The sequence below is a fragment of the Notolabrus celidotus genome, chromosome 20 (genome assembly GCF_009762535.1).
Source record: "Notolabrus celidotus isolate fNotCel1 chromosome 20, fNotCel1.pri, whole genome shotgun sequence".
Taxonomy (NCBI): domain Eukaryota; kingdom Metazoa; phylum Chordata; class Actinopteri; order Labriformes; family Labridae; genus Notolabrus; species Notolabrus celidotus.
In genome coordinates, this window is record NC_048291.1 from 15,154,135 (window position 1) to 15,291,884 (window position 137,750).

The 137,750-nt window shown below is 40.5% G+C and overlaps 13 protein-coding genes and 1 long non-coding RNA gene across 21 annotated transcripts; 9 read left to right on the forward strand and 5 right to left on the reverse strand.

Moving 5' to 3' along the window:
- Window positions 1-200: 200 nt before the first annotated feature.
- On the reverse strand, window positions 201-30,610 carry tbcd (tubulin folding cofactor D). The gene is given in 49 exon segments (XM_034711447.1): window positions 201-222; window positions 311-368; window positions 371-393; window positions 490-583; window positions 586-598; window positions 1,067-1,154; window positions 1,245-1,331; window positions 1,408-1,485; window positions 4,026-4,147; window positions 7,601-7,740; window positions 7,829-7,882; window positions 7,885-7,945; window positions 7,947-7,986; window positions 9,138-9,221; window positions 9,947-10,087; window positions 10,405-10,496; window positions 10,585-10,703; window positions 10,795-10,877; window positions 11,025-11,076; window positions 11,079-11,120; window positions 11,210-11,272; window positions 11,403-11,434; window positions 11,512-11,534; window positions 11,624-11,667; window positions 11,670-11,683; window positions 12,946-13,063; window positions 13,205-13,278; window positions 13,387-13,421; window positions 13,423-13,468; window positions 14,297-14,361; window positions 14,363-14,383; window positions 14,722-14,751; window positions 14,843-14,900; window positions 18,202-18,260; window positions 18,263-18,360; window positions 23,396-23,490; window positions 23,647-23,721; window positions 23,834-23,894; window positions 23,980-24,106; window positions 24,109-24,127; window positions 25,180-25,312; window positions 25,767-25,812; window positions 26,535-26,667; window positions 29,017-29,072; window positions 29,221-29,367; window positions 29,514-29,615; window positions 29,756-29,853; window positions 29,944-29,994; window positions 30,097-30,610. Coding segments are annotated over 49 exon segments (3,600 nt in total). The 5' UTR covers window positions 30,281-30,610.
- On the forward strand, window positions 19,096-23,289 carry znf750 (zinc finger protein 750). The gene is given in 6 exon segments (XM_034711346.1): window positions 19,096-19,319; window positions 20,994-21,113; window positions 21,116-21,152; window positions 21,155-21,442; window positions 21,445-22,288; window positions 22,383-23,289. Coding segments are annotated over 5 exon segments (1,839 nt in total). The 5' UTR covers window positions 19,096-19,319; window positions 20,994-21,017; the 3' UTR covers window positions 22,957-23,289.
- A 1,371-nt stretch (window positions 30,611-31,981) lies between the features above and the next one.
- Window positions 31,982-34,608, reverse strand: fn3krp (fructosamine 3 kinase related protein). The gene is given in 11 exon segments (XM_034711093.1): window positions 31,982-32,684; window positions 32,788-32,915; window positions 33,050-33,132; window positions 33,312-33,363; window positions 33,365-33,382; window positions 33,384-33,405; window positions 33,545-33,569; window positions 33,572-33,626; window positions 33,628-33,696; window positions 33,980-34,048; window positions 34,050-34,608. Coding segments are annotated over 11 exon segments (630 nt in total). The 5' UTR covers window positions 34,122-34,608; the 3' UTR covers window positions 31,982-32,647.
- Window positions 34,307-36,163, forward strand: arl16 (ADP-ribosylation factor-like 16). 5 transcript variants are annotated; one of them, XR_004635140.1, is made up of 5 exons: window positions 34,307-34,509; window positions 34,919-34,985; window positions 35,083-35,199; window positions 35,299-35,414; window positions 35,565-36,163. XR_004635140.1 is itself a non-coding variant. In XM_034711097.1 (5 exons), the coding sequence occupies exons 2-5, from the start codon at window positions 34,996-34,998 to the stop codon at window positions 35,728-35,730; spliced, it is 327 nt and encodes a 108-aa protein (XP_034566988.1). In that variant the 5' UTR covers window positions 34,307-34,509; window positions 34,919-34,995; the 3' UTR covers window positions 35,731-36,163. The 5 variants fall into 5 exon arrangements, 4 of the variants coding, with proteins under 4 accessions (XP_034566988.1, XP_034566986.1, XP_034566987.1 ...); XM_034711097.1 differs by having other exon boundaries at window positions 34,919-34,998; window positions 35,083-35,124; XM_034711095.1 differs by having other exon boundaries at window positions 34,310-34,509; window positions 34,919-34,998.
- Window positions 36,164-54,063: 17,900 nt separating this feature from the next.
- rasd2 (RASD family member 2) lies at window positions 54,064-55,714 on the forward strand. The gene is given in 6 exon segments (XM_034711930.1): window positions 54,064-54,783; window positions 54,786-54,941; window positions 55,054-55,308; window positions 55,311-55,449; window positions 55,451-55,530; window positions 55,533-55,714. Coding segments are annotated over 6 exon segments (1,050 nt in total). The 5' UTR covers window positions 54,064-54,398; the 3' UTR covers window positions 55,568-55,714.
- A 293-nt stretch (window positions 55,715-56,007) lies between these two features.
- rsad1 (radical S-adenosyl methionine domain containing 1) lies at window positions 56,008-62,503 on the reverse strand. Its single transcript, XM_034710757.1, is given in 15 exon segments — window positions 56,008-56,271; window positions 58,104-58,218; window positions 58,535-58,590; window positions 58,592-58,639; window positions 58,800-58,854; window positions 59,174-59,225; window positions 59,228-59,266; window positions 59,269-59,319; window positions 59,405-59,468; window positions 60,964-61,091; window positions 61,094-61,328; window positions 61,412-61,616; window positions 61,704-61,837; window positions 61,974-62,026; window positions 62,029-62,503. Coding segments are annotated over 15 exon segments (1,386 nt in total). The 5' UTR covers window positions 62,117-62,503; the 3' UTR covers window positions 56,008-56,208.
- Window positions 61,493-73,020, forward strand: btr02 (bloodthirsty-related gene family, member 2). Of its 2 annotated transcripts, none has more exons than XM_034710753.1 (8): window positions 61,493-61,641; window positions 63,175-63,260; window positions 70,471-70,743; window positions 70,827-70,904; window positions 70,989-71,237; window positions 71,359-71,506; window positions 71,598-71,624; window positions 72,447-73,020. In XM_034710753.1, exons 1-8 carry the CDS (start codon window positions 61,614-61,616, stop codon window positions 72,989-72,991), a joined length of 1,434 nt encoding a protein of 477 aa, XP_034566644.1. In that variant the 5' UTR covers window positions 61,493-61,613; the 3' UTR covers window positions 72,992-73,020. The 2 variants fall into 2 exon arrangements, with proteins under 2 accessions (XP_034566644.1, XP_034566645.1); XM_034710754.1 differs by lacking the exon at window positions 61,493-61,641 and adding an exon at window positions 62,249-62,497.
- Window positions 65,790-67,735, forward strand: LOC117831866 (GTPase IMAP family member 1). Its single transcript, XM_034710755.1, has 2 exons — window positions 65,790-65,895; window positions 66,480-67,735. Exons 1-2 carry the CDS (start codon window positions 65,877-65,879, stop codon window positions 67,313-67,315), a joined length of 855 nt encoding a protein of 284 aa, XP_034566646.1. The 5' UTR covers window positions 65,790-65,876; the 3' UTR covers window positions 67,316-67,735.
- A 51-nt stretch (window positions 73,021-73,071) lies between the features above and the next one.
- Window positions 73,072-74,582, reverse strand: LOC117831870. The gene is made up of 3 exons (XR_004635100.1): window positions 74,486-74,582; window positions 73,989-74,079; window positions 73,072-73,703 (listed from the first exon to the last, which is right to left on the reverse strand). It is a non-coding gene; the product is annotated as an uncharacterized LOC117831870 (long non-coding RNA).
- cldnk (claudin k) lies at window positions 73,497-75,845 on the forward strand. The gene is made up of 2 exons (XM_034710756.1): window positions 73,497-73,742; window positions 74,759-75,845. The coding sequence occupies exon 2, from the start codon at window positions 74,956-74,958 to the stop codon at window positions 75,601-75,603; it is 648 nt and encodes a 215-aa protein (XP_034566647.1). The 5' UTR covers window positions 73,497-73,742; window positions 74,759-74,955; the 3' UTR covers window positions 75,604-75,845.
- A 2,569-nt stretch (window positions 75,846-78,414) lies between these two features.
- hgs (hepatocyte growth factor-regulated tyrosine kinase substrate) lies at window positions 78,415-87,679 on the forward strand. The gene is given in 21 exon segments (XM_034711448.1): window positions 78,415-78,451; window positions 79,800-79,878; window positions 80,011-80,086; window positions 80,295-80,387; window positions 81,330-81,447; window positions 81,618-81,670; window positions 81,773-81,824; window positions 81,827-81,840; window positions 81,969-82,093; window positions 82,828-82,939; window positions 83,123-83,248; window positions 83,333-83,428; window positions 83,502-83,540; window positions 83,643-83,807; window positions 83,934-84,147; window positions 84,236-84,408; window positions 84,495-84,635; window positions 84,784-84,967; window positions 85,120-85,256; window positions 85,338-85,520; window positions 86,363-87,679. Coding segments are annotated over 21 exon segments (2,316 nt in total). The 3' UTR covers window positions 86,462-87,679.
- Window positions 87,680-87,743: 64 nt separating this feature from the next.
- On the reverse strand, window positions 87,744-117,817 carry zgc:103625 (methyltransferase-like 26 B). 3 transcript variants are annotated; one of them, XM_034712099.1, is made up of 8 exons: window positions 117,766-117,817; window positions 109,342-109,374; window positions 88,846-89,048; window positions 88,592-88,754; window positions 88,422-88,481; window positions 88,270-88,337; window positions 88,087-88,165; window positions 87,744-88,005 (listed from the first exon to the last, which is right to left on the reverse strand). In XM_034712099.1, exons 3-8 carry the CDS (start codon window positions 89,043-89,045, stop codon window positions 87,958-87,960), a joined length of 618 nt encoding a protein of 205 aa, XP_034567990.1. In that variant the 5' UTR covers window positions 89,046-89,048; window positions 109,342-109,374; window positions 117,766-117,817; the 3' UTR covers window positions 87,744-87,957. The 3 variants fall into 3 exon arrangements, with proteins under 3 accessions (XP_034567990.1, XP_034567989.1, XP_034567988.1); XM_034712098.1 differs by lacking the exons at window positions 109,342-109,374; window positions 117,766-117,817 and adding exons at window positions 89,267-89,311; window positions 92,328-92,347; XM_034712097.1 differs by lacking the exons at window positions 109,342-109,374; window positions 117,766-117,817 and adding exons at window positions 89,267-89,311; window positions 89,403-89,506.
- On the forward strand, window positions 92,376-96,588 carry mrpl12 (mitochondrial ribosomal protein L12). The gene is made up of 5 exons (XM_034712100.1): window positions 92,376-92,596; window positions 93,646-93,844; window positions 93,942-94,007; window positions 94,145-94,282; window positions 95,981-96,588. The coding sequence occupies exons 1-5, from the start codon at window positions 92,538-92,540 to the stop codon at window positions 96,095-96,097; spliced, it is 579 nt and encodes a 192-aa protein (XP_034567991.1). The 5' UTR covers window positions 92,376-92,537; the 3' UTR covers window positions 96,098-96,588.
- LOC117832814 (solute carrier family 25 member 10) lies at window positions 100,686-105,917 on the forward strand. Its single transcript, XM_034712096.1, has 11 exons — window positions 100,686-100,775; window positions 102,703-102,822; window positions 102,924-103,038; window positions 103,806-103,854; window positions 104,288-104,329; window positions 104,438-104,481; window positions 104,758-104,828; window positions 104,912-105,004; window positions 105,084-105,161; window positions 105,307-105,363; window positions 105,514-105,917. The coding sequence occupies exons 1-11, from the start codon at window positions 100,686-100,688 to the stop codon at window positions 105,613-105,615; spliced, it is 861 nt and encodes a 286-aa protein (XP_034567987.1). The 3' UTR covers window positions 105,616-105,917.
- Window positions 117,818-137,750: the final 19,933 nt, after the last annotated feature.

Sequence of the window (137,750 nt, forward strand, 5' to 3'; positions counted from 1 at the left end):
GCTTACTTTAATTCAAGCTTTCACAACATGCAGCATCCTGCACCACAACTTCTTTATGAAATGCGTTATTTGGTTACATGACTTGTTGCTGATAAACTGATATTAGGCAACTTCAGGCAAGTGGCCCTCGCAGTCCAGTCTAGCATATTCCCGCAAACGTCATCAGCATTTCTATTCGTTTTGGTTTCTGCCGCAGGTGATCAGGAGACTGGGAACGGCATTCTGAGGATCAAAGAGAGTAGTGATGTTAAGATGTCCAACAAGGTGGCAATAAAGTCAGCTGTGTCTTCTAACAGAAATCCTCACGTACCTTTGCAACCATCTGGGCCTGGCGACTCCCAACATATCACAAAGCTGGTTCCTGTGGTTCGTACGGTTACAAGGTCGCTCTCCCTGGAGGTGAAAACAGAATAAGGCAGCATGACACACACATACCAGAGGTACTGTACAAAGGTAAAGTATTAAAACTCAATCAGATAAGAGACTGACCAGTTAGGGTCCACTTAGCATGGGGTGACATCATCCAACACTTCAGGATCTATAACATCATCGTAGTACAGCAGCATCTCGTACATCTGGCTGCCGTGGTCTTCCTGATCTGTAGTTGAAGAAGGGAATAGCTTAGTTTCTCTTACTTGATCATGTAAGCAGTTATGTTATCTACTTAATACATTCTGTTGTTGGTACATTTTTTAGGACTTAAATGCTTGACCAACCAATCAACAGATACTGCCATTGAGTCTGGTTCTGCTCAAGGTTTCTGCCTGTTAAGGAAGTTTTTCCTTGCCACTGCAACTTGCTGAATGCTTCAAAGTGCTCTGCTCATGGTGGATTGAGATGAGATCAGACTGAGTCCTGTCTGTATGATGGACTGGATCTTATCCTGTCTTGATGTTGGGTCTTTGTTAATAATATAACAAAGTATGGTATGCAATTTTAGCATTCTGAAGAGTTTTTGAGAAGTGTGAATTTTGTACCAAAAAAGGACGCCTGTGTTCTGTAATGATGAGTGACAGACTGTCAGAATCTTGACACATGGCTGAGTATTCCTCTCTGCTGGACTTACAATTGGGAATGAATGGCAGAGCAGCATCAGCAGCTGGGACAGAACTTTCTTCCTCACTTCCCCCTGGAACTGGATCAGCCCACAACAGCTACAAAACACCAAACAACACAGTCAGCACAGATGGTGTTTTCTGCCTCAGTGCAGTATTAAATGTGCACTCAGTGAGTTGAAGACTTACACAGATATACAGGCCTGCAGCTTGGAAATATCTTTGGCCTTCTTGGACTCTTTGCAAAGAGTCAAAAGTTCCACACAGAACGGATGACTATGAAAACAGAAAAAAAAAACGTCAGCGTCTACAGGTATCACCCTTCTTTTTATAAAGCTGGAGGAATACTTACTTCTCTTGTGTGGTGAAGATTTCAAAGCAGCTGTTAGCGAGCATCTGATTGAGCATCTTAAGGAAAGGAATGGACACCCTGGAAAAAAGACAAAAACAAGCTGTCACAAATATCAGCTAACACAGCCCACAGTGGCAACACTCGCCTGTATGAGCGTGACACAGTCAGAAGGCTAGGCAAATAAACCGAAAAATAATTGAATCGGGCTAGATTTACTAAAAGATCATAATGCATTCAGAATAGTGAATAAAATGTAAACAAAGCTCAGCATCAAAGAGAATGAAGTACTGCAACCAGAGTGTGTGTAATAATAGAAGACCTAGCTACTGTGACATCCCAAATCGGATCAGGGACTCCTGATTTGAGGCTCTTTTAGAGCCAAACTTTACTTATTGCTATTCTGATATTAGGATACGAAATGACACATTACCATTGAAGCAGCAGAGTCAATAGTCAGATTAAGAAGCAACCAGTTTTAAGGTCTAATTGACTCTAAATGGGACAATAACCAACTAATTGACCATGTTGTTTTGAAGCCTGAAACTACTTTGGATATCATACCATATTGAGAAAATGCCTATTTTCTAAAGACTATTATACATCTGACTTCCTGTGCAAAAAGTGGAGTCAGTCCCTGCTGTAACTAGAAAGGGTCATGTTTTCTCAACGTACAGTATAGGGATGCTCCGATCGATCGGCCACCGATCATTATCGGCCAATTTATGTGAAAAAGTATGTGATCGGCGTATGCCGATCAATGCCTTTCATTGCCGATCATACTTTGCAGCCTGCAGCCTGCAGCCCGAAGAGGACCTGTGTGTAATGTGCCCCCTCCCCCTTTCCTTCACACTGCAGCAAACCACAACAAACATGTCTGCCGTGTGGAACTTTTATACAGTCTGTGAGAGTGATGTAAAGTTTGCATCCTGCAACACATGCGACGAAAAAATACCTCGCAGGGGAAGCACGTTAAAAAAGCCTCAACACAACCAATTTATAAGACATTTAAAGAGCAAACACTTGGTGGAGTATGGTGAGTTTTGAGGCTCACGGCAGTGGATGAAAGAAGACAGCCGGAGCATCATCAGTCAGACGGCAGCTAACACAGCCCACAGTGGCAACACTCGCCTGTATGAGCGTGACAGTCAGAAGGCTAGGCAAATAAACCGAAAAATAATTGATTTGGGCTAGATGAGCCTTTCTCAGTGGTGGAAGACACCGGTTCCGCCGACTGCTCTCTCACTTGGAGCCCCGCTACGTGCCACCGGGACGTAATAATTCATAGAGACGTAGCGCTGCCAGAGCTCCACCAGACAGTGTACTCTCACATCGAACGTCTCCCTAAAGAAGGAATCTCATTCTCTGTAAGTTTCACGAGTTCAAACATGGCATATTCAGAAAGACAAACTTGTGAGACATATTGTCTTTTATTTATTTGACTTTCTGCACTATTTAGCCTGTTGAGAGCCTTAATGTTTCCAATCTGTTAAAGATTGTTTTACTGATAGCAGGTACATTTAAGTGTCTTTCAGTTGTCCTTTTGACTGAATAGTTGCTGCATTGTGCCTGCAAGGGTTTTTTTTGTGTATTTTTTCTCTTGAAGAAGTAGTAAAAGACGTTTTTTTCTAAATTAAGGTGATTTTATAGTTCCTTTTTTCCCAGATGATGTAGCACTCACCATAACTAAATTGAAAAATGTACAGAAAATCCATGTGATCGGTATCGGTGATCGGCAGTGATCGGCACTCATGGCTGATCGGTATAGGAATCGGCAGCACAAAAACCTGATCGCAGCATCCCTGGTACAGTATGCTTGCAACAAATAAAACAAAAGTTAATTTGTTCAAGCATCTCAATTAATCCTTGAGATAAAGCCTACTTCATGTACTGGAGAGTATCATCAGGTAGGGGATGACAGCATGGTATGGTAACCTCTCTGTTCAGCTCATAACCAAACTCTCTGGCCTGGTGCAGACTGCCATGAAGGTCATTGGAAGGCTGGCAACCCTTCCCTACAGGCCATTATGAGCAGTTGGTTCTTGGGCAGGCTCAGAGAATACTTGTGGATCCATTGCACATCCTTTACTCTGAGTGTGAACTTTAACCGTCTGGAAGACGGTACAGAGTCCCCAAGTAAAAATTGAATCGTTTTAAAAACTCCTTTGTGCCAACCTCTATTAGAATTTTATTAAATAGTAAATAGCCTGTTACGGTTGGGGCAGTGTTATAGTGCTCTCTCTTTAAGAGTATGCTGTGTGATGTATGAATGTATATTATTTATTGTATTTTTCTTTTTTTTTCCTTTTTATTTATGTGTGTTCTTGTGTCATTGTGGTGATTTTTTTTTAAGAGCAGGTAACATGTTCAGCCCTGATGTCAAAGACAAATTTCACTACGGGGACAATAAAGGACATCGTATCGTAAGTCATTTCTCCAAGCACGTGTTTGGAGAAATGACGTGGAGTTAGAGAGACTGTCAGGTTAGAGCCTGACTCAAAAAACTCTTTCTATATGTATCATTTATTTATATTCAGTGTTTTTTCTTAGTTTATATCTTCTTTGATGACTGAATTTCCCTCCATGAAAAATAAAGTATTTCTGATTTCTGATCCGGGTACCTGTCGTTGCGGAGGTTGTCTCTGAGGACACTCAGCAAGGAATCTCCAAACTGTGAAAGTGCTTCACTGTCACGTTGAACCCCTCTCAGATAGTCGAACAACCACTGTGAAGAAAAGTGCACCTGAAAGAGAGCAGTAGAGAGGAACAGTTACCGTGGAGCAGGAGAAGCTGAGTGTTGTATTTACTGTAACACAACAACACAAAAAGGAGTCTTTCAGGAGATGGAACCATAAAACAGATGCAAAGGTGGAGTGAATTTAAACACATCTGACATGGCTCAAGTATTTTAACAATAAACAGTGTGATATTAAATGCATCAGTGTAAACTTGTGGGGCCGTGGAAAGATAAACTGCAGAACGGATGATTTCATCTGACTGCAGGAGCAACCTTGGCACTTGCGTCATAGCAACACAATGTACATGAGATAAACAAAGTTACATGGAAACCTTGTGTTTGGTTTATCATCCAAACTTCAATACAACACAAGTGTTTAAAAGTGTCTCTTTATGGTTACATTTTATGAAATGTACGGTGAACTACCTAGGGTTAAACTCATGTGATACATGTCCTCTTAAAAAGTTATTCTTCTCCGTTTTTAGAGTCTAACGGTTTTGCTCTTTGGCTCTGGTCTCTCTACATCCTGGCTGGCCTTCAGTGCAGCTCCTGGAAAGTTAGCGGATGCTTCATCTCTCTCTGGCCTGTGTGAATATGTGCCTGTGGTGTGAGAATGGTAATCTTGGCCGGTGTATCGATGCAGTGCTGGCTCCGTTTCCCGCATTCAACCCTGTACAAACATATCAGTCCGTCACGTCTCTGAGGCTAAAAGAGCAGGAGGTAAAAGCAAAACCAGAGCCAGATCGTCTCTGAGGGAATATGTTTACAGCCTCAACTGGCAGATGATTCCAACTTTACTGATTTCACTGCTGTTACAGGCGTTCAACTTATTTTTCTTTGACTATATCCACAAACAGTGAATGTTAAGAATAACCTAGCTATCATAAAACTTTGTGAGCAGGATCACTTACAAGTGATTGGTTTTAGCAGGTCAAACTAGAGGAGGAGGAGGAGGAGGAGGTGGAGGGAGAACTTGATAAGCCCCATTTAGGGGCCTCAGATGAGCCTCCTCAGTGATGGTGTGCGAGGGGTCAGAAGGGGAACTCAGCGGACACGCTTTAAAGCTGTTATTCAGCACTGGGTTAAAAAGCTGCAACTGATGGGAAAACACCACGAGGGAGCCAGAAGATCAATTCTCTCTGGATACATCTGGATCAATATTTCAAGCTCAGGAGGTCATCGCAGCGTTATCAGCAGGGACAGAGTGAAGATCAACAACACAACCTGATACCTGTCATTTAAGAATTCATAGAAAGTCAGATCCTCTGAAAACAGTAAGGCATTGTAGTCCAGAGGATGGACTACTTCAGACACACGGCTCCCCCTGTTGGCCGACTTTATTGTTGCAATAACAACAACCTAGAGCTGACTTTGTGATTACTGGCAGCAGGACTAACCACCATCCATCCATCCTATAAGTTCACCACTATTAGTCATTTTGAGGAGATCTATATTTACATGCCAGGAGTGAAAGGTTGAAACAACATAGTTAGGGGGAATAACATGCTGAAATCAATTACAGCTCTGACTAAACTTCATGCACACTGCATTTAAGCATCTATATTTTAACCTTCATTTCTTTTATGAACACCTCATTTGCAACCTTATGAGGTGAATGGATTATATATTTCTACTAAACCACTGGTGGGATTTAAAACATCTCTATTATAAATTCTCCCAGTTGTTTCATAATTTGATTATTTTTATTTTTATTTTGTTGTCTTTGAGTTTAAGACTCTAACTTAATTTTCTATCTGAACAAAATGATTTGCACGTGTGTGTGCTTATCACCAAGCGCTTATTGGGATGCTACCCTCTTATATTTCCTCCTTGCTGGTCTGGTCCTCTGGAGCACATCACACCAGGTCTAATGATAGGCCCAAGCTCCAGGTTCCTGGAATTCATTCTGAGCTTGGAAGATCTGCTTTTAGCTCTGCATCCTTAGTTGTAAACTTCTTCACCTCTGATTGCACCTGACTTTGTTTCAACATGACTTTTAAACTGTTGTCTGTTTCTAACTGATCATCTTTGTATGAGGTTATGTCTATGCTTCTTTTATAAGGTAATCGGTGAATAGACTTAACTTATATAGCGCTTTTCTAGTCTTTCTGACCACTCAAAGCGCTTTTACACTACTCGTCACATTCACCCATTCACTCACTGATGGTAGAGGCTGCTATATAGTAGGGACTAGAGCTGGGCGATATTGAGAAAGATGTTATCACGATAACTTTTTTCACATCAGTCAATATCAATAATTTTCACAATAAATTTCAAATCATTCTTTCATATCATTTTAAATGCAGATTTTTTTTTTCCTGTGTGAAAGTTGAAGAAACCAGACGGTTTGTGAGCTTGTCTCTGGGATTTAGTAGTCTAGTAAATAGCAAAAATATCTTAACTAATGAAGTTTAGTGGCCTTTCTTGTCAAGCCTGTTTTCACTCTACTTTGAGCTAGTAGGTTTTGCGTTTTCTTCAGTGTCTCTGTCGCACCTTTCAGCTGTGTTTACATTCCGCTCCAAACGTCTTATTGGCTGTTCCATGCCCACTTCTTCTTCTGTTTAGTGTTGGGTGGGAACTAGCTTTTCAGACACACTAGCGTCTCGTCCCTTTCCAGTGGTTGGGGGGTGTAATTACAGGTTCAAATATATCAAGGTTTTAATAAAAAATATCACGATAATTATCGTTATCGTTTTATCGCCCAGCCCTAGTAGGGACCATCATTAATAGCTAATCTCATTTGTACACGTTCAGACATCGCTGAACAACAGCGGGAGCAATTTGGGGTTCACTGTCTTGCTCAAGGACCTTCCTCCCTCTAAAATCTCCCTGCACATTCAAAACCTGCATGAATTTGCTGGATGCTGGATGCCCAGACTTGTTATGGTCTCAGCACATATTCTTACACCCTCTCTGCTTCTGCTCACTCAAAAAATATCTGCTCTCAGATTTCTGCTCTACTCAAAGTTGTTGTTTTTTTTGTAACAACCCCGTGCTGCATACAGAAATGATCCCTGCCTCACTGTGCAGGCATTTGCTTCACTTTCAGAGTGTCCCACATGCATGGTTTGCACAGTTAATCCACTTTCTGCATTATAGTGCCTCCTTTGATTTCTTTGTGTAAGCCTATATTTCAAGCACAAGCATTAATAATCTACATGTAAGTGGAAGCTTTGTGAGTCTGAGGGGAAGATTTGAGGGTAAATACTACAAATTCATGACCTGAGAATAGTCGTGCTATTAAACTGAAATACCACACTTGAATGAATATAGAAAAATTACAATTGAATTAGAATATCTGGTGACTGTAAAGCGTATGATTCATACCCATCAGGACTCTCAGGGACACTTGTGTTCTGTATGTAAGTGTCTGTGCATTTCTTTTAACTTGTCACCCATCTGTTTAATATTTTGATCTAATTTGACAATGTTCTATTCCTCCGATTAAAGATGACCTACCGTTGACTCTGTGATCCCTCCCACAGACACAGTAAGGCCCAGCAGGGTGTGGTGCTGATACTGAGGCAGTCTCAGCAGCTGGGTGATGTATTTGTAGGCTTGGGATGGAGCGTTCCAGTTCAGACTGGTTAAGGTGTCACTGGAAGAAAGCAAAAAAGCAGTCAGTAACTGTCAGAGCTTGTAGCAGCGCTGGCTGTGCAGCAGGTTCAGGATCGGGGTTACTCACACAGGGGAAAATGCTCAGCAGCTCCTCTCTGTGGGGGATGTGAGGTACTGCAGGTCTGTGCTGTGAAGGAGGCGGAGGAGGATGTTTCCAGCGTGGGCTCTGTAGCGGTCGATCTTCTCCTGCGGCTTGCTGGGCCAGGCAGCACATGGTAGGCTTCACGCTGAGATGCAGAGTCAGAGGAAAAAATACACGCCGAGTGGTTAGAAAGTCAGAAAGCCATGCAGGGATCAACATGTTGTCGTTGTTGATTAGACCAACTCAGCACTATTTTATCTACATCTTCCTTGACCAACATCCATTCATCCATTCATCCATTCACTTTCTTCTACACCTTTAAGCAGCATCCAGACATCCCTCTCACAAACATTCTCAGTTCCTTCTAGCAGATCCAAAGCATTTCAAGGACCAGATGACACTTCCCCAGGGTGTTTTGGATCCACCTTGGTGTTTCCTAAAACCTGGACATGCCCAAAAATACACTAGAAAATATGGGAAAAGGAGGCAGCCTGTCACGATGCTTAGTGGTTCTCAACTGATCTTTAGATTAACTTTACTCCACCCTGAGTTTGCTCCAGATCTGAAAAGCCCCTTTCACATATGCACTGCACTTCAGAAAAGTGTCCTTAATCAGCTGATTAGGAAATTATACAGATTTCACTGCCAGCGTCATGGTGCACAGGCTGTAAAATGTGTGCTTGAGTGAGTATGTAACACTGAAGTTTCATGGAGGGTAGCTGCCCTCCTTTCTGCCTGCCTGTATAATGCTTTTCTATTTTTATAGAAACAGTTGATACACCCAAAAACGTGCTGTATTCATAATGAAATAACAGTTGTCATTACAGACAAGTCCTCTTTCTCCTCCTACACACCCTACCCAGGTAACACCCCATCCGTCCACACCAAACTGAGCTTTTATGAACGTCTCAGACACGTTCATGTTGAAAGACCTGATTCTCCAGCAATTATCCAAAGTTCATACGTGACAACAGCTAGAGGCTGATTTCTACCTTGATTTCATCATTTTTTTCAACCAGTCACACAAATGTTTGATCCCGTCCCTCTACAGTCATTGCAAAACCTTGATGATCTGAGTTGGATTAATCTAGGCGCAGGTATTCTGGCCACACCTCGGGAGACAAAAGATGAAAAGGGCAATGAACAAACAACAAGTTTGACACCTTACGGTCTCCTGCTGGTGAAACGAGACACAGGGTGGATTTTTTTTTATAATTGTTAGACAAAGTAAGGACGGAACATGCTTAAAGAAAGTGCAGGAGTAAGTGTTAAACATAGTTTTTGTTTGCTACTCACAGCTCAGGTGAAAGGATCTCTGGAGCCCCGCTGGCCACCAATAAAGTCAAATCCATCAGACTGGTCATTGCTGCCTCTCTGACCCTGAGAACATGGCAGAAAGAATCAATACACACAGAGATTAACCTGGGTTATCATAATCTCAACAACCACCTTTATATACAGTATTTATCTTGAAGACAAACTTGACGATTGAGAAACAGGTACAAGCTCAAACATGAACCGACAAAAGGACGCATGCCACCATGTCGACAGCACAGAAGTGTCACTAGATTTGGCAGGTTTATTGCTATTGCTGCAGGGAGCAGTATGTTTGTGTGTCAGGTAATTCATTCAAAGTCAAACACAGGTGCACAGGCCTCAAGTTGAATCGTGGATTCATGACCTTTTGGCAAACATTTAAGGGAGAGTTATAAAAGATAAAATCTGTCACAATGAAAAAAACAGAAACAACTTTGTCCCCGTGTGTAAATGGAAAAAAATGGAGGTGAAGTGCAAAAGTTAAAAAACACAACAGGAGAGAGAAGGATGTCAAAGAATAAGGAAAAAAATATTCATGAGAAAGAGGGAGGGGAAGGAAGAGATTTCATGACAGTGTGAAAGAAGCAGCACATTCCATGTCGTGGGGCCAAGTGACAAGCCAGGTGACATTCCTGGCGGTAAGCATGGCCCCGGGCTACCAGTGACACGAGCAAACAGGGACATAAAAACACCAGAGGCCTCAGGCAATGCAGCGTTCCTTAACCCTGAGGGAAAATAAAAGTGTGTGTTTGTTAGCTGTGAGTGTTTTCTTGAGATAGTTAACTCACCAGGCCCCAACATCCCCTCTGCTGTCTGTTGTGTAGTCATTCATGCTGTTGAGCAGAGTGGTGTACACCTCGGTCACATTCTCAAAGCCAAGGGAAGAATCGGGGGAGCCGTGGGTGCAAACACCTGCCTTCTCACACACCCTGATGGAAGAGAAGAGGAAATCATAAATAAGACGCAAATGAGGGACCCGGGATGGGATGATGTGGATGACTTTTTGAAAATGTAATTTCAGGAAATGTGAAAAAGCTCCATTTAGAAATAGCTATTCATGTCATTCAGGTCTTGCAGGTATAGTCAGCCAAGTGTTTATTTTAGCATTACTGCCTACACAACAATGCTGAGGTAGCAGAAAGGAAGGAACATGAATAAAAAAATAGACCAGGAATTTTAGGGACAAAGTTCAAACCTTAAAACACACACACACAAAAAAAGAGATTTATTATTCATGGAGACTCACTGAGCCATGGCTTTGACTGCATCTCTCCTCGCCTCGGTAAAAGTTCCCTCCTTCTGGGTGACAGCGCACATCTGCTGAAGACCTTCAAGGATCTATCACAGAAACACAGACAAAACACGTTATAATACAGAGGAAGTGAGACGTGCAACGGCCAGAAAATGTGCACATCCTCCTCACCACCTGCTTCAGTTTGTTATGGATCATAAATCTTGGCAGACAGCCGAGAGCGAGCGCAGATCCGCAACGAGTGAGCATCTGACCGCTCTTCAGCCCTTCAATGTACTGAGACACCAGGACATCTACACAGGTGGAGACAAACACACAAGTAGAGTCGTATCATGCAGAGGTTACTTCTAATTCAGACATTAAGTCATAAAAAAATGAACTCACCCTGCATTTGTGTGTCAGCCTGGCCTGGTTCGGCCTGGTAGTACTCCTCACACAAAGCAGACAGGGCGGACAACCGCTGCGACCTGTGGACACATGAGCATAAAGATCAGCAAACACAAGTAAAAGGAAGGATTTTATGCTTTGATATCATAATGTGTTTTATTTTTGCATGGAAGGAAACATTTTTTAGAGTGGAATTAGCAGATTAAACTGAAGCATAGTTAAAAAACAAGAGACTGATCAAGCTTACCATAATGGCGTCCCTTACACCACCAGAAATGAATGAAGGTTCTTTATGGTGTCATCGATAAGAGACTGCCATCCAGCTGGAACACAGAGTCACAGGATTAGAGATTTGATTTAGGTATTGAATGATTAGAAACCGAGAAGATCTCACTGCAGCAGTTGAACTTACTGATAACAGGCTCGTTCTTAAAAGGCATTTTGGACAGGGACAGCTTCTCTATGAGGCTGAACACTGTGGAAAAGATCAAACTGATGACTTGTACTGAATTATAAGAAAATAGATACACTTTTCAATTCACTCATGTATAACAGCTTGTTCAACTCATTGTGAAAGCAGTTTTCTCATCTGCTTTTGAACTTACTTGCCGGCCTCATCAGCTCTCCTCCAAACCCCCTGTAGAAAACAAATTTTGTTAAAGAGCCAAAACACTTTCATGTTTGAACGACCCTGATAATAAAAAACTGTCCTACCTGTACTGTTTCCTGTCATGCAGCTGTAAGTATTATAACATTTGAACATTAGTAACATTGTGACAACAGTTATATTTCCCCATTTCTTGTTGACAACGTAAGATACACCTACCATCTGATGAATGTTTTTTAATGCATCCACACATTCTGAAGAATCATGTCCACAACAACCCTGTGGGGAAATAAAGGAGTCACTGTGTGAGACTTGTTTCTGCACACGATGACAGACTAGAAACAGAAGCACTGATTACATCAGAGAGTGGTTCAGCAATTTAACCAATGAGGCTCAATCTTCTGCTGATATTATGTGCCTCTATGTTCAGTTATACAGATAAGGATTCAGCACTCGTCTACTGATTACCAAAATATTGGCTGATAGGATGAATTTTCCTATGAGCAACAAATCCGCACTGTTGGAACTATGCAAACATTCTAAAAAAGCAGCTACATGGGATAGAAATGACTTTATTTTGTGGGGGAGGCTACACATGTATTTATGTGTATGGACTCTGCTCTGCTCAGCCGTGATGCAGTGCAGTAAGTCAATCAATCAATCAGACTTTATTTGTAAAGCACTTTTCATACAGCAATATTGTAACACATAGTGCTGTACATAAAAATAATAATGAAGTAGTAATGAAATAGAATCAATTAAATATATTGAATAAATTAAATCCATCCCCCCCACCCTAAACCCACAATCAATATACAAGATTAAGAACATGATATAAATAAAATTATAAATTAATTACTTAATCAATAAAGTTTCTGACGGACTGAGGGAACTCTATCATGACATCTTAATGAAGTAACACTAAAATAAAAAAGGAAAAATAAGATGTTTAAACTCAAGATAGGAAATTAAACTCCTGAAAATAAAATAAATTAATAGGATAATGAAAAATGAAAGGATTAATCCAGTAATAGAAACTAAGATACAACACTCAAAGTAAATACAGCAAAGTAACAGAATAAATTATTAAAATGCTGAGAGGTAATCCGTAAAAAAAAACCTGAATAAGATGATCAAATCAAATTGATAACTAATTAAATAATGAGATTATCCACAATAATCAATTAATAATAAATACAAATTAAAAAATAAAGTGAATAAATAATATATAATAATAATTTAAAATCAGACAGTGTATGACTTTTAAAATAGTCACAAATTTGAACTAGATAATAAGGAAATAAGGAAAGATTGAGTATGTGTAGCGACAGTGCTGACAACATTGTAAACAATGGAGCTGTACATGCCCAGATAGTTAAACTACAAGTCGGTATCGTTTTATGTTCTATAGAGAAAGTATTTACAGTAGTTCCTATCAGACAACATGTACGCTCCTTTGTACCACTAGTAAGTCAGAAGCTGTAAAGTACAAATAAATCTTTTCCTCACTGAATAACCAGACTAACTGTCTAAGCCCCTACCTGTTGGTCTGAAGGCCCAGTTTATACAGAGCATGCGTAATCTCAGCACATGCCAGGATGGCTCCATGTCGACCGTGGAGGTCGATGCCCACCGCCATGGGCAACAGCTGTGGCAACACTTAAAACGCCAAGAGGAAAAAAACATGATGTATCAAGTCAAGACCAATAATTACAGGTTTCATCTCTAACCATCATGCATTTCTCATGAGCACTCTACTTTCTCCACTGCCTGAGGAACAGGTAAGGTGACATTGTTTACCTGTTGATGCCATGTAATCAGGCGCTTGAGGCGTCAGGTTGTGGAGCGCTTTAGAGGAGAGCTCTCTTATCGCCCTGCAAAAAATACACAAAGACAAATACTGTGTAAAAGAAGTGACCTTAGGAATATTGTACCATCATATCTGGTGAGATTAATGAGATAAGAGCTACACGAGTACTTACACGTCCCAGTGGTTAATCTTCATGATGATCAGATGAATCTATCATTGCCTTGGTGTACTCCGGAAAACTGGCTACATAAACACTTTGAGGAAAAAGGGGGAAAGTTCAGCTGAAGAGCTCAGAAAGAAAATGAATTTTAACTAAGACATGATGATTACATAGTCATTAGAAAGTGGGGATGAATTCTATTTCAGAAATCTGACGTCAGTTTTTCAGTGTTTGGTGCAGCTTCATTTTAACTGCTTGAACGTTTGCTCTGCTGGTGATGACAATCCTGTCCTGAAAGAGCTGGAGGTGTTTAAATTACTTCTCTTATGTGCTACATGTGTGTACAAAGTGTGCACAGGTTCATCCCACTAAATGAAAAACACACTCTTCGCATACTAACACATTTTATGTAAGTTGTTTGGGGGATGAACACAGATACATGGGGAAAAGCAATGTGATGATGAAATGCACAAAAGGTTTCTAGAAGGCGCTAATTTGCAATCCTGTTCTAACACCTATTCAGGTCAAAACAGGTGAAGACATTCAGGTTACACGAGAGAGTGTATCAAGTTGACTGTATGTAGTTTACTGCATGTTTTATAGCAACCTGTTCTAAACTGTTTTTATGAGCTTATTTGGATGTGACATCAACAACAGTTATTTTTAAATAATCATTTGCAAAGACTAGTATTATTTGATTAAAGCTGAGTATTAAAATAAAGAAAATCAAGAAGAGGTGTTTTTTTTTAGTGCAACATAAAAAAAGTAAGACAACCTGTTGGAGTCATTAGTTAGTCCTTGCAAGCATTTGTTTGACACTCAGTCTTAAGAATCTGCAGCCTCACTTGGGTGTTGTGTGCATGGAAGTGTGGTCATACAGAACCTTATAAAATACAAATGTGTACAATGCACAGTTTCTTACCTAATGTTCAGATAGCACTTGTTGAGATTCCCCACAGCATAGTAATCTGCTGTCGTTAAGATGTCCTATGCCATGAGGAAATGTCCCCTGTTGTGACAGAAGCAAACAACAACAATATGTGAGACATTTCCAGAACACTGATTAACAAAGTCACTGCAGGTTCATTCAAAAGATCTGAAGACATGTCTAATAAGTTATTTGTTCCCAATTGAAATATGAGGCCATGACATTAATAGACATTAATGTTAATAAATCAAATCTTTGTCTGTGGTTTGTTGCCTTACTTGGTGACTTTTCTTGGCTTAAAACTCTTTTGCTAACAAGGCAAGTTTGAGCAAGGCCCAGAGATTTGGCAGCTTATAAACTTCAAATCACAGTAATTCTGTTAGTCATTAAACACATGTCGCCAATACTGCGGTCACAACCTGTCTTCCTACATTTTCCTGGAAGGCAGCCTAGGACAAAATGAGACATTAAAATTAGCATCTGTCATGTAATTGTACATCTTTATTCCAATAATCACAGGACGTTGACCGAGGAACTTACAGAGGCAGCTCTGCGGCAGTTGACATTTCGGTCAAAGACGGTTGCAATGAGCAGAGCGCTGTAGAGAGAAATATAAAGTCTGAGTAGAGTTTGATCATTTAATGTGATGTTACTGAGTGTAAAAGAAAAAGGAGTTACCTCACTGACAATTGTAAGAATAGAACTCCATTTTTAAACCTGTTCACTATTAGCCCATTTTGCTTGTCTCGATGTGGTCTCTTTAACCGCAAAAAACACACCCAAAAGTTGTCTTTTCGATATTTTAAGGGTGTTAATGTAAAGATAATTATAAGTGGTAAAGACACACAAAACAAAGCAGTTACCCCTGACATTTTTCAGTAAACAAATACTGAAAGGTGATCTTAAATGTAACACTGACATGACCTAAAACAGAAAAAGGCTATTCAGCTAAAAATGTCTTTGCAGCACGTTGTAGCGTGACAGAAATCCTGGGCGCTTACTGTCACTTTAAATTGTCTGTGGGTTTTAATTGAGCAACAGACTGTCCAACAGGTCCGTCTTTGGAAAAAATCTCAGGTCAGGGTCAGTCAATACAAAAAAATACAGGAAAAAAAAATCACACTACAAAGGGAAGTTCATAAAGAGTTCATTTATAATCAAGCATTAGTAACTTGAATTCAGGACAAAACAAGTCAAAAACAAATCAAATCAAGATTTCAATGTCCAACAACAGTCTTAAACCAAAAATGAAACACATTGTCATGTACTTATTATTGCCACACGTCTCTTATCAAGATATTTGCCGAGTTTACCAGTAACATAACCTATACAATGCATCAGCCCTTTTCATAATTTGTTGTGAATAATTACTCCAATTAAAATAACGTCAACGGCTGGATTGAATCACCCCTATAGAACTGATTATGTTTGCGGTGCATGGGTTCCTGGCACAGCACATAAAAGCAGCCACAGTATGATTAAGCATGACTCCTTTTAAATACTGGAAGCTGTGTCTGATCCTTTTTGACCTCAGCCTCTCTCCACCCTGTACTGCCTCTACAGGTCTCAGAGAGGGTGAGTGTGTGAATGCTGGTTGTTAACGTAGTGGCCCATCCTGCTCGTACATCATAGTGACACTCTAAGACTCACTGCTGTCTGCCTTGTTTGCTTTCCTCTCTGTTCCTTGCCTGTATAACATCAAAATACAGGTCTTGAGCCTTGTAACTGCCCCAGTTCAGTTTTACTATCTGCCCTGCCCTAAAGGACTGGATACAAAAACAGGCCTGGCTGCACTCTGTATAAAATGCCCTGGGGGAGTTTCTGAGTTATATCTGAAGCTGCTCCATCTAATAGGCAAACAGTGTAACTGTAACTTGTGCAAGTGTGTGAGTGCCCCCAAGTCACTAAGTTCCACACTGAGAAAGTGAGTTTCTGTCAGTGTCATCAGGCTGTGATGAAAAGAGCAGGAACCAGCTTGTCTGAGCATTGCTGCCAAACGGCGACCGAAACCTACAGCAACAGGCGAAACCTGGCAATCCGTAGGCTAGGGAAAGGGAGGGTGTTGTCGCGACTGCTGATGATAACGGTAGTCGCAAGGGAACAAACTGACACTGCAGAGCTGGTCTGCACAGTCAGAGGCCACAGGTCCGTACATGCACAGAGAGAGAACAGAGATCAGGGAGGCAGCAAACCGTTACCACTGACAAAGACTGAAGGCACGTCATTGGACGGTGTTGCACTCGAGTTTCTCTGCACCGGCTGCAAGATAAATGTTACTCAATTCTTTTTTGGGTTGGTTTCTAAACATTTAAAATAGGCAGATTTTTCATGCTACCCCTGTGGACTAATTGAGACTATTCTGAGACAGGTTTATTAGAAGCCATTGTTTGCCTCTTCAGAAGTGCACCCTGTTGCACTCCTCTGTGTTCTCATATCTGATAATGTAAAGAGAGTACAACCACCAGTCATAATACTCTCTCTGTATTTGGCATTATTTATAACCTGTCAAAACAGCTGTGTAGACTATAGTAAAATGTTTTAAACACAATAGAGACCATAACAGGTCCGAAATGTGATACTGGCACTACAGAGGAGGATATTAGAGCTAGAAGAGCTCATTCTGATAGAAACAACCCATAAAATAAAAAACGAATCTGTCTTCTGCTCTCACAGACAATCACAGGCATTGCTGCTCCTTCCTCACACCTGTAGACGACTGTCATGTGTAACAGAGCAGTAAGAAATGTTCATTAAAAGGTCAACAATGTCTAGCATTTCTGGCAATTGCAAGTCCAGTGTTTCTTACATATTTTCCACTCACTTTTGCATCTATTTTTTTGATTTTTATTTCACAGTGGTGCCATTAGCTTTTAACCCTTTAACACACAGATTTCAATATGAGCCTTCAACCATTGTGCTACAAATATAAAATGTAAGGTTTGTAGGTGCAACAGTTTTTAAATAATTACGAGAATCTCAGTGTCCCTCTGCAGTCAGCACATGTGGATCCAAAATATGCTTACTGATGGTTATAAATCCATCTAACTGTGCATAAATCACATATGGGAAGTCTTTGAAAATCAACTGTAATGCAATACTGCACGATTTCTAAGACTAACATTAACAGGGAAACATATCCAAAAAAATGTTAGTCATTATTACGAACTGTCAGGGCTCCTTATCACCTCTGAAGTCAGACAACAAATGAGGATTGTCTTTTGATACAGTCACGTTCAAATGGCAAACATTCATTCATCTACACTTTGCATACTGTAGCTGACTTCAAAACAGAGATAAAAACAAAAACAGCACACGAGTTTATCAGCTGGTATGTGCGGACATGCAAGATAGATGTTGGGCGGGTAATATGTGCTTAGAGGCAAACTGCACAGGTCTATGCAAAATGATGATAAGAATCACGTTCACAATAGGCAAGTTAGGGAAATCATATCGATATGAACAGGAACTGTTTGCTCTTACTGTGTCATCTGAACTGCAGTCAGGATGTTTTGTATACAGAGCAGGATCTATACAATGCAGATGTGCTAAAACTGACATGTATCAGGACGATGGGCTGCATTATATTCCTTTTATATGTAAAATGTGAATATTTGTTATTTTGCATACCACTGATGGTAACACTTTTGTGCAATAATGTTATGAATGGTAGCTGACAATACAAAAAAATAGTGAGCATGAATAAACAAAAATTAGGAACCAGAGCAAGTAAAAAAAAGATTCTTAAAGTCTTATAACAGACATGATATTAGTAAAATCCTTCATTTTGACCACTTGTACATTAAGACGCATTCATTAAAGTGTATTCTGACTGTGAACTGTATATATCTGGTGTGATGGTTTTATGGAAGAAGAAAAAAGAGGAGGAGAACAAAGGTTACCTGGAAATCTGGTTGACAAAAGGCTCAAGCTCTTCGGGTTCATAGGCCCGAGCAAAAGCACCCAGCACACGTAGCAAGCAGCATCGCGCACATTGGAGCCAACGCTGCATGCTCCCCTCTTTTCCTCGTAAGTCAGGGATTTGATGATGAGTGGCAACAACTGAAAGGGAAAAGACAGACATGGATGAGACAAGAAGATACAATCACGTTACATATACTTTGCATTCTCTTGTGGAAAAGTTTCATTATATCTTGGATGTTTAATTCACATCCAACACTGAGGAAACAGGTTGAATTAAACATTATTACTGTATTATTAGCTCCTCCAAAATGTGGTGACATTTGAGATTTAATACTCACACCAGTTTGCATGCATTTAAAGAAACAATACAGCAACTTGACAGGATTTAGAAGAAGTGATTAAAAAGCAGGGTAGAAGAATATGCATGAGGCAGATGTACATATTCAGGGGCGTCGGATGATCAATTTCTAGATGAGACTGTTTATTCAAACTGACTGCAAATAAGGCCAGCCCACCTCCTTCTTTTCAATGTGAGAATAATCTGATTTGCATAAATGATCAGAACAAGAAGCTCAGAGTTCTGTGCATGGTTATAATTTGGGAGGTAAGTGGTTTAAGAGTTATAACACTGCTCACAATTGTCATAAGTGAAGTAAAAGGAATGCAATAACATGTTGATCCCGATAAACGTATAGTAAACTTGACATGTCACCGGTTATATAAGAACCTTCGTTAAAATCCTGTCATTTCCAAAAGATGTACAAAGAGGGGAAAAGAGGAAGAAGGAGAGAGAGCCCCCACCCCTCCTCATCATGTAAATCATCGCTTGAGGCCTGACTAATATCAGGTACATCAATGTTGCCTCAGGGCCCTGCTGTTGGGCCTGAAGCCCCACCCACTAGTAAGACAACACCTCAGAAAAAGGAACTCACCACACAACTAACCAAATAAGCACACTAATGCAACATCACACACTAACTGACACACTCTGAACTTTGAGCAGTTGGTGGAGCGGGCGTCCTGACCTGATACTAAGGCTGGCTGTGGACTGTGGGTCAGGCTTAGGAGAGGATACTGCTGCTGGAGGCCAGAACAGGTAAATGTTTTTATAATGCCTTTATTAACAAGGGAAGTGGTGTAATATTGAATAGAATTATTTTACACTTTGTCAAAGTGTTTCTGTGATAACGAAGGTAAAATAATGTGTGAAGTGTTTCCTAGTTTGGTTGGTGTAGTCAAGTTAAATGTATATTATACTGTGCTGTGTGCGCACCTGTTACCTCTGGATGTGAACTATCACCTGCTTGCTCTGCTGCAGTGATGCACGGGTCGTACTGAGAGTACCTTGGCCTCTTTAGCGAATCCTTGAACTTGGTTGGTGTAGTCAAGTAAAGTATATTATACTGTGCTGTGTGCGCACCTGTTACCTCTGGATGTGAACTATCACCCTGCTTGCTCTGCTGCAGTGATGCACGGGTCGTACTGAGAGTACCTGGCCTCTTTAGCGAATCCTTGAAAGAGTCACATACTTTTCAGACAACATACTAATTTTTGGTTGTTGTTGTTTTTGTTTTTACCTTTTTTATAATTATACAGATGATATGAGCTTATGGATATCAAATATATTTTTTTAGTTTAATAAGGAAAAAATAGATTTATTGTAAAAAACACAAAACATTTTGACAGGTGGATACTTCAAATGTAAGAAACTCTCTCTTTTAAAGGGAATTCAAATGATTTTTTCCCCTTAAGAGGGAGTGCTTTGCGTCCACTACAGTTGCACCAGAACTTGAGGGGACCACTTCTTGCGACAGCGCATGACAAGCAGGTTCCTCTCGTGTGAAGCGCCCAGCAGCACTTAACTCACAGCTTAAGGTGATGTTTCATTTCAAAGGCAAACCTGGAGCATTTAATTTCAGATGCTGCTCACTTCACTGTGTTACTGAAACGGCTCATTTGAACCACATCTCCTGGAACATTTACAGGGAGATTTATCAAAAAATATTCCTCATACGTATGTGTACATCCAGAGCTGATGAGCTCATCAAATAATCAAATGATGACGACTGGTAGCTGAGTACATCCTGCAGGTGTAGTCATGGGAAGCAGGTGGCTGGTAGTTCCCACGCCGACAGCGAAGAGTTTAGAGAGGTTAAGAGAGAGAGCATGTCTCTGCATGCCCTCGAGGCCCGTGTTAGTAGGTGCCTAGTCTGCCTGACACTTGCCTACCTGGTACCTGAGCAGCTCTTATACTTGACAGGACAAATTAATCCGGTGATATCAGAACACATGGGCGGGTTAACAGGCAGGCAGGCAGAGCAGGGATGTTCGTAGGAAGCTGCCAATCACCAAAAAAACGCACTAAGACTTGAGTGCAGCTATGCAAACATGTGGGTTTTGCATACAGAGGACAGGTTTTCATATATAGTGATCTCTCTGGTTGGTGTGCATCCCTGTTTGAATCAACAGTTGGAGGAATACATTAGCCTGAGGGTGCGGCGTTTTGTGCAGCTTGAGATTTTTCTGCCTGTGCAGCTAAAGAAACACGGAGCAGAAAAACCTTCCACTGTGAGACACTCTCCACATGAACCAGTCAAACAACTCTTGGCCTGATAGTTCAGACAGTAAGCTTAGTGAGGATTGGAAGCTGAAATGACTCAATGGTGACTCTTACGCCTGTCTCTTGTGCTGTAACGGCATCTTCTCAATTACGTATATATCTACGTCACTGTTTATTAATGTAATGTGCTTGTTTTGTTGTTCTTTTTAGAAAATCTGCATCATTCATTTCAAGATGGAAGCTGTTCAGGAACGCAAGCCCAAAAGGCCACACTACATTCCTCGACCGCCAGGCAAGCCCTTCACGTACCAGTGTTTCCAGTGTCCTTTCCACCCTGCAATGAAAAGTCCCATTCTCTTCAACACATGAAATCCACTTGTGTAAAAACTCCATCTCCCTCATGTCACAGAAAACTGGCACAGCAGCCCGACAAGTCAAAGCTGTGGCAAAAGGGGTCCCTTTAAAATCAAGGGAAAGTCCAAGCCCCCCGCCTGCAGTACAAAACGACAGCCCTGAGGAACAGAGAGACGAGGAGGACAAACGACGAGAGCAGAGAGGACACTGAGAAGTAGATGTGGGCGTGACAGTCCACTCCTTAAAGGACGGCCAGAGTGAGACAAAATCAAATACAGTGACAGAGGAGAGAGAACAAGGAGAGCAGTGACGGCCAAGTCTCTGCCGCGCCCATCTGCCTTCTCGCCTGTCACACCCAAAAATGACTGCGCAGAAGCCTTCAAGCCTTCTGTGCAGCAGTCAGCAGAGGAGTCGCAAGCTCCTGTGGCTGCTTTTAACCACCCAGGCTTCCCGTGGGGCACGATGTCACCATCTATTCCCTTAAAACCATACCCCCCTCCCATGGTTCCTGAATACTCTCCTTACCTCCTCCCTGACCGTCCACTCTATCCACCATACTACCTTTCAGGAAACCCCAGCGTCAGCGAGTCTAACTCTCCCTCTTTCCGGCCACAGTTCTTGGATCCTCAGAGGCCTGTTGTGCCACAACCCATCGCTCCACCTCACCTCTTTCCCCCGTACCCATACAGATACTGCCACCCTCTCAATGCAGGCCCCCCTCTACATTACACCCTGTACAGACCCCATGAGCTCTCCATGCCCATCACAGGACCCAGGTATCTTCCTTTGGACATTTATGGCCTCACAATGGGGCCTAAGGAATATGACTTTTACATGCATTCACATCCCAGTCACAACAGCCTCAACACATCCACACAAGAGGAGGGCACCCACGGGCAGAGTGGGGAGAAGGAAACCAGGCTAAGTCCTAAAGAGGGCTGTTCTGCCTTAGGGTCCCCTGACAGACCAAGTCATGCACACTTAATACAGAGAGACACAGAGGCTGCCCAATACACCAACATTGGTGTGTCACAGACATCCACCCAACTAGGACACACAGCTAATGCTGTGCAACCCACCGAATCTGACGAGAGACGAGAGGAGTCTGCAGAAAGCTTGCTGCAGTTAAGAAACATGCATGTGGATGGAGGGTGAGTACTGATTTAGAAATGCATCTTTTACTTTATTGAGCTGCAAATATGAAAATATGATACTCATTTCTTTCTCTTATGCTAACATTTTCAGATCAGATGAGAACAGCAAGTTTTCTCCTACGTCTGTATCCGAGCCGTGTCCAGAGACAACATCAGAAAAGGAAACCGAGGCCAACAGAGAAGATCTGATGCCCCTTAATCTTTCGATTAGAAGCCAGGAGAGAGACAGCCTTCCCTCTGACCACAGACAGAGCTGCATTGACATGGAAGAATCAAAGACAATTGATTTGCCCCTAAACCTCAGCCTGCAAGCTTCTTCCGACAGCCCTGCACACAGGCCTGCCCTGGGCACTTCAGACGCTCTTCAGCAGGGGTCAGACGCCGAGGAGGAGGACGAGACGTGTGACCAGAGGCAGACCGCTGCACTTGCCCTCTGTCAGCTAGCCATTGCGAGCTCTGCTGCCTCTTCACGCGACTTCAGCACCACTGATGTGCCATCAGAGACTGAAAAGCCGGACCCTCCGAAGAAGAGGACCAAACAGAAGTCTAAAGCAACGGGCGTGAAGAGGGCGAACAGTGGCCCGGTTGACAGCAACTGCCACAAACCAAAGAAGAGAGTTAACGCAGCACAGCGGGCTCTCAGGAGGAGGCCTCGCTGCTGCTAACAGCTAAACCCAGACTGTTTGAATATTCTGTAACAAGGACAGATCCTATCTAACCTTCACTGCTACAAGCCTGAACTTGAAGCCTGAAGATGAACTTGTTGATAATTAATGCAAAAGTTTTAATTAAGCACTGAAAATCAAAACAGGACAAATGTGATGATATGATATCTACTGTATAGCACTGCCAGAAAACTATTACACAGACTTGTTGTCACTGGATGGTGCTCTTTATGTACTGTTCTCACACTTGATTTGAAAAAGGTGAAACTTCTGTTTGGGTTCTTAATATTTAAAGCTGGACCTTTTTTTGTAAGGTAAAAACGTTACATCAGAATGTGCTACTGTACAGTAAATGTATATATGTTGAATAAATGTATTGCTTACAACTCTTAATTGTCCGATGGTACCTATTTCCTGATAAGTATTTGTTCACACATACCATCTGTCAATCTGGAAGGCAGCAGCAGGCCTCTCCTACCCAGCTCTGCCAGTGCCAGGCAGCCTCCATGCCAAGCATTGTCTGATTCCTGGAAGCTAGAAAATGAATAACACACAGAGACACAAAAATGTCAAACATTATAATGTAAGTGGAATATTAGTCTGCTTGAAAATACAATAAAATATCAAGTAATGATGAAGAGCGTAAAGTGACAAGAAGGGAGAGCCAGTGTGCCTCCAGTGTGAAACTACCTGAGGCAGTCCAGTACTGATCCAACCACCTCGTCTGCCAGCTCTTTGGGAAGCCTCCCAGTCACCCTCCCAATGCTGCAGGGTTACATAAAACAGATGATTATTTTAACACATAGACATTGTAGTATTTGTGCACTCTAGACATGCAGCAAAAAGGTCGCTTGGTGACATATGAGCACATTGTTACCCCTTTGCTGCAGACCATCGCACAATCGTCTCCTTATCTTTCAGCCCCACCAGGAGATGCTCTGAGAAATAACACGTTACAATTTCAGAACAGAGATATCGCAATAACAAACATTTACATTAAACTGCATGAAGCCTGAAACTGACCAATAACAGTCTCCACTTCCTCTGGAATGTCATAGTCCTCCTCCTCCTGTTCCTGTGTCTCCATGTCAGGGGTAACAGCACCAGCAGCTGCTTCTGACTGGGACATCAAGAGGTTTGCTGCGAGGGAGACCGGCTACCTCTCTGGTACCTGAAAACAAGCAGAATTTTACCTTTAGGCATTTAAGGTCTGTGCTTACCAAAGACATAAAGCGTGTTGTGACATTTATGACATTAGTGCTTTGAAATAATATCTATGAGGAGACATCCTTTGGGCAATTAACAAATGAGTGGAGGACATATCTTAGCTCTAACAAAGTATGTTTACTGTAAACTAGGGATGCACGATCCGATCCTGGGTATTGGATATTGGATAGATCGGACCTCAAAAAGCTAGATCGGATATCGGTGACAAGGGGCCGATATATAGTGCCGATCCATATGGCAGATCTATTCAACTCAGTTCTATGCTTTTCTGTGTTTACAACAGCCATGTGTGTCTCCTACGTCATCAGCGCCGGCCTGTCTGTACAGTTTTGCCCGGTGAGCACGATGGAGGATAACCACAGAGGCTCTGCAGTTCAGTTCAGTTCAGTTTAGTTTAGTTTAGTTTATTTTGGGTTTACAAAGTCAGACAAGTCTGAGGTTGCCAAAACATGGTTCTATCCTCACATTAAGGAATAGAGATTGTCAAATCAATACCGGGATTGGATCGGGCTAGTATCGGTATCGGCAGATACCAAAGCCCAGGTATCGATATCGGTATAGGGACCTAAAAGTAGGATCGGTGCATCCCTACTGTAAATGCACCGTACTGTGTGGTACAGCTTGTGTCGGCTGACTATGGATTGGAGCTGCAAAGACTCTTCAATTAAAAGATCAGTTCATTGAGAGTAAATAATAACATTTTTTGTATAAGTGATCAGTGTAACATACATTTTCAAGCAAAATAACAACATTTTCACACATCCACAGATTCTAACTGTATGGATTTACTACCCTGGACCTCTTGTGGGAATAAAGGAGTAATTTAAAGACATCAAATAAAGCTGTGGACATTTGCGATTTGCATTTTAAATCTTTTTAGACATTTTAATAAGCAGAAAATTGAAATGAATTCATTATTCATTAAAAATAATCAGCTCTGCTTTGTTTGGAGATCAAATTACAACATTAATGTAATCAGTTGGTATGTCTCCTGACCTCCAAGAAGCCAAACGTGGCTTTAGAAAGGTGAGTCCAAGCCTCTGGATGAGTTTGACGCCAAGTTTCCGCAGCATGGCCTGACTGCTGTCTGATAGATGTTTCTTCTCCAGGCACTGAAGGACTGTGGGAGCTGATAGATCAAATAAAAATCATATAATCGGTTGTAGAGTTGTCTGGAGCTTAATTAGTTCATAAATGTATACAGAATGATATGGTACATGTTTTTAGAGGGATCAAACGAGAGGTAAATGTTTACAAAAGTATGCTTGGTTATCATAAGTGTGCCAACAACAAATAAACACATTATTTCTATAACTAGATGGATGCTACAGAAATGTCCATATGTGATTAAATATCCCCTGGTGTCTGAATTCAAACCTCCCCCCTCTGGCAGAGACTTTTAGATAAGATTTGTGAACACAGATATTTCTGTTACCACAGGCGAAAGCAGCTGAACAGAGACAACAAGTGTGACAGTCACATGCAACAAAAAACTCTTGTTGACAAAATGCAGTATGTGCTTTGACTTCCATGTGGAGAGTAAATTCTAAAGTCATCACCTCGCTGTAGAAAAACAAACGTACCATACTGGAGGAGGTCTTCTCGTTTACCGTGTTTGAAAAGCTTGGCCTAGAAACACAAACAAGAAAACAAATTAAGATTCTGCTGGAAGGTGCCATACATTATGACAGTTAAAAAGCAATAAAAAAGAACACAAAACATAATCCTCTTACAAGCGTATCTGTCCTCAGCCATTTAATCTTGAATCAGTACAAAACCTAACCTTCTAAATAAACACTAAAATGAAAACCCTGCAAGTATAGCTCCTCTAAGCTTGTTGACTGAACAAACAGAGCCAGTTTTGAGTGCCCTAAGCGACACATGAGCTGGAGCCAGGTACACTTTAAAGAAATTAAGCACAAAGGACACTTCCAAACATGTCATGCCAGTTTAGATGCCATCGATATGAAGCTAATGAACCCGCCTCAGGGCTGCATTACAATACCTTAGCTCACAGGAAGTGGTTTGAAAATGTGGAGAAGTGGGTCTCTTTTTGGACCATGTGCGATGATCCATGTGTTCTTATTTGCTGAGGAACCGTTTAGCTTAAAGCGTTGGATTAAACTGACATAAGTCACTTGAAGCAGCAGATCCCACACACACGCAGCAGGTGTATTACACACCTGCTAAAACCACATGAGGCATTGTGTGAGACATACCAGTCATGTCTGCTCTTGTGCAGGTTTTGATACAACACTGCACACTGATTACACTAACATCAAACACAAACAGACAGACAGGCATGCGCTCAACAACACAGCCTTCAGTGTGATTGCTGTCTGAGAGTTTACCAGAGACTGCAAAGCTCCGTCCAGGACCATGATGTCTCTCATGGACTGGTCGTTGGTTTCAGATACAGTGGTGAGGCTCCAGTCCAAAAAGTCCCCAAGGCACTTTTGCTTCACATCAGGGCGTGTCATGAACCTGTGCAGTCATGAGCAGTAAAACAAGAAAAGAAAGAAAGCGTTCATGAGGGTAAACAAACGCAGACACCAGTTAAGACATTCACTGAACAGCATTTCCATCTAGTGGCTGAAAAAGAAATTGCAGTCAAAACCTCTGAATTATATCTGGCTTTGATTTATACAACAAACTTTGAAAATGACACAAATTCACTTAGAAAGACTATTTTATTTTTATTTTAAGCATACATTCAGGAAAAAAACTTAATATTATAAAGTTGTAGTTTTTCAAGAAAATACTTGACATTTTTAGTTTTTAAAGACGAAAATCTGTGAGAAATCAAACTCAAGCTGCCCTTTGTCCATTTCACTGCATCATGGACCTACTTGGCAGCCACATCAAATTGTACTTCCTACTTGGACTCAGCGAAAAGGAGATACTACTGATTCTAGCCCAGAATCATCACATTATTATAAGCATCCGGACTTTGAAAAGACATTGACGTATATTGGGGCTGTTCAGAAGAAAGCAGCACACTGATCTGGAGGAGGGGATTGCGTTTATCCAACAAGAATAAATTAGAATTAGTCAATTTCCGAGAAAAAAACTTACGAATTTCAAGTTTTCTTTCTCAAATTATTATTATTTTTTTAATATCTTTAAGTGGCCCTAATACGCCATCGTAAAAAAACAGATATAATTGCGTGTTTACAATATATTTCTCTCAGTTTCACTTTAAACTAGAACGACAAAACAATAACCACGCAAGTATTGAGTTAATGGCTCATAGCTCAGCCGATTGTTCTGAGCAGTGCGTACTAAAAATATCTCTCATTGCCAGTCCCATCAAAGACATGTTCTATTAAGTGGTGTTGTGAACAGTGATTCCATTGCATCGTAACTTTGTGGGATAGCAGGGAATTTTGTTCCATGCAAAAGTCAGTCTCCAAGCTTCAGCAGGAAATCAGAGCTATTGCCAGTTATTTAAGATTCTGATTGCCTTCTGTAGTGTCCATAGTCAGGAAATATACACTCAATCTCCTGTTGTCCACACATTTCTGATAATGTGACACCTGTTCAGGCATCATCACTTACATAATGGTATTAAATTATTATTATTGTTTGATCCCTTGGGTGAGGGGTGTCTTGTCTTGTCATTCAAGCAGTTCTGGCTTTATCTGCACTAACTTTTTGTCCACATTCACAGTTAATCAAATTTGTGGGAAACACTAAAACAGTCCCGAGTTAAAAAAAAAAACACTGATAGCCACCGATATCTCCCTGATACTAACTGGCAAATGCTTAAGTCTCACTGGGTTTTATCGTCTAATTATAGGACAAAATATGTCTTTGACTGCTTATAGCCAAACAGACCTGAAAACTCCAGATATCAATCTTATTTCATGATATTACAAGCAAAACAAAAATTGGTTGTTATGTTATTTTAAGAAACTAGTTAAGAAACCTTGCATCTTACTAGTTTAACTTAGAGTATCCTAGTTGTGTATTTCATAGGGATACATTATATTGGATTTGTGCCGATATCCGATATGCCGATATTTTACAATTCATTTAGTCCATTACCGATACTGATATATTTTTTTTCAGTATTATGGTGGTACACTTCTCACATTTGTTATGTAATATTCATTTCTTGTGCAAAATAAGAAAAATACTTAATACTTAAAACTGCATATTTATGACAATTGCTTTGAAACAAAATCCATACAAAAATATACATCCTACTTAAAACTTGGATGATGCTCTTCCTGAGACAATCATAACAATACCCACAACCAGGGCTAATTTGGCCAATTTCACATTTGACATAGCAAGTAAACCTAACCTCTGTTCACAGGGAACACGTGAAAAGTGCAACTGTACACCAATTAAACCCAAATTAAATAAAATGGTTTACTCTTTGACAGTAAATGTGCCCAAATTAGTCAGCTACATGTACCTTGCAGACTGCTGCTTAAATTCAAATTTAACTTAAAACATGAGACCAACATGTGTCCAGCAGCCCATTATTTTATCGGTTAATTATCTCGGCGGATATCTGCACGTTGGCCGATATCCGATAGTTCATTTTAAAGCCAATATTGGCCGATACCGATAATATACTCAATATATGAAATATGAAATATGAAATACTCAATCATGACTGAATAAGTGAAGTTTCAAGGAAGTCAGGACTGACTTTACGTTCATAATATAGTTATAATATCAGGCAGATAATATGCTCTCACAGGTCTAACAAATACCAGCAGCTGTAGGTAGGTCAGCAGGAATGTAATGACTTTGTGCATGTTATGTCTGCCAGTCCAGTTGTGTGATTACTTGGTTATTACATGCAAGTGGGTCACTTACTTTGATACAAGAACAGATGCAGCATCCCTGGGACTATCATTTACAAGCAGATAAGACTGGAAGAAAAGAATAAAGAATGTTATCCGTTTTGATTTCAGATAGTGACTATCTTATAACTGTATCAATCCATTACACAGAGCAAGTCCTCAACATGCAGATTATCCATCAGTAAAAGACTCAAGTTTAAGTACATTCTTTACATGCCTTTGCAATAGCTAGAATGCGATCCATGGTGGACTCTCTGGCCTTGCCGCTGTCTGACTCCAAATTACCGTCCAAACGATATAGATCAAATGGTATGAGGCAGGTCATGGAGAGCCACAACAGCAACATGTAACGAGTTTCCCAAGTCTGGAATAAGTACATGGTAAAATACACTCTTGTTAAAGTAGATATTGAAAGTAATGTTTGCAGACCTGTGGGCGTCAAATGCACACCAGTGTTTGTTGGAAGGCTCAGATTTTTTTTTTCATATTGTGAAGTAATACCGGTCTCACCTCTGTGTCTTTGGGATCCTGCCTGGACAGTAGGTCCAAAACCGGATGGACATCTGCCACTTCATGTGGAAGCAGTTGCATAAAGATTTTATAGCCTCTGACCTGCCCAGGAAAGAAAAGAAAAACACAAACACCCTGATTGATGTCCTCACAAATAGGATTACTTATAGAGCTGTTTTCTTTGCTGTTTTTTTAAAAAAAGGGCACAGCTAAAGTAAATCAGACTGTGATTATAGACTGACCTTACAGATGGTGTAGAGAAACTTGAAGCCCAAATGAACCAATGAAGGAGGAGATGACTCACTCCTTAAAATCTCCAGTATCATATTCAGCATCCACTCTAAAGTAAGTGAAAGGGAACAGTGTGTAGTAACTTACCAATGAATCATAGGATCTACAAATAATTGAATTTCTACAGATCATGATGTACCTAAATGTGGGTCCAGGAGATTAGGCTGTTCTTGATATCTGTTCATGATCACTGTGGGAGGAAATGACTGTTTTGAAACGCTAAGAACAAACAGCTACCCACCAAAAACAATGACATTTAGAGATTACGGTGCTTTAAGGTTGACTGTCTCACCCAGGAACCTCTGCATGGTGGACTCGCTTTGCACAGTGTCCCCATGGACCTGCGGCAGGGTGGATATGAGAGCTCTGGTCTCGCGGCTCTCACTGAAGCCCCCTAATACATATGTTTGTACAATAGCGTCCGATTCTCCTCCCTGACCACCGGAGGACCTATTGTCTTTCTCAATTAAAGCCATTGTATTAATCTTTTGACTTCAATGGCTGTCTAAGGTGTGGAGGCTACACGTATGATGCAGGAACACCGCTACACGACTGTTGTTGTCTAAAAAGCTAGCTGATTTTAGCATGTATTCTTCACAAAAGGAGTGGAAACAAAGCATGAGGAAAGACTAAATGTAATAAACTTTCTACAGTGTATCGTTTGAATAGTTTGAATAGATCATACGTATGAAAACGACTTAACACGAAAATAGATAGATTCAACTGCGCACACCCAGGAAACTGTTTCTGCTCCCTCTGTTACGATGTTCCCGCATGCGCACTTGTCCCCCGCCCCGGTATGGTATGTGAGAAGGTTCATGCCTAACGCGGGCCGCGTGTTCAGAAAAGAAACAAATGTGCAAGATTTCATTTCTAAACATATACTCACAATGTTTTTGGAGTACTGTATATTTTAGTCTATTTATAGAAATCATTTTGTTGGAGAATATGATTCTAAACCAGAAAAATGTGATCCAATAAAAAAATAACGAAATCAACAAGAAAAAAAAAAATGAATCTGATGTAAGCATAAAACGTGTTTTTAAAGCCTAAGAGCCATAATGCAAGAAAGCAGAGATTTATATTAGAAACATCGGTTTACAGGCATTGAAATCCCAAAATGGAAATGGTAGTCATAATCAATGGTCAGTGGTGGACAGTAACAAAGTAATTTTACTTGAGTAATGTACTTCAGTACATTTTTTGAGTATCAGTACTTACTTGAGTATTGTTTTTTAGGGATTCTTATCACTTTTACTCCACTACATTTAGAAGACAATTATTGTACTTTTTCCTCCACTACATTTCTATCAATTCTCTAGTTTCTCACTACTTTTGCTTCGAAGTCAGCTCATGAATTTCCTTCTCTTTTCTGAAATCTGATCCCTAAGACAGTAAAATGTGTTTGTGTAGTTCTGTTTGTCTCAGTGGTTTAGGCATACCTGTATATCATGCGTCTCCACGGTTTAACGTGGAGCAAACTCAGAGCAAATTTCCCTCAGATCAGGCAGTTCATTTAGAGGTCGGAAATGATGGCTATAATTCTCCACAAGCACCCACGGCCATATCTTCAGCTCGTGTTAGAAGTTTTTGAAATGAAGAATGATAAAATAGCGTTCGTAATGTTCTCACTGTTACCCACTCTGCCCAAACGTACAAAAATGTGTTGTCCAACCTGAGAAAGAATGTTGAGCTACATAAAATTTGTTTCATTCCAGATGAACATTTCAAACTAAGTTGTCCGTGCTTTGAGTTACTTAGTTGCTGTTTTTATTCCTAGTATAGTTTTTAGAGATTTCAAGTAATGGTTTCTAGATAAACATAATGTACTCTTATGTATTCTTGACTACACTTGTGTTTTGTGAAAATATAAAGTTTTGAGATATCTGAAAAATAACTTTGAATACTTAAGTATTTTTAAAAGCAAGTACTTCAGTACTTTAACTCAAGTAATAATTTGACAGAACAACTTTCACTTGTATTGGAGTAATATTTGACCAGGAGAATCTATACTTCGACTTAAGTAATGAAGCCGTGTACTTTGTCCACCACTGTCAATGGTATCATTTGCTTTTGGTGGTCAAGGGGCATCACATTTATCTTCAGTCTGTTTCATAACCAGTCAACAACTCCTCACAGGAGCCTTAACAGTTGGAAAAACACAGTAGGTCAAGAAAAACACTTTGATCATCCCAGGATTTATTGGTCCTAATGCAGTGGATAGTACATTTTACAAGGATAATTGCCATTACTGATAAACAGCATCATGGGTGTATGTAGTGAATTAGTGTATGCAGTCTTGTTAGTGGATTAATGGAAGACATTCTATGCATTTTATTTCTTATTTTTCAGCAGGCAAGTAATGGCTGAGCAGACAGATCAGGAGATATTTTGTGATGCATACTGTATATATAATTTGTCTTTTTAACAATAAGCCACACCAATTTTGGTCAACTAATAATCTGTCATGATATTATCTTAAATGTAATACTTTGGTAGTGTTTAAGACTGTGAGCCTCCCACAACGGAATGTCTGTACAGCTATTTTAATAGATTCTTCATAATCCTTATTGAAGAGCCCCTGTAACCACCACCAAAGTGGTTCCAGTGATTCAGATAATGGAAGAGTTGGTAGAGTTGGTTTCTCTTTTCGAAGCCTGGTGCTTTAGGAATCCTTTCATAATATGCAGAGTAGAAAGAGCTGTTGAAGCCCCCAAACATCCCTGCAATACCCAGCTCATACTCAGAATGTCCATAGAAGGAAGCGGGGTCAAAGATGACTGGACCATCTGCACACTCTTCCACATTGCCACCCCATAAATCTCCATGGAGAAGAGCAGGGACTATTTCCATATCTGTGAAAAACTGGGGTATCTTTCTCTGTAAGTATCAGAGAGAAAATGCAAGTTGCACATAGTTAATTGACAGATCCGTGCAGACATGTGTGATATTTTGTTTCTGATTAGGTCAAAGTGAGGCTGAACTGTAGTTCTGGCCATAGTTCTCGGCCTCTCTGTCTCCATAAGATTCTCCATTCTCCACCATGTTGAGCTGGTGCTGCAGTCTGCACCTGGAGAAAAACGTCACCCAGTTCTTCTCCCATTCGTTTTCCTGCGAAAGTAAGGGAAGAAAAAGAAATGTAGAGAGGTAATTGTCGAGGGAAACTGCAACATCTCAAATGCTTTGACACAACAAATGTACAGATTCTGGCTACAGTCCAGTTATGCCGTTGTTAAAATGTTTACCTGTGGTAGATATCCCAGCCATGTCTTTACATGGAAGCCAAATTTCTCAACAGCTTCAACCTCGGACTGGCCAGCTCCTTTCCTGTGCAAGTCATATCATAGATGTGAATTAATCAGCAAATACCTCACATTTAATATGAAGCATTTGAATGATAGCTGTTATATTTTTTTGTAATAGTAGGTGTATGAGAGAGGCTTTGTGCATTCATCAACATTTGGATTTACTAATGTAAGTCTTAAGTTGAATGGCAAACTAACTTACCCACTGTCTGCTGCTCTTTATTTAATGTTTCCAACTGTCTCTTGTTGTGGAGTATGCAGATCTGCCATCTTCCTCTCCAAGTTGCTTTGAGTACCTATACATTGTGTTTGGGAAGGAAAAAAACTCGTAAACAAAACAATCTCCTTTACTTTCTCAGTACCATTTACTAAAATGTGCCAATAGTGGTACTGGTACTAAGCAGGGCTATACAAATTGTATGACAGAGTTCTTACTTGCTAAGACCTCTCATGTCCAGAGTTCCATCACAAACATGCATCCTTTTGTGTCAAGCTCAATCACCTTCACAGGCTTGGGGGACTTTGATGGTTTCTGTCTTAAAAATGGCTTCCAAACTGGCCATCTCCCCATCAAACATTAGTTTTGCCTGAATAAAGCAAACATCATTTAAAAAAAATGAGTGTGAGTCTACTGGGCTATCTAAAATGTGCTGATCAAAATAGTCTTACTGACAGAATCATCAGTTAGATTGCGTTTACATTTTGCAATGTGTGCACAGAGTAGAGTGATATTTAATGGCTTTCAGAAAGTGTAGCTGACCTTTGGATCACATTCTCACTGGTTTGCTTTTCCCACGTATTAACATGCATGTTAGCATGGCACAAACTTATACTAGTAATCATCACTATTAGAAGATTGGAGATAAATACCTCGCTCTTATGATTTATCTTCACAAACACTCTCCCAGAGTCAGTATGATAACTTTGGCCCTCGCTGATTACATCCACCTCCTGAGTGACCCGTTGACTTCAACATGGTTGTCCCCAACTCCTTCTTCAACTTAGCCTCCATGGTCTTCTGATAGTCCAAGACCAATGCAATTATACAGCTGCGTATACCAAAACACTGGGATTGTTGCAGCTCAAGTTCAGAGATGATCTTGTTTTGCTTCCGTTATGTCAGTACGCGTTATTACGGTAACCAATCAGAAACCAGCCGGAAAATGACTGAGCCAATCACGGCATCGTAATAGGGTCACGTGAGCGTCGCCATGGTGTCAACTAGGCTGCATATTGTGCTACAAGCGACAGCATTAGCAGTGGCTTTGCTAAAATAGAACTGAGCAGCAATAACATTTGTCTTCTCTTGGAGCGACTGGCGTCGGGAAAACATTGTTGTGAAGCGACTACAAAATATCCTTTGAACTAAATGGCCTTTTGTTCTGGAACTTAGAATAACGGTATGAAGTACTATATATTAAAGCATTTGGCAAGCACGCTAACTTCGTTTGATGATGAGCGCTTGATGTAATATCCACTAACTATGCGACTTTCGTGGTTATACTACACAAGCTGTCTGCTGTTAAAGGAAGTTTTTCCTAGCCAAATTAACTTGCTAACCGCCGCCAAAGTGGCCTCTCATGGTGGATTAAGATGGATAAATCTGATGAGTCTCGCCTGTATGATTGGCCTTGGTTTATCCTGTCTTGATGTCGGGTCTTTGTGACAAAATAACATAGAGTACGGTCAAGATCTGCTCTTTTTATAAAGCGTGTTGAGATTACATTTGTTGTGAATTGTCGTTGTGTAAAAAAAGATTGATTGATTGATTGATTGATTGATTGATTGATTGATTATTTTCCCTAACAGATTTGGTTTACACTTCAGCTTGCATGGATTAGGTGAATGGGGAACACCCCCTTCTACTCTGCCTACAGTAAGCAATAATGGCAGGTAGTTCAAATCCATTAGCAGGCTCAATTTTAACGAGGTAGTCATCTCTGTCATGATTCCATCTCTTCAAATCGCCACAGGTGGGGACGAACCTGACAGACCTGACACTGAAGAAGAAGAAGGTGACATTAAGAGAGCTGGGAGGCTGCATGGGCCCCATATGGCCATGTTACTACAAAGACTGCTCCTCTGTCATTGTATGCTCTTTCTACACAAACATACTCTACATTTGACAAGGTGAATACACTGACTTTGGATTATTGGATTACACTTTTGTTTGTGTGTTGTTTTCATAGTTCATGGTGGACCCATCCAACATTGCCCAGGTATCCTCCTCCTGCATCCAACTGCTTTCAGTCCTGTCTGCTGAGCCTCTGTGCCGTGCCCCTGTGCTTATCCTCTTCAATAAAAGGTGACATACTAAGCATATACAATTCTAATATTAATTCTGCCTCCCTACATTATGTTTGCATCAGCAATTTTAATGTTCTATAAATCTGGTATCATAGTTCTGCTCCTGAATATGTTCAGATTCTTGTTTTTCTTGTTCTTTATTCTGCAGAGACATGCCTTGCACTATGAGTCTCACAGAGTTAAAGTCCCTGCTCAGAATGGATGACATCATTGCATTTGCTTCTCAGCCAATCACATCACTTGAACTCAGTGCTCGCACTGGACAGGGACTGCAGGAGGTGCTGACTTGGTTGGAGAACATCGCAGTGAAGTGAACAATCTTATGTTTGAACCATATATATGACTACCTAGAGTTCTAAAAGAGCTGTCAGTACCCTCAGTGTGCAAACAGTTCTCACAAAATCTCTATGACATTTAATGCTGGACTCTGAAAAAACAGGACAACACGTGAAGAGACGCACAGCTAATAGTGTAACTTTGGTACCATATTCAGTGGATATGGTGGCACGGGAGGAGAAGTATGTGTTAAGATATCAGTGATATCACTGCAAGGTGAAATAATTGTTGATTAACTGTTGTAAAATATGTTAATTCAACACTCCTCTGTGACTAACAATCATCTATACCAGTCATTTTTACTCATTGAACTTTAGGCACAACTAGGGGACTGCTGGATTAGATCCTGTAATGTGGTCAGTGGATTTGTATGTTATCCTAATATTAAAATAAAACCTTCTGTTACTTCTATGTGCTGTCTAAATGTGTTCTGAAATACATAGAAACATTTTTAATAACTAGTTTGGTGTGAGAGTTGACAGAAGTTTTTCAGAATGACTGATGCAAGTTGTGTAGCAGTGTAGTAATGAGTCATTCCCATCAGGGGGCATAAAGAGCACGACAAATACTAACTGTTACTGGGTGTGTGCCTCAGCTGAGATGACTTCATATAAATGGTATTGATGCCACAGCAAATGAGAAAATACACAAAAGTAAAACCAACAGGAATGGAGAAGTGTGCTTATTATACCCTTATATTTGATGAGAGTCAGTGGTTCACAAGCAATGAGTAAAACTCATGATTCATACATTTTGTAATGCTTGGTTATTGTAAATTCAGAAGCACAGTCCTTCAAAATTGTATTTTCATTCAGCATATCAGTTCAGTTTGGTAAAATCGTGTGAAAGAATGAGTCATATCAGATCTGGTCCAACAAAAGCCTCACAAAGTTCACTTTGTTGATGCAGCAACATTTGAAGAAATGAAAAGGATTCCAACTCTTGTATGTTATCAGAAGTTCATTTTCTTTTCTGGTGCTGGAGTATATGACAGCAGCGGTGGGCAGCTAAGCCAATCCCAAAAACAGCTGAGTGAGCAGGAGGCTTGGCGATGAGTTGAAAGGCGGTAATACATCTTCCTGGCGATTACAAGACAAAATGTTATCAAACTGTGCTTTTGTGTGAGTTTTTAACTGAAGTCAATTCACAATGTGCTATGGCCTTAAAGAGTGTTTGACACAGTGACACTAATACTTTCTGATACAAAAGTGTCATCCCTTTTATATATAATTACTGCATTCATGACATAAGGAGCAGGGAGACTGTTGCAGGGGGAGCAGAACCAGCTTGCATCAATCTAAGGGTTATTGTACTATACCACTTTATAAAAAAAAAACTAAGAAAAGGGCTTTCTCAAAGGTCCTTGGGTCTGCAGTTTGGCCCTCAGTAAGAGTTAAGTTTCAAGAGCATAACCTGAAGGCATTCCCCCTCTTATCTAATCATTTCCCTCCAGTTTTCTTGGCCCTCATAGGAAAGGGTTTTGACTGTTCTGTGCAGCCAGTGATCCCTCAGCGCTGGCCGAAGAGAAGGGCAACAAGGGCTCAGGGAGGGCCCCTGGCAGCTCCAGACCAGGATGAGTGGGGTGAGTGAGTGACGAGGGGAGGCTTGGGGGCTGGTGGCTCATAGGCAGGGGCAAGGAGGCACTGTATGGAAGTGAAGAAGGGTTGGAAGGGGCAGAGATGGAGCCCGCACCCATTTGATTCAGACTTAGTTTGGGTGGCTCAGTTTGGAATGGATTGTTGGGTGAAGGAGCACTCAGGCCTAGACGGAAAGAAACAGAAACTCTTGAGTTTGCATTAAAAGGTCATTTCAGATTCATAATTTCTGAGACAGGATAAATAATGTAACTTCTTTGTGTGTGCTTATGATTTTGAATTACACTGCAGTTGCAAGTCGTGACTGTTCTAAAAACTCTCCAGCTCACTACAGTGTATTGCTGGCTCCTATCCACAGATCATTTGAAATTAATGGGCTACATAATGCAAAAATAGTAACTTATTTAACTTACAGAAGTGCCCTAAAACAAAATAAAATCTGCATCTACAACCAATGATAAACCAGCCATAACATCATGAACACCTGCCTAATATTGTGTAAGCTCCCCTTCCCTCAGGTCTGGACCAAAACAGCCCCAACCCTGTCAAATGCTCTGACCCAGTCATCTAGCCATCACAGATTGGCCCTTGTCAAAAAGTCGCTCACATCCTTGCATCCTTGAAGACAATGTTCACTCGCTTCTTAACATATTCCCACCCACTTATATGTGCCACTGTTGAAAACAGAATCAGTGCTATTTACTTCACCTGTCAGTGGTCGTAATGTTATGTTTGATCGGTGTGTAATAAATACTGATAGAAAAGGGTTCTGGTTCTTCGCTGGAGGATTGTTGGGATCAAGGTGTCCAGGTTCACCAAAGAAGCCCCTGTGGGGCCCAGGGAAGGCCTCAGGTGTCCGACATGCTCGAGGGCTGGGGGCAGCCAGGCTTTCTCCGAGACGTGACAGGTCAAAGAGCTCAGGACTGCCCTCCCCCTCGCCCATTCACATTTCACCTGACCCCCATCCATGGCTCATCGAAGAGATCTCCATCTAACACAGACCCACAGACACATGGTTCGAGAACAAAGTGGGATCCCAGCCTCATAGTTTTATGTTCCCTCCAACCTGTGATAGTGCGATTCACATCCAGCTTTATGTTTCCCACAGAATGATGGTGAACTTACTACACCCATTAATAGAAAAACAGCGCGAGGTAGGCCTATATCACGCAAGAGAGATTGTGCTACAATTCAATACAGGAGGGATGTTTTCCGAGGGCGAGCATCACTTTCTCACTCTTTGTGTTTCTCTGCAGAGTTTGTGATTGTAGGGAGACGATCTTATGCTAGCAGGTTGAACAGGTACACAAGGGAAGGGCAAGAGGACATTTTCCAGTAATCGACTGCTGATGTTGTTTTCTCAGGCAGAAAAAAAACTCGAATCAGTTTATTGCTGAGTTTATGGATGTTTTGGCCACGTGGATGAGAATAATGGACAAAAATATTTCCCCAGAAAAAAATGGTATCACAGTAAAGTGGATATTTGACATTTTTGTTCTGACTTGATTCTGCCTGACTTTAAGTTATTCACCTCCTGGTTTCCGAGGACACTGCATTCTCAACAACTGGACGATCGGACAGAAGGATGCACAAACTGAAAACATAATGCCTCAGGTCACGGCTGTCGACACCACAAAGGCATAGAACTGTATTGTTACCTGAGGGCTTCCTGTTCTAGGAGAGGGTTCTCTGGCAGCTCCTCTGAGCGCCGGTCTGTCTGATGGGGCTGAGAACTGATCAACTCCCGAGGCAGTCTAAAACATACAACTCCATTTAACTCAATCAAGTGATTTGTATCAAATATGAATGTGGCTTCTCCTACTGTTTTGACTTGTGGAGTGTATGTGTACAATCCAAGGATGACCTGTGTACCAGGGAAAGCCCACACTCGGTCTGCAGCATGAGGGTTGGTGTTCTGCGGGCCATCCCAGGGGTCGGCTGGCGGCTCCCATGGTTGGGGGAGGGCTGTTGGAAGGTGGTCGGTGCCATCCAGGGAGGATCCTCTCTGGGTGCTACCTTCTTCAATAGCATGGAGGTGAGTGGAAGAGGGCAGTGCTTACTATTTGGCAAGTTTTTCAGATAACTTCAGTACATACTTAACATTTATTTTTAGAGAACAAAGGAAGTCTGAAATTAATCAGGCTACAAAATAAAAACCTGTTTAGGTCATTGTAAGCAAACACAAGGCTTACCAAAGTGAATCCCAGGGATCTGTCCCCTCAGACGGGCAGCTGCCCGGTGAGAGGTGTTATACCACCTGTGGCCATCTGGAGGCTGATCTGAAGGTACTGCAAAAAACATCTACTAGGTCCATGAAGGCGGTCTGATAAAATAAGCCAAACAACATCTGTGTAAGTTCAGGATATTGCTTCAGCCCCTACACATAGTTCTCTGGTTTACGATTTTCAAGTATGCTTTTCGGTATGAGTACTTCTCAAAGTATGACTGACTAAATGTAAAATATAATGTGGAGCTTTATTTCATCATCCCCATTAAGATATTCATACCCAACTATTTGACATACCCCGCCCTTTATTATCCATCTCACGTTTTGCTCGCCTCCAGAGCTTCAGAAGCATGACTGTCTCCTTGGCGACTTAGTGATCCTGTCAACAGATAAAGACACATGGCCGCCTGTAGGCATGACAGCTTCCAGCAAATATCACATATGTCCCGTCATACTTTATTATGACTCAGCTCCACACACTAACACAAATGCAAGCTGGTGATTTTCCCAGGCAGCATAGGCCCAGAGATAGGCAAGTGCACTGGGCACGAACCAGAGAGTGTGTCAGACAAAGGATGAAGAGAGCAGAGCATCACTGACAGAGCAGATCTTTTGTGCAGCATACAGGAAAACGCAAAGTGAATGTGAAGCAGGGGAAGACAGGTGAAGTAAAAAGGTATGATGAAACAAAGAAAGGCAAGAGAGCAGAGGGTGTAATCGGCAGTCTGTGATTATCATAAAGAGAAAGTAACTATACGCACAGATTCTCTACAATGAAGATCAATGAGGTTAGGACAGGAATACACTACATTACTTAAATCAAAGTTATAACTCCTGTGTTGCCCTTTTGCATGTTATGGCAGATTTTAGGACCCCTGGCTGGTATTAAGATTATGTAGAGTCAGAGTTTTGCAATAAAGTGCAAATTTTTATGGACCACTGATACTGTGAGCCACAGCTGCTACCTCGCTCTACTGCATTTATTCAGTCTAATACTTTGCTTGAATAAATATAGATTGAATATCTGAGTCAGCCAAAATTCTGTACAGTGTTTCCTAGGCCATAACATTCTCTGCATCATATTTGGGTTACAATTTTTGCTCATTGGATCATAGTTCTTGGCTCGTTTGAACATCAGAAAAGGCTGAGCTCGACAAATTAGTGGTGTTACAGTAAAATAACTTCAGTATAAAATATGTTAGCATACACAAATATTATGTACACATTGGGGTGCTTTTGTCATTGGCTACCAAGATCATGGTTTATACTTGTGTGACAGCTCACAGATGCAATGTGATGCTCTTAGATCTAGAATGGACCTTAATGTCGCTTACAGTAGCTGTACAGGCTGTACAGTGGCTCAGTCATTTAGTTGGTCTTCTCTCAGTCAGAAGGATCAATCCCGGTCACACTGTCCACATGCCTTAGTGTCCTTAGGCAAGACAATTCAACATGTGGAGAAGCTTCTTCTTAGCAGCCTCTGCCTCAGTGTATGAATGCAGTGGAATTGGTGAATGTGATATGTAATGTAAAAGTGCTTTGAGTGGTCAGAAGATGAGAGTAAGCGCTATGTAAACACAGTCCATTAACTATTTAGCTATCCACTCTAGATGGGAGTCATATTGAAAGAGTCCCAGTGTATAAGTATCTCATTATTTACATTCAAACTTCAGCAGAACTCTGATATTATCATACAAAAACAGCTCAAACCTTCCTCTTAATGGGTCTGTAGTGTCAGCAGTCTTTCTTTCAATCCTAGATTATGATGAATATATCTACAGACATGCTTCTGTTTCCACCCTCAAATCATTGGACTCAGTCAATCACTCTGTTCTTAGTTATAGCCGGATATCCCTATACACTCATCATTGTATTCTATATAACAAAGTCAGCTTGTCTTTTATAGCACAGAGGATACACACTTACATGTTTTAATATATAGATCCTTTCCGGATGTTCCACCTATCTCAAGTACTTGTTCCTATTCCCTGCTTCAAGTGCCACAAGATTACTCTGAACTTAGAAAATCTGCCTTTAGTTTTGAGATCAAAATATGTGGAACTATTCACAACAGACTCAACACTCTGGTCTCTCCTGGACTTTTCAAATCACTTATTTCAGAGCACTCCTTCTCAGTGTGTGTTTGTTTCAATTGAGCATGACTCTTTTTGGTTCATTTGTTTTAGTTGTATCTTGACATCAATAAAAATGAAGGAGACCCTCAAAGATTTTCAAGGCTTAGATAAAGGTTGATGATGATGATGATGATGATGACAGTGGGTAGTCCTGCTGCAATGGCAATACGTATTTATGCTTGGGGATGAAGCAATAGAATCTGGAGTTATGATATAATCCTGCTGCATTTTCGCACTCTCATCCTGACTTGTAGAAACTTCCCCAAGGGGCTGGCAGGAAAAAAAGTCTGGATAAAGTTGGATGAAAAACGTCGCTCATGACAGCGCTTCACAAATGAAGCCAAAACATGAACAGCTCCTCTTACTGCAGTATACTATAGGTAATACAGCCCCTTCCTCCATGTCAATGAGGACATGAGCCAAACTTTAAAATCAAACTAATTGTCAAATATTTTTTCTCAAACAGAATTTCTGTGGATAAAGCTTGTTCACATCATGCTAATTTATGCAAAGTGATCATTTTCTGAGAAGATTAGTTTGAATGAGTTAATTGGCACAGCAAAAAAGGGTTTAGCACAACTGACAGACCCAGATTAGCAGTTTTAGCAGTGTAAAGGAGAACCAACAAGAGGAGACAAAACAAACACTAACAATACAGTCGTTGAGGAGTCCACCACTGTGGGCCTGCTTCAAACCAAGACAAGAATCTGTTGTGCTGTTAACTGTCTCAACGGGATCTTTGTTCTTGGTGAGTTAAATGTGTGTTTATGAATGTAAAGGGCAAGATATCAATACAATGACTCCAGTAGCTGATCCTGGCTGAGTCGACTCTGGCGCTACGCTTGTTACAAGGGGGGTTTTGGCTTCACTTTTGTACAACAGGAGACGGTAGAGATGTGTCATCCATATATGTAAAGAGTCAATGCTTGAAGTTAAGTATGCATCATATGAGCAAAGCAAGCTTTAGAGCTTCAGTAACTCTGGCCCAATTCTACTAGAACCCATTAACATGGTTCTATCAGGCCACAAGTGTTTTTTACGATACATGCATAGAAAAGGTCAAATAATGTAGACAGTATGTGTGATGCCATTATCATTCAGTTAAGTTTTAAAATATGTGTTCCTAGTACACTGCAGCTGGCAGAAAATATATCCTTGCCCAAACTCCCAGTGACCCCATAGGCGCCTACCTGCTGGTGCTCCTCCTTGCTCAGGCTCAGGGCTAACTGGAGCTGGGTGTCCTCATCCATATCCATTGTTGGAGGAACATGTTGTACTGGCTGTGAGGATGTTAACCAGGGAGGGAACCGCAATCAGTATTTGGTCAACAAAAGTGGAAAAACTGCTGGAGTATCCTCATAGTACATCGCATGCAATACTAAAGCTGGGCCAAGTTGAAGTAAGGGAATTAAACTTGTTGCCGTTCCCTGACGCCACACCAGAGGAGGTGGGTGTTTGATGTGGATACATAATGCTAGAGGAAGAGAAATCTACTGGTTAGTGAAAAAGGAACATGAAGCCTCATTTGATTAGTCACTGAAGAAAGTTACATGTCCTTAGGCTGTTTGGGGGTGAGGGAGGAAAGTGATTAGTACTGAACATGCAGCTGTTTCTCAGAAAGGCCCAGACTTGGCTGTGAAAGTTGGTTTCAGTGTATAGAGCAACAGGAGATGTACTTTAGGGCAAAGGATGCAATGAAGGTGTCCTCCCTGAACCCAGCATACTTGTACCTTCTGGGCCTCCTCCTTGCTGAGTGACATAGCCATCTGGAGCTGGGTGTGTTCATCAATATCCACTGTAGGAGGCGGCTAGGGTCAAGCAAGAAGGATTAGGAGTAAGTCCGATCAAAGGAAAAGTATAATCACAAATTTCTTCACAAATGTTTAAATAAATGTGATGATCTGATGTGGTTTAGAGGAGGGTTTAACAGAGATCAATGTATAGATTTCAATTTGATCATTGATGTCACACCTGATTGGTTTGATTGCAGAAGCTGCAGGGCATTTTAATTTATCACGACAGTAGTCGAGCAGCAGTCAAAGAGGGCACAGCTGCCCTTGCTATGGAGACGAGGGCGTGCTGTGGATGCTTAGGAGTGGATCAATGCACACATCCTGTCTGGCTTCTCACTCTTTCACCCACAGTCTCCTCACTCTTCAGTGAGAAAGCTCTCTTTGGACACTGATTGGTCCAAAGTGCCATTAATGACCACATCACAAACAGAGTTGATAATATCACTTTCAGTTATAGGCTCTGGGGTAATGGTAGCCTAGCAGACACAGGCAGTAGAATTTCTTTCACCGCCATAAACAGTCAGTGATCGAGCTTGGAAGTGGGAGCCATTAAATGTTTTATAACAGCCTAACAACAAAATATGTCAGCAGCAGGGCAGCTATGAAGCCTCTTCTGTCTGGCGCATGTTGCTCTGGGGATGAGAGGTCTGAGAGGTGCCTGTGTGTGTTATCTTAGCTAGAGGTACCTTTCACTTTCTTCTCGGCTCCTAGACCAGGGCCAGCTGCAGCTGCAGCTCTTCTTCTCCACTGTTGGAGGGCCGAGCTTGCTCCATGTCCGGGGCAAATCGAGGTGAAGAAGTGGAGGCTACGGGGACAGATGGGATTGGGTGTTGTAGCAAGATGCAGGTGGTGTGAAAATGTTGACACACACATTGATTGATGGAGATGTAGGCTGAAGAAGATGTGAAACCAAGGTAGAAAACACTTGAGGCAGATTTTTAAGGTCAGACAGAGCTGGCCATGTTTCGCATGTTATTTTTTTTTTCCATGGCACGTTATGAAGGGCCTTTGCTGGCATTGCTTGCCACGGTCTGCCTGCACTGAGAACAATGGTATGCCTGTGTGGAGAGTTAGGGTGGTGGAGGGGGGAGAGGAATGGATGTGTTGGAGTGGGGGCCCATCTTATTACCCTGAATCATCTTGGTAGGCTTCAGCACTCAAGAGGGATATTGGGGTCACAGGCTGTGGTTCATGTGGCCAAAGAAGGGCTGCTGGTCACATGTTTGCAAAGTCAAAGCTATCATTTCTACTGTGTAGCCCCTAAATATTGCCTGCCTGAGCTGGAATGCTTCCTGGCAATTGGCTGCCAGGTCCTGCCTTCCATCAGCATTTAGTCCAAATGAAGTGCCAGCGTCCCTGGATCTCCAGGAGACCACCTTTTCATCTTTCAAATCAACTCAGCAGGACAAGGAACTCATGTGTTGACAAAAAAAATATTTTTTACACCACTAGGCGCACATGAATATTTTTCTCACACATAGAAAATGCAAAAAAAATGTGCAATGCATTCCATCCTGCTTAAAGAGCGAGTGATTGAAATTCCTCACTACAACCGACAGAGTGTGAAACAGTCACACTCATTCAGAATGAAAGCCAGCCTGTGTCTGAGAAACTAAGGCTTTACACTCAGCATTTTGTGGTTGTTATCAGATGAATATGGTTTTGCTTTCATTATAGCAAAATGATGCGCTTATTGTAGCAGAGCTTACCACACCACCAGAGCTTGGAGGCAGGAGCTGTGTTTGCCACGTTTCTCTGGCACACATTCTGCCCCAAAAAAGCGTGTGAGAAAGTGTTTCAAGTGGAAAAATGTACGGAAGATAAAAGCCTTTTGATAAATTAGTGGTAATAAAACAGTCAGATGTCTGTCTTTATACCGTAAAACAGGACTGAAACATCAAAGTCTCACAAAGTGGCTGTTGCACACACCACGCAAAAACCACAATTATGACACACCACCCCAGACAAACCACATTACAAGTGCCACATACAGCTACTTGATGCTTTCCACAATATCAGCCAGGTTTGAATGTGTCAAAGTTATCAGATGTCCTAGCCACCTGGGTAAGAGCAGTGCAATTGCGAAACAGGTAGTATCAGCACAAGTAAACATGGTATCCTTTCACATTCGAGACAAGCACACACACACAGGGCCTCCTCTCTTTTGTAAATCCAGTTTAGCTGGACGTGACTGTAAACAGGAGAATGAGAGGAATGCAGATGTCAGAGCAAAATTGAAACACTAGACCAGAAACCTTATTCAATGATTTATACTTATCGAGGTGTAAATGCTGTACCAGCACGAGAAATCATAGAACAATATAAAAAAAATAAGGAGGAAAGTAACATTTTTAACTGACATCTTCTCCATCAATCTCTTTTCTGTCATCACATGAAATATCTTTGGTGAGAAGTGCAGGAATGCTGTATTCACTTACATTTATCATCCACAAGATCAGAGATTTGAAATTATCTGACACACACATGGACTGTCATGTGCACATTCCTGACAATCGACTAATCACATGCCAAAGAAATATGCAGGCAACATTGGAAAGTCATCTTTGAGGAACTTGTGCTTATCAACAAAGCTGCATCACATTGAATAAAGGAGCAATAGATTTCCCTGCTACTTACAGTGAAGGAGGATGGTGAGTCTCTACACCTGCCCTCCCCATATACACTCGCTGAGGCTGGGCTGGCTGGTGCGACGCCCCGGGTATGGAGGAGGCAGAGATTCAGAGCCTAACCCACTTGGGGACACCTGCCATGCGTGTCTTGGTCTTCAGTGCCTGACTCCTATCCGTCTTAAGCTTTTCCTCGTCTTTAAGCAAAGAAACCAGCTGTTTTGCCTTCTCTCTGACGTTGACACCCTGGTCACGCCCGTCTCGATCTATGTATTGGAAATCTATCAGAGTCTGGATGGTGTATATGTTCTCCCGACACTCCTTGGCCACCCGCTCAGAGCCTGATTTGATCAGGTAGTCCAGCAGGGTCATCGCCTTATAAACATGCCGCCAGTTTTTTACCGTGGTCATTGAGGACGCTTCCAGATCATGCCCATAACCTCGGTGAAGGCCACAACGTTAAAGGTCAGGTCTGCGATTTCAGACATGAGCGAGCTGGGAGGACCCCAGGGATCATTGGAGGTGGCCTCTCGGACTTTAATCTCAGCCTCTGTGTAGTTGTTGACCATGTTTTTCATTTGGCGGCGGAGTGAGGAGGTCTGCATGATGACAGGTGGGTTTCACAAGCAGCAAAGAAACAGTCAAACAGCAGGCCAGCCCACCGTGTATCCCCGAGAAAGGTGACCGTTAGAGATGAGTTCAGTGGGAAATGCAATTAAGTCGTCCCCCTGTTGACTACTTCAGTGAAGTCAAGTTTGTCCCTGCTGTAAAGACACAAAAATGACATTACAGGTCATATCCATGTATGTTAAACAAAATGAAGATATTCACACCATCCTTATTGTTACACCTTCTGTTTCCTAGTGGTACCTCTCATACAGTTTTTCAGCTGTAACTGTGTTTGGAAGAAAAGAGGAATAACTCAGCACCTTTGGGCGATATGAAACACCTGGGCTTAGTTTTCCCAAGAGATGTGTTTGTTATGAGCCTGCAGCTTGGCATCTTATTCCTGATATAAACTCTCCAATAAATGTTCCTGGTTTAATATGAAAATATTAGTTGCAGGCCCAGGGACTCTGTTTTTCCTTGGAGTGTTATCAGAAACTCTGGGATGGGAGGAGGCTCCACTTCTCCTGTTTGTCTGACCTGATTACATCACCACAGCAGCAAAAGTATTCCAAGGCTAACAACACAACCCAAACTTTAACATCCACATGCAGTGGTCCATCAGAATCAACACCTTAGCCTTCTGTTCTTTTTTAGTGTTACTTTCATTATCAAAGAAAATGTATTTTTAGTACAGTATCACTTTGCCCTGGACATCAGACTTCTACTCATTATGCAGTGAGTCAGACACAATGATAACTCCCTATACTCCCAGACCTCTCTAGTGTATTCAGAAGTGAGATGCATGACCATGCACGATGAATCTCTTCACTTAAGAGTCAAGTGCTGTGTCATGATCAAGCATTTACAAATATTAAACAGGGGCATGGGATGAGAGATGGGTTAAGTGGTCAGTATCTGCCTTCTTTGGTTTAATACCCGATCAATGCAGGATTTTGGGGAATGATACTTCTTTTACAGATTGAAAAAAATGCCAAAGTGGTTGCCTGTACTGGGAATTTTTCAAACATGAAGCAATAGAAGTCACAAAATACAACCTTAAGGTGTATTTTGCACTGACAAATACCATTGCAAAGCCTGCTATAGACAGCTTATAAACAATAACTTGACCAAAGCTGGGGCGCTTGATAACATGTGATGGTAGACAGTGCAGAGAGTACTGCAGAGTGTGGATTTTAAGCTAAACAAGCTACATGTTGACTTGACAAATTTAAAATTCAGCCAAGCATTGATTTTCCGCAATATATGCACCATTAAAGATGTATGATGTACCCAGAAGACCTCTAAGCGGTATCAATACATATGAGATATCAGTCCAAGCTCTGTGTACCCCAATAATATTTTCCTTATGAGAAAATGGATTCTATGATCTGAAGTGTTCACACTGTTGAACACGTAAAATTAGTTTTGCTACATCCACATGAACTGTTGATGGAGTAATGATTTTTTTCTAGCTTTTTAAACCCTGTGCGGCTCTCGTGAGGACACTATGTATAAAAAGTGACAGCATCAAACTGGACTGCTGTGTCTCTCATGCTATGAGCGAGCTTCGTGCTGGAAATAGATTGTGAAGTGGTGGTGAGAGGGAAAATGTTTGTGGCCCAGCTGGCCGCAGGTTAAGTCTCAAGTAGTGATGACAATGCTGGCCCAGTTCACCATCCAATCCCATTATGTCCTGACTCCTGGTTCCTGGGGATTATTTGGTGGGTGAGGAATAACAAGACAGCCAGTTAAAATGTACCTTACTGTTATTTCCTTTCAAATTAAAGTTGTAAAGTGCAGAAAGGGCTTTGATGTAGTAGGACATCAAAGAGGGGTAGTTATTCTGTCCCTGCAGGCTGAATTGTAATTCCAATCTGTATAACAGTTTTGCTCACACTCTTAATGGCATAAATTCATTTCAGGATGGATCTAATTAGCACCAATTAAGTTTGAATGATGCTGTAACAGGAGGCAGCACTCCATTATCTCTACTGTACACATACATCCTCTGTTTGTCCAACATTCATTCTCACTCTCTTTCCTCTAAAACTTAGAATGACCTTGACATAACGTCATCCTGTCTCACATTTTACCAAATCATAATGCGAGCTGTACTGTAATCTATCTCTTAAAGTCTTTTTGTTCAGAAATCCAGCCAAGTGTAAGCTGAGCCTATCATTTCCCAACCCTCTTCTTCTATAGGAAGCAAAGTCTAAACTGTTCCCAGATCAGGCCTACTTTGAGCTACAGGCTCGGCAAGGTATGTGTTGTTCTGCCCTACAGATGTGTGAAAAAACAATCTACCGCATGAAGCACATGTCCTGATTTAACTTGTTTCCCTGACATGTCCTCTCTGTCCCAACACTGGGACGGCTGCTCGGTCACATCTCATTCACGTTGCGTCAAATAGGACGATCGGGGAGGTGAAGACAGTACGGGACGTGACTCAGCGTTGTTTCCGACTTTAAAAGTTTGAAACCTCGACCACAAGAGAGAGACCAAAACACCGAATCTTCAAATGATTCCCAGCCTAGCACTTCCCCCTCTTACCTTCATGTCATAGCGCGTCAGCGGGCTCCAAAGTTGGGGAGGCTTCGGGTGGAAGGAAGAAACGCCTCCGCCTCTCGACATATCCCGTCCCTTTCGGACAGAGAGAAACGAAGCGGAGTACAAAAAAAAGATTCTTGGATCTCAGAGAAAGCTTCACGCCGAGCCTGTGCGCTCAGAATGAATCCAAAAGTAACGCGCGGCGGCTGCTGGGACTGTTATCAAACTAAGTTGTGTTCATAACACAAATCCGCTGGGCTTGCAGATGGAAACAGGCCCCCCTACAAAACACACACACAAACCACACACTGTGAAAATGGATGTAGAGAGGAGAGAGGGGAGAGGGAGGGAGGGAGGCCTGCTCGGTGCATGCAGAGTCAGACTTAACCCTTTCACTGCCTGCTGGAAAAAGCGGCTGTGCTCTCTGGGGCAGGTTAATAATCACATACATGGGTTCTACCTAACAGGTACTAAACAGTTATAGACCATGTTGTGGTGTAAGTGGAGAACAATGTCGGGGCTACAGTTTGCATTTGTTCAAACATAATCTGTTTATACAATGTATAACATAGTCTACAGAACAATGATGATATTGGATTATATTTCAGCACATCACTAAGCAAAACACTGCAAGAAGTTAATATCCTACTATTACAGAAACTACACCACACTTTCAGAGGGATACTGCAGTTTTGCAGTGGGAGGTTAAAGTAAGTGGGTGGGGGTATAATCCCACTCCCCAAACTCTTTAATTTTCCCCAGACATCTGCTGCTAACATTTCCAATCAGAGTAAATGTGAAGTAGTCCCAGAGGGATTCAACAAAAAGCCACATTTCCTTTTCAGAAGCGTCATCATTGCATCCCTGCTCTTTATTTATTCATCACCCCTAATGGAATGTTGTCTGTACTCACGTCCTTATGCATGAAACACAACATAAATCTCTTCTCTATGTACTGTACCATTGGCTGCATTTCAATCAGTTGCACAGGGTAAGCTTTGACCAAACAACAGGTTATCAACATGAGAGTACAGAAGGATCATGTCACCGGGTTAAAGTGAATAATTATTACCTAAGTGAGTGAGACGTAGCAGGACAGAGCAGTGCGCCTTGTGACTGGTTCACTGAACAGGATATACAGGAAATACCAGCTCCACCTTGAAACAACAAAGATGTAACTCTCCAAGACGACCAAAAGGGCAAAGTGTACAGAAATCAGACACTCATCAAGCAAGGAAAATAAACTTTAGCATTTATATCATACTTATCCACAGTTCATATGTGTTTGTGATGCACTTCCCTCTCTGTGGGAGTGTACCTGTACTTGTTGCTGCTCCCTGTTCCCTGACTCTCATATGACTCTCATTGATCAAGTCAGTCCTGCTCGACTTCTTACACCTCCTCCAGCCCTCCTACTCCTCCTCTCTGTCTTGGCACCCTATGTCTTTATTTCTCCTGAAAACAGATGCCCGAACATCCTTGTTTCCCAACAAAGGCCTGATGAGGTCAGTGAAAGGGAGGGGCAGGGGGTCATGGGGGGAGGAGAGAGGACCGATAAATACCACCAGTCTAGTCCTGCACAACAGTGACATCACACAGGAGAAGAAACAGGACGTGTAGTGTGTTTGTTAGTTTGTTTATTTGTTCGTGTATGTGTGAGTGTGTGTGTGAGAGAGAGAGAGGGGGGGGGGGGGGGGGGGGGGGGGGGAGATAAGCAGAAAAAGAAAGCTTTACAATTTGTAATGAATTGTTGTTCACAAGACATTGAGGGATTTTGTGTCTTCATTATGCCATCAAGCTTAATTAGTTGGAGTCCACACTGTGATCATTTTCTTATTGCAAATAAACTATTGTGTGAATACCTTAATAGAAATTGTCCATTTGCAAATCAAAACTTCTATCTATGATCAAAAAGCTCTTTTTTGCCTCCACCTGTGCCGATGGTTCTTTCAGGAGTGATAAGGAGTAAACATTCCAAATTACAATACAAAAACATTAAGATTTATAAAAGCAATGATCACTTCTGTCTGCTACAGGAGCTCATGTTAAAAAGACTTCACTATAAAACTTAATTGTTTCTCTTTGCTACCCTCTTGTGGTATATGTAAAGAGGGCAAGTTTCAGGCTCCAGAAAAAAAACAGATTCATTCTATTTCTGATGGTTTTTACATAATATGATCAAACACCAATGTGTTACAAACGTTCACCTCAGTATCTGTCCTGCCTTCGACTCCTTTCCCAAAATACAACCTAAGATACAGTCTGTTATAAGATTTGTTGCTAAACTATTTTTCTATCAATCAGATATTCAACTATAGTCAACTCAAGCAGTTCAGCATAAAGTCCTGTAAGTTTCTCTGATCAAATGCAAATTACAAAACCTACCTGTGTTATTGGTATGAATAGGGATCCATTCACAAACACACTTTCCAGACGTGTAATAATAGATTATTGCTTGCTATTGATGTCTAAATATCACTCTGGTCCCATTATTAGTATAGGCCTATTTATATTTTATTTGATGTATTATATGTGTTTAGAATCTGCAGATGACAGGGTTGTGCCCCCTCATCTGATTCTCACAGGATGCTACAGTGAGGGACAATTTAAGTGATAATTTCCATAAATAAAAACCTAGCTGTATCTACTTCAGAGGGTAAACGGTTTCTATTTTAGGTTATGTAAGGGGGGGGGGTAACAGGTGAATGACAGTGGGTGTCAGTGCACATGCAATTACCAGCCATTAGCCAAGGATGATGATGTACTGTCAGTTAGGGTAGTTCAGCTTGTAATGACGCATGATATACCATCAAATGCTTTATAGGCTTTAGATTTTGGTTTGTTCATGATGTTTCTATAGCTCCTTCAAAGTCGAGACAAATTAAAATCAATTTGTCTCCAAAGAGAGGTTATAAATGTTCTGTTGTTAACCAATTAACTGTGCAATTTGATCTGAACATTGTAATATTGGAGTTTTAAAAGGGTAGTGCTGTCTGGAAAGAACTGTCAGTACATTGGGACTCTGAGGTAAAACACTTTTTGACCCCCTGCAAAAGTGCCTTTTAGATGTTACTATTGTAGCTTAAGTCAGGATAGAGAACAGAATGAAATGCCCCCCAGGAGGGCTCACCATGCCCCTGGATGGTCTAACAGTTTAATAGATCACTGTGTGCTCTTATAACAGAAGTTTATTAGTTAGGCCTCAAAGCAATTTTTACGTAACCAGGGTCTGGAACCAACAATGTAAAAAATCTGCTGCACTCTGCTGCCCAACAGCATTCAAATAATCACAACTGTACATCACATGAAACGTGTGGTATCTCACTGTGTCCTACACCAGAGGCTTGTGATACTCTGAACTGTGTCAGACCTTAAATTGCATCTCTGAACTGACTCTAAATCAGTGACCGCATGCATCTGAAACACCAACACCTGTTTACCTTTCAATAGCTAGAGATCTGCACTCTCACTGCTTACTGAGTTATCATAAGTGTCCTCATGTTTACTTCTGTATAGTGTATTGATTTGCGCTTTCATGCTGACAAAGCTTAATTAATTCTTGAATTATCATTGCACCTTTTTTTTATTGTGTGTAACTGATATACATATTTATATATATATTTTGACACCTGATACTTGTGCTTTGTCCTACTTTTTATTGTAAATGCTGCAATGATAGGCCTGTTCTAGCCTACAGTATTAGGGTGGGCATGTAGAAATATTAGGTGGGCATATAAGAGGTGGGCTCTGAGATCATTTTTCTTGCAGGTGTAAGCTACCCACCCAATCACATGCTGTAAACCAAACCAGCATCCTGGTAATGTATTCCTCAGTTGGCTCAACAAACATTCTTTCCCCATGACTTTTGTAGACTGAGCCCATATCTACCATCAGCCCGTGTATCTGTTTTTAATCACAAGTTGACTTCCATCTGTGTTACTGTTTAATTCTACATTCAAGAAAACCATCTATATCAAAGTTTCCAGTATAACACAGTTTTCTATTCTCATTGAACTGCACTGTTTAGAACCTCCACAGCACTCAGCATTTCTTTTGTGTATGACTGCATTATAAAACCCAGTCTCCTTGGTTTCCACATGTGGGCTCTCAATTCCGAGTGCCCTTGTTTTTGAAAAGGATGGTTTGATTGAGTAGAAAATAGCAGTTATTCATTAGAATCCTGCATTCAAGTACTGATCAAAAGTATGGTACAGCAAAGTTAGTGAAGGTATAGACAATCCAGCTTTACCTTCAGTTCCAAATACACTGTGGTTTATGCCCTTACAGGGATGTTCCCAGATTTCTTTACACCATGGAAAATAAAATCTGATTACTGTTGCTGATGCTGACACAACTGCAGAGTACTCATCATCTGGCTTTATGACTCCTGCAGCAGAGGGTGAGCTGTTTCTGCTGCCTGTACAGCATATCGTGATCAGTGCAGAAAACAGCGGAGGTTGTGCAAAATCCCCAAATGCACCTGTTATGTCAGAAGATGCAGGCCCATATATTCACAAGCATCTCCGGTTTAAAAAACACTGTCTGCCACTTGTAATAAAAAAAATTGTCACAATGATGGTGTTATAGAAGAACAAAGTGAACACAATTAGTTTGTGCTCGCACTCCAAACCCCCTGTGTCCATGGCTACAGGGATTTGAGCAATTATGTGGGACACCTATCAATCCATCTATCCATCCACTTATCATAAGGAGACAGGAAACACCTGCTAATGGGGTGCTAAAAATATCCACCATTTAATTAGACTGATCATGTTTGATTAACATGACTTGATGTCAGAAGTAAACGTTCAAAGACAAAAGTCACATCAGCTCATTTGGAAAGGTACCCCAGTGACCACTTCTGTATATTTCCAAACCCCAATTTCTTCTAAGGAAAATAACAAGAGAGATTATGAGAGCTTTTTTTTGTCCTGAGGATGCTTGATGCCTTCTATAAAAGGAGTGTGTTCTCTCCAAGAGCTGGTGACGCAGAGACTGCGCTCGGTGAGAGAGTATAAAGGATGATGCGCGGCTCTGTTTCAGCGCACACATGGGGCAGTAGCTGGGTTGGTAAGATTCATCGGTGCCTGGAGACGCTTGAAAGAACAGGGAGATGAACACAACAGAGAAGTTATACCTTCCCGTTGATGGCATCTTCGAAATGTTTAACTCTTTCACCGATCTTCACCACCAACCACTCATTGCGCATCCAGTCCTCCAGAGCGCAGCCCTCACCCCAGCGACCCAGCACCCCAAAGTCTCAAACATATCGAAAACAGGCATGGGTATCATCAAAACCGTCAAAGGCCACTGGAGACACCAGGATAACAGAGTGGTTACAAGTAGATCCTCCAGCTCGGGAAATCGGCAGGTTTCGACTGATCGAGTCCCAAAAAGGTCCGTGGATCTGCTGGAGCTGGGTCTGACCAAGCCTAGAAACTGTCACAGAATAGTTGTGCTTGGTGCGCCCAAAGTAGGGAAAACCAACATCATCCAGCAGTCCTGGGTAAAGAATTTGAAGAGGAATATGAGCCCACAGTCGAGGACTTTCACAGGAAACTGTTCCACATAGACGGGGAGGCTTACCAGGTGGATCTGCTGGATGCAACTAGTGAGAGGAACTTTCCTGCGAAACGGAGGTTATCCCTACTGACAGGTGAGCGCTTTGATCAAGAATGGTTTAAGAAAATGCCAGTTTCACTCTAAAATTTTATTTATCCATGAATTGGGTTTTAAATAACATTCTGTATTGCTCTTTTTGTCCTCAGGTGACATCTTTCTGCTCGTGTTCAGTTTGGATGACAAAGAGTCTTTCAGTGAAGTCTGTGAGCTGCACAACGACGATCAAAGATGCAAAGACAAGTTGCTGAAATTAAAACATCCCGCGAGGGTTCCAGCCGTGATTTGCGGGAACAAAGCGGATTTGGAAGCACCGACAGTCATCAGACGGACTGATGTGACAGACATCCTCGGTGAGGATGTCGCGTTCTTTGAGACCTCGGCCAAAGACGGAGCCGGACTGGACGCAATGTCAAAGCTCTGGCCACTCTGGGCGGACTGCCTGACGAAACCACTCCAACGCGGCACGCGATGATACCTCTTCTCACCTACCAGTCTCTATACCTCGGTCAGCGGGGCAGAAGATGGAGCCGAACGCGGGGTCTCAGGGCCTTGCGCCGCAACGGACCCGCTGGCGCGCCGCCCGAGCTTCACCAGCGACCTGCGGCTCGTGCTGAGATCCAGCACCAACACAACAAACCCGAGAGGTGTCAGATTCAATGAATTGTGAGCCTTCTGAAACCCAATTGTAGTAGTATGCTACAATGTCATATTATGTAAGGGTTATACTCTGTAGCACCTGGCTGGACCAGTGCATTATATTTTATTAAGTGTTTACCAAACTCTTATAATAAAAGTATCTTTTCTAAATATGTTCTTTGTCTTTTCTTATCAACCTGCTTATTTTTCAGACATTGAATCAATTTAAGAACATTCACGAAGACAGGGGCAGATATTTTTAGACTGTTTAGGACGTAAGCAATCAATAGTCCTCCCGTTATGATGCAAACTGACCGTAAGTGTGTGGGAGGAGATGACTCAAACACCGACCTTAAACATCTTATGTCAGACACGAGGGCTTGTTCACATTCACGACCCTCCGAGTGTGAAACAGTCTGATTAATCAGCGCCAATACTATACACACTCATGTATCACCATGGTGTTAGCAGGAAACAAAGAGGAAGAGCATCGTTTTTTAATGAGGAGGAGGTGAGAGGCACACTGAACTCAGTGAAATCAGCACCATGGAGAGAGCCCACACTCCGCTCTGACTTAACTGCTCTGCAGCTCAGCTGAAGTTCTATTTATATCCTGTAGCACTAGTAAAACACCTTTCTTTACCGTACTCTGCACTTCAGCCCACTCACTCTTCAGATTGACCACAGGGGCTGTTATATGAGCTGTGTATTCCGAGTGGCCTTGGTTTCTGAAAAGAACTGTTTGATGGAGAGGAAAAACACTTATTCAGTCTGTTCAACGTATTGCTGGTAATTGAAAAACATACTGTTCACGTTGATGAGGTCATACAGAGTTTTACATTCTCTCCAATTTCCCCTGCTAAACCTACAAACACAGCAATAAGACAGTCTATATTGAAACAGAAATCAGGTTTAAGCAATAATGGATGAATTCATCAGCACAGTGAGATTTTTCTCCTGCCTGTTAGCAGACAGAATGTCATGATCCGTGAAGAAAAAACAGGGCTGTTTGCAAGAACCAATTAAAAAAGCTTCATGATGAGTGCTCACACCTTTTACTCTCTGTGTCAGAGATTTTGGCAAATACTGAATTGAAAGACTCTCTTCAGTGGTCCCCGTGTACAAGAATGAGACAAGGATTACCTGTCTGTGATAAAACAAGTCAAATTGTCTACAACTGCAGCATCAGTGCTGGCATAGTGGTTAAATCAAAGCCCAGGAGCCATGGTCCTCCCTGCAGCAGTTGCTGGTTTTGACTCCCAGCCACGAGCCTTTGCTGCATGTCATACTCCACTCTCTACTCCCCACATTTTTCATCTCTCCGCAACTGTTCTGTCGAATAGTCATGCAAAAATGTGTGAAAAATACAAAAAATAATGAATATTGATTAAAAAGAGAAGTTAAACTGAACGTGGCTAGATGAGTCTTTGTGAATGTCTTATCTCTGGGAGAAAAAGTCTTAACTACAATCTAGAAAGGGAATTCAAGCAGTTTTTTTTTTTTTTCCTATTACTTGACTTGTGGTGTGACAAAACCTTAGCAAAATTAGTTTTAAATATTTTAAATCAGTATGTCTGTATAACTTGCATTTCTAAAATTACAAAAGTCTGAGACTTTAATTTGACTTTAGTTACTTGAATTTGTTGAGTGTACGGACATTCCCCTCTCGAGATTTGCTCCATTCAATCCTAAATTAATATTTAGTGTGAATCAGTAATTCATCTGGATGTCCTCCTCATTTTTAACAGCTACACTAAAGAGATTCTTCAAAAACAACTCAGTGAAAATGTACAAACCCAATAACAGTGTACTCCAATTTTTTAAGGGTTGCACCGTCTGATCATGAGCAGGGCAGCAAGGAAATTATCATTCAGATGGCAGTCTATCTATAGTGGCTAATGGTGTGATAATACCATGCACGCAGTTATTGTGTTAGGCCAATTTCACGTGTGATATTGTAATAAACGATGTGCCTGTGAGGATCACATGCTGAAGGGCATCTGTTAGTCAGCGTGCTGTACACGGTGGCATAAAATATGGAGTGATATGAAGCTCTATTCAATCTCAGCACGTGTTCTTTTGCAAGAACAGCAAAAAATCCTGTGTGATGTCAACAAAAAACACACTGAAAGGCACTCACGTCATCTTGATACATTTCCTGCAGTGCAGTAGGAGAGGGATAGTTTGGTTTGACATTAGTGAAAGGTTTTGTACCAGTCGTAGTGGCATGAAGCATCTGGGGTGATTAAAATTATGTGTTGGATACAGATATAAAATATACAGGTGTCTGGTTTGATTCTCAATAACCAGGGTAAGATATTGCACACTTACTGATCAGTGTATGGTGGTTTGAGTACAGAACAGCTTAGCAGGAAGGTAACAAGGAATAGCAAAATATTTATTAAATACTTGTGCGATGGACGTGGGGTGTACAAAGTCTGCCTGTTTTTACACTATTCAAGGTCCTTTCAGCCTTAACAATACTAAGATTTCTAAGGAGTTATCTTGCTCTAACAACATTATTGTCATCATGTGATGGAGGTTTTCTCTGTTAGATCACCTGTGTGATCGTCCTTCCTAGTCTTGGACTAATTTGTCTTTCCAGCTCCACCAGTAGAGCCGGCAGCATGCTGTCCAGTAAAGCCATTCCGTCCCAGGAGCAACGCAGACCTCTGGTAACAGAAGATAGAAAATATAGGTCATAAGGTCATATAAGACATAAGTGCACAGTTGCAACAATTAGGTGATCACAATTATTTTGATAATAATTCACTGATAATTTTCAAGAGATTTGAGCATTTCTTTGGATTCAGCTCGGGTGTGTAGATCCAGGTTCTTTTTAATGAAGACGTATTTGGTCGAGGAAATTAGCTATTAGAATCACTCATGAAAGTAAAATGAGTCCCACCCTCCTCACTCATAAACAAAAACAAACAAAAAAATAACAACTTTGTATTAAAGTTTTTTATAAAGTAAGAAGTATAAGTCACCTCTCATCAGAATAAGCTTTCACTCTGTAGATTCTCCTGGACTTCGATGGATGTACCCGAAGATTTCAAACAGACCCAGTTCAGGACCTAAACAACTCCCCCAATGCTAAACAAGCAGAAAATGACAACACACAACATCATCATAATTTTGCTAAATTAAGTGGATGCTGATTCAACTTCCCTGACAGAGAATGTTATGCAGAAACAGTGCTGAATTCAAACTGTGGTTTTATTTCATTTCAAATGTATTATTGTGTGAGCTTCACCTTGTGATGAATACCCTCCCTCATTCTCATTCCCATCACTAACACCTCCTCCAAACTGTGAATGAAAAGATATCTTTCATCATTGTCAGTCATTCCAGAGCTTCAGTACGACAACACTTTGATCATAACAACGGACAGGACTGATGACCGCTTTTCACAAGGACAGAATGTTTAACAGGACGAACACATGTACAGCAACCTCTAACGCTGTCTTTCTCACACTGTTACATTTCACTGTGCTGATTGACTGATGCATCACTGCTACATTTCACATGGACAGAAAATGTCTTGAAACAGCAGCTGCCCCCTCATGAAGTTGACCCAAATATGCTCATATGAAAGAAAACAGTATTGCCCAAAGAGCAACAACTCACAGTTCAAGATGGCTGAGCTGAATCCGCCTACGTGTCCCATGTCCCCTCTGTGAACTTCACACATCCACACGTCAGGCTCCAGAGTCTGGGTCGGGCCTCCCGTGTGATATTTCCCTCTCCTGGAAGAACAAACCTCCCGTGGGCCCCTGCCAAGACATCAAAGTGTTGTGACAAACTTTTTCACCAGTACACTTTTCATTTATAGCGGCTTTCATTTTAAGTAAGTATCACCTGGGCCAACTCCACTGTATTGTCTCCCCTTCCAGTAGCTCAGATTGTGATGACTCACTGCATTCTGTGTCAGAAAAAATTAAGCATTACTGTGATGTTGTGACTGCCTACTTTGAAGTGTTGATGAAGCCATATGGTGAAAATAGAGCAGGAGTCTGCTTTGTTATGGAGACAAGTTTTTAGAAAAACAAACAGAAAAGCTGAATATTAGTCAGGAATATTACTCAGACCTATAATTAGCAGCAAACATCTTCTGTATTAAAGCACTGTCCACTTTACAACCCACTCTGTTACCTAAGAACACTGTGTTATGTGTTTTAGTTTTCATCTCATTGTCTGATTGTTACTGATCTATCTTCAGTGTTTTTCAACATTAAATGTGAAACTGAAACGACGCTAAAGGACTGAATTGCCTTGTATTACAAAATCATTTTAGCAACTCAAAAGGCTATGCTTGGCTACAGTGGCTTTTTTGTAATTAGATGCAGCTATCAGGGGGCTGATTTAGCTCAGTCCCTAGAGGAGCCCCACATAGTGCTTGTCATATTTGTTATTGGCTTCACTTGACCCCACTTTCTCTTAAAAGTATTGGACTGTGTACTTTGTTTTTGTACAGCCCTTTCTCTAGTTTTCTGACCACTCAAAGTGCTTTTACATGTATGTCACATTGATTCATTCACACCTCTGATGGTAAAGGCTGCTATGTAAAGAGCACATCAGTATCATCTAATCCCATTCACACACCAATAGCACTGCACCAGGCAGTTTGGGGTTAAGTGTGTTGCCAAGAACACTTCCGTATGTGGACAGTGGGACCAGGGATAAAACCCCTGACTTTCTGATTGAGAGTGACCGCTCTACCACTGAGCCACAGCCGACACATATTCTGTGTCTCTTCAACTGTCCTGTGAATATAGGCAGAAGCCAACAAGGGATCTAAAAAAGCAAACTTTCCAGCATGCTAACAAGCCGAAATGGAAATGCTCCAGCTGGTTAGTGTGGCAGTAATAATAATGTATTAGGTTGACCATCGGGTCTTACTGCTCCTTGTCCAAGATAAAACATCTCAACAACTCAGGTATAGTGAAACACGTGATTTTTTAAAATAATTTAAGTCTCGAGATAATATGCTACTGACTTTGGTGATGTCTGACTTTTCCTGTAGTGCCAAAATTAGGTTAGATGGGACTCAATTCAATTTAGTAGGGATACTAACGTCTCCTTAAGGATGAATTGTAGGAATTTGTACACATTTTAAAAAAAACTATTGTCATTTAAATATGCTGACGTTTGCATTTAGCTGCTGCTACCAGCCCGACCGTAGACTTTTATCCTTTATTATATTTAGGGTTCACATAATAAAAACTTGTTGAATTAATTCAACTTGCCTGAACATTTGTTATACCTCTATTTTAGTATTTTCTACACTGAGTTCTTTCCTTACTGTGTTTTTGAGTATAATGCATTTTTAATCCTTGCTTTAGGTAGTCTACAAAAGCCTCAATGTTTCCTAACATGAGAAGCTCCATCAGTGATGTGTCCGCCTGCAGAGCACTTACATGTCTTGCAAAGTTCGACACCTCATACTGCAGAAAGCCATGCTGTTGGAGGGTCCTCCTGGCACACTGGTACATCTCTGCAGTCACATCATCAGCTGGCACGGACACCTGTCCTTGTTGTACCTGTTGAACAGCTGGGTGCCTCTCTCTAAGGTCAGCTGGTACAGAGACACATGGTCGTCGCACACCTTAAGCAGCTCGGACAACTCATTCTCCCAGGATTCAATGGTCTGTTTGGGCCGTCCAAACATGACATCCACAGACACCCTCCCAGGGCACAGCCTCCTGGCCTCCTCAATGGTTTTTAAAGCCTGCTGCGAACTGTGGTCTCTTCCTAGAATTTTCAAATCCTCATTCTGTAGAGACTGAAAGACTTAACTGTTAAACTATACGACATGACTTATAATGTAATCTTCTGTAACTATTTTTCTAAAGATTGAATATTCACCTGGACACCAATGGAGAAACGGTTGACCCCTGCACGACAATAGTCCTCTAACTTTGACATCCCCTCAGGAGTGGGGTTAACTTCAAGTGTGACCTCAGCTCTCTCTGAGAGTTTCACCTGTCTGGAAACAGTGTCCAGGATTGCAGCGATGGTTGAAGGGTGAGCCAGGCTTGGAGTCCCACCACCAAAAAATACTGAGGAGATGCTGCATGGAGAAAGGAAAATGAAGGGTAAGTAGAGGCTGAGGATGATACAGGGTGATTTCACAAGGAAGTGCAGACAATCATCATACCAGGACACGTTACTAAGGTGCAGCAGTGTTTCGGTCTCTCTCTGAAGGCACTCAGTCATTAGATCATTTTTGTTTTCTCTGGGTATGTACTTGTTGAAGTTGCAGTAGGAACACCTCCTGAGACAGTAAGGCCACTGTGAAAGGAAGGCAGGGGTGACTTTGGAACAGACTTTTTGGACATGGACAACACTGGGTGTATGTATGTGCTTTTGCAGACATGTACATCTCTGCATAGACATATTCAATCAGTCAAATTGGTCACTGGCTCACGTGTACGTAGAGAGACGCCTGCTTGATGAGATCTGCAGAGCCTGACGGTTCAATTCAATTGTTCCTCCTCCGGTAGTGTCAGATAGGAAGCGCAGACCGGGAGAAACGGCACGTGCAGCTGGTCGAAACGTGCGTCTGATCATTTTTGTAATGTTTCTATCTGACGACACGATTACTGTCTGAATCCCTGAATGACGCTGCCCCTCACTTGAGCACGAGACATGTCTTTTTATAGCATCCTCATAATACAATCATGAAAATACGACTATCACAGTTTCCATGACGACAAGGCAGCGTGAAGTAATGGCCCCGTTCCAAACGTTTAATTAAAGCAATACACATAAGGTTGAAACAATTTACCTAACGCACAGGGTAATCATTTTAACATGTCAGCTCACAATACTCGATATACAGCTTAAATTCAAAGATAAAGGCAAAAGGCAAAGTCATCCTTAGTTTGTTTACATCCTTATCATTTACTTCCTGGATTCTGTGACGTCCTACAACCAGGAAAATACGTAAATGTGAGTTCCTCTTTTGTTTCAAAGTTGACCGCACAGGGGCGCTGCGCCGCAAAAGCAACAAACTAATCAACAACTGTGCTCAACACGGGGCGTCAAACTCATTGCAGTTCAGGGGCCACATACAGCCCAAGTTGACCTGAAGTGGGCCAGAGCAGTAAAATCATAACATAATAACCTATAATAATGATAACTACAAATGTTTACCTTTATTTTAGTGCAAAAAAGTACAAGTACATTCTGTAAATGTACAGCTGTTGTATTTTTTGCCATGATGAGTCTCAAAGTGGGGCCAAATATTATATTCTTTAAGCACTGAAACCTGCTGCGAACACACCAAGCACACAGGTTTCCCAGTCACCTGACAGAGTGAAATGAAAAACAGATAGACTATAATAATGAAGAAGGTAAACTTGACTACTGTGGACCCCTCAGCTCGAGCATGAACAGTTTGCTTGCTGGACAGTGTTGATTGCAGCGGTGTCGTGCTAGTAGTGACAGAGTGCACCTGTGATGCATGCACATGTATAAGCACGTGCATGGTATGTGGCTCCTTTCAAAGATTGTGGATCCGCAGCTCCTGCTTTGAAAAGTTTAAATATACATAAACTTTAGTGCTAATTGAATCATGAAGTGAAAATTGCATTAAAGGTCTTCTCTGTAATTTCTTCACTTTGAAGAGTCATCCCGCGGGCCAGATTGGAGACTCTGGCGGGCCGGTTTTGGGCCGCAGGACCCCCTGACCTATCAAGTGAAGATCCCAAAGGTATCATATAGTGTTTAATATATTACGTAGAATAAACTGCAAGCACATAACACATGCATAATGTAAATCACGTGTCGCAGTTAAGTAGACTTTAAATTGATAAATGTATGTTGCAGGTAAATGTAATGTTACTGACATTTAGCCTACTGTATACCAAGAAATTAGTTCTTATGAAAACATTGAAAACAAGATAAAGTCTGAAATAATTTAATTTAAGATCCAAATCTTTATTCAAGACTCACTAAATATATACAAACTAATATAGGGGAGACTGGGTATGGTTGTAACATGGAGAGTTGCAAGAGTTGACATGACATGTTTCTTGCTAATTTCAAACAACTTTGCTAATACAGCTAGCTAAATAATGGCTGACGGGTGGGGGTGGTATGGGGGTGCCGTTTAGTTTAATATTAACGTTTATATTTAACATAATGACATTTAGATTTATATTTCACAAAATTATATTTAATTATTTAACATTTCGATTTAACATTTCGATTTAGCATTGGATTTAACGATTGTAACCTAAATATATTTTTCACAACAAAATTAAAGCTGGGGCTGGTAGTCTCAGAAAACTAGCATGAATTTGAATGTAGCATTTCCTCATGACTCCGTCTAACCCCTCCCCTCCTCCATCGGAGCTCCTCCAAAACGATTATTGATTTTGGTTGTCACCAATGACTGTACAAAATGTGGACATAGACTCCAGTGACGTCACCCATTGGTTTTATGAAGCCTATTGATAGGGAATGCCTTATTTGAAATGGTGACCCAACCTGACTAACTGTTGAACTAGCATGAGGCAAAGAGGAGGAGATGGGGAGGGCCTTTAGCCTCCTTACTAACAGCTACAGTTTGCCCGCCTGTCATTCAAGGTAGCCATATCCCTATGTATGCAACTTTAACATCTTCAAAACGTATGAGTTTTAAAATGAATCACCTTGAACAGTATGTGCGGATTGAGAAATTAGATATTCCGACCAAAATTGTTTTGTTCCAGGTTGTCAACAAGTTAATTTGTTGTAAGATTGACTTTTTGAAATGAGTGTGTATGTGGTTTCTGAGGCTTCTGGAGTCAGACATAAGGAAGTACAGCTTTTAACAATTCCACACTGGTTTTATATTTCAACATTGATGATTGCCGCTTTGTTAAAACAAAGGAGTACTGTGTATTTGACATCAACTCACAAGGTCTACAATATTATCAGAAGCTGAATTTAGTTCCACTTGTAGTTAACAAATGTGGATACTTTGTAAAAAAAAAAAAGTCAGAAATCTCTGTAAAAAAATCAGTGAGTTACAGGCGCTGAAGCAGAAGTTATACCATACCATACCAGGTCCAGGAACAAGCCCTTTAAATGAAAGTAATTCATATTCTAATGATATAGTGTGACATAATTGTTTTTTCCCCATACTGAACCAAATAAAAGTTCTAAAGCTCACATTATTGTTCTAAAAGTGAATCAAATGTAATAATTAAGTGCAACAGAGCTAATGTTTTAGAGGGCAGTTTGTAAGCGGTCCATCAAGCATCTGTGTTCGCCAAACTTTCCCAAAACCTCTCCAAATGTGGTTTTCAGTGTTTCAAGGTGTGTGAATGTCAAATAGTGCATGCATGCAAGGCGCTTGATCGCTTCCATTTGGTGCCTTTTGACATATTGAACTTGGAGAACACACATTTAATTGCAGGACTGTTACGATAAATGCAATGTCTGCTGATCATGTGGCCTGTTTGCAAGAGCCTGATCAAATCAGTTGTAAACACAGACATTTGTTGTCAGCACATAAAGACAGCAGTCTAATTTTTGAATATAAATGTGTGCTCTACCCACACAACATCAAACTAATTTAATGAGCTATTGATTTCCCTGATCCTAGGAAAAACAGTCTGGTCAGCTGTCAGTGAGGTAACCTAAGGTCACCTTCAAAAACCCACTCTTGATGCTTACCAAATCAACACTGTTCATTATGCAGTATTTATTACAAACTGGCTCTAAGAACCAATGTAGCTCGGTGGGAGGACAAAAAATAACAATAAGTAACTTATCATTTAAAAAGAAATACTTCTAATCAGCTGATCTGATGACTAATTAACATGGTAGAATATTTTGTGATTAGAAATATAGACATGTTTTACGATTTGTGCATCATTATTTAGACAAGTAATGATCCAGTCAACATCCTCTGCAAAAATATGATATCCTCTCATCCTGTCATTTTTCATCATATGATTTAATTAATCATGAACTTAAGTACACACCACAGCAATTAAGGAGTAATTTCATAAAGAAAAGTCACTAACTTTGACGTTTTTGCTGACTGGCGGCTTCACACCCACAGGATATTTTCCACTTAACATTAAATCTGTTACCTCATGCATCAGAGAGAGGAGAGAGAGAGAGAGAGAGAGAGAGAGAGAGATACAGGGAGGGAGGGAGAGAGAGAGAGAGAGAGGGAGGGAGGGAGATAGATTAAAAAAGGGATGGGGATGTTGTTTTCATATAATGAATGGAACAGTTACAGTGATGAGTTCAGTCCACTGAGAAGCCAAGAATTCAAGAACTTCTTTACAACCCTAAACAAAAGACTTAATTGGTGCTGTAAATTTGGCAAATGGATAAAAGGAAGAAAGGTAAGCTAACTAAACTACTGTGATATACCAGAAATATGACATCATTGCACAGCTTAACTTTAAGCTAAGGTCAAAGAAAAATTGGCACATTTTAGCTTACATGCTACAGCAGCCCTGAGCAGCTAAAATAGGCCTAGCATAGTTTTACATTAGTGTAGTCTTCTACATAACTTTTCATTGTTTTCATCACTTAGCATGAGCAGTTTGGCGGTCAGCTTTACCAGTATATTCAAGTATATTCAAAATCTTTCATACATTAAGTTTGCATGTTTAAATCTTTCAAACCAGCATTAGCAGTTTAGCATAAGCTATCCATGTAGTATTTACAGGGTCAGGGTTTCTTCAGAAATTGCATTTAGTTAGCAATACTGGTCTACTGTTACAACCCAACAATAATGAATGCATTTTAACTTAATGTTGTAACTCACTTATAGCTACATGTAAATGTGATGCACTTAAGATCTGAAGACTGTACAGCAGGAGAAGAAAGAAGAAATACAACAATGAGTTTGAAAAATGCGCTTAACTTTTTATATTCCCAAGCTGCTATGCGTTTGTCAAACTGAACTCTACATTTTTTACAGGATCTTCCACAGAATTGAGGCTTATGATTGTTGGTAGCAGTGGACCTCCACAGTTTCTCCTAACAAATGCCATACTGGGAAGGGAGGAGTTTCCAAAAGATACCACTTGCATTTCTGACAGCAGGAAGAATATTGGAGAACTGGCTGGTAGAAGAATTGCCGTGATCAATGGACCAAACATTTATGACAAGGATATATCTGGACCCAAGAGGAAGAGGGAGCTGAGAAGGTCTAAGTGCTTGTGTATCCCTGGTCCTCATGCCTTTCTTGTTGCCTTTGACATGGAGGATATCTCCCTGAATGACATGAGAGCCCCAAAATTGTTGAGGAAACGCTTTGGAAGACACTGTATGAGGCGCTGCATGGTCCTTCTTGCCTATGATGGAAACCTGGAGGGAGCCGCCCTGGAAAAGAAGGTTCAGAAGACTGACTGGTACCTGAGGGAGCTGATCGAGAAGTACAACGGGCGCTTTCATGTTTTCAGTAAGAACTGGAGGGATCGTAGCCGAGACAGAGAGCTGCTGCAGAAGATCGAGCGCATGGTGGCATCTTTAGGAGGGGGATACTTCTCCAGCAGTACCTTCCAGAAGGCGGAGGACTTTGTGAAGAAGGAGGAGAAGAGGCTCAGAAGGAAGAGGTCCGCGGAGATAGAGAAGCATGGACTGAGCTGGAGAAACACATCGAGGAGGACAAGGATGTATACAGCAGCAATGTGGGCGCTGAGATCAGAGCCAAGGCAGAGATGGACAACGGGTGGCTCCGAACTTCCCTGGCCAGAGGACTGGGATAGGATTTGCCATTGGAGCTATTATGGGTGCACTAGTGGGGTCCATTGAGGGGCCTGGGGGGATGGTTCTGTATGGGATCATAGGTGGTACGTGGGTGGCATCAGCAGGAGGAACAGCCCATGTGGCTATAAAGCACATAGAGGATAGAGTGGCTCCTCCTGCAGACTAACTTCAAACTCCATCTTCATCAATCGCTTCTTTGCGTCTGCGCGTCCTTGAAAGCATGGTCTTGAGTAATGAACGGAAGGAAGAAAAACCTGAACATCATGTGGTCTCTCTAACTATTTTCTATGTAGCTATCCTTGTACCAAATTAGATAAAGATTCATTTCAATTAATTTTAGGTTGAGCAAACTTTATCTTAACTTCGTAACAGCTATGGAAGCGTAAGGGAATCACAAATGACGAAAAGTGAATCTACTGCCTGACTTAAACCAATCTGTATTTAAATAAATGTATTTATGATTCATGGAGGCACATGTGAGTTTGTTGTTATATAACTGCTACATTTTATACACCCCTCAGTGTTTCTGGTGCCAGGTTGTAGGTAAGTTGAAGTGAAGCTCGATAACAAGCAGGGTGGAGTCTCAGCTGAGAGACTATTGTTTAAAGCTCAGCCCCTTTCACACACAGCTACACCTTAGTGCACCTGCTGAGTGAACACCACCTTGCAACATCTATGAGTTATTTGCCTGAAGCTGTGAGTAGAAGCCGTACAGACTGACTTAGTGTTATCTGGACCTAAAAAGGCGGCCTGTCGTCAGCTGAGAGAGGTAAGAAGTGAACACTTGAGTCAGTCCAGTGTTTTTACAGCAGTTTCTGTTTCATTTTTAGAAAACTTCTTGCTTTCACAGACAGGAATCAGACCTGTTAATCATAATGATCATGTTGCATAATCCAAGTGTTTCTCACATGAAAGTCAGAGTACAAGTAGTCAGGACAAATCACAGTAAAGTCAAACTTATGAGTTCTAAAGTTGTTGCCTGGTGATGTAGCTATTTAGTCATTACCTGTTTGACTACATACTTGACATCGCATGTATAGCTGGCTTCCATCCTCTGTTTTCTAATGGTTTCTCAATCACAAAGAAATTCCTTCTACCTCAGATGTATGTGTGACTAAGACAACATTGTGGGTGACTTTAATCTAAGGGCAGCACTTCATTGTGGGGAGCTTCACCACAGGATCAGATGGTTTTTTTCTTTAGATCATAAAAGAAACACGGATCCGGTCCTTTGTGTGTGAGTCATTGCATAATATGAGAGGAATGTCTTTCTGCTTAAGAACATGTTGTCCCTGAGAGTCACATTGCTATAAACTCAGCAGAAAGTATTTTTATTTCAGGTGACAAATGCAAGTAACTACAGATTAAGATAATGTCATGAGATATTATTGGGAAAGACTTGAGAAAGAAGCTGATGTTTTTAAGTACAGTTTAAGGTACTTTTACTTTGCATTATGATTTCTTAATTTTCTCTATTTTATACGTCAACTTTCATAAGTTTCAAAGGTGAAATGCTCCCAAAAAATTTGAAAAATTGATTGGATATCTTTTTATTATATGAATGGAATTTGGTATTGATAAGCTTATCAAAGGTTGGCATATCAATCAAGATTAGACCAATCATTCCTGACACGAGAGACTCAGAATCTGTCAAAACTCAGGGTACACTTTACACTTTACACTGTACACACTGGGTATAAAGTGGAGCTGAAATAGAATAGGTAGTTTTCCCTGTATTGCTTTATAAATAAAAGAATAGCATTGCTGTTGTCTCGTGATGTCCAACTCACCAAACCCCAAAGAATGCAATGGGGAGTGAGGGATTTGCATTAGTAAGAAGTATAGATGCATGATGGGTCCATAAAGTGGTTAAGGAGGCACGCATATACAGTATGTCCTTATAACCAATCACAGACGGAAATGTAACCTCCACAAGTTTTTCTTAGCACAAGAAGTAAGTAGGATTGATTTCTAAAATAAAAGCCAGTCTTCACTATAATAAGTAAATCATTCTCCCATGTACATATATTCTGCTCACACACATATTCTCCTCTCACAAACATACATATTTCTTTCTAATGTATGTTATGTGTATAAAAGAATATACTGTATGTTGAGGACAAATATATGTATGGGAACAGGGAATGTGTTAGAGTGCCAGAGTGAATTATACCCTCTACAGCCCCTTATATATCACTTTGAGTTGTGTAACTAGATTGGTAATATCTACATTAAATACAAGTTTGTTGTCTATTCACATATCTAATAACTTATGGAGGTCTCATCTTCAAGGATTTACCTTCAGAAGTAGAAAATGTTGAAATTATCTTGCTTTTGCAAGTTAGCTTTAGAGATACACGTCATTTAAATGCAGTAAAGCAGTTTGCCACCCATGCAATTATGCATGAGTTTGCAGATCATGTGAGGACTTCCGACCTCTTAAAAGGTTTGTTGTCAGGGCTTCTCCTCACTATTCCAACGGAAGGGACATTTCTCCCTACATGTAAATGTATCAGAATTGGGTTTTCCTCAAACTCAGTTAAGCGTCTGGCCTTTTCCCTTATTGGTGTGACACTTTATATGGGGCTGGTCCACAGGAATCCCTGGTCTGCAGATCTTTATATAATGTAGTTCTATAAACTAGTTAAAGATTAGTCCCACCTGAAAAGAAAACGCTGCAACTATCTTAGTTTTGTGTCAACTCAGTACTTCTGGAGTCTAGATCAAGTTCATTCAGTTACTTCTTTATTACTTTGAACTAAAAAGGTTTTATGAGGACTAAAGTGATGTGTATAAAATAATTTGATGGATAATACCCCTGTCTCAATTATCTGTCCAGTACAAACCCAACACCCTCATTTACCCTGGTGCCATGCAGTTGGAACATTGTTGCTGTTGTTTCTATAGTTTTTGTACCTTTAGTCATTGTTCATCATCTCCCTGGATTACCTTGTCACGGTTTAGTTTTTGTTACTGGACAGCACTTTCCTTGCACAAAAACAAAACAAAAAACAAATTACTTCATTCATAACTCACATATAAATCATATATTAATATTTTTCTGTTTGCCAAAATCTACAAAAATGTCACCATAAAGCCTTTCCTTAGAATTAGCAACAGCTGTGTTAGTAATATAAATAAAGAAATAATAAACCAAAACAAACTCTTTTCCAACTTTGGTTTCACTTCCTGGTTTTCAGAAAATGGCCTCTACCATCAGCCTGCTCTCTGAGAAGATCTTCCTGTGCTCCTTGTGCAAAGACATCTTCACAAACCCTGTGACCACTCCATGTGGACACAGCTTCTGCCTGTCCTGTCTCAGCAACTACTGGGCACGACACCAGAACCGATACTGTCCCCACTGTAGGAGAGTGTTTGCTGACAGGCCTGACCTCAGCATCAACCACGTACTGGCAGACATCTCCGACAACTACAAGAAGAATCGTCCAGAGGACCCACCTGAAGAGGAAAAGGTACTTTTGTCACTTATTTGATTGTCATTATCTGAAATGTGATCAGTTTTGCAAACGTGTGAGCGCTTGTGTCGATTTTGCAGGTTATAGATGTTGAGCAAATGATTCAAGAACGGCTGCAGAAGATAGAACGGTTAAAATACTCCATCCAGCTCCAAAAGGTTAGTTAAAAAGTGCAGCATTTAGATATGTGTTAATAAATGAATGTGAAACCTTGAATGTTGATGTATGATGTTGTCCTCCAGAACTCTTACCTCAGAGAAGTGCGAGAGAGTCAGAAGGTCTTCTCTGCTCTCGTATGTGAGATGGAGAAGAGTCACAAAGCACTGGTTGGAGCAATAGAGGACAAACAGAGAGAGGAGGAGAGGAGAGTAGAGACGCTTGTGGAGGAGCTGAAGCAGGAGATCCAGTTGCTGAAGAAAGAGAGCCCTGAACCTGAGCCTCAGATTCCTGTGAATGATGACCAAAGTGAAGACGTGAAGCAAGTTACAGTGGTAAACACCTCTAACTTCAGCACACACAATAAAGATGATGATGATGATGATGATGATAAAGGATGGTGAAGACTCGACACAAGGCGCCCAGTGATGAAATGTCTCTGTTCATGTCTGGCAGAACATCGTTTCCAACCTGTGCCCCTCTGAGATGAAGGACTGGTCTAAGGTTACCATAGAATCAGACCCTTGTGTTGGGGTCACCAGGCGAGCTCTGTCAGACGTGATGGAAATGATGAAGGTAGAAGTCAACAGGCTCTCCAAATCTGGTAAGAAATCCAAATGTTATCTTGTATTGTGAATAAAAACTATGGATTCATATCAGTGACATGTATTTCTACCATGATTCTTCTTTGACAGAACTGAAGAGAATAGAGAAATACACAGGTAAGCTTTTGACTACTCTGAAACAAAAAAAGGGACTGTACAGAAATTATTTTCTTGGGGAGGAGCGGCCAGAACAGGGGGGATTTTGTTTACTCTATTTTTGTGTTTGGAAGAGTTATTAAAAGATTAGAGAACAGTGTTTCTTAAAAATGTCATCATGTGGTAGATGAAAAAACATCCCATTATCAGTCACCACCATGCTTGAGAGAGGGCGACATTACCCACCAGTGTGCAGATGGTGCATTCGTGTATCAAACTTAGCTATTTGGAAATGATTGTGAGGTTGTGAGATGCAGTTTGGTTTCGTTAAAGGTACCAAGGTTACTGGGTGAGGTTCCACAGAGGGGCGTGGTTTCAGTTAATGTGCTGTAATTAAAAGAAAAAAAAAAGTAAGGTGACATAAAGTGACTTAACTGAAGTGGAGTCAAACTTTTGATCTAACAGGAGACTGGATTGTTTCCTTCTTAATGATACAAGGGTTCATATATTTAAAAGGGGGGTTTGGTTTTTCCTTCTTCACTTATTTCACAAAAGATATATTAAATGTCACATTTTTTGCATTGTAACAAAGTTTATAAACTAGGCCAAACAAACATTTTTGGGACCAACCCCAAGCTTTTGAGAATCTATGATATTTGAGGAGGGTGTTCCATTTTGGTTTCAGTCAGTGGTGACACTGCTAAGGAGGGTCTTGCCTTTAAAAAAGGGAACTATAGGATGTAATCCCCCTCCCTACTCATATATATTTTTGCAGTTCCTTAGTTTTAAAGGTATCTAAGCTCTTTGACCCATTTCTTAACTTTTCTCCTCCCTCTTTCTCAGCGGATGTCAATCTGAGTGCTAAGACAGCCCACCCCTCTCTCTCCGTCTCAGATGACAGAAAACAGGTGAGACAAACAGACAAGATGCAGGAAGTATCTGATCACCCCAAGCGCTTCGACCGTGTTGCAAACGTGCTGGCCAAAGAGAGTGTCAGCAGTGGGAGGTGCTACTGGGAGGTGGAGGTCGGGGAGAAGATCGAGTGGACTCTGGGTGTGGTTAGACAGTCCATAAACAGGAAAGGCAAGTTTACTGTCTGCCCTGCTAATGGTTTCTGGACTTTAGGCTTGAAGCCTGGAGGCCAGTACATTGCTAACACCTCTCCTGTGACCCCGGTGGCCCTGGAGCAGAGACCCAAAACAGTGGGCGTGTTTGTGGACTATACAGAGGGCCGCGTGTCTTTCTTCTGTGCTGAATCTGGAGTCCACCTTCACACCTTCACTGATACATTTACTGACAGGCTTCATCCTTTTTTCAGTCCTGGACGCCTGCATGGAAGCAAAAATGCCTTACCCCTAACAATCTGTTCAAGTTTCTGCAGCATCTAAACACCATACATACTGAATAATTTATCAATCTGCAGTATTAATCAAGTTGTAGTGCTTTTGATCATCTTTTCAGTATCAATCTAGTATGTGAAATATATTTATGTATTTATGAATCCATACAAAAATATCCAATAGACCTCATTTTCTCAGTCAGAACAGTGAACAAGAGACTGCACAAGGACTGACTCCTTACACTCGAAAACTTCAATGAAAGCCATAAACAGATTGAAAAGGCAAGACGAGGGTGGAAGAAAAGCGAAAGCTCTCATAAATGAACAAGTGAGTCAAAGTCAAAAAAGAGGAGAAAATGGCTGCCTGGGTCGGATGGATGTGAGGGGATGCAGGGCTGGGACAGAGGTTGACGAGGAGCAGTGAGGGAGGGCACAGCAAAACAGCGGGGCATTGTGCTCGCACACCAGGCACTGGGAGACACACTCAAACACATTCACTCATTCACACACTGACGCTGCCGTGCACACAAGCGCATGCTTCTGCCCACTGCCACACAGACTTGCGCTGGCATCTTGGAGGGCAGCCCCATCTCCAGTGCAGTCCTGGGTGTCGAAGCTGCTCGACCCTCTCTCAGCTTCAGTTCACCTGACCTCTGAGATAGAGCCTCCCCTCCTGAGGACTGCAGTGACTCTCAGGACTGTCATTCACAATACTGGGCATCCCAACTGATCTACACCAGCAGAGGAGCGGTGACACCAACCTTTGGACCAAGGGGAGCAGTGAGAGTACAACATTTGAGGTAGATATCCTGCATCAGCACTATCTCTGCAACCGTCAAATTTCTTAATTTCAAACTGATACAACAACTAATACACTTGTTGGAAGTTTGGCCAGGGGTAAGGAAAGCTATTGTTGAATGTTTTTAACTAAATCACAATTAAATATCACTTTAATAGTCTTGAAGTTGGAAGTAGGTGTATGAAAGGGCTCTTAGACCACTGAAATGTTTGCATTAATGTCCTTGAATGTGGGCAAAGCCACTCACCCACAGTTCCACACTTCATAGACGAAGGTTCCACTTCTGTGCCATTAAGAAGGCCTCGGCTCCTTGAGTGGGTTTCAGGGGTTTTCAAGATCTTTAGGAGGAATTCAGGGGAATTAGATTATTATATAAATGCACACACACACATTTTGCAGCAGTTTGAGAACATGTTTCTTGATTTGAGGATTTATATGCTACACAACAAATTTACTTGTATGATGATCTTTTTCTATCTGATATCATCCCCTTAGTAGGGAATGGATTTGATACATGTCTACCTAAAAGAGGTCCAAAGACATTGAATCCATACTGTTGCGAAGGAAACCCTTGGACTGATGGTTCAGGTTGGAGGTTGATACATAGAATCGATAATAAATGTGGATTCTGAGAGCTGGGATAAATAGATGACATATAGGTCCTCCTGGCCCACTCTACAGAGCTTCATGAAAGATGCTTGTGTTCACAGTCTCCTCATGTTTTTTCCAAGATAATCCACTCACCCAGCAAGGCGTAGCAAGACACCCACAGCTGTGTCAAAGACGGCTATTCTCTGCACTTCTGACTGGAATCCACTAAACATGGGCCTCCAAAGCCTGTTTGAAAATAATTATGATAAATACATGCTTCAATAGCCTTTTCCACTCCACTAATGTAGTGCTTATTGTTATGAGTGGTGGGGAGTTGTAAATATTTGTGTACTGCTGAATTTTACAGTTGGATAAAACACAATATGAATAAAACAATATAATTTGTTCTACTTTTTGTCATTTAAGGATACCTGTCCTGGTCGAACCACGCTCAGCTCAACGACTGCCAAAGCACTGAGGATCCAGCAGTGGAGCAAAATTCTTTCAATTCTTTAGACTGTCACATTTCTTTGTTGGACTAAAAGTGGGCCCACTGCAACAAACAAAGACTGAAATAAAACCAAGACAAATTCTAACAGCTGATTCCAACAACATCTTTCACCATGGCAACCACAGGTATGCAGCTACTGGGCCTAATTATGTCCATCGTGGGCTGGGTAAGTGGGTTGATAGTCTGTGCCATCCCCCTGTGGCGAGTCACTGCCTTCATCGGCAACAACATAGTGACAGCTCAGATCATCTGGGAAGGCCTGTGGATGAATTGCATCGTTCAGAGCACAGGTCAGATCCAGTGTAAGGTGTATGACAGCTTGCTGGCTCTACCCAGTGACATGCAGGCTGCCCGAGGCCTCACGGTGCTCTCCATCCTGATGTGTGGTCTGGCTCTTGCTCTGGGGGTTGTAGGAGTCAAGTGTACCAAGTGTATCGGTGTAAACAGCCTCAAGGCCCGCATTGCTCGCATCTCTGGTGCCCTTTTTGCCATCGCAGGGTTCCTCTACCTTGTGCCCATCTGCTGGACGGCCCACTCCATCATCAGGGATTTCTACGATCCGCATGTGGCAGCCCCACACAAGCGAGAGCTTGGCCCTGCTCTTTACATCGGCTGGGGGGCATCGGCTTTACTCCTCATCGGGGGATCTCTGCTCTACGCCGGGTCGAGTCCCCCTGGCATGCCAGGTTCTCCTACCTTCAGCAGTGGAGAAAGTAGTCCTCGCAGGGCACCTGCCTCACAGGTCAAAGGTTATGTTTGAGCTCCCAAAATGTCTGAATGCCTTCAGGTCCCCAAAACATGCCCCTGATATCTCTTTCAATTTTGCTTCCTGTAATTATTTTATATTTAATGTTAGTCTAGTTTGTTTTGTTTCTCTGGAAAGCAGCCGGAAGCTGTTTGGTGAAAATGGGACTCATTTCAAGATTTCATACCCGATGTCCTTCAGTAACCTTTTTCCTCTGTCTGTCAGTGAAAAATACAATAAAGTGTCCTCAAAATCCACCTCTGAGGGGAGTGTTGTGTGCTCACATCTTTACCATACCATATTTAAAAAAGCCTATCACAATACAATGTGTTTGATATATAGGCCTCACAGCCCCTATAGTATTTGAAAGATCTTTGTTTTGCTCATTTATGTAAATACTACCAGCAGTTCAGCTGGGCAGAGAAGAACAATAGAACAATGGGGATGTGTGTACATTTGCTGTGTGTGTGAGTGCATGTGTGTGTGTGCGTTTGCGTGAGAGAGTGTGAGAGAGATGTAGATGTCCTCCCTTTCTTTTCTGACATCTCCTTTCCCCCATCTCAGCTACCCGATATCAGAGACAAAAAAAACACCATCTTTCACAGCCTAGTAATCTTTCTATTCCTCCAACTTACAGAGAGTAGCAAACAGACTCTCTTTGCACTAGTAATCTTTAAGCTTCTCTTTGTCAGAATCACAAAATTAAAATTGAATTGAAAAATTAAATCCCATCCTTTTATAAAATGCTAACTTTGAAATAAAACGTTAACACTCACAGAATGTTTGAGTTCATATTGTGTGTGAGCGTGGCACTCTGTCAGTGTATCTGTGTATAAGCATGTAATGTGGGATGTTACAGACTACAGTGGAATCATGATTATTCATGAGACATTGTTCAAATCCCCATTATCTTAATTTTCAATCAAATGCTCATCTGTGGGGTGATATAGAACAATATAAGTGGCTTAAAGCCTCAAACTAGATATCTGTGTAGAACATTGGCATTTGCTTCAATCTGCTATGGACTTCACTCAATTATATATAAATCACAATTGTGAAGGGACACAGGGCTCTATTGGTTTTCTCTCCTTCTGTCCCTTACAGCAGTGGACAGAGCCACACAATAACACTTTACAGAGCATAACAGCACCAAAGCGACAATGGGTACCAGTGTTCTAAGTGCCAGGTAGTGACTCATACATGACCTAAGGAGGCCTATATCAATGTTGGTGGCGTAATGCTGTGAATACAGTAAGGCAGCCTGTGCTGTTTACTGTACAATTGTAATGGGGAAAACAGGGTGATATACTATTTATATCTAAAATAATGAGGGCAGTGTCTTAAAACAGGTATGAAAGATACAATGCAATTTTAGTAAAAATTAATCATACATACTAAACATATGAATACTTCATTATTTTACAATAACATAACACAACACTGCTTGTGGAGCAGGTATGTATTCGAGGAACAGTGATGTCTTAAACATCGCAACTCTGCTGCCAACTCACATAAAAGTCATCTGTAAACAAAGTCTGCATAAACCTTCTATTAAGAGGGCTCTGTGTAAATAGAAGCAATAATAGGTTATGTAACCAGAGCTTAGAGACATTGCAGAGGGATTCATCATTTTGTGTCTTTCATAAAGATATAAAAGTCTTAAAATCAAACAAACAACCATAACAGTTATTGTGTTTGTGATGCATTTAGGAACTAATACAAAACATATTAAAGGCTTATTAGATTAAAATGCATGTACATATAAAAAGTTTGTGTTAAAGTATAATTTGATGATGTATTTGTGCTGTTTTAGAAAGTTCACTTATTTCTGGTCTACTTGACAAAAACACAGAGTAATGTTGGGAATTATAAAGAGCTGGACTGACAGAATTAACTTTACACAGAATATTCCTTATCCCAATGGATCCACGTGGATTATATTGGAATGATTTTAATGGCATACATTACAGAAGCTGGTGCAACATTCAAGAGAAAACTTTACACCAGAAAAGAAACAAGTTGCTATGTTAACATAAAGTGAATGTTTAATTATAATCTAATGCTGAAGCTAAAGTCACAATCGTTTGATTTATGTCGTGGCAAATATTGAAAGTAACACATTAAAGGTTAGTGGCTTACATGACCAGGGGAGACACTTCTTAATTGCAGCCACTGTAACATTAACATCCCAGCTAGCAATTTTTTGTTTTAAAATCGTTCTTTTAATTGTACAGAGAATGTTACTGTACTGTTTTCAGCAGGAAGTTTTCTTTGTGTTCAAAAAATGTTCTATGATAATATTCACTAAAAACATTAATAAAATGTTAAGTGACAACAGTGCTTGAATATTATGCCAAAATGTTCTTGAAACATTCTCAGCAGGAAGATTACTAACATTATCTGAATGTTAAAGAGAAAATATTCTTCTTCCATTAACAGTTCACAAAAAATATATTTTTTTAAATGAATAAACATCCTTAAGATGTTCTTTTAACATTACAATCAAACCCTTATCTTGAAACATAATCAGAACTTATAGGGAATGCTAGCCAGTGTGGTGAGAACATTCCCTGCTAGCTGAGATGTCTGCCATCTCAGTTTATGGAATACTGTAATAAAGTTCACTTTCACATGTGTACTTGCATTTGTGTTTCTAGGACACTAGAGGGACGAGATTCCCGTGATGTTGTTGTTTCACGGCGGAAGTGGGAAGTAGGAAGAGCCGTACAGCTGTGCTCCGTGGCTAACAGACAAGCTAATAGGCTAAGGACCCTCTGACTTCAGAAGACACCTCGACAGCAGCTACTTTCAGACTTTTAATCCAAAATGGGGAAAGGTGGGGGCACATTCGAGAGGCTTCTTGGTAAGTGATCAAGACGTCTGTACGGTCAATAGCTTATTAAACAAATATGAGTCAAAGTGCGATGTTTTTCAAGCGTATTGTTTTGGCCGACGATCACCAGGGCTGTGGCTTCCAGGCCAGCTAGCTGATGTTAGCCTGCGAACAGTTCTGTTGTTATTGTATGAAGGCCTGGATCAGCCAATTAACTATAGCGAGCCATCGGAGGACTTAATACAACATTGTTTGATACTTATACCAAAAGTCTTACCCAAGCTACGTGATCCTTGTGTTTTCTTGATGCTAGCGGTAAAGCTACACTGACTCCATATGATAAATTATTAACGTTGATTTGAGGAACATGCTAACCAAAATAATGTCACTTTTGAACTGATGTGAAGCAGAGTCGGATAGCTAAGCTATATAATGCTATATGTGATATACTTTTAGTGTTGTAAGTTTTTTTAGGCTAACAACAGGTTGTCATTTAGCTGCCAGACAGGAAAACTAGCTAGTTGGTCCTTGTTCTTTATAGATCAGCGCTACACTGAATACATCATATTTTCCTTTTAAATATGGTGGACCAAAGAACCGATGTTTGGCTATTAGCTCATTAGCTCACTCTTCTGCTAAGAAAGATAGGATCCAATGTCATAGCGTTTCTATGCAGTTGGTATACGCGGTTTCATGCGTCATGCTGGAAATTGATTGTGTTCCTCGATAAATACTCAAGAAGGAAACAAACAACTCGCTGCTTTGCAAACGCGTCAATTGGGATTCATCCTCATTCGTGGATGTGATCCATGAACCACTCAGTTCGCATTGCGTATAGTATATTTGTCATAAGATTGTGTCAGGTTGTTATTTAGTAATGTTTGCTGTGTGGTGTTGAAATACATCACGTAATCCTGTTGGTTTATAAAAGAAGTTCCTAAAATGGGGTTGTTTCCAAATCACTGGCATGTCCGTTATTAGTATGTAACGACTAAGCAAGGGAAATTAGTAATTGCACTGTGTAATGAGAATTCCTAAAGGACATGATGCGAAATAATAATGATAAATAATAAACTATTTAAAGGATCATTGTAATGGAATATAAAAAACGATCAGGAAGTGGATGGGAAAAGGTTTCAGTGAATAACAGATACATACGCTACATGGAGTTGGGATTCTTTACAAGATCTTTCAACCCACAGGCTGTATTGTTTATTGACTAAACTGACAGTTGAGCATAGATACTCAATCACAGCTCTTGCAAAGCAAGTTCATTTATGTCTAGAAGTAATTATACAAGGTAGAAGCCTTTAATTTTTTCCTTTGTGTTTCACAGCATACAGTGTGTTTCTAACCATCTGTAATTATTGCAGATAAGCCACCAGTCAGCTGCTGCTGGAGACTGACTGGGAATCCATTCTGCAGATCTGTGATCTCATTCGACAGGGGGATGCACAGTAAGCGTCCTTTCTTCTCACATATCCCAGCCTGTTTCGGTCAAAAATAGTTCATTAGATATAAGATGTTTTCAATATAAAACAATCAGTTGTGGACTTTCTATTGAGAATGATCATTTATTGTTCTTGCAGGGCCAAGTATGCCATTGGGGCCATAAAGAAAAAGCTTAATGACAAAAATCCACATGTGGCTCTCTATGCACTTGAGGTAAGATTTGTGTATAGCAAAAAATGAGGTACAGAATTTTCCCCTGCTAGTACACCATGTAAGTGAGACTAAGTTAACTTGAAACACAGTTATGCTGCCTTTATTGTGTGTTAGTGTCCTGTAAATCCTCAGCTTTTCAGCAAACTGCTGTGGTGAAATGTGTGTCACACAGAAGGCATAATGAATAGTATGTGGCCTCACCCCCCAGGTCCTGGAGTCAGTGGTGAAGAACTGTGGCCAAACAGTCCACGATGAGGTGGCGAGTAAACAAACCATGGAGGAACTGAAGGATCTGCTCAAGGTGCGATACCTGCTCATCTTGAAAATACTTCGAGCATCTCTTCTATATGTTTACATTGTGGCTTCAAAATGATGTTGATAGTAGGCAGATCCATAACAGGGAGATTGACACCTCCAAACCAAATGCCTGCTCTTGCACTGTTTAACTTGGGTTGAGTGCTTTGTTACCTGTGTAACACTTCATGCCACAGCTTTCTGGCAGAAAGCCCTGAAAGCAAACAGCCCCTGTTACTGTTCTTGTGTTCTTAGTAGAGAAATTAAGAGACAAAAAGGGAGCAGGATGCAGCTAGTAAATCTTTCTCTGGCCTTTAAGTTGTTGGCTAGAGATTGGAATGAAAATACCTGCGCATTGATGATCAATTACAGCTGTTACAAAAAAGATAAGCAGTACTAAGATGCTGAAACAAGCATATGTTCTGCCTCTTTAGATGAATCATATCTCTTCAACTATGTAGAAGTCCCCTGCCTTTCTCTATTACCACGTAAACAAGCTGTGTAAATTTATAATGCGCTTCTTTGGCCATGTCCAGATAGGCCGACCCATGTCTGACCATGTTTTGGAAAGCTTATCACCTTCCGAACCCTCTCTGGAGTTAGAACAAAACCCTCTCACTGCTACCAGGAAGCTGGCTGCATTACACCACAAGCTAGCAACATTTGATTGGAGTCTTGCTGTGTCATGTGACACAAGCTCCTGCAGCTTTTAGCCCATGCCGGTTTCAACTTCCTGGTGATGTCATAGCCTCATGACAGGATTTTTTTTTTTTTTCAGACCAAAAGCGAGGGACTTCCCACCTCAGTTCTTGTTGGCAAACACATACTGTTGATGCTGGCATATGCTTGAGATTTGACAACAGAAATATACATGATACAGGCAAGGAGGGAATTAAGTTCCAAAGCTGGTTTTGTTTAACTCTACCTGGTTCTTTTGTGCCAAAAACAGACGGAACCAAATGTCAGAAACAAGATTCTGTACTTGATCCAGGCCTGGGCTCATGCCTTTCGCAACGAACCCAAGTACAAGGTGGTCCAAGATACTTACCAGATTATGAAAGTGGAAGGTAAGTGAACAAATGCAGAGCTTTATTTCAATTTTACTACAATCATTTCTAAACTAAAGGCTTAAGGACTTCTAAAATGACACAGACTAATATTATCAATCCTGTTTAAGCTGAAAATAGATGAGAAGAAAAACACCCTAATTTTTTCTGATCTCTTTTCTTTCTCACAGGTCATGTGTTCCCTGAATTCAAGGAGAGTGATGCAATGTTTGCAGCTGAAAGGGTGAGTTTTTTTCCTTAGAGTTGGGTTGAAAAGTCTTGAGATCTTGTGATTTTGCTGTATCATTGTATCTGTTGTAACATGCCGTCTGTCTGCCCCGTTCAGGCTCCAGACTGGGTTGATGCAGAGGAGTGCCACAGGTGCAGAGTCCAGTTTGGGTTATGACAAGAAAGGTAGGCTGAGCTTCCTTGGAAGTAGGGCACTCAGAGATTTTACGTTTACAGTTCAGCAGTGTGTTTGTGTATGTGTGTACAATTATGGCTCAGAAGTTGACCTCAATTTGTTTCCGTTGCTATTTCAGCACCACTGTCGAGCCTGTGGACAGATTTTCTGTGGAAAGTGTTCTTCTAAGTACTCAACCATTCCCAAGTTTGGCATAGAGAAGGAAGTGCGTGTGTGTGAGCCTTGCTTTGAGCTGCTTAACAAGTGAGTCCTTAGACCTTCGGTATCAGAATATGGTAGTGTGAATTTCTGTGTCGGAGTTTGAAATGAGGACGCTCTTGAACTTGCAACGAACTGCCTTAGTGGACACTGTTTGATGCTACCATTGTAGGTTGCTCTCTCACTAAAGTTAAGATGTATCTTTTATTGTTGTATGTGTGTTTTAGATTGCTTATTTGTTTGTTTTTGATAACTTTCAGCCTATACAACTTCTGTATTAAGGTTAAAAAATGCTCATGAGGGAAGATGTGATTGACTTGCTCAATGCCTTTATCATAACTGTGAAAATTGTACTTTTTGTCATGTTTTTAATCCCTGTATGCCTGCTAGTTATCACAATAGAGAAGAAAAACTATTTGGGGAAATGATCAACCAAATATCGGCATAAACTGTTTCCTGAATGTGACTTTTTTGTTGAAAATGAAAGAGTTTCTTGGTGTAGAATTAAGTTTTTATATTTTAATATTGTGTCTTAATTGAAGAAAACATTAAAAACAATGCTGTGCAATATTATTTATTCTTCAGTAAAATATTGTATGCTTTTTATAGACATTTTCAAACACCAATGACATTTCTTGTTCTTAGAATATTACATTGGAGGTTTTTGCAGAGGTAGTTCCCCCCTCAGCTCTTTGTCATCCTGTACTGTTTTTGGTGTTTCAATGTTCTCCTCTAATTTGCAAGATTGTTTGTCTTCCCTGTTCCCTTTTCGTCACCAGCCACCCCTCCCTGTCTCCTCCACTTAGGAAAGCGGAAGGAAAAGCCCCCGCTGTCGGCCCGGCTGAGCTGCCTCCTGAGTACCTGACCAGCCCGCTGTCCCAGCAGTCACAGGTTAGGAGTATCTTCAGTTATTACATGAGTAATGAATGGTAGTTAATTTGAAAAACTAAATGGCCTAGTTGAGGGTTGAACCAGTTACAGTGGTAATACATTTGCATTGACGAAGGTGGGCCATGCTGTGGCCTCCTGTGAGAATCAACAGATACGTATATGTAGACTTGAATTATCCTTCAGCTTTTGTCATCCGAACACCCAAATCAGATGCCCCCAAAGAGAGACGAGGCAGCGCTGCAGGAGGAAGAGGAGCTGCAGCTTGCCATAGCCCTCTCCCAAAGTGAGGCTGAGGAGAAAGAACGGATGGTATGTTGCACAGCTGAAATTTGACTGTGTTTTACTGCCTGATTGCTGAAAAAAACTGACACATACCTCTGTGTATACTCACAGAGGCAAAAGAACTCTTATCCCATGTATCCCAAAACGGATCCTACTCCAGTGACCTCCTCAGCACCACCAGTCAGCACCCTGTACACTTCCCCTGTGGTAAGACTTCATCCCATCTGCTGATTATTTAGATCTGCTCATGTTTTGTACTTAAAACTCTTTCTTTCTTTAGAACTCCTCTGCTCCATCAGCTGAAGACGTAGACCCTGAGGTACTTTCAGTTTCCTTCAGTTCTTTAATTGCTGCATTAAGATAGACACAAGAATACCTCACTGTCTGCTCACACTGATTGTAATATGTCCAATCATTCCAGCTGGCACGTTACCTGAACAGGACATACTGGGAGAAGAAGCAGGAAGAGTCTCGCAAGAGTCCAACCCCATCAGCTCCTGCCCCCGTGCCACTGGCTGAGCCCCTTCCACCAATCAGCCAGCCTGCAGAGAGTCATGTCCCTGTCCAGCCAGTCAGCATAGTGGAGGTAGGATGATGATTGGTGTTAAGATCTTATGCTGGCAATGTTTCAAATCATCATCAGCAGATGTATCCTGTTCTCCAGAACAAAAATGACTGTTTGCTTTGCTTCCCTCTCATTTCTGCCCCGCAGCAGCAGTACCAGAACGGGGAGTCGGAGGAGAATCACGAGCAGTTTCTGAAGGCTCTGCAGAATGCCGTGACCACCTTCCTCAACCGCATGAAGAGCAACCACATGCGTGGGCGCAGCATCACCAACGACAGCGCTGTGCTGTCACTCTTTCAGTCCATCAACAACATGCATCCACAACTGTTGGACATTCTCAACCAGCTAGATGAAAAGAGATGTAAGTGTCAGCTTTCCATGAGTTTGTGCTCACTGTGCATCCCGCCTGTAAGCTTTTCTAACTACAACATCATTTATGTTGGCTGCAGTGTACTATGAGGGGCTGCAGGACAAGCTGGCTCAGGTGCGCGATGCGCGGGCTGCTCTCAATGCCCTTCGGGACGAACACAGAGAGAAGCTGCGTCGTGCTGCGGAGGAAGCAGAGAGACAGAGGCAGATTCAGCTGGCACAGAAACTTGAGATCATGAGGCAGAAGAAACAGGTAACAAATGAGACTCTTCACTATAAAAGAGGGAATTGATACACTATTTATTACCATGCTCACAAGCGTCTGTCATCAAACTGTAGGAGTACCTTGAGATGCAAAGACAGCTGGCCATCCAACGCCTTCAGGAGCAGGAGAAGGAGAGGCAGATGCGTCTTGAGCAGCAGAAACACACTATTCAGATGAGAGCCCAAATGCCTGCATTCTCCCTACCTTACGCCCAGGTACACTCTACAGACACTACTAACAGCTGTCAGTCAACAAGTAATCAAAGAAGGATGAAGTCAATAATTAAAACTGAGACTGCTGTGGTTGAATTTCATAACTCTTTATGAAACATCTGTATGATCATCTGTATGTGCTGTCACACAGATGCAGTCTTTGCCTCCAAATGTGGCTGGAGGAGTGGTGTACCAGCCTGGTGCTCCACCTAGCTACCCAGGCACCTTTAGTCCAGCTGGATCTGTGGAGGGTTCACCTATGCACAACATCTATATGAACCAGCAAGGTCAGACCGCACCACCACAATACCAGGCAATGCCTGGTCCTCCCACAGGTGAGGAGTTCAGTAAGAGTAATAAACGTTGAATCAATGTTTGAAATAATTTTTAAATGTGTTTGAAGTTACAGACGTTGCTGTGATCAGTGATTTCCCATAGTAGTTCAAGTGTGCTTCAATGTATGACTGACCGTCCCTCCTTCTTCCAGATCCTAATATGGTCAATGCGTACATGTACCAGCCTGCAGGCACCAATGGGCAGCCTGTTCCACCTCCTGGGCAGGCTCCGCCTACTACGAGTCCACCCTACTCCAACTATCAGCCCACACCCACGCAAGGCTACCAGGTATTTTTCACTCCCACTTTAATTTTCTGATCAACTCCATAAAGATGTTTATTTACCAACTAACTGTTTCTCCATATGCAGAATGTGGTCTCTCAGGCCCAGAACATGCCCCCCATGACCCAGCCTCCTCCCACCAATGGAATGGGCTACATGGGCTACCAGCAGTACAGCATGCAGAACATGATCTCAGCGTTGCCCGGACAGGATCCTAATATGCCCCCACAACAGCAGTACATGCCAGGCCAACAGCCCATGTACCAACAGGTTAGTCACTGTGAAAAGTTTTCACAGCATCATGTGTTTTTTCCTTTCACACTTCAAGGACGTTTGTCATATCAAAGCGGAGAGGAATTCAAAGAAGGAGGATGGGGAGTCCTTGTGGTCCTCTGCTAGTTTACAGTAAAGTTGTAGAGATTCAAAGCATTCCATAGGGCCTCTTGAGAAAATATAGAGATGTGGTTTATTCTCAATGATCTATTATTAAAAATATTTCTTGAGGATAGATATTAGGGTCACTTTTGAACATGTCTTACGGGGCGCCGTTGGTCTAGCGGTCTTAGCGCTCGCCCCATATTCAGAGGCTATAGCCCTCAACGCAGAGGTCATTGGTTTGATTCCAGCCTCGACCATTTACTGCATGTCCTCCCCCACTCTCTACTCCCACATTTCCTGTCTCTCTTCGGTTGTCCTGTCCATCAAAGGCGAAAATGCCCCAAAATATAACTCTAATAAACATGTTTTATGACTTTCAGAAATGAATCCAAATCACACTTCAGTAGCTCTAAATCAACAATCAACTAATCTAGATGACGAATTTACTAATTTTGAAGACTGCAAGTAGTGCCATTGTTGTGCGACAAAGTAAATATTTAGTGTGTTATATCAAAATGGGTGAGATACAAATAAAAGCCACATCTTGAAAGTTCATTACAATGTGAACTTTCTTAATCTTTGTATTGGAAATGTACAGAAAAAGAAAACATATATTACCTTAGTTATTTCAGCTTATGTTTGAAAAATACCATTAAAGTCTATTTTTATCTAATAAAAACTGACAAAACTGCAGATCCTCCTGTATAACTTTGAATGTGTTTCTTTCTTGGTAGCTGCCTCCCCCTGGTGGCCCACAGCAGCAGCAGCAGCAGCAGCAGGCGCCTCAGCCTGTGCCTGGCAGTGCAGAGGCACAGCTCATCTCTTTCGACTGAGAGCCCACCCGCTGCAGGGCCCGACACACTACACCCTTTCTCCTCCTTTGGTCTTTCCCCTCACCCTCTGGACTCTGAGGAAGCCCTCCCAAAACACACACGAATACACACACATACACCTCCCGCCTTTTACCTTACTGTGATGTTGTGGCAATGTAAATATTGTGATGATGTTGCAGAACTTTCTCTGTCCTAGCTTAAGTATGGAAATGCTGTAAACTGAGAGAGAGAAAGCACCAAACCTAGACCCCTTCACCCTCTCCCTCTCCTCTTTCCGGCTGACATGTATGTAGTATTTCCTTATTAAAAGAGTAACTGAAGATCTGAAATAGTCAGTGGTATTACAGTTAAAAATGAATAAGAAAATATGATAATAATTGAGGAGAAAAAAACAAGACATAACCATCCTTAGTCTCATATTTTCTAAAGCAGAACTTGCATGTTAGATTTAATTATTTTCTGGAATGGATGATGAGAGACTTCATTATGTGCTGTTTCAGATGATTGTAACGAAAGAATGATGTTGAAGTGAGAGCACAGTGAAAGGCCTGAATCAAACAGGACTAACTCACATCTCCAAACAGGCTCACAGCTTGCCGTTCCAGTTGCAGTTATTTTGGATCCATGTCCTCTCATGCACACACAAACTATGCTCGTCTTTGTTTTGTAATACGTTTATTGTGCACTGCTCGGATTATTGAGTGTCCCCTTGTAGGTTCTTAACTGACAAAATACAATGCAGGGATTGTACATTGTGGAAGGAGTGTTAGAAAGTTAGCTGGGTGGTTATTTTTATTGTCACTAAGAATAGTTTTAGAGTATAAACTGGTGCACATTTTAGCAGTTCAGCAGCTTTTGCAGCATCCTCTATCTGTTTAATAAAATTATCAATAACACCACAGGACTGAAATAATCATTTAAACTTACTAATTTCAAACAACCTCCAGGCGCTCCATCCCATGTGCATTTGATTGTTACTGTCTTACATGAGAATATCTTAATATGAACTACAGATGGGCAGGCTTCTTTAAGTGTACTCGAAAAGTGTGGGAAAAAATGCTTGCAGAGCAAATAAGACATGCAGCATGTGTCACACCCATTCAGTGATTTCTGTAACCTTTCATTTTCCATCTGTGAACTAATTCATTTCATCATACTGATCTGTCTGACTCCAAGTACTTTTGAAATTATATTTAATAATATCTGGTTCTTATGGTCTACTTGTTTCATTTGTTTCTTTTCTATAGCATGTATGGTAAGACAAGTTTTATTCAAGATAATATGCAAGTATGATGTGTTTATTGCAGATCAAGTAAATACAGATTTGCACCATGTCACATTTATATACATTTCAACACATTTTAATGCTTATTTTTGTGAGTGCAAAGGCAGAACATGACATTGATGAATGCCAATGAAATGTTCTTTACAGTATGGCTTGTTATTGTGCAGTGATATTGCAAAAAAAAAAATCTTCCTTGAGCAGTCTCACTTCTTCAAAATTTTCTAAATATGAGGCATTTAAAAAAATCTTCCATCTCAATCTGCAAAAGAACAAAACATGTATTAATGCTCTATTGTTATGATGAACAAGTGATGCAGCAACACATCAGAACGTGACTCACAATCCTCTCCATACGCATGCCGTTGTTAAAAGCCAGCTGTCTCAGCACGTCAATGTCTGGAAGACCCCACTCTGGATTCCTGAAGGTATCGTATAATGTCAGTAACAACACTCTTTATCACACACATGCTGTTATGCTGTTCTTGCTTTACAACACATTTTTAAAAAAACAAAGTCCACTGACATCTCACGGATCTCTTCATCCAGCCGTTCGTTACAACTTGGTGTGATGGTCCCATTTATGGCATACACCTGGGACATTGTTAAGACAGGAAAAGTTGTAAGTTATGAAGGTAGTTTTAAACATCTTCAATCATCATAAATGTTGGTACTTACCCCATGTGTGATCAAAAGGCCATTCTGCTTGAGAATCTCACCTGCTCCACCAAAAACACCCTGGAAGAGTTAAAAAGATAGGTATGAAACAGAAAGTAGCATGTAAAATCTGATTTACACATTCAATTTAGATGAATATCTTGAGTTCTTGCGTAAAAAAGCATGCCTACCTCTGCTGTTTTGAAGGAGCTATACTGCAATAAGTTAATGGCAACAATAACATCACAGGATTTGTGAGTTAGGCCTGCCCATTTCTCCCAAGGTTCACTGGCATCCAGGTGGACAGGCTGCAGCACAGTTTTTGCATTGGTTGCAGCAATGTATGCCTTAATACTGTAAGAAAGTATTAAGATTTAATACTATGTTTTTATTTCAATATATTACTGTGGTTGTCATAAAAGACAGTACAACTTTAAAGACAAACCTGTCCCGAGACTCTTCTTTGATGTCTGATGGCTGCCAGGTAACAAAAGGCATCTTCTGGGCAAAGCGTATAACATGCTGACCTGTTCCAGAGCCCAGCTCTAAGGCAAATAGCTGCCTGTGGGACTGGTCGTCCAGCACATCTTCAAGCATTAAACACAGACTCTCCCAGTTCCTCTCTGCCTGAGGAGACAGCAGCATGGCCTGAAAGAGAAAAATACACAGAATGACATGTCACCTTCTCATGCTGTATGGCAATACAGCATGAGAAGGTGACATGTCATTGCCTGAGCATTGATGTCCACCTCTCAGAAAATGTATCTTACCTTCACCTGTGTTTGCTCAGACTAGCAAGGAAATAACATACTGGTGAAGGCTGGATGTGGTGGATGACTGCAATAGCAGATGGGTGCAGAGATTACCTGGTTAAGAGGATTTCCCCCTGTGTTCCTCCTCAGGGTTCAGCTCTAGTACAGGTCAGGAGAACACATATAACAAAAAGGAAAGAATAAAGACCAATTTGTAACTTACCAATTAACTAAGTGGAGAGAGACTTACAATAGAATCAAAGAAAGGAAAGAAACTCCAGAACAGGTCATCGCCCCTCCAGACAGCCCACAGCTATCACCGATGCAAGATGATGATTCACAGCCAAACACTTCCAGGTCTACATTTAATTTATGAAGAGAACAAGTCTTAAAGAATATTTTTAACGGGGGCAATTAGGGCATTTGTGTTTGTTTCAATATAATAACTGAGTGTTTAGTAATAGCTAAATGTTAGTAGCTAATAAAAAAAGATATAACATTGATGCATGAGAAGAACCAAATCTTTAGTTGCAGAGTGTAAAGTCATAATGAAATGGTATATTGTAACAACTATTGTAATGTGTCATTTATTGTGACATTTGTTCTGGGCAAAAAGTTCAAGGGCGGAGATGAAGCCAAAAAAGTTCTAGAAAAAGTACAAGCTGCAACACCTGGCTCAAAATGATTTGTTTTTTTCAAAGAAAAGATGGAGGAATAGGAAGAATTGGGAGGTTAACTTCACCTACCAACGCAAGAAGAACAACAGGCTTAAAGCTGCTGTTGGCAGTCACAGAGTAAACATCTGTTCAGAGAGAGGGACTTCGAATGTCAACACTATCCCTCCCAACCAGATTTCCTCTTAGCCCCCCAACACAGATCGGCGTGTGCAGTCATGATAGTGCCGGACTCATAACCAATCGGAGGACGTAGTAGGGGAACAGTGTTCCCGCCTGTCAATCAAGTCAACTGTGCCTCTCATTGGAAGACTCGTAATCTCAATACCTTCGAAATTGCCGCGTTAGAAAAAAAATGTACCCCCCTACAGTGTGTGCCGAACAAGAAATGAGCTATCCAGACTACACTCGTCTTTTGTACCAGGCTGTAAACATGTTTATTTCTGCAGTAAATATCGGCTTTTTTGAATTGGTGTGTATGTGGTTTCCGGTACTTCCGGAGCCAGCCTCAAGCGGATCCTCGATGAACTGCTGTTTTTAGCACTTTAGCATTGGAGTCATATTTCTAGACCGGAGGTTGCCGTTTGGTGTAAGGGTGCTTTGAATGCAGATAACAGACGTTAAGTTTGATATGTAATAGGCTATTCACACATAGTAACACACATAATAAGGATCCTGTTCGTGGACTTCAGCTCTGCGTTCAACACCATCATACCAGACATCCTGCACCAGAAACTCACCCAGCTCACAGTGCCGGCCTCCATCTATCAGTGGATCACCAACTTCCTGACGGACAGGAGACAGCAGGTGAGGCTGGGGAGCATCAAATCCAGCACCCGGACCATCAGCACTGGCGCCCCACAGGGATGTGTTCTCTACCCACTGCTCTTCTCCCTCTACACCAATGACTGCACCTCAGGAGACCCCTCAGTGAAACTCTTGAAGTTCGCAGACGACACCACTGTCATCGGTCTCATCCAGGACGGAGACGAGTCTGCTTACAGACAGGAGGGGGAACAGCTGGCTCTCTGGTGTAGTCAGAACCATCTGGAGCTGAACCCGCTCAAGATGGTAGAGATGACAGTGGACTTCAGGAGAAGCCCCCCCCCTCACCATCCTGAACAGAACTGTGTCTACTGTGGACTCTTTCAGGTTCCTGGGATCCACTATTTCCCGGGACCTGAGGTGGACCTCCCACATAGACACAATCAGAAAAAAGGCCCAGCAGAGGATGTACTTCCTGCGTCAGCTCAGGAAGTTCAACCTGCCCCAGGAGCTGCTGATCATGTTCTACACCTCCATCATCCAGTCTGTTCTGTGTACCTCCATCACTGTCTGGTTTGGCTCTGCAACCAAACTAGACAAACACAGACTGCAGCGGACTATAAGGACTGCAGAAAAAAATCATCGGTGTCGACCTGCCCCCCATCCAGGACTTGTACCGGTCCCGGGCCAGGAAACGGGCAGGTAGCATCACTGCTGACCCCTCACACCCTGGACACAAATTCTTCAAACTCCTCCCCTCCGGCAGGCGCTACAGATCACTGTGCGCCAAAACAACCCGCCATAAGAACAGTTTCTTCCCCCAGGCTGTCACTCTGATGAACACTAAACCATAACAGTGTCATACCTGTCAGATAAATACTCTCTGTAAATATACATGTAGATACACAATGCAACAATTCTCAAAGCAGAATTCCATATTTCTATTTTTTGTACTATTTTTATAATGTAAAACTACCTCTGCAACTCACCACTGCACTTTATCATATTATTTTAGCCTGTACATATTAGTCAAGCCTATTTGTTGTTTCTTTGTATTTATAGCTAAGGTTATTGTTATTATATTTTTATTTTATTTTTATTGTAGTTCTTATTCTTATTCCTATTCGTATGCCTTGTACAAAGAGAGCACAGTTTACTAAAGTCAAATTCCTTGTGTGTTCAAGCATACTTGGCGAATAAAGCTGATTCTGATTCTGATTCTGATAAACACACCACAGTTCTTTGTGATGGACTCAAATATTCTGGTTTTAATCACAGGTATACAACATGTCATGTGAGCACTGGTTATTTGCTAACACCAAGTCCTAGAATTTACTGTATGGTGAAATCTGTTCTTTTTAGAGTTCCTCTGCCTGGAATCAACTCCACACCAACATGAGAATGATAAAAAACAGATTTTCTTTTAAAATGCTGATGAATTTCTCATGGACGTTTTTACGTAATCACTGTTTTGAACGTCTTTGTTTTATTAATTTTTGGTGCCATGTGTTTGTGACAATATTGTTTTTGTTTCCATTATTTTGTTGTTTAATGCTTCTCATCGTTTATTTGCTCAGATACTTAGTTTATTTTTCATTTTGTTTTTGTTTTGTTGTGTGTATACAGTCTATGTGTGGACCCCAGGAAGACTAGCAACCACAATGTGGAAGCTAATGGGGATCCTAATAAAGAAATAAAGAAATCATTTAAATTTGTTCAACGGTTTATGTTTTCACCATAGGTTGTCACATCGTTTTGCGTTTGTGTAATTGTCCTTTCTGAGTTGCCGTAGGTTTTCTAACAGTTCACGCAATGCCTTGTGGGTAGGTCAGCAGCCGAGAGGACGCCATGTGCTTTTGAGGCAGAGTAACTGGAAGGGGAGAACCTGGCTGTCAGAAACTTGGTCTGTTTTTAGGGGGACACCGGGTTAAACGGCTTCAGTTAGCATGTATTGCACCACTCGCTGCCTCCGGAGCGCGCTGCGGGCTGCAGTCAACACTCATCGGTACGTAACATCAGCTCGAGCAGGCTGCAGGCAGCAGTCAGTCACGTAACACCGGAGCAGCACTCATTCAACGGTGCATCAGGGGTTCCTCTGCCTGCCTCTTCAAGGACAGACAGCCAGCCGGTCATTATGGTGGCGTGCAGTTGTGTCCGTGGTTGGTGTTGAAACAGAGTATGCATGTACTGGGACTCCTGGATAATATTGATTTTTAACAACTGTGCGTTGAGTTACATCCAGTCATAGCTAGCTGGGTTACTTTAGCCAGCCCCAAATGAACAAACCGGCTTTGAGGTGAACACCAATGATCCTGTGATTGCTGTAAACACTCGTATGAGACATTCTTTCCTCGTTTTATGTTCCGTTTGCGTCTTAAAATCCAAATATAAATGTTGCCTTTCTTTATTGAGCACCTCTGTTACAGGCAGCCAAGGTCATGCGTGTGTGACTGTAAATTCTCGTTTTGGCTGTCCAAATATCCCGAGGCTTCATCCATTGATCTGCTCAAGCACTGGTCTCCTTGGAGTAAATACGAGGAAATTAACATAGATGTGAAGTAACAAACTAGAGTCGTTGAAGGACCTCAGAACAGCAATAGCTTCTGTTCGTACATCTTTGATCGTATGTTGTACATCTAAAAATGTCACGTTAGGTTGTTACAGCAGACTTCCCGCACTCATTTGCACTTAAAGATCTCCCCCAACTTTTTTTTCTGTTGTCATTATTTCAGCTTATACATTTCTTGATTTCCATAGCTATTTAGTCAGAGAACAGCTTCTGTTTACTTTCCACCTGCTTATATTTGCATGTAACTACTTGTGCATGATGAAAAGAACTAAATAACAAATTGCCAAAAGTTTTTTATTAGCTTTCATCCTGGCTGTTAAAGGTTGTATGGTGTCCAAATCTAACTTGATGAACCTTTATTTTATGTCTGGCTTTGGAAAACCATCCAGTCACTGGTGGTGCTGCTACAGATCCTCTATAAAACATGTAGATCTTGATTCAACGACCACTTACGGTCTAACATTATCTATTCTTGTGTGTTTCAGGCAACATCTTCAGCGGCAGGCACCAGCCTTGTGTGCTCTCAGACACCTGAGGACCAGTCCAGTCAGCCACTCCGATGCCATTGCTTCCCCTCCACTAGATGGAGCCCCGAAACAGTACTCTCCTAAAATCCAACAGCTTGTCAGTGACATAGCCAGCCTCACTTTGTTAGAGGTATCGGACCTCAATGAGCTCCTCAAGGTTTGTGGAAAACTCTCAGAAAGCTGAATCTACACCTCATTATACCTCTGGACTGACTGTTACGATCCATTTGCTTGACCCTTTTTTTTTCTTGCAGAAAACTCTGAACATTCAAGATGTCGGGATGATGCCAATGGGAGCAGCAGCTATGCCTGCAGCCCAGGTGAAGCCCAGACTTACAAATTACTTTAAGTTTGAACTAACACTACTTTAACAACGGGTCTACATGTTATATCACTGCAAGTTTCACTGACGTCTAATTATTTAATCAACGTTCACCCTTTCTTTGTGTGAAACCAGGCCACAGAAGAAGAAGTGGCACCTGTCAAGAAAGAGAAGACTCACTTCACAGTAAAACTGACAGAATTGAAAGCAGCTGAAAAAGTGAAGCTTATAAAGGAAGTGAAGAACTGCATACAGGGCTTAAATCTGGTTCAGGTAGGTGGTCATTAGTGATTTGTCCTTAGTCCTAATCTGAGTCTCTTGAAGGTACCCTGTAGAGTGTTTGGTCACTTGTTACAGTAATGAGCATTGTTTGCTGATGGACAGTCAGAGGGGATGATCTGCTGAAGAAAAGCAGAAATACAAGTTTTACAAGACCGATACAGACTGCTTAAAGGTAGAAGCAGAAACTGTTTGTTTACCTGTAAGAGTTATTACTTTCTGCTATGAAGTGCAGATCTGTGCAGTTATAAACAGCATTCCCTTAGTACACATGGAAGAACGTTTCAGGCATCCTTTGGTGTAGGGATGTACACAATCGATTATCGATTAATTGATTGTTAAGAAATTACTCGAAACACACATTTTTGTTCTCAATTTTCCGTCACGTGGAATAAACATCATGTGGTCCCACATTACACTCAGCTATTAGGGAGGTGTTTTGAGTTTAAAGCATGTTTCGATGTGAATCAGCTGGTTAAAGGTGTTGCGCACAGCAAAGACGCTCAAAGCTGGCGACTGCGGCTGAGCGTCAGGTCTCCACGTGTGCTTTTACAGACACAAAGGTTCACAACTTTAAACAGGACATTTCCTCATCTTTGGATACAAAGCCAACAGACTGGTGGGAATTGCTAGTATGCTATGTTTGCAGACCAGAAATCAGAGCCGTGTGGGCTTTTCTGCCACTGGACTTATTATGACCAAGTTGCGCTCCCGGCTGACACCTGACATAATACACATGTTTATTTTTCTCAATAAGAACGAGTAGGCAGAAAACTGGACACTGTGAGTCTGAAGTACTTTCAGTTAGTATTATGAGCCTTCACATTATAAAACTATGCCACAGAGATAGTTTTATGAGCCTGATCGTTGATAATCAGTGTTAAACATGTAGCTACACGTATTCAATAACGTCAGTTATATGCATTTTGTTGCTGTAGAAAATAAAATTTAGGTGTAAAAAATGTATTTGGCCTTGTTTTTGACATAAGAATAATAATGTTTTTTTTAATTGATTAATCGATAATTGATCGTTAACATATCCAAAAATCGATCACAGAAAATACTTAAAATATACATTCCTACTTTGGTGTATTTTAGATCAAACAGTGTGAATCTGCCAGAGTCTGAAGGCTTTGACTGACGGCCTATTTTCACCACAGTGCTTACTAAAGCAGCACTATACAGGGCTGAATTCACCTTAAAACTAATCTTATACACATCAGAATACCAAATAGAGCCGCATTGCTCAGCTAATTGGTCAAACAGAATGGAAATGAATCCCCAATTTGTTGATTAGTGATTAATAGTCAGTCATTTTCGAGCAGAAGTGTCCCATTTATTGCTGCTTTTTTTTTTTATCTCTCATGATGTTCAATAAAGAGTAAACAGGGTTTGGGTTTTATATTATTGGTTTCACAGAATAAAGTCATCATTTGAGGATTTGGGAGACTGTGATGGGCCATTTTTACACCTTAAAAACTAAAATCAGTATTATGAGAATATTCAGCTACTTGATATCTCCATGATGGAAGTCTTCAGTTCCGCTACTCCAAATCTCACTTTTCTCATCATTACTAGAGACTAGTTTATGTTTTGCTTCATAATTTTTCCTGTTGAAATGATATGTGATTTATTTCTGTCCCAGTCATACCTCATTAATACATCTTGATATGTATTTCTCTGTCTTTCCAGGCTAAGAAGTTAGTGGAGTCTCTTCCCCAGGAAATCCGAGCCAACGTGTCCAAAGAAGAGGCAGAGAAACTAAAAGCAGCTCTGGAGGCAGCAGGCGGCACAGTGGCGTTGGAGTAGATCTGTGCAAATGGGTTTTCCACCATTCTGCTGCTCCTGCACTTCATTCTTCATTCTATTATTTCTTTTTTTTTTACATGGCAAAGAGGAGGATCATGGGAAACAAAGAAATGCCTTCTGACATTTATGCTGTCTTCTAACAGTGTCAGGTTGGGCGGCAAAACTCAGACTGAACTTTCCAGGCACACAGCCTGCACAACAATGGCCGCCCCGGTGTATGCTCGCCCATTTATCTCATGTTTCTGTCTGCTACTTGTGTAGCAAACATGCTACTGAATCTGTGGCCTGAGTGCCAAGTACGGCAGTCAGTCATTCTGTGCAAGTGTGTATGTTAAACTTTTCACAGAATGAAAGATTATTCTGGGGGGGTGAGTACTATTCCCTTTGTTGAAGAACACCTGATACTGTAGTCCGGGGCATGGCAGGGCTGAGTCCTCGTATTGCTTATAGACTTGTTGATCATGTGATTAAAGATGACACATCCATATGTTTCCCTTCTCTTAAGTTTCTTGTGTTGATGATGATGATGATGATGAAATCAAACTATATACTTAATAGGAAGTATTATTCCTCGAAACAGAGCAGTAAAGAAAAAAGTGAATATTTTAATGTACAGTTACAGTTGTGCTCATAAGTTTACATACTCTGGCAGAATTTATGGTTTCTTAGGTAGTTTCTGTTGTCTTTATGATATAAAAAGAGTAAACACATCTTTTTGATAAAAAAATTCCTTCACCCAACACCTAACCATGAGTGATATTTATTTTTCTCTAATCATTCATATTCTCTGAAAAATGGCCAAAAAAAATCACCAATTCTGCCACGGTATGTAAACTTATGAGCACAACTGTAACTGCTTCTGAGTGTACTACTGCTGCTGACCACTAGATGTCATAAGATCTCTCTTCATCACCATGCTGGATCAGAGTAGTTTTACATTTGTGCCAACTTACAGATTGTAAATATGCTGATTTAATTTTGGCATCGACAGAAAGTAGATGCTGTCCTTGAAGAGAGGAGAGTCATTTCCAAATGTGGAAATGTATGCCTAGGAAATATACTGTATATTCAATTTGTCATGAAACAAAAACTTAATCAACTCTTTTGTCAATTACAAATCTGAAGCAATATTTTATAAACAGAATGGCTCCACATTTGGTCTATCTCTACACACAGGTGATGTTATGGAGTGTCTTATCTTGCTTGTAATATTAACACACCCTGATTTAAAAACATTGACATCAGTGGGATGATATGAGGAAACACTACAGCATACACTGGTCTTCTTCCTGGCTTGTCTTTAAAAATTAGAAAAAATCTCATTATAAATGGTTCCATTGGGTTTTAAATATTTAAATGATTATGCATGTCCAAAACCAGAACCCAGTAACTAAAAACCTAGATGGAATCCAGCCATCATAAACTCTACTATCTTTATCTCTGCTTTTTCTGCTCTGCAGTTTTAATATGTCTACCATGAAAATCACAGACTGAGGACATGTTAAAACAATGAAACAAGCGGTATTAGATATTTAGGTCTAACAGATTGCTTTTTTGGTGAACCAGGGTGTTCGCAGTCTGTTTGGAAGACAATATACCCTCTGCATAATTACATCAATCTCCTCATCAATATATGTATTCAATGTATTTTAGTGCTTCGTACAGATTCAAGCACAGCTCTACTCACCTTTAAACAACAACCACAGGTCTTAGTATTAACAAATGTTGGATTAATTAAGCAACATTTCAAAACGCTCAAATGTTGTGTTTTTAGTAGGAGCCAGCAATGTCCTGCTACTCTGAAATGTGAGGACTTTTCCTAGAGTGATGCCACATTTAAAATGAATACGATTATGACAGCTTTGTCTATTCACGCTTTTAGAGAGGACAGTTCAAAATGAAGTTAAGCTCTTTTTATTTCAGGGTCAAAGCTACAAGAGGTAACATTCGACCTTGGATACGGAAGGAAAGACTGTTTAAGACTACACAAGGCTAATTTTTCTTTTATATGTTGTCTTTTATTTGATGGAAGAGGTATTTTGTGTTGATGTTTCTGATTGTATTTTTTATCACAACAGTATGACATTATGACATCAATGAGCAAGGTCTTGTTAGTTTAAATGCTATATGTTAACTGCGCTACTGCAGTCAGCCTGTTTGTTTACATTCTATCAAAGCTGCTTCATTAGTTACAGCAGCTAAGGCGCGTATTTATTAGGGAACATTGATGATGTCCTGCTTGGTTTAGCCTTTGATATTGCTGTGCTACTCTATCGGCAGGGAGTAGTTCAGTCATATGGGCTTAGAAGCCACATGGGTTACATTTTAGTTTTATTTCAGCTAGTTTGAAAGTAGATTCAGCACAGTTCATTTTAGACAGATTTAGTACACAAATATTTATTATTAATCAGCTTATGCATGTGCCACGACTTATAAGTACTCTTATAAGTAATCAAGTTGCAACGTGACATTACACAGAAAGACACTGAGGATGCTGATTTGTGGTCGACCGGTAGCAATTTTTTAACAGCCAATGCTGATAATTAGAGAGCAGATTGACCGATAGTCGATACATAATACCAATATTACGTTGGATATCTATTTCAACCATAGGCCCCTATTTATTATGTTTCAATTAGTTAAAAACATTTAATATAAATAGAATAGTAAAATACATTTTCTATTAAAAGTACCAGTATAAACTGGTGCCCGATTCACTTAAAGGGATACTCAAAAAAAAAAAAATGTAATCACAAAATTGCTCTAAACGAGAATGGAAAAATTTTGAAAGACATAAATGGAAATGATCAAAAAATAAAAGAAAAATATAAAAATTGTAAGGCTAAAGAAGCACTACAGTTCAAATAATTTATTTCAGGAAAATTCATATTTGACAAAATTGTTCCCTATGGCTTGTGTTTTATAACTGGATGTAATTGAATAAGCCTGCTGGCCTGAATTTAGGAGGGATGGGTTTCATTCACAGAATGAACAGCAGAGGGAGTCAAAAGTCCTGCAGAATTTACAAAAAGGTTTAAAAGAGAGGAGAATCCATTCAGCTGGTGTCTGTAAAGCTATGACAGTGTCCAGGACCCTGACTAAAGCAAAATGAAATTCAACAATCATCCATTTTATTATCCACAGCTGTGCTTTAAGCGCAGTGACAGGTCCAAATGTCTATTAGTATTAGGAAAAAAATATAGTGTCAAAAGAAACCATGCAAAAGGCAGAGATTTATCAGAGAAGAGAAAGAACAGACACAGATGAAGACGAAGAGGAGGAGGAAGAGCACCACTTATCTGACTGCAAATCTTTTCAAAAGTAAAAGTACTACTAACAACTTATCACAGTTTTCCATCCGGTGAGCAAACGCTGTAAGATCCAGCTATGGTGAGAGACACAGATAATTCTCCTGGAGGAAAACGTGTTGAAATAGAAACCCTGCTGTGTTTATGATGATGGTTTCAGACTGATTCATAGTGTTGAGACTGTGACTTGGATCGCTGCAGGAAGGCGACACTTTAAATCGAATACAATCACAAGTTTAAGTGAGATAAAAATGACAGACACGATCAAATGGAAATTAAAAGTAGAAGAACACCGTGTAGAGGTTTAGAGACACAGCTGAGGTTAAAGAGAAATCTAAAAATATATAGAGTATCAAATGAGGGAAGTGAGTGTGCAGTAGTAATACAACAGATTAAGAAATTCAACTGAGGAGTATTTGTTGTTTTGTATTCTCTGTATCGCATTGTGTCCTTATGATGCAGGACAGACATTCAACCTCAGCCTTGTCCGTATGTGTCAGATCTTGCAGCAGCACTTGTTTGCTCTCCTGTCTTGCCTTTGCTCTGACTTGGAGTGGGTGTCCAGTTACTGTTACTGTCATCTATCATTACCCCCCCCCCTCCCTCAAAACTCCCTCTGAGTCAGCACACAGAGCACTGCCAGGCTGCCCATTCATACCACTGCAGCACTGCTCATTAAAAATCATGTCATGCTCAAGAAACAAAACGACTTCTAGGTTTTAGAAGCTCATAGAAAACATTATGAGGACTTATTAACAATAAAACATTGCAATATTGTTCCTAAATGAAGAAGATAGAATATATGTAGTGTGTTTTTGACCTCTTGACCCTTTGAATACACAGGGAGGCAGTGTCTATTCTTGTCAAATATTTGTTTGAACTTCATAGCTTGTGACCAGTGAAGGTGGAATCCTTGGATGCTAGCTACAGCATTACAAAACTACAGCAGCAGTCAGCCTGACTTGCTATTTTTACATTAGTCACGTACACTTCTTCCCTTAAACCAGCTGCACCACTGCTCCTGGCACAGAAAGATGGAGTTGGTGCGAGGGCTCTGCTCCTATTAGCCACATGTAAGTCAAAACATCCAGCTCTGCATAAAGATTTACAAACAAGGATATTTGTACTGAGTTAATCTATAGTGCAGGTAAAATGAACAGCATTACACCCCTGCCAGAGGTGTACGGGGAGAAGGATGAAGACAGCACACTTGGACTAAGTTACAACCTTTGACAAGGCAACACTTTCCCTTTTCTTCTGGACTTTGTGTCACTGACAACATGGCTGAGAAACGCACTTCTCGTTGGTATTTTGGTGGTATCTCCTCAAGTGCAGCCACCTGTTTAACACACCCCTTGGATTTAATTAAGGTAAAAGATGAAAATAATTATTTTTTCATTTAAAAACGACTGAAGCACAAATTTTCCTTTCAGAATATTGAGACATTACGTATTGTAGACCTCATTAATCTGTCTCGGTGGTTTTTATGTGTGCATAGTGGAAAATGTCAATGGAATTATATTCTTTGAAGGTTTATTGCTCTCTCTTTTCTTGTTGACACTGACTTTGGAGTAGCTCGCTCTTTTATAGCCTTGATTATAGCATTCAATTGGCTTGTTTTAATGTTTAAGTGTGCGCAGTGTTGATAGAAACATTCTTAGAAGAGCTCTTCTGTTACACAGCTATCATCTACTTTTTATGATTTTCTCCTCATTTCAGCACTCTAATGGAATGTTTATAGCAATATTTAGAATAGGCAGTTGACGTTAACTCTCAGGCTGAATACAATATGAAAAGTGCTGTGTCATACAAATACACACTAATTGTAGAATTGCCAGTTTGTGAATTCCCTGTAATGTTATATCAGAAAAGACCTTTATTGTCTGACTTTGTTGCATGAAACAGCTGGTGAACTGATGTATATGTAAACTACCTTTGCTATTAAGAGCCAGAGGATGATAATGATGAAAGCCTGTTTCCAAGTGCATTTCCTTTCTCCAACTTCAATCCAATCAGAGGTGAACTGTCAAGGCCCTCTGGGCCCTCAGAGAAGGCCTAAGTAGCCTATTGTAAAACATGCATTTAACAGTCAAATTTTGTTTTATTTATTCATTTCTTAATTCATAATTTGATTAAATATAAATAAAATCTCTCAGAAAGAAAAAACACTTAAAACCTGCCTTTTCAGATTGTGTTGGGATATGAAGAGTTAAATGTAAGAAGCCAGTTTGTTAGCCCATCAGAATTTTTAATCTGTGTTGTTGCTCTTTATTTATATAGCACCTATTCACAACATGTTATCTCATAATGCTCTACAAAAAGACATGGTCTAGACCGTACTCTTTACACAGACCCCACATCAAGATAAGATTCAACACCATTTTATTTTAAAATTCAATATCATCCTATAGAGCACTTGGCATCATTTAGCAAAGAAAAATGTCCTCTAACACAGGCAGAAACCTTGAGCAGAACCAGACACATGTTTAATAGCCATCTGTTGTGGCCATGTAGGGATTGGGAAGAGGGATAAAGAGAGATGCAGAAAAAGAGAGATGGATGTCTTCGCTCTAAGTGGGAGCACTTTGTTAACACTTACTTTATGACAAGTTCCGCCTGCAGTCAAAAGCTAGCTTGTGATTTACCTGCAATCTAGCTGACAAACTTGCATTTCCAATGATAGAAGCTGCAAGCGAGTGTAAGTGAGGATATTCCACGCAAATTAGGGAAACTAGCGTCAAGATTTTAAACCCAAAATGAAAGCTAGAGACTTCCAGCCCAAGTCCCAAATAATTGGGGCACTCCTATACCAGTGTAAGAGGCCTGTATTTTATTTTTTTAGATTTCCTTTTTTATCCCAAGCCAAGATCACATCTTGAAGTAACAAGCTAGTTTTAAAGCCTGTGTGTATAGTGAAACAGGGTCCACTGTGTGGTTCTGTAATTTGTCTACGGTAGCCCTGGACCAAACTCTAGCTCTGTGAGAGCCTTTTTATGTCATTTTTCTGGTTAAACTGCAACGATAGATTCTTCCAATCACTTGTAAGGACCAAGTGCGATCTATTGACTGTAAATTGAAATCTTTAACCTCACAGCTGGATTAAACTAAATACTGCGCTCTGCTGCTCCTTGTTTTTTTCCTTTAATATTGCTTGCTTGGGGAACACAGCCCCGCGCTCAAGAAGCTAGAGACACGTTTTTGTTGTTTGATTACTTGCAATTTTCACATGCAGGGGGTCTTCACCCTCATTTAAAGTTTGACCGACCTTCCACACTGTCTCTATGTGGTCCTTTGCAGGTGCACTTACAGACGCAGCAGGAGGTGAGGGTAAGGATGATTGGGATGACTGTGAACGTGGTGAGGAGAGAAGGTGTTCTGGGTCTTTACAGCGGCCTCAGTGCGTCTCTGTGTCGGCAGGTGGAGTACTAATACATGCCTTCTTTGACTCATAGACTTATTGTTCTTCCCCCTCATGCTCAGTCTTTGATAGATTGCTTTCTTTTTTTTTTTCTCTGTAGATGACTTATTCTTTGACACGGTTTGCCATTTATGAGACTGTCAGAGACAAGATGCACAGAGAGAACAAAGGTCTCATGCCTTTCTACCAGAAAGTCCTGCTGGGAGCCTTTGGAGGTAGATGTGTTATCTCACATATCTCACAAGCAGCCATAACACTGTCACCACCTGACCCCCCCCCCCCCCGGCCTCTTCAGCTCATGACCAAAACAATCCTTACCTGATGAGACATGGATCCTACCAGACCTCTGGAGGTGTGCATCTGGCACCAAGATGTCAGCATTAGATTCTTGATGTCCAGGAAGTTGTGAGATGGGGCCTTCTCAGGCTTGTTTGTCTAGCCCATCCCACAAACGCTAGATTGGGAATACTGGAGGTCAAGTTACCACCTGGAGCTTGTTGTTGTGTTCCCCCAGGCCACCTTAACTAATTGCAGTGTCGCCCTGTTGATGTTCATGTGCCCAATGTTGGCAATTCAGGCAGTGGACAAGGGTCAGCATGGGCACCCTGACTGGTCTATGGCTTCCCAGTCCCACACACTACAATATGTGATGCACTGTGTTCTTTGACCTTTCTGTCCTAACAAACATAACATTTTTCAGCTAGAACTTCAGTAGCTGTTCTGTTGGCTCAGACCACACGAGTCAACCTTCAGTCTTACACACATCAGTGAGCCTTGGTCGCACATGACCCTGTTACTGGTTTATTGGTTTTCCTTTCTTGGACCATCAGAGTCATTTTTCCTGCTACCAACACATCAAGAACACACACCCACTGATAGGTGACGTTGTAAAAGTTATGGCTGCTTGGTGTACCTTAACAGGATCTGTGTTAGCATGTTTAAGTTGATTCAGTTGTATCATTCAATGTGTCTCCTCCACCAGGCCTTGCAGGTGGTTTTGTTGGGACTCCAGCTGACCTGGTAAATGTACGGTGAGTTGGATTTTGTTGTTATTTATGTTACCCCTTAACTATTTTGTACTTTAATGAAGTCTCTCAACTGCTGTCAACCCAGATGAAACCACAGCCATTTTCACCCTTATACTGTGTTGCACTATAGCTGAAGTATGGAGTTCAAAAACAGGCCTGAGGCACTAAATCAATAAATAAGTGAACAAGAATGCTGTTCCCCTCTCTTTTACATTTCACAAACATAAAGTTTGAGATTGTACTGAAAAGTTTTATTGAAGTTTGGGACTTGAGATTCAATTTTGTAGTCAACTGAATATTCTATAACCTTTCATGCTCCCCATTCAAATTTAATTGACAACTTCTCATTGAATTCAAAAGCTAGATAATCACTCTGAAGGCCATTCATCCTGACAGTTAATTGGCTTTGATATTTTATAATCTCCCACATGTGCAGAATGCAGAATGATGTCAAGTTGCCAGTAGAGCTCAGGAGAAAGTAAGTAAATGGAAATGAATCCTCATATCTTTTTATTCAGCACGAATCGCCTATGGTCACTTTAATTGCACGCAAATCCCCACATTGTGTTTTTTTTCTTCCTATTAGTTATGTTCATGCACTAGACGGACTACTGCGTGTTTGGAGAGAAGGTACTACCCATTAAATTTAAAGCAGAGCTGAAGTTTTATTCTCTCATGTTGAAATGCAAAAGGGAAATGTGACAGGGGAGCTGATAAAAACGGCACAAAAGATCAATTCGTAACATGTACTACATATAACAGTGTTCTGCCTGTTGGCATTATTCCACACGTTTGTTCACCTGATTATTCCTATCAAATATTACTGCTTAAGATTGTCAAGTCAAGAGCAGAGCTTGTCATATTCCTTTTTACATTCATTGTTTCGTTTCCCTTTTCAATTTGTAGAGGGGCTGAGGAACCTGTTCTCTGGTGCTACACTGGCCTCTTCTCGGGGTGCACTAGTGTCTGTTGGGCAGGTAACAACATCTACAACTATTAAATCACACAAATGCTGCTTCACTATATATGTTGCAGTTTGTGTGCACTTTGCCCTCTGCAGCTGTCTTGTTACGACCAGTCCAAGCAGTTGGTTTTGGCTACTGGTTACCTGACTGACAACATCCTCACACACTTCCTGGCCAGTGTGTTTGCAGTAAGTGAATCACCTCTCTCTTTTTGTATGATATCATTGAATTTTCCGCACTAAGACTAGGATCTTTCGTTATGTGCAGGGTGGATGTGCTACGATCCTGTGCCAACCACTTGACGTTGTTAAGACCAGACTGATGAGCTCCGAACAGGAATACAGGGTGAGTTTGCGCACATATGCTGTCTCTGCTCACTATGCGTTGAGGTAATTCTGGGAATTTGTCTGTCATGCATGTTTTATTAATTTGCCATGAAGGAGCATCACATAGCATTACATGTCTTTGTTTTTGTGTCTCCTCATTGCAGGGTGTGTTTCACTGCCTTGCAGAGACAGCAAAGCTAGGTCCAAAGGCATTTTACAAGGTGGATGCCACCTTCACTGCTAATGACCCAAAGACATTCAGTTTCACACTGTTCCCTCTTGTTTTAAGTGTTTGTATATTCATTGTGCAATTGCTGTTTTATTTAGAACATCTTTAGGCCTGATGAAATATTAACTTGATGTATTTTCAGGGTCTTGTTCCTGCAGCAATCCGTCTCATCCCTCACACAGTCTTCACCTACTTATTCCTCGAGCAACTGAGGCAGCGTTTTGGTGTTGTGGTTGTCGCCTGAGAGAGTTGTGAGAATACCTGAAGGGTCCCATGGATGATTTTACAGTGACATTTATTTTTCATGACTGCTTCGCCATTAAAACTTCTTTCAAATACCGCTAGATACAAGGGGAACCAATAGCAGTTCTCATATAAATATACAGACACAGAACATTATCTATAGTAGTAACAAAAGTTTAAATGACTGACATCAACACAAATCAGAGATGTGACACTGTCCTCCACAGCAATCACAGAAAATGGGTCTTGTCAGGTTGTTTTAACTGACAATGCACGAACACTTCACTATTTTGGTCCTGTTATGTGTGATAATGCTGTCAATATGAATTAACCTTGTTTCTTCTTTTCAATTTTGTTTAACTTTTTCTACTTGTTTAATGAATAATCTGTACAAAATAAAATAGTGTGTGTGACTGTCTTTTTTACTAATAATCTTGATTTCTTTTTTTGCCGTCTTTGAGAAGCAATTTATGCATCTAGCGTGAAACATGCTATAAAATAAAGTAATTTTTATGTTGATCAAAGGTGGTGCAGTGGTTAGCACTGTCACGTCACAGCAACAGTTTTAGATATAATTCCTCCTACTTCCCAACAGACTGTATAAAACATGGATGTAATCTTGGTGACATCATACATTGCTTTATGAGGCAGAGCTTGAACCCCCACACTGAATCAATCTCACTTTTGGTTGACCTAGCAAGAGGGAAAGAGGTGAAGTGGAGGCTAGCCCCTGGCCTCTTGACTAATAGCTACAACATGCCGTCAGCCAGTCAAGTCGGCCGTGTCCTTCATTATGCCTAATTAAGCAAAACTTTGTCATCGTAATATCTCCCAAGCAATATAACTCTGCTGTAAAAATGGACATTTTAAACAGGGTGTTAATCTGTCTCCTGGGCTTTTGGAGCTGTTTTTAGCACACTAGCTTTATTATTTAATACTGGAGGTTGCTGCTATATCCTCTCACAGTCTAAAGACATACTCACTGGGTTAGCTGGTGACTCTAAATTGCCATAGGTCTGTGTGTAAGTGTGTCTGGTTCAGCAGTGTGGTTGACCAGCAACCTGTCCTGCCTCTCACCCAGTGACAGTTGGGATTGACTCCAACTCCACCACAACCCCAATGGGAAAAGTGGTACAGATACTGGATGGATGGATGGATGGATGGATGGATGGATGGATGGATGGATGGATGGATGATATAAAAACCAGTGCATAGGATTTAGTGCCACCTAGGGGTGAGGCAACCAACTGAGAGCAACTCTCCCTATCCACACATGATGGAGAACCTTCAGCGTCGGTGCAACTTACCCAAATTCCTAAAAAGTTGGGACACTGTAAATGTTGATAGAAACAGAAATTGATGGATTGAAATTCATTTGCACACTATATGTAATTGAGAACAGTTCAATGACAACATGTGAAATGTTAAAACTGAGAAAAATGGGATTTATGAGTGTCATGTTTACTGTTGTGTTGCATCACCTCTTCTTATAAAACTCTGTCAACAATTGGGAAATGAGGTGACCAGTTTCTGGAGTTTTGAAAGTGAATTGGGTCTCATTCTTGCCTGATATTGTAATTCAGCTGCTCAAAACTTCAGGGTCCCCGTCATCATATTTTCTGTTTCATTAAAGGGCAAATATTTAAATAAGTGCCAAGTCAAGACTCCAGGCAGGCCAATAAAACACCCTGACCCTTCTGCTTTGGAGCCACACTGCTATAATATATGCAAAATGTTGTTTGGCATTGTTTTGCTGAAATATGCATGGTTGTCCCTAATAAAAGCACTGTTGGATGGCAGCCAATGTTGCTCCAAAACCTGTTTATAATGTTCAGCATTTATGGCGCTTTCTCATATGTGTGAACTACCCATGCCTGGACACTTATGCATCCCCGTACCAACACAGTTGCTGGCTTTTGAAATGGGCTCTGATAACAAGCCAGGTGGTCTGTCTTCACACTGAGGGCACTGCATCTGTGATTTCCAAAAAGAATGGGCTCAGGCCCGGAACGATTTTGCTGAAATTGTTTAACTATTTACTCATGCAGTCTGTCAAAGGGTGATAAACCCCTTCCCATTTTTACCTCTGAGAGACTCAACCTCTTTAGAATGTCCTTTTTGTACCCAGTCATGTTACTAACCTGTTGCAATTTGACTGTTAACCTGTTGCAAAATTAGTCAGAGATACTCTTCTAGATGTTTTTTTTTTAGCTACTTTTTTTAATTTCAAACTTTTTTAAATCATGTTGCTTGCCTCAAATTTGAAGTGAGCAAATATTTTATTCAAAACAATACAACATTTTGGGTTCTAATATTTGATATGTTGTCTTTGAGCTGTTTTCAATCAAATATAGGGTTTAAATATTTTGCAAACCATACAAATCTTTTTTATCAACATTTTTTTTTACAGCATTCCAATCTTGGGGGGCCTCTTTAGAAACAGATGATTCAGACGATTATATGCTAATGAAAATGTACCCATGAATGCTATATTCCAATTCTACCAATTGTACCCCACTGATCCTTCATGTTTTCTGTAAGAGTTGAAAAAGAAAGTTGTAAAGAAGATCATCCCATAAATGTACTAACATTAGACCTGTTCCACCCTTCAGTTTTTATACTGTTTTGATATGTACTTTGTACTCCTAATAAAACCAGAAGATGAACGAAACCATTTAGTTTTTTGTTCTTCCCATTCTGAAAACCAAAATATTTACTTTTATATTGAGAAAAAATATTTTCTTATATGTGCTGTAGAGCTGGCATATGATTCTGACATGTTGACGTTTTAAATAATGATTACTGTTCAGGCCTGAGAGAACATTTAGGAGTGCGCTTAGGAAAAATGGCTGAGCACAAAAGACTGATTTAAATTTGAAAAGCTGTCATGTTATATTTTTGTATCCCACAGCCTGGTTGATAATTAGCCTCTCGCTGCTGCACATATCCAGCTGCCTTGTCTCGGTTGAACAAGATTTGCATGTTCAGCATGTACTAGACTGCACAATGAATTTAATATGACTATGCTTTTATAAGAAGAATCAGCAGCTTTTATTTCTGAAGATACACATTCTGCACTCTGAGATTCTTGGAAAAGAGTAGAGAGTCTTGGCTCTGTCACATTGTGTGGATTTGAGGCTTCCTTTTATCATATTACTGTTCCAAAAACTTTTTTCCAAGTAAAACTGACACGCTCCATCCATCATGTTGAAGTTTAAAAGACACTTGATTATTTCCATGTTCCGTGGTTTCCTACAATTCAGATTTTGATATCAGTGTTTGAGTGATTTTGATGAGGGGACAGGGGTCGTGACCTCTCTACTTCTGATGCATTTTTGGATCTACTTTCCTACTTTTCTCTTACTTGTTGAATAATAGATGTCAAGAACAAATAATGCAAATGAGAATTTAAATTGCCAAATCCACTCCATAACATACATTTATTATTTACATTATGGGACTCACATTGGTTATGACCTGTAACAGAACCCACGAAGGCTCAGCTTCATGGCAAAACATCTGTGGTTGCAGCTGATTGAAAGAGCAGCATAATATTGTAGATAATGATATACTGCACCTCTATGTCTGAGCCTGTTCTGTATTATTGTGTTACAGGTACTCGAATGCTGGTAAAATACAGAGAGATAGATGCTATGTTGGAAAGCAACTATCAAGCTAACAGTTAATCATGTTAATGATACACACAAACAGTTCCATAAGTACATACCTTTGTTCTCCTTTTCTCCCTACGGATTTGTGTCTGGAAAAAGAAGTAGACAGACTAAATCATTGGACCAAGAGAAACAAAACTTGAGCTCCAAACTGCTCGTAAACTTTTACCTGGTTCATATCTGAAAGTGAAAAAACAATGAATCTTCACAAGCTTTAACATATCACTGGATGAAATGTTTGCTCTGTGCTAGAAATATATAATGATGTAAGTTGTTGTTTAATGAATTTTGCTTTGATCTGCTCCAAACTTTATACAACCTAGTTACTATATCTATCACAAGGTTATCCTCCAGTGTTATCTTTATCTCATTCACTCCAGAACTTTGGCCTAAACTGCAGCTCTGATGTTTTTAATACCCGCCTTAATAAAATGACTGGCACCTAATTTTGCCAAACAAAGTAACTGCTGGTGTTTCATAATTTTGAAACTGAAATTGTGAGAAACTCTTTAAGTCTCTTGCCAAGCACAACACAACCCCTCTCATGGAGAAACACATCACGTACTAAAATGAGTGTATTGAAAACTGATTTGATGAGACATGATCTATTCCATGCTGTTTGCATGGACTGATTATTCTCCTATGAACCTGTCCCATGAACCAGACGTGTAAATTGATTTTCAACAATACAAAAAAGAAAATTTGCAGCATTTAAATGGAAAGAAAACTTCTAAATTTATTGTATTTCCTTACATGTAATGCTTGTGTGTTACACTGAGCTACACAACGCTATGTGTTTTTGTGAAGCTGTTATTCTGGACAGCATGCTGACCTAAGGCCAAACAGTCAATACAGGCATGAAAGGCAACAAAGCAGAGATGAATAACATAGGTGTCTGGCAGCACCATTGCCTTCTTAACAGTGTTTTGCTGCATGTGTTGTGTGGCTCATCCTCGGATTGGAGATAAGAAGCCCGTGGATCTCATGTGCCTAATTAGGTTGCTCTAGGGTCTGCTATTTAAAAAAAAGCTTCTGAGCTGCGCTTATATACTAGGTTGGTGTCCTTCTGTGGCACTTCTGCTTCCCAGTAGTGACCAATAAGTCTGTTTTAAGTAGCTCTGTATAGAACATATTTTGAAACTTTTTTAACTCAATTAAAACTTACAAACAACTCAACAACTATTACAACAACAACAACCACAACAACAACAACAACACTAACATCAACCAAAAAACGATAGAAATGTAGCAGGGGCTCTGGACCAGGGGTGCATCTCGCTCGGCTGGAAGTGAAGCTTCCACCTAAGTGTCTGCCCCCTGCAGTATTGGTTAAAAACTCTGTCTCCCCCATTCATTTGAATGGGGCTGCAGTCAAACTTTCTGTGGCTTCGCAGACTCTGGCTGCACAATGGCTGCACCCTGGATTGGGTTTTTTTGGCTTCAGAACCGTACAACGGGAAAAGGTGGAGCAACGCTGTCCATTTTTATTTACAGTCTATGCTCTGGACCCTGAAACAATTGTGGTAACTTTGCGCACTGTAGCTCTGTCGTTGTTAAATAGATATCAAAGGTCCCGCCCCTTCTTGATTTTGATTGGGAGAATTGATAGAGAGAAGTGACATTGACAAGTGTAGTGTTGCTCCAAAACGTTCAACGATTCTCAACTGAGAGCTCTGTTAGCACAGTGGCAAAAAAGCAAACAGTCGAGTGCTCATCATGCTGAACTGCAACTAGTTTTGTATTGACAATAGGTCCTGCCAACAGAAATTGCCATTATAATTAGTGGACACAGGCCCTTAAATAAAAGTGCAAAATACCAGCTGTAACAGTGTCAACCCATGGGTCAAGTTTCCCATCTCAAAACCCTCCTGAACAACCCTGTCTTTCTGTTTGTTTGTTTGTTTTGATCATTTTCTTTTTTCATCTAAAGGTTGCAGGATCCCTACTTGTGCAAGACCTGATGGCACCACCTGCGTGAAGTGAAGACCAAATGATTCCAACAGGAGCCATAAATATTTGAAATTATTTGAAACAAGGAAAATAACCAAAGTTACATTACCCAGGTGCCTGTCTTTCACTGGATGAGAGCAGTGCTGACCCTTGATTTTGAAAAGAAAAAATGAGTGATGGCTTAGCATTATGGAAAAGTTTGTGGGATGGAGAGTGGGAGCCAGGCTTTCCTCCTGAGGTCTGACAGTGGATCCAGGCCTTCGTGCCTTCTCTCTATGCTCTGGCCTCCAGCCTGTTGCAGGCAGACGATCAGAGATCTTCATAGAAACCATGATCTGACACAGAGTGGGCGGATATCACAAAGAAAACACAAAAGAACTAGAGTTGTGTGAATGATCAATGGTCATATTTGAGAATTTGATTCTGAGATTCAGAGCCAAGCAGGTATAATATCTTGACCAGCCTCTCGTCTGTTTAAGGCAAATCTGATCACAACATGTGTTCTGTTGTACAAAAAAATTTGAATACTACTCTGTAAACTGGGACTTTGTCCAAATAAACAAAAGAAGTTGATTTGTGTGGCTCATTGTTGTCTGCATTTATCCCTGTCATCCACTAGAATCAAAACTTTAATTGGGAGGCTAATGAGCTCATTCAATCTGACAGCAAATTGTAGCACAGCGCTCGCAATTTTTAATGAAGATAAAAAAAGATCCTGCACGCTGCTCGTAAAGACAATATTGGTATAGTTATTCAGGAAGTCCAGATTATTCCTTTGCATATGATTTATGCAAGTTAAGGATATTGACTCACTGTTGCTCTGTCACAGCCCCCTTCAAAGGTCAACCATGAATCCTTCATCTAAAATAAGAAAATCTGCAGAATCAGAGACTGTTTTTTGTAAATCCAAATGGTCAAGGTCCATTTTCCTTGTCAGAGCAATTTATTGTTTACTTTGTTTTCAGTCCTTTTTTGTGTGTGCTGCAGGAAGAGAAATTACAAAAACAAATTGTGATCGGACTCTAGGGGTTTCGCATTTATCCAAATGTGAATAACATCAGTGGATGTAGAGAAGCTATCGGTGTACAAAGGGAATCTGATAGCTCACAAACCTAATAAAGTCTAGACACTGAGTCAGTGATGCTGAAACCCTCTTACCTTTGGTCCTCTCATAATGGAGACATTACCACAACAATAGAGGGGGAATAAAACTTGGTATCTATAATGTAATATGCCCATGCACCAGTGATCACTTGGAAGTTTAGTGTTAAACAGGAAAGGGTACTCATGCAGATCTTTACTTCCTCTGAACGTAGACCGGCCATTACATCATGCATTTTGTTCTCTCTTGCCCCCCCTCTGGGTATTTCACGATATTAAGATTCATTTTAGAGTTACAATAAATCACATGGATTTCTTGAACAGCATGCATGACCTGAAGATCAGGGCACACTCTGCATTGTTGGACTGCAGTGTTACACATGTTCTTACACACCAATTACTTGCAGACTTCTGACCGGGCATCCGGCCTTTATTGCCGCAGCATTAACCTGACAGCTGCTTACAAAGGAAATATTGTGCACTTCACCCATCACTTTTAATCCAAGCTAATTAATCAGGCTTTGTTAAAAACAATTTGGTGTTAAAAAACATTTTGGTTGTGTTGAACTGAGGTTATTTCAGTCATCAATGGGGTGTGACCTTATTATTCTAATTGTTGAAAATAAAGGCTGCCTGCTTGGTTCAAGTGGCTGGTTTCTTTGGAGAGGAGATAGAACACTGTGTGCTCTGGCAGCTGTTACACTGTGGTCAGTGTGGTCGAAGCGTTTTCTCTTCCAGCAGGAGATGTTTTCACGACCAGGGAAAAGATATTAGTGTTGTGATGCAAGAAAGTTTTCATTAAATGTTTCTGAATCAGATCAGGCACAATGAACTGGAATGAACTCCTCTGGCTCTCCATACAATTACCTATAGTCTAAGTTAGTACTGTTAACTTTTAATTAGTCTCAATGTGAATTAAAGCTGCAGGGGCCCTTCCCTCAAATATTTAGTGCATTGAACTTGAATTCCTAAATCCCCAGAAAACAAAAAAGTTTTAGAAAGTTTTAGTTCTGACGCTAAACAGGGGATTGTCACTAATTTCATTGTGATCCATAAAGAATGTGGTTGAACTTTTTTGAATGTGAATTATATAATGTTCTTATTCTTGAACAGTATAAATGCTACAGTACAGCCCCTTTTTGAGAAGCCAGCCAGAGCATCTTAATCTTAACTAGGCTATATTACGCTATGGACAGGTTCACTTTAGTCTAAGCCCCACAAAGAAATTACACCTGAAAATGAACACCAGTTTAAATAGTACAATAAGTTTTGATAATTGTGTGCATCATCCTTTTATCTGGGAGCCAGCCCTACCTGAAATGTCAACTCTACAATGTCATTAGGAATGTGAACATAAAAGTGTCAAACATGATGCAATTAAGTTAAACAATTGTTGGGTTCATTTTGCTATTCTGTCCCTTTTGGCACACCATAGATAGGCTGCTGCAGCTTCTTCATGCTTCTTGCTGCCACTGTGATGGCTAATTAGGACACCACTGCACTTTTGACTGACACATTTCCCTTTAAAAAAAACTCTCAGATGGATTAGTTGACAAATTAATAGCACTTTATGAAAAGACACCAAAGTACAGATACAGCTAATCAGACTGATGTCAGCAGGCAACTACATCATAGAAGCAGACAGAGCATTATTTTGTGTGTGACCTGTAAATAAACTCAAATCAAGATAACTGCTTTAGGCTACATTGTTAATATTATAATAAAAGTGTAAAAAATATATTTTTTAAAACATGATTAAAAATGTAAATAATTAGAATTAACTATTGAGATGTGGGGATTAATTGCAATTTAATAAATAGTTGTTTGACAGCTATTATGTATCCTATAAAAAAGAGTCAACAAAATAATAAACACACAACTGCTGACTTGCTGACACAACAGCATTAAAAAGGCAAGAAAGGTTGCTCTCTGCTTCTGTTAGCAATGATGAATTTGGCAATGACTATCCTCCTCTTGCATTCAGAGAATAATGTTAATTTGATGTAGATCTAAGAGATGTGTTAATATGATTTGTCTGGAATGTTTCACATTACCATGATATATTTTCCTTGATCCTCCAGCAGTTGATAGATTATGCTATTGCTATTATGACTTTTTATTCATAATATCTTCAAGTTATTTATCTAAACACATTGGACATTTTAAGGAATGTTAAATGACATGCTCTAAGGGTTTGCCTCATAGTTTACAACATTATGTTTGCAATTTCAATGGTGTGTGAATCCACAGGCTATCAAATCAAAATGTTATACAGTTTCAAACAAAAATTCAATTAATCTAAATGACTTTTATTTTGATGGGGCCATGTCTCAGACTCTAAAAAGGGTAATGAACTGTGTGTATATGCATCATCAGTTATATGAGAACCAATACAGCAGTGTTCAGCTTCACTTAAACTGTGCATTGTAAACTAGCTGACATTTATTCCAGATAGACCTCTAAAATAAAGGCTCTTTGCCAGCCTCCAACTCAGTTTTGTGTTTTGCATGAATGTGCCCGGGGACAGTTCTTTTTTCATTAACACATAAGAACAGTCAAATTTTGTCTTACGGCCACGTTATAAAACAGTTGCTTTCATTTATTTTTCTTGTATGTTTACCCCTGTGGCCAAATAGACTAGATTTAAAATAAACAGTTGGTAAAACCGATAAATGCACATTTCATATGACAGAAATAAGACCTGGCGTTGTTGCTAGTTGTCATTACCAACTTAATAAGTTTCCTCTATTAAACAGCGGAAGAACACAGTTAGTGGTAGATTGTTTTGCTCACATCTTGGCCCCAGAAATGGAAGCAAACCTGAAGGTGGCGGATGCTGGTCATTAGTCGAGCTGTGTGTCACAGACTGGGGACTGAACGTTTTCTGCCAACACTGTGACAGGTCAATAGGTCTCAGCTCTCTGTGAAATGCTGAGCTGCAAAAGGTCATGTACAGGTGAGGCTAATTTTAGAGCAGGCCTGCGTCTCTTTAGGAGTTTGGCTTGTTTAGTACACCGGTGAATCAGAGGACATAAATAAAGTCTCACAGATTCTACTTTATTGTAAAACTCTAAGGTTCTTTAATGTGCCTTAATTATTTTATGTAATTTTATTCTTTGCCATTGCATTTCAAAGGAAACTTTACTATATCAGCTGACAGCTACAGTTTGTCCTCTGTTACCCCCACCTCCATATAGGGCCTAAAAAAAATGATGCATTTGATTGTTTGATTTGGCTCCATATAAATTAGCATATCTAACATTTCCTATACTGTATGCATGAGTCAGTATTGTAGTACTCGGGTCCAGGACTTGGGCTTGAATCTGGCTCAAGTCCTGATCATCAGGACCCATGACTTGACATTCTGTCCAGGATGAACCCAAATAAGTGAGATGTCAAAGTTGCTTGGACCATAGACATATAAAGAGTAGACGCCGCATTGGCTGCTGGGGTGCAAGAAATACGGCCGCCATCTTGGTCCGGTCATCCTACCCATGATCCTGTAAACATAAACTGAAGCAGTCGAGACTTCAAGATGCCAGAGCACTGTGCGGTAAAATACCTATCATACATCACATATATCACATATCAGAAAATTCTATTACTGTTAAGCCCACTATGAATATTAAAGCATGCCAAACCATGTGTTTTGTATCATACCTACATGTATGTGTTTGCAGAAAAAAAAAACCTGCATGAAAACCAGTTTAGTATTCAGCGGGTCATGGTTGATTAAATGCGCTGACACTTAATTGCGCCTGCCAAACAGATTACACTGAGTGGAGCAGGTGACCGGACCAAGATGGCGGCCCCACGGCTCGTCAGCGCCAATAGGTAGTCGCGGTCGATGCGGCGTCTACTCTTTATATGTCTATGGCTTAGACTGTTACTGTTAGCAAGCTGCTAACTAATGCTATTAGCCCAAGATGTTTGGTTAGTTAAAAATCTGATGGGCTGCAGGTATTTTTGAATCAATTAGACACCTGCAGAGATCCCACACAACTAAAACAATGAGTTCATGAGTGTGGTGTCTATTTACACCAACAGGACCAGTCAGGATTTACTGATAATAAATGAAATATGTTTTCTACACATCCAAAAGGTCCAACACAGCCAGTAGAGGTTCATAGTTTGAAGTGAAACAACAACACTCTTAAAGGGATATTTCAGTTTTTTTTAAAGTGGGGTCGTATGAGTTACAGTACACTATTGCTCCTGCTAGCCACAATGCGTGCCAGTGAGCTCTTCCCCTTTAATGAGAAAATTCCCAGACGACCGGCAGGTAAGCTAGGCTATTTTCTCTGTGGATGGGGCCTCCAATTTCGCATAATTTCGCTAAAGTTGAGAAAATATGGTCCAGGAACTCATCACGGTTCAAATGCATGCGCCAGTAAAAAAAATTGGAGCTATTCGGTTTGCAGTCAGAAACCCCCTTTGTTTTGTCACTATTTTTGGACGCACCTTTCAAATCGGTGTTCTTCCGCTACATGAGCATGGATACAGGCCGATCAGCTGTTTGGATCAACAAGCACGTAGCATTTTTAGCAGACACTTTTAAGAACAAAAACTACAAACTACAGAACTGCAGCGACGATGACATGCCATTAACTGTGGACACAAGAGGATACCTCTATGAACCAGAGTTTACAGAGGAAGAACTCCAGATGCAGACCCAACATACCAAATAAGAGAGGGGAGAAAGTTCTGTGCTAATGAGAGAGCAGCAGAGATCCCACAGTACCTGGTTGTGCCAGTGCATAAACTGTGAGCCCATGCCAACGAACCCAGAGAGCTTCTGCTGTCAGGAGAGGGACTTAGTGACGACAATACTTCAGGACCTTTCTGAATCAGAGGATACCAGCGGCTCACATACGGCTCCAGTCTGCATCACTCGTCATCCAGAGTACCCTGCCTTACAGGAGGTTTGCTTGTTTGAACAGTCGGGATAAAGACAGGTATGTCCCATCTTTTAAACTTGCAGAAAAGTGAGTTTAATTCACTCTAAAGACCGAAATCACTACTTGATCCTGCTATGTGCTTGTTGATCCAAACAGCTGATCGGCGTGTATCCGTGCTCATGCAACCGAAGAACACAGGTCTGTGAGGTGCGTCCGAAAATACTACCAAAACAAAAGGGGCTTCTTGCGGCAAACTGAATAGCTCCAATTTTTTATACTGGTTCATGCATTTGCACCGTGATGAGTGCCTGGACCATATTTTCCTAACCTTGGCGAAATTACGCGAAATAGGAGGCCCCATCCGCAGAGAATTGTAGCCTAGCTTGCCGGCGGGTCCTCTGGGAATTTTCTCATTAAAGGGGAAGAGCTCAATGGCACGCATTGTGGCTAGCAGGAGCAATAGTGTAATGTAACTCATACGACCCTAACTCTAAAAAACTTACATATCCCTTAAAGGTAATTGGGACTCACTTGGACTCGATTTAGATTCCTCTCTGCCAACTGGAACTCAACTCTGGCTGGAACACTGGTGACTCGACTACAACATTGGTATCAGTCATTTGCCACAAAATACCAAATAAAGCAGAAGTGGCAACGTCTTGACCTACTACATTTTACTTACAATCTGATGCAGCAGCATTAACAGCTCTATAATTTCTTATACAATAATATGTCATTCAAAGGGGCCGAAGTTCTGAAGTTCCTTATTTTATTTTATATTTTAAAGCAACATTATGCAATTTTATCGTTACTCTTTACAATTTTGCACCCTCACATTAATCAGAGTGCATCCCAACAATTTCTATGAAAAGTCTGCTAAAGGACACTCAACACTGAACCCACTGATTTAATACTTTTAACTTGAAATACAGTATTGTGTGTGTATGTGTGTGTGTGTGTGTGTGTGTGCGTGCGTGCATTCTTGCATACGTGCGTGCGTTCTTGCGTGTGTGCGTGCATGCGTGCGTGCGTTCTTGCGTGCTTGCGTGCGTTCTTGCGTGCTTGCGTTCGTTCTTGTGTGCGTGCGTTCTTGCATGCGTGCGTTTTAACTATGTGACTTGCCAAGGGACTGCAGATGTAAATTAGTTTTAAGCTAACTCTGGTACAAAGCATCAAATAGTGACATTTATGTTAAATATTGTATATGGTCCCTTTACAAATAAATCAAATAAATACTAAATACTAAATACTAAATACTATCCAGTACGTGATGAATGTACTCTTATCTGGCTTCTTAGTCTCAGTGCACACTGAGAACACCAAAACTACTTAATTTTGCTGTCTTTGTCCACTCTGATGGTGTTTGTCGCATCTTTACTACCACTTAGTTGTAGTTTAGGTTAAAACGAACAGAAGTCACGTTTTATGCATATTTTAAAGTTGGTTTTCAATTGATTTATTGCAGTGTTTGGTTTAAATTCAGCCCCACTGCTTCATGTTTGATTCTGATGGTTTATCTAATGAGGTGCACTTTGTCTTAAGTTGCACCCTGATGTTGCCAAAAAAGGTGAAGGAATGCGCTCTACTCTGTGCCCGCCTGTTTCCCACAGTGGGCTCTTGATGACAGTCCTTCAGATACAGGAGAGGCTGGAATGGAGGAGATGATTGCTTTTGTAGCTGAACATCATCCATTGTCATATCCGGAGTTATTTGCATTTTATGAGCAGTCATGCTCGGATGACGGTCTCAGGGGAGAGAGCAGGAACAAGAAACTGATCCAGAGACAGGACTTTTGAGAGATGTGACAGGGACTGAATGAGAACACTGCCGGTGCTTATCAGGTACAGTCAGGGGAACATGATTATTACTGACTCACAGGCTAACATGGAGGAGATTTTGGACACTGCGATGACCCTGGCTCCGGCAGCTTAAGCTCTATAAATAAAAACCTGCACCGTCAGATAATAAATGCTCCCTAACAAACAGCCATTTGATGTGTAAAAATGTCTCAACATAAACAAGACCCTGTTTCGTTTTTGGACTTTCAGATTGGAAATCCCACAATATGCTATCCAATATCCTACTATAGCAAGTTCAAAGTAATTTACTGAGGTAGCTTTGCCAGTCATAACTTAGCTTGGAGGTACGTTGGGTTCTTCTCTAATCAGATTATTACCGCATCGATTCCCTGCTTCCTGTCTACATGTCAAAGTATCCTTGGGTAAGTTACTGTACCATCAGTTGCTCCAACGTTCTAGCCTACTGTGTTGGAAATGTGGGAACGATTCCTTGATCAGTTGTCAGAACTCTGGCTCAGGGAAAGCAACATGGAGGAATCAAAAGACCATCAATCAGCAAACAGTTTATTGCAAAATACTGTTAAAGGAATGACAAAGAGAGCAAAGTGGTGGCCGATGTCATTGTAGCTTGTCTTGGCTACAGTATGAGATAGAGTGGGGGAGCTTGACACCGGACATGTGATGTCGTATAAATCACCATAAGTATTAGGAAGACTAGAAAGGCCCCATAGAGATGCACTAAATTGACCAATTTCCATTTGGTCATGTAGTTGCTAGGTCAAGCTATCAGCAGATGACCACTTGGTCTTAACTGAAACCCTAACCCTTATCCTTACTCTCTGGATTGTAATACAATTTTGTCTAAGCAGTAATGATGCCCAGAGGATGACTTCTTCTATCTTTGGTCACCACTTTCCTTAAGCACACTTATGAGGTTATCATCTTTGATTTTGAGGAAAAGTGTGAAGGGATTTTTTTAAACAGGTATTTGGTACAGTGATTCAAGTTCCCCTGAGGAAGAACAGGTTTTTTTGAGAGAAGAGGGAGATTTCCTGAATTTGATCTAGGACAATCCACCAGTTGGAATCAAAGCTACAACCATTAGCATAAACTATATGTTGGACATTAGATAAATGTTAACATTCTTACAGGATGACGAACAGGGTAATCACTGCACCTGCTAAACATTAGCATATGACATATGATCGTGACTGATTCAAAACCGGTCCTCAGCACATCGTTTGTGTTTTGCACTACGTCAACTCATGTCTCACTCAGCAGTAAGAAAACACCAAAACATTATTATAGTGAAAGTTAAAAACACAAACAAACATGGAATGTACGTGCAGGAGGCAGGGAACATGACAGGACCAGATTTGATTGGTTTCATAATTTGGCTCCTGATGGCAGGGATTTGCTGGTGTTTTCCCAGGTTTACTCCGGCTGTAGATAGCGGCTGTTTTTGCTCTTTTTTAAGAACACAATGGGCCCGATCTACTAATGGTTTGCGTATATAAAAGCACATGCAAACTTGATAGCGCACGCAAAGCTGACGGACTAACTGGGAGCACCGAGGATTGCGTCTGTCAAATGAGCAAAATAGCACTCGCAAAACATATAGCGTGTTTGCCTTCATTAATATGCAGAATACATGTAGATCATCAGAACGCGCAAAATACTGGGAGGAGGAGATGCAAATGTAATCATTTAGCACACGCAATGTGATCTATCAAACCTGAAGCAGATAGCGTGCGCTGTATTTGCGTCTATATTTAGCACGTTTGAAAGGCAGGTGCAAACTGGCACAGCGTTACGCACACATGGCTGCGGTCACTGTAAAGCTCATCATAACATCGCTTTACAACATGCCCACAAAAGCTGGGCTTACAAGCATTACTACATGTTTTAGTCAATCAAACCAAGAGAACACAAAAATGATAATAATAAAACTACACAAATTCAAAGCAGTTCAGCACCACGGATAGCGACCGCATCATTCTGACACCCACTTTAACTTTTTCATATAATGAGAGCACATGAGGTCACTGTATCAACAGCTGTAAAGTTTAGTAAAATTGGCACAGCTGCCCACATCTTCACATACAAACAAAAAATCAATATGAACTAGGCCTACTCACCACTGTCTGGACGAGCCTTAAGCTCCACAGACTTGTCCACGATGCACTGTATGTCCATTTTCTTTGATCTGTCATTCTCAATAGATAACATGACATGTCCACTCCGTCTATTCTGTCCCATCGTGCTCATCAAAGGGTTCTTAGTTAGTTTTAACTTGGAGAATGAGCACTCACTGAGCTGCGCCAGGCAGCTCTGCGTAACTCCTCATCTCGTGCTTGCAGCAGTGTGTTGGGGTGAATTGCCTAAAACATGTTCACAGTTACATTTAAGCTGGTGAATCTTTGGGACAGTTGCTGGATGATGATATCAGGCATTAAAAATGTTCACCCAAAAGTTGCTCCCTGGGACAGTGAGGCGACTGTCTTCATCCAAGTAACGCATAACTTTTCTTGAGCAAGAGTGGCAGACTTAGCCTCATCAAATCGCTCTCTAAACTCCATCAAAACACTGATTGCGTTTTGGAGTAGAGTAGATGCGTTTATTTCATCGGCAGATCTTCTGTTTTTTCTCACATCACTCACCTTTTCACAGATGGTCTCCCAAATCGTGTTTCTAACGCTTAGATGTCTCTGCTGGAGTTCACCGATGTGTTTATTTCCCTCCTCCCCAAAGACCTCCAACTCCATGGCTTCAAACTTCATTTATCGCTTAAGACCACTCTGCTCTCTCAAACTCTCCATGGGGACAGCCGATAGCACACGCAAAATCCTCGTAAAATAGGGCGGTCCACACCACTTTTGCACTCGTTATCATTTGCGCACGCAGTCATAGTAGATCACCCGCAACACGCCCAGAAATAGCACGTGCAAAATTATTATTTGCACACGCAAATTAGCGCTCGTTATTTGGGATCTTAGTAGATCAGGCCCATTATGTATTGATTGCCATTGGGACATAAAGATCATTTTAACCAGTATAACAAAAAGTATATCTAAATCTGACAACCAAACCCAGCTTTAATGAATCATTAAGATGTTTCATATTAGAAAAGAAAAGGCACATGCTTAACTTTAATATAAGACTTCGGATTTGCCTTGTCAAATCTAAGTCTAATGTTAATTTTCTTCTAAATTATGCAATTACAGACTGTAGAGAACTCTTCCAACTCAATGAACTCTGCAATTTTCAGCTTCCAAATTCCATTAAATGTGCACTTGCATGAGCATATACATACTTTCATTAAATACTTTGATGAACGTGTCTTTCTTATCACACCACTCTCCCGTGGAGGGACTGAAAAAGGCCCATCTACTCCCTCCTAATCAGTCTGCTGCCCTTGCTGTGCTGCTCTCTCATCAGAGTCTCCAGTGTGTCAGGATTGTTTTTTTAATGGACTCTGGCCAGAGGAACTCAAACTGTAGACCATAACAAGGTAGAAAGATTAATTACATATTTGTAGCACCTTTCTCACCTTCACATTTTCCAAGAAACCTTAGCATGCATGATGTTGAATAAAAACAAAGTGAAAACATGCATAATCAAAGCGAGCTTCTAGCTGACAGGGCAATCATCTCATCAAGGGTACTTCTGGTGCCACGGCACGGCCTGCATAGTTAAAACTAGAGCCAGGAAGGAAAAACAGCCCAGAAAAAATACTGCGCTATCGTCCTTTAAACTCGTAAAGTAGGAAGCAGCTCAAAGTGTTTGGATAAGCTTTGTAGAAAGTACAGAGGTCGACCTTTAAATAATGAAATGCAGATGAGAAAGCATGAGATACTATCCAGATATTCCTGGAAAAACTGAAAGGTCAATTAACATGTTGCTCTGCATTTGGCAGCTTATAATTTCTGTGGCATGTGGAGATATTAATTAACGGTGGTTTTACATAGCAATGTTCTCTGTGCATAGTAGATTATAACTGTTTCAAAATGTTCCATGTGGGAATGTGGAGATTTATATGGAGGACAACATGGGAGACAATGCAAACAGGCCATTATGATACAGAAGGAAGCTCTGCTTAAAAAGAATGGAAAGAGTTTCTCAGTCATTTTATATCGTTGGGTTTTCCTGACTTCCACATTTAAGTGTCATATGGTACGTCTTTAAATCATCTCACTTAACAAGCATTGTTAACTTTTTTATTTTACTAAATAACCACGCCAATAGTTCTATATTTCCCTCACTTTTATTAAAACAGTGTTTCAGATTGGGTCATGAAAGATGACTGTGAAAAAGGGTTGTATGCCCTGCAGCCCTCTGCACATTTGTCTTGCTAATAATGTAACATGGCTCTAAATAAGGCAGAGATCTTTGGACAACTCTAAAGAAACTGACTCAGAGTTTAACATGCAGGATCAGACCTTAAGGTCAAAATGTTAAACCTGGATATAAAAGTCTGGTTTGAACTCATGGTTTTGCATTTCATGAGACTATTATCCTGTTGTATTGTGTAACCTTTAATACATCCATATTAGGTAAGTCTCTCTTAGAAGATGTTCATACAGTCAAAAAGGTTTGAGGAAACATGTTGTCTCTGTGTTTTTTCGTATCAGCACAGTTATGAAACCAGTTGTAATGTAACCTGCATGTTGCAAAATAGTGATGCAGAGCAATATGTCACATTTTCACTAAAAGCACATAGTTATTTCAAAACAACATCTTCTTACAATAGCTGCTAGTGCCTACTCAACTATGATTGTGGAGTTTTTTTTTATTTCCCTATCTAGGCATTCACACACTTTGCTTATGCTAGGAAATGAATGTTCCAATGATTTTTAATAGGATAACTGTGTATTAAGCATGACTTGAAACGATATTGTTGTTCCCAAACACACACACACACACACACACACACACACACACACACACACACACACACACACACACACACACACACACACACACAGGACTCTAGATGTGAATCTCAAGGCTTCTGTTCATTGTACAAGTATGTGTGAAAAAATGCATTTCCTTTTAACGTAATTTCGCAGATATCATCAGGTCTTTATGATTGCACCCATCACACCAAATATTCACAAAGTTTAAAGCTCCAGTGAGGAACTTCCATTCTGATTAGATTTGGGCATCCCTTGGGGACAAAGTGATACCTCTTATCTCTTTGCTGATTTTGTCCTTTCCATGTGTAGGCAGTTTTCTGACACAAAAATGTAATCCTGCTGAACCTTTGCTGTTGAAAATGTATAAAAAATTGGTTGTTTCTGCCATTTGCAGTTAATCTATTCTGATCACCTACCCTGCAGCAGCAGTTTTACAATGTTACAATGTTATAATGTCATTTAGCAGACGCTTTTATCCAAAGTGACGTACATACGAGAACAAGAACAACACAAGCAAAGATCTAGACAAGAGGAAACAAGATCAGTACTGGTAACAAAGTGCTTCAAGTCCATTTGGACGCAGGTACTGCCAAGCAGTGTAAAGGCATGCATTTTTTTTATTTATTTAAATAAGGAACATCTAAAATGAAGCAACCAAACCATTTGAGACTTTCCGTTATCATCATCAACAATTAATATCATCACAATAATGTACCAAGTGCTTGGGCTCTCAAGAGCTGAACATAGATTCCCAGAGTAGAGCAGGAAAGTGCGAGTCAATTGTAGCTGGACGACATGGTCTGCCACTGGGGACAACAGTGGAGAACAGTCTAGCTAAGTTTTAGATATGAAAACTAACATTATAGCAATCAACAATCTTTATCATGATGGTATGGTGGCCCTGAAGGGCAAAACACAACAGCATTTCAGGAAACACAACAACGTTTCAGAAAATCAATATTGTACTTGTTTAACTTTGTACTAGTACGCGCCTGCCACTGTATCTGTATGTACTTAAACATGTATGTACTTTAAGTATGTATTTAATCAAATTACATATCTTCAGTTAAACTTCCCAGAGTATACCGATTATTTTTTACCATGTAAACACTTTTCCCATGTAATCACATTCCCCTGAGAAAGGTGACCATCTTACACCTCCCAGTGAGGGTCAAAACTGGATGGCGTTTCCTTTTTTCTGTACACTACCTTTTAATACGTTATGCCCTGTTTGAATTAAAGGCTTTTTCAGCCTTTCCTCGACTCAAGCTGGTGTGCCTGAAGACAGCCCCCATGGCTATTGGATACTGTACTCCAAAAGCACAGTTCAAACTTGAGTGTGAGGAAAGTGTTTAATTTCAATCTCCCATGGACAGTCCACACCAGGATTAAAAAAAGGACCATTGCATTGAAAGGCAGCAGCGCTAGCCCGCACACTATGGGCAACTTTGCAGTGCTTGCCTCTTTAAGTCTGCTCATTTCACAATTTTTTTTGTAGTAGTTTATAAGCACAGCCCACATACATTGTGAGGAAAGAGTTTAATTTCCACATCTCAAAGGAAGCTCTTAGTGGGATTTGAACCCACAATCATCAGATTGAAAGGTAGCGGGCCTATCCTCAACACCACAGGGGTGCTTGGATGAGCTTTCTCTTTTATGTCTTTTCACGATTTGGATATTGTACTCCAGAAGCACAGTGTAAACTATAGTGAGGTTTTTTTTTTCCCTGCTGGAATTTGAACCCAGGACCCTTGAGTTGAAAAGCAACAGGCCTGTCTACTTTGCCTCATCTTGTCTTTTGAGGTTTTTCATTTATATCTTAATGGTACTTCAAATGCTCAGCTTGTCTCCTTTGTGATGAAAATATTTCATGTTTATTACCAACCAGGTCTCTGTCCAGGATTTAAACCCTTAACTATATCACCATGCAGTACCAAGCACCTCACCACCGGCCTGCGTGGCAGTGCTTATCTAACTGAAATTTAGGAGTTTTTATTTAAATATTTTATTGGGATACTTTAAAAGCACACGTTACACAATGTGAAAAAAATGTTTCTCAGTTTTCTGTAATGTTGCTGTGTTTTGCTCTTCAGGGCCACCATATAATGGTCTTGTTTATTTCTTAGAAACATTATTTCAGTATATTTCATAACCAGCTAAAAAAAAATACAGGAGCTTTAAATAACTTCTAAAATTGTCCAAAATAGTACGATTTTCCAGGTAACATTGACAGGTAAACCAGGAAGGTTTTTTGAGCTTGGACCCTGAACTTTTCCTAAAATATTTATGCATCAGAAAGCAGATGTATTCTATTACTGTACTTTGTGTATTTGGAAGGTTTTTTTTTAAAAAAAAAGCCACAAGCAAATGGAACTCCATAGAAAGTTTCCTGTAGTTATCAGCTGCCCTCATCGCCTGGTCACATCTGTCCAATAGCACTGCAAAGCGCCCTCATTGCTTGCCAATCACATTGCTGCTGCCTTTTTAAATATGGTTTTCTTCCTTCATGTATTTGTTATGTATGATGACCCTCCATTTCCCCATCACCGCCCAGTCTTTTAAGTTTCCTTCATCAGTCTTAGATAACGTCAGCAATCTCCACATCGCCGCCCTTGTTTTGTAATTTGATCAGTACCATCATCTCATCGGCCTGAGACAATATCATAGGCCAACACCTACACAACCACAGTGTGAACTCTACAGGGGGAAAGATAGCTCAGGGACACCCTTAGATCTCTCTATCTCCCTGTAGAGTTCCAGCGCCACAGAAACTCTGGCAATAAATCAATATCACATCATCTCTGTAAAATACCTTTGATCTTAATTCATTAACTTGGCCCTGATAGAAACCATTTAGACCTGCATAGAGGGTTGTCAGATCAATAAATACTGTAAAGCTCTGTGTTTAAGACACACTTCTAATACCTTTCCTCCCATCCAATAAGTTTTCTGCTTCTTATACTAGTGCAACCAATATACCAGTATAAAATGCAGAGAGAGGTATTATATTGTGTTCAGGTATTTTACCCAGAAGATGGCACTCAAAGAGGAAAGCTGCTGCTTCACTGAGCAAATCTCCCAGGATACATATGGAGGCGGATCAGTCACGATGGGTGAATCTTTATAACTCTTTACCTTAGGTCATAATTTAAAGAAAATGTTGATATACTTTTAAAAGAATAAGCTTTTGGAGTGCTGTTTGATTGAAAAGACTTCTACATTTATGACACCAAGTGACTTGTGGAGGGAGGTGGTGCGAGTCCCAGGGAATTAGTCAAGGGCTGTGTATATTTGTACCTTACAACTATTAATGGGACCATATAGGCTGAGCTCAACTACCGTAGGGGGAGTTGGCAGGGTGACGTTAATAGATGATACTTAAAAGAGCTACACATCTGCATAGAAACTGCATATTACTGAACACAATGTCATCTTCACACAGGAACACAGTTTTAACCATTTCCCCTCAGAGAGCTCTCGAGAAACAGATTGTGTCTTATACCAGTGTGGCCAGATTTTACATTACTTTTGTGTTAATCTAGAGGATGCTATCAAACCACTCACTAAACCTTTTAATAGTATATCCTTTCAGTCAATTCATTAAGCCCTCCAACATTTAATGACCAATTTAAAAACTAAGTTAAGTGAGAGGTCGAAAGGTACTCTCCATCAGAGTGTGTGATTATGTGATTAACACATGAAGAAGGTCTGAGCGGAGGTTTTAAAAATGTCGATGATCGCTCAGTGTCATTTAAAGCACTCTCACTGAATACTACCATAATGATAATGAAGGTCTGAGCATTGACGAGGAAACTATGCTTATGATTCAAAATGACATAGTCGAAGAGAAAAATCCATGTCTGCCTAACTTATGGCAGGTAACCTCTTCAAAGGTTAATCAAATGAGTAAAAGTACTTGCACAACTACAGATGTGCACACAGGCAAGTGCAGAAGTAGTTTTGTGGTCAGGAGGGCACAGATGGCCAGTGTCTGACAGATGTTGAAGTCAGGGTTTGGCAGAGTCTGACCTGACCATGACATCCCTCCACTCCCTTCACTGGACATGTTTGATCAGCTGTCGGACATTATCCCGCTCTTCCTTTTCCACTCCACAGTTCTTGGACAGCTAAATCCCACTCAGTCTGCAGTGAAGTGTGAACCACACCATTACCTATGCCAGCTAGTGCAGAAATATTACAACCTGTGTGCCAAAGATAATACCTGCCTCCCTCTGTCCCTTTTTCTCCTCCAGTCTTGTCCCCATCACTCTATATAACATGCCTCGCACATCTCAAGCTGTCACGACGGTGAACTATTTTAACTTCAGTTTTGTATTCAGCCATCTTTAGGTGAAATATAGAAACCATAAAGTAATGTTTAACAGTAGAAGGATTGTTCTGACCTGACAGTGTCAAACAGAGTAGGACCAGTTAGGAAAAAAAGAGGCAGCAACCTGGACAGATTGGAAGCCTGACCATGGACAGTTAATTGAATTTATATTCAATGATGTATTCTGTCTTTAAATTGTCACTTTTTCTTTTGATTTGAAATGCATACATCTTTATAATTGACCATCCAGGGTCTGCCACTGTCCCAAGGCCCAATGTTAGCAGAGCTTCAGCCTTCCACAACCTGGCATAGATCATGGTTAAGGATAGTCTATATTTGGACTTATAACACAACAGATATGAAAATCACTTTGAAAGGTGTTGTTTAGATTAAATGGTGAATGGATTGTATTTGTAGCACTTTCTGTGGCTCAGCTGTAGAATCAGTTGTCTCTCAATGGAACGTCAAGGGTTTAAACTCAGGTCCTGCTGTCAACACGCTATATTGTACTTGGGCAAGACACTTACTTCATCTGCCTCATCTGCACCCGGTGCCCTGCCATCGTTGTGTGAATGGAATTAGGTAGTACTAGTTAATATTAATGGGCTGCTGATAATAGCAGCCTCTAGCATAACTGTATGAATGAGACGTAACGTTAAAGCACACACAAAAAATTCCAGTTGAGTACATCTCATTTACTAATTTTTACAGGAAAACACAGATGACTTTTAGTTATTGCCTTTGCATCAGAACAGGACATCTCATTCATATGTTTCATGTTGTGGTATGAAAAATGTGGGATTATTCTATTCTGCTAATCAACAATTAGATTGTCTCAGCCTTTTTTTTCTGCCACGTTCAATTTTGGGTTTGTACATTTTTTTTTAAAGGTTTTGACTTTGTATCACTAATGTGTTAGCACTAAGTCAGCTGCAAATTCATTTATTCTGGCTTTGTGGAGCATCTTTTTTATAAGTAGCATGTTCCAGATATTACACTTTTTTTTTTACTTTTAGAGTTTTTTTTTGTATATGCTTTCATTCAAATTCAAATTGCAGAGATACAAATCCATCCCCTTTCATTTCTTGACATTTTTTGGCTCATAACGACATCATTTTTCTTTTATGTACTGAACATTCTAATGCTTTAAATATCCTGCTCAATTAAAATGCAATAATGTTATTGCAGAAAATGAGAAGGGCAATGGATTGCAATTTTTGAAAATAATAAAGATGGGGTGATGGTACCCAGAGATAAGCTTTAACTCTAATTACCCTAGATTTTACTTATGTGTATTTGGGATCATGAAGCATTTTAAACAGCAAGACGCCACATGGCCATTAAGAAGAGTAATTAGTATGACTCTGTCAAACTTTGTTAAACTGAGCTGCAATTTAGAGACCCTGCAATCTCTCCTCTCTCAAGTTAACTTAAATTAACTTCTGTTATGATAACTCTCAGACTTACTCTTGCTATATGCCTTCAAACTATCAAACTATCAAGCGGAAGAAACTGCAGTTTCTTGAGTGTCCGCTTGAGGCTGGCTCCGGAAGTACCGTAAACTACATACACACAAATTTTAAAAAGCTCTTCTTTACAGCAGAAATAAACACGTTTACAGCCTGATACAAAAATCGCATGTAGTCATTTCTCGATCGGCACACACTGTATGGGGAGTGAATTTTTTTCTAACACTGCAATTTTGAAGATATTGAGATTCCGAGTCTTCCAATGAGAGGCACAGCTGACTGTGGGAACACTGCAGCTGTTGGCTAGGAGGCTCAAAGCCCGCCTCTTTACATCACAATCACTCGACAGAAGTAAAATGGCTGCCGTCGACGATTGGCCTCAAAACAGCGCTTCAGAAACAGATGAGTGACGTCACAGATCCTACGTCCATATTTTATACAGTTGTAAGATGAGATTTTATTTTGGTCTAAGTATTTATATCATTAAGTCTTTAATGAAGTTTTAAAGACTTATGTTTCATATATTGCACTGCCTCTTTAAGGTTGCTCAGGGTGATATTGTTTGAGTTTAAGTAAATGTGTCACGAGTTTGATGTGCTGTTGTCCGATGTTGTTGAAGGGTCATTAAAGGCATCACGAGGCAGAGCAGAAGTTGTCCCGCGCTATTTCTTCCCCACAGCCCTGAAGTATAATTAATTAAGTTTTAAGTTAACGCTGTTGCAGTTTAACAGGTCTGAAGACATTAAACAAGGTACGGCGTTACACAGTCTGTGGTTTTACTGTTTGGGTTCCTATTTTCATAGTTTTCATAATTTTTAATGTTCCCACATCAATAAGTGACTAAGGATTAAACCCATGTGTTTTCCAGATCAAGTAAAGAGCAGGAGAGAACTGCTTGTTGCCCTAAACTTGAAAAAGATGAAGAAAAACTGTGTCAGATATGCTAACTTTTACATTAGTTCTTACAGTACACCATTCAATCCTTTCCCCCCTCACTTTCTGTATTATTTACTTTATGGTTTTGGCTTTACAAGTAAATGAAACAAAATATTACAGGCAATCACTCTTACTACAAATGTATGTATACTCAAATAAGCTTTAAAAATCTATAACTCCGAACAATCATTTTGAGAGAGACTGTTAAGCGAATTATCTTTTTTATTTTTACAATGCTTATTTTAAAGCAGCAAGACATGAGAGATGCAGAACTTGTTTTGTCATGCAAAACTTCCAGGCACATTACGTTGTCTTTATAAAAGGCTCATAAAAAAATCAGAATGTAATGTGTTTATTCTCTATTTCATGGTAAGGACTTTATGTGCAAGTTATGAGTTGTGGAAATAGCTGTTGGCTCTTTTCAATCTTTTCTTACGCTGCATGGTTTTCTTTGTCTTATTTTTAAATTACAGTTATTAAAGGCTGAGTATCTAGGATATGAAACTCATTCTATTACATTTAAGTTTAATCTGCAAGGCAAAGTAGTTACCATTCTCCCCCAGGAAAACAAGGTGGTACTTGGAGTGATTATGTGTGTACAAAGCTGCTGTGCATTCACTGGTATGTGTGTGAGAGAGGGCCCAAGTTCTGTCTGTGAGGCTTCTGGGATGATCCATGAGCTCCCAACAGAACAGATTGGAAACACTTAACCTTAGGGCAGTACATTAATGCCAAACATCCATACGGGGAAAGAGGTATCCAAAGATAACCAAGTGAGAGCATGCAGAAATAGTGTTTTAATTCTGTCTGGATTCAAGTGGACCGACATATCATATCTGAGTGTTTCCATTACGTTGGCCCTGCTTCACATGGTCCTCACACTGCCTGCTGATGAAAGCTGCTGTCACTGTAGGAACCTCTTTAGAGCTGACAGAAACTGTAGTTAATGAACATTTAATGAAATACTACATTAAGCAATTATTCAACCTGCTATGATTTATTTCTAATGTGATTAGACTTGCACATTATTCAGGGCTATTTGTTTTCTGGATGGGCTTGTATAGCTTCATGATGAATAACACAAATCAGGTTTTTTTCCGCCACCTCTGAATGAAGAGGAACTTTCTTTTCTAACAAAAGAAGTATGCTTTTTTTATTCAAGCTCCAAAGCTTACCATTCTGAATAAATGTGACTTCAAGCAAGAACATAGCAGCAGGAGAACGAATGCATGAAACCAAGAATAAGGGTGTTATGAATGTTTTTAGATTATAATGGGAACCAGTGACATTGTGTAATGGGAAACGATTGATTATAGGAAAAAAATGACAAGAAACAACATGCTCTGCATTTTCACTTACCATTACTGATCTGCTTACCTTCCATCTTCCATCAGCAGACAGATACAGTGTGCTACAAGCTGCTAAAAGTGCATATAGAGTCACTTTTATGTGGGCCTCAATTGAAACCAGTGAGTGAATTAACTGCTGTTGGCAAACTTGTTTGGTATATGACTTGATGATGTCATAGTATTTCAATGCACCATTTTCCCTTCACTGAAAATACACTAAAAGGGTATAAGATTGCAATTTTACAAAAATTCAACATGTTTTGGTCCCAACTTCCTAGATGCTGTAGAGGCCATTCGAACATCATAGGTACACAAACAATGACTTTAATAAACTTGCTTGTAAATAGTTACTGTATAAAAAAAAGAAACAAATTTTAACCTTAACTAAAATTCCAAACTGACTTTCCTGTTAAAGCTTACATTTCTATGAAAATGAACTGATTCTTTGTTGTTCTTAACGGGTCAAACCAAACTTATCTTGAATCATAACATCAACACCATAATTTTTTCACTATCTTTGGTCCAGATGCATACCATTAGCACTCCATGGTTAATTGACTTTTCCTATTTTTGGTTTATCTGCAGGTCCAGTACAAATAAAGATACGGTGCATTCTTAAAATAAGCAGACACAATGTTGGGTTATAAATGCTCTTAAACTGAGGTTTGCTTTTGTGCTTCATATCCAAGTCAATACAGTGTTTGCTTATGTTTGATAGTCTAATGGCAGGTCTGAGGTAACAAATGAGAATCTGTCAGTGGAGATGTAGTGTGTGTTGGTCGTTCCTTGCCAAGTTGCCTAACAGTTGTCTACTTAAGATTAATGAACTCCTTAAAGAAATCCTTTGTAAGTCAAATAACACTATATTGAACCATGCTTTGTTTGTCAAAGCAATTTGTAAACATTTGTTTTTAAAGGTGCTATATAAATGAAGTTAATATTATCATTATATTATTCATTCAGCAGACACTGCTCTCCTTTCTTTTTTCCCACCAGATTTTCTTGCTTTCCAACATTCACAGTCTGAGCGGAAGAATGCTGGCTCTGCTTTACCCCATGTCACAGCACTCTTCTTGTTCGGGCACCTACAGAGGTGACGATATGATGAGGCAGATGATAACTTAGTGGTCATTTACATGAGGTATGGTGTTTGTGAAATGAATGAAAAAATGTGCTACCTGCTGCCTGGATAAAGCAAATCTAATGGAATAGGGTCAAACAGTCTGTGTGAGGGATGGGATGGGTTCTTCATGATGCCAGAGGCTCTTTGTAAACAACATGACTGGAAGATGTTCTGGATAGAGGGAAGAAGACCTCAATGGACCTACCTGCTGTCTTCACTATACGTTGTGGGGTCTTGTGTTTGGATGTTGTGCTGTCCTGAATAACACCATGAAGCAGCTGGCTAGGAAACTCTCCACACTGCCTCTGTACTTTCAATATGCAGCACGAAAGTAAACCTCAGTTCTATACCATTTGTAGTCTGTGACCAACTTCTTTGCTTATGGGAATATTAGAGCATCATCAGGTAGTTTATTTACTATAGAAGATGCTATCAAGTTATTTAGATTGAAGGATGTTTTGCCATACAATTGAATAGTTTTACAGATGTTAGTTTTGTTCCTAGGTCCACCACATTATGTCACATTGGGTAAAAACAAAGAAGGGGGACCCATGTGTAGAACTATGAAGATTTATTAACAAAACACAAAAGGTCAAACAAAAACGTATTGCCACCAAACGTCCACAAAAACCATGGGAACACAAGAAGGTAAAAGAATAAAGAAAACTGGAAGCATGTAGGCAGGTTAAAGCATGAGAAAGACTCAATGATCCAACAACACAAGGGGGGAAACACAGAGGCTGTTTTCGAAACCGACTACTATACTAGCAGTACGTACTGGTTTGTCCATATTCAGTATGAGAACAAGAGCAAAATCTGCAGTATACCAGAACTAGCTGGATGTCGTACTGATTCGGGCAAATTTCTCAGTAGCCCTTGCATCCGACCAGTCTCCCTGGCGTACATTTCCCATAGTGCACAGCGCAAACGTTCTGCTTTTTCTTTTTTCTTTTTTTTTTTGACAGGGAGCACTCAGTTTTTAAGTGAAGTGAAAATTATTACATTCCATATAAACCACTTCTTAACTTTTTAAATCATAAGGGACACTACAGAAGCAGTTTCACGATCAGCTTGGCCATTGTTTACTTCCACTTTCCGAAACCGGATATCCATCGGCACCAGGCACACCACACTGCATCACAGATCAAACAGAACAGTCATACTACATACTACCTTCAAACGCAGTATACTGCATACTACATTCGTAGGTAGTATGTAGCAGGCCGTTTCGAAAACAGCCAGAGACTAATAACGCACTAGATAATGAGCAACGGTGTGGACACAACAGCACAGGTGAAACTAATCAAAGTGGAGGGAAACACATAATGACAGGAAGTAAAATTGAACCAGACACACAGGGGGCAAGAACTACAAAATAAAACAGGAAACACAATTGACTTATTTAAGAAACATCAGGGAAAATACACACACTCAAACAATACATCACAAGACATGGTTCACTTATAAACAACACAAGGACACAATGATATCTTATAATTAATTAAGACAAGGGGAAAAAAGAAATAAAACACTATATAGGTGAATCTACAAAGTAAGACAGGAAATCAAAGACATTACAATACAATGAAAATACAAAGCTAAACAAAAGCAACCCGTTGATTGATACAGTTTGAAACATCAATAACTGTTTGACAGATTAGCCAAGCAGTTGAAGCAGATATTTTAGTCACCAAACTACTACATTTGTTTTTACTTTGTAAAGTTCTCTGCTTATCAGGAAGAAAAAAAGTTAGTGCTAATTTACACATCTACATGCTTTATCACAAGTATTACAAAGTCCAGCACACCTCAGTCCCAATTTGTGTTTTGTGCTAATGTTACAATGGTAAGTGTTAGACTAAGTTATGATCATGGTGTACAAAGTAAGCTTTTCAAAATCAGAATGTTACGTAAGCTAGCCGATGTTAGCTTTTAGTGAAATTATTGCTTTATCCAGAACACTGCCTCAAAAAAAAAAGCAAGCATCTCCAGAGATTTTTTCTGAAATTGATGTTCAGAAAAATAACTTGAGAAGAAACGTATGTGTTGCAGGTCAAACTGACCCTTTTTAAAGTCTATTTTAGGCAATATAGTCTTCCAAACCAGCTAAATGCAGCATCAAAATCTGGGCAGCATGTGTCAAAAGAGGAGTCGTGTTAAATTTTCAACATCACTTAAAAAAAAACTAATCAAAATCAAAATTTAAAATAAAATAAACAAAATTTGATGTCATGTAAAACTATTTTATTTATATTTAGGGCTTTCCAGTGTACATTTAAAACGTTTTAACATAAATTTTCATGAAAATGGAGTGAGTTATCCTCATTGAACCATGATCTGTGAGAATTAAAGAACATCATGAACCAACTCTGGATTTAAATGGTTAGTAGTGGAGTTAAAAATTAGATTTAAAAATATGTGTATTGGGATTTTTGGGGGTTCTGACACTTTTGGATAATTGCATATGCCCCGGTTCAAATTGACTCAGGAACATTATTGCTGTTCCAGAGAAACGAACATAACAGGAGGGTTAAATACATGTGATTAGGCACGAAAATGGCTAAAGAAAATTGTAAAGGATCAATAACACAGTTGACAAAATCAGCCCATGTTTGGCCCTAGAGACAGCTGCTATCACCACCCTATACTGCAGTACACAGACAGCAAGAGAAATCAAATAAAGATGATTAGAGTTCGGTTGGGTTGTAGTGCAACAACCTTGCAGAAAATAATAACCATGTGGATGCACATATCCCTGTTGATTTGACACACACTGTTGAGGAGCACACTTTAGCACAGGAGTGTAAACACAGTGAGAAAACAATAGGCAGAGAAGCTGAGGTTGAAAGAAAGTGATGCTTATCTTTGACCAACTGAAACTACAGGTGAGAAATAAAATGTGAAGGCCTCAGATGGGCAGGTTTATCTTTTATTATTCTCAAGATTATAATCTAAGACATAAGAGGTCTGTTTGAAACTGAGTCTGTATCAAGAATGAATAATAAGAGAAACACAACATGGTTCAAGGCATCATAAGAAAAAATTATAGGTCTTCAGCCTGTGTGTTACCATGCAGCGTACCTGTCATACATGTGGTTAGAATAAATGAGAAGGCATTTATTTATTTTACTTAAAACGTCCTTCTGTGTAAGAGAGTAGACTGTTCAACTCCTACGGGTCATTACAAATGTGTTAGATTCTTTGTTTTCATCCCCTATCAGGTGGGATTTCATGGCAGTACAACTAGCATCATTATTTACTCACTGGGCTGATGGTTAAATTAATACGCAGAGGAAGCAGATTTAATCCCTGTCTGCTCATGCTCACTGGACCACTTTCTTCGGTATAAATTAGAAGCTACTAGAAGAGCAGGATGATGCTATTGCCTCAGGGTCAATGCTTGACAGTCTCACTAAGCATTCCAAGGCCAGACAGAAATTATGTGTCATATGGTCTCTCTAACTCTGTAGAAGGAGAATCAGTGAGGTCATGAAACCGTGAGCAGGATGCTGCATTTGGCCCTCCAGGAAAGGAAAGGAACCAAGGAAGTGACACTGCAATAAAAAAGGTCATAGTGAGGTTGTAAGAGTCCCATTATGGAGGTCATTCGGGTGTCAGACTGACCACTGCTCACATGGCTTATTGATTTCAGTAGGCAGGAAGATCTGTTTAAATCAAAGTGTTTTACTCAGTATTGTAGTTTATCCTATAATCAGCAGCACATCCACATCTGGCTCACAGCCTAATATGATGTAGAATAAAGAGCTGTGTGTTCAACTCCTAGGTGGGAATTCACTAAAAATGGATTGCGGCTGTTAATAGCACCAAGTATAGCACATAATTTGTCTCAAGGTCCACTTCCCAAAACAGATTGCTCTAATAATATTCAAGCGCAAAAACGAGCCAGTTTGCACCTGACTGTGACTGAGATGAGCTGCCAGATCGCCACTCTGTGCTGCGTAGAGCTGCGCTGTATGCTGTGATCCTGACGGCACTAAATCTATAAACAAATGTGATGAGCTGGATGGAGACTCTTGGTAAGGAAGTCCTTACCAAGAGTTGATTCAGGACAGTAGTTGTAACACACATTTCACACAATACAGCTTGCTTCCCCGAGTGAGCTAGCAAAAAGCAACTCGTTCAAATTGATGAATAATAATAAAATACTCGTAAAGCGCAAAGGCACAGCCAGTATTTGCAGAGGTTGAGCCTCAAACAGCTCCAGACTGATTCACCCCCTGATTATTTATTATAGTAATATTAATCTCAAAGTATTATTAACATATTTCAGGTACAGATGTGTAATTCTTAGGTCATCCAGAGGTTGAATTGTTGTTTGATCACTGAAAAGTTTGAGTGTAAAAACAAATAAACACTGTGGCGCAGTTAACACCAGCTCTAAGCAGACAGTAAATATTTCACTCTCACTGCGCTGTTAGCACCAGTGTTAGTGAATTAGGTGTTATTTGTAATGAGGCTCACTCACATTGAAAAGAGCCTGTTTTGCTCGAAATGAATGCATAATAGCTCGTACAAATTTTTGCAAACAACACTAGAGCACAAAAGTGCTATTTGCTCTGCAACTCAGTTTGTT

Bases quoted from the DNA above. Each gene is read 5' to 3' on its own strand.
- arl16 (XM_034711095.1), top strand. The intron at 35,200-35,298 runs GTATGCTCTTTC...TTGTTTTCATAG, and splicing joins AAGACTGCTCCTCTGTCATT to TTCATGGTGGACCCATCCAA. The intron at 35,415-35,564 runs GTGACATACTAA...TTTATTCTGCAG, and splicing joins CTTATCCTCTTCAATAAAAG to AGACATGCCTTGCACTATGA.
- btr02 (XM_034710753.1), top strand. From the start codon at position 61,614: ATGCTGCATGGAGAAAGGAAAATGAAGG. The intron at 71,238-71,358 runs GTAAACACCTCT...CATGTCTGGCAG, and splicing joins ACGTGAAGCAAGTTACAGTG to AACATCGTTTCCAACCTGTG. The intron at 71,625-72,446 runs GTAAGCTTTTGA...CCTCTTTCTCAG, and splicing joins GAGAATAGAGAAATACACAG to CGGATGTCAATCTGAGTGCT.
- cldnk (XM_034710756.1), top strand. From the start codon at position 74,956: ATGGCAACCACAGGTATGCAGCTACTGGGCCTAATTATGTCCATCGTG.
- zgc:103625 (XM_034712099.1), bottom strand. From the start codon at position 89,045: ATGCTGCTGTCTCCTCAGGCAGAGAGGAACTGGGAGAGTCTGTGTTTA. The intron at 88,482-88,591 runs GTAGGCATGCTT...TAACTCTTCCAG, and splicing joins GCTCCTTCAAAACAGCAGAG to GGTGTTTTTGGTGGAGCAGG. The intron at 88,006-88,086 runs GTGAGTCACGTT...GTTCTTTTGCAG, and splicing joins GCATGCGTATGGAGAGGATT to ATTGAGATGGAAGATTTTTT.
- mrpl12 (XM_034712100.1), top strand. From the start codon at position 92,538: ATGTATTGCACCACTCGCTGCCTCCGGAGCGCGCTGCGGGCTGCAGTC. The intron at 92,597-93,645 runs GTACGTAACATC...TGTGTGTTTCAG, and splicing joins GCTGCAGTCAACACTCATCG to GCAACATCTTCAGCGGCAGG. The intron at 94,008-94,144 runs GTGAAGCCCAGA...GTGTGAAACCAG, and splicing joins CAGCTATGCCTGCAGCCCAG to GCCACAGAAGAAGAAGTGGC.
- LOC117832814 (XM_034712096.1), top strand. From the start codon at position 100,686: ATGGCTGAGAAACGCACTTCTCGTTGGTATTTTGGTGGTATCTCCTCA. The intron at 103,855-104,287 runs GTGAGTTGGATT...CCACATGTGCAG, and splicing joins GCTGACCTGGTAAATGTACG to AATGCAGAATGATGTCAAGT. The intron at 105,005-105,083 runs GTAAGTGAATCA...CGTTATGTGCAG, and splicing joins TCCTGGCCAGTGTGTTTGCA to GGTGGATGTGCTACGATCCT.